This window comes from Ahaetulla prasina, chromosome 2 (assembly GCF_028640845.1).
Source record: "Ahaetulla prasina isolate Xishuangbanna chromosome 2, ASM2864084v1, whole genome shotgun sequence".
NCBI lineage: Eukaryota > Metazoa > Chordata > Lepidosauria > Squamata > Colubridae > Ahaetulla > Ahaetulla prasina.
Genome location: NC_080540.1, coordinates 23163904 through 23308082, shown reverse-complemented (window position 1 = coordinate 23308082; position 144179 = coordinate 23163904). Strand labels below are relative to the sequence as shown.

Genomic DNA, 144179 nt, shown 5'->3' with positions numbered 1-144179 from the left:
GCAGCAGGATACCATGGTCGATGGTATCAAAAGCCGCTGAGAGGTCTAATAGGACCAGGGCAGAGGAACAACCCCTATCCCTGGCCCTCCAGAGATCATCCACCAACGCGACCAAAGCCGTCTCAGTGCTGTAACCGGGCCGGAAACCGGACTGGAACGGGTCTAGATAGACAGTTTCATCCAGGTGCAGGGGAAACTGATATGCCACCATACTCTCTACAACCTTCGCCGCGAAGCGAAGGTTGGAGACCGGACGATAATTACCTAAAACAGCTGGGTCCAGGGAAGGCTTCTTGAGGAGGGGCCTCACCACCGCCTCTTTCAAGGCGGCCGGAAAGACTCCCTCCAACAAGGAAGCGCTCGTCATCCTCATTCAGTGACCAAAGTTGGAACCAGTAGCTTGGTCATTAAGTGAAGCAGTCACTAAATGAAACCATAATTGTGTTTATAATCTTACTGCAGCTTTCCTTGCTTTTATAGACCTGTGAGGGTCATAAATGTGTGGATTGGTCGCAAAGTTGCTTTTTCATCCCCAACATAACTGCGAACAGTCATTGTCCAAGACAATCACTAAACAAGGACTATCTCTATTGTTTTTATCATTTCAGTAGTAACCAAAAAGCCCTTAAGCCTGGATGTGACACTATTTAGGTATGTGTCCCTCTGTTTCCTGCCTTGGACTTCTGGATGTCCCCCATTTCAGAAGCCTACAACCTCACATCCCATCAAGGCATCCTACACAACCCATCTGAACAGCAGCAGTGGGCCCCGGAGTGGGTCTGTTTCATAGTCAACTCATCGCGCAATTGCTGTAGATGCCGGTAACCTTTATTTGCCATTTGCAAAAGCCAACCTCCAGGATTAAAACTGGGGTTGCCGACAGGACTTGGCAAGCCAAATCCTGCAAATTCAAATGCCGAGCAAGACGAGAACAAATGCTTTGCCACCAGCACGCGCCGTCTTGGATTCTGGCCCAATGGAGTCTTGGAGAGCCGGAAAGGTCACCTATTTATAGAAAGGGGGGCTCCAGCCTGGCACGGGGCTTGCTTAACCCCCGAGTGAGTCACTCGCCCAGCACAACAACCCACAGATCTGCAAGCTTGCCCTGCCCTGCCCTGCCCTTATCTGGCTCTGAGATAAACAATGGCATTTGTGGGAGAGAGCGGGACCTCCCTCTGGCCAGAGAACTTCACGTCCATTGCAGGGGCAGAGCTTAAAATGAAGCCATGCATTGCATTGTGATGTGTGTGTAGGACTTTCTGCGTCTAGGGCCAAGCATAGGCTGGCAAACGTGGGCTGCAAAAGATGCCACAGGCAGATTCCTTCTCTTCTAAATTAGAGATGCAGCTTTCCAAGCTAGCGCCCCTCCCCCCCCGCGCCCTCCCCACCCGTTCGGGTACAGCACGTAAACAGTTTTTGGACTGGAGCTGAAGTCCTCACCTGACTCCAAAGGGTCATTCTCGAAAATACTTCCTTTAATGACTGCCAGGCTTTCTGCCTCATCTGATTTTACATCTTAAAAAGTGTTTTCATTTTTTTTTTAAGCTTTAAAACAAGCTTTCTGCAAAGCATGGGCGTTCAACATCATCTTTTTTTCTATGAATAGCTACCTTGTTTTCCCCAAAATAAGACATGATAATAAGCCCAATCGGGCTTTTGGGTGCATGGCAATAAGGCCAAGCGCTTATTTCAGGGTTCCAAAAAATATAAGACAGGATCTTATTTTTGGGGAAACATGGTAGGACCTCCATGAGAAACCAGCCAGCTTTCTAAGAAAATGAATATTTTTGGTGGTGAAGGAATTTCACTCTGCCCACGTTCAGCGATGCTAACTACATCACATATTTCTGGATCAACGCCTGCCTTTCAAAACACAAACATTGCTTCAATGGAAGGGTGAACGTGTTACTGGTAATTGCCATTTCACTAAATACAAATTCAAGCATGATTTTTGGCTAGCTTAGAGTCTAAATCAGTGTTTTGTTTTGTTTTTTTAAAAAAACTTGGCAACTTTAAGAGGAGTGGACTTCAGCTCCCAGAAGTTTCCCAGGCAGATGGTCTAAATCAATTGCCATTTGGGAGATAAAATATTTGATTGGGCCCATTTTACGGACTTTTTCCTTAACAACTGGCACCAAAACAGGCTTATTATCTGCCATAGGTTCACAACTGTTGTTGATCCTGGGTGTTTCATTTGCAAATATATTTGCATTCGCAGTTGGAACAGCTGAACACTGTCATTATCATGAAGCTCCCAGACCATTTTGAAATCTGGATAGATTTGGAAGTTTTTAAACAGCATTGAGACTGGTCACAGGGTGGCGGCTGAGGGGATAGAATGGCATGTGATGAAGGATTGGGAGCATCATTCATTCTTTTCTCTCTTTTTTTATTTCTTTTTGTCACAACAGTATACACAAACAATTGTCATAGATAAAACAACATATTTTGAAGAAAATATATACATATATGTAAAAAAAATATGCATCAACTATATCAATTTGATATGATGAAGGGAACAATAGGACAGGAACGGTAGGCACTTTTGTGCTCTTATGCACGCCCCTTAATTCATTCATTCAATCAATGTGGGGGCTCCCACCCTCTGGAACGAACTCCCCCCAGGACTCCGTCAACTTCCGGACCTCCGAACCTTCCGTCGCGAGCTCAAGACGCATTTATTCATCTGTGCAGGACTGGCTTAGATTTTAAATTCGTAGATTTTAAATTTATAGGGGTTTTAAATTTGGTTTTAAGATTGATATTTATATTTTTAATATTTGGCATTAGAATAAGTTTTTTAATAGTTATTTTAATTGTATATACATGTTTTATGTGCCTGTGAACCGCCCTGAGTCCTTCGGGAGATAGGGCGGTATATAAATTTGAATAAATAAATAAATAATAAATAAATAAATAAATAAAAATCCCCTACTTACGACCACGATTGAGCCTAAAATTTCTGTTGCTAAGCGAAACAGTTGTTAAGCGAATTTTGCCCCATTTTACGACTTTTCTTGCCCCGGTTGTTAACAGAATCACTGCAGTTCTTAAGTTAGTAACATGGTTAAGTGAATTTGGCTTCCCCATTAACCTTACTTGCCAGAAGATTGCAAAAGGTGATCCCATGTCTCGAGGACACTGCAACCGTCATAAATATGAGTCAGTTGCCAAGCTTCTGAATTTTTATCACGTGACTAGGGGAATACTGTAAATGGGAAAAATGTCATAAGTCACTTTTTTCAGTGCCGTTATAACTTTGAACAGTCAATAAATGAACAGTTTTCAACATTTCAACATTTTTCCACAATATAACAGGAAACAGCAATTGGATGCAGGAAGTTCTATGTTCCAAGAACTGGGCAAGCCTTCATATAATTCCATGCCATCCGGATGTATCTCTGTAGCTGCTATTTGAATTTTCAGATGGAAAATAGAAGCTCCCCTAGAGCCACAAAGGCACACTTATGTAAAGGTACCCATTTTTCAATTGATTCAAATGACATACTTTGCTTAATTTGCAATGTTATGCTGCAATACCTATAAACTAGTTCACTTCTAAGGGATGTTAGCCTTAATATCCCTGACTGCCCTGCCCTTGGGTTTATAACCAACAAGCAGCAGCCATCTATTTCGCACTTGACCCAGAAATAATGATGTGTTTCTAACTGATAACAGGCGCAATCCTTGAGGTTATATGGCCTTCTGTTTATTTACTACTAAATACATAAAATAAATAAATAAATAATAAATAAATAAATAAATAAAAATCCCCTACTTACGACCACAATTGAGCCTAAAATTTCTGTTGCTAAGCGAAACAGTTGTTAAGTGAGTTTTGCCCCATTTTACGACTTTTCTTGCCCCGGTTGTTAACAGAATCACTGCAGTTCTTAAGTTAGTAACATGGTTAAGTGAATTTGGCTTCCCCATTAACCTTACTTGCCAGAAGATTGCAAAAGGTGATCCCATGTCTCGAGGACACTGCAACCGTCATAAATATGAGTCAGTTGCCAAGCTTCTGAATTTTTATCACGTGACTAGGGGAATACTGTAAATGGGAAAAATGTCATAAGTCACTTTTTTCAGTGCCGTTATAACTTTGAACAGTCAATAAATGAACAGTTTTCAACATTTCAACATTTTTCCACAATATAACAGGAAACAGCAATTGGATGCAGGAAGTTCTATGTTCCAAGAACTGGGCAAGCCTTCATATAATTCCATGCCATCCGGATGTATCTCTGTAGCTGCTATTTGAATTTTCAGATGGAAAATAGAAGCTCCCCTAGAGCCACAAAGGCACACTTATGTAAAGGTATCCATTTTTCAATTGATTCAAATGACATACTTTGCTTAATTTGCAATGTTATGCTGCAATACCTATAATATAGCAGTTTGTATCAGACATCTATGTGGAGAGGCCATTTCATCTCAAGTGACTTACAGCATCTTCAAGTGCATCTGTGCTTGATATAGAAATACTGTAAGTAGGATATAATGTTTACATTGCCTTGGAAGATGGCTTCAGTGGCATCCAAGGAGCTACTGATCCAATTCTACAGAGGAATTATTGAGTCTGTCATTTGCACCTCTATAACTGTCTGGTTCGGTTCTGCAACCCAACAAGAAAAACACAGACTTCAGAGGATAATTAGAGCTGCAGAAAAAATAATTGCTACCAACTTGCCTTCCATTGAGGACCTGTATACTGCACGAATCAAGAAGAGGGCCGTGAAAATATTTGCAGATCCCTCGCATCCTGGACATAAACTGTTTCAACTCCTACCCTCAAAACGACGCTATAGAGCACTGCACACCAGAACAACTAGACACAAGAACAGTTTTTTCCCGAAGGCCATCACTCTGCTAAACAAATAATTCCCTCAACACTGTCAGACTATTTACTGAATCTGCACTACTATTAATCGTTTCATAGTTCCCATCACCAATCTCTTTCCACTTATGACTGTATGACTATAACTTGTTGCTGGCAATCCTTATGATTTATATTGATATATTGATCATCAATTGTGTTGTAAATGTTGTACCTTGATGAAGTATCTTTTCTTTTATGTACACTGAGAGCATATGCACCAAGACAAATTCCTTGTGTGTCCAATCACACTTGGCCAATAAAAAATTCTATTCTATTCTATTCTATTAAGTGAAAGCCTGGCTTAAGTTTTGGCAACAAAAATGCTTAAACCGCCAATGCAAACAGCCAGCTCTGTATCAGCTGAACTATTGGCTTCTGACACATCCACATTTTCTGTTTTGTCGGAAGCATCCTCTTTGTCTAAAATTGTGTGTTTGGATTGTTTTGAAAAATGTAAAACCGAACAGTGCAACGATTTTTAATCACGTAGAAACGTTTTCTTCATCAGCTCATTAGTTCAGTCAGCTGCTGCCACTTTGCCACCGTTCTGCGGTTAAGTGCATTTAGTTGTATCCTCTCACAGTGAAATGGATCCAACAAGCAGCAGCCATCTATTTCGGCACTTGACCCAGAAATAATGATGTGTTTCTAACTGATAACAGGCGCAATCCTTGAGGTTATATGGCCTTCTGTTTATTTACTACTAAATACATAAAATAAATACTCAGCAGTCGTTATCAGCAAAAGCCTGCCCAAGGAGTTTGTGTGGGATAATCCCAAATAATAGTAAAACTTAAATAATTTGCAAACATCTATTTGAAACAATGCAAAATCTGAATGAAAACTGCACTTAAAAATCATTTTCTAAAAACTGAAAAAACTTTTCTGCCTCCATGCCAGATTGTGAGCAGCAGAATAACAGAGTTGGAAGGGACCTTGGAGGTCTTCTAGTTGAACCCTATACCAGTTCAGACAAATGGTTGTCCAATCTCTTTTTAAAAACATCCAGTGATGGAGCGCCCACAATTTCTGGAGGTAAGTCACTTCACTGATGAGTTGTTTTCACTGTAAGGAAATTTTTCATCGGTTCTAGGCTCTAGTAATGAAAGCGTACTCGGTATCTTTTTAGTGATTAATTCAGAAATTTATAGGTGTATTGAGAGAAAGGATAGGCCTTATAAAATAGATGCTTCCAGCCTACAGCATGTAAAGAGCAAGATCTTAAAGATACAATCATATCAATTTCTCTAAACTAGTTCACTTCTAAGGGATGTTAGCCTTAATATCCCTGACTGCCCTGCCCTTGGGTTTATAACCAACAAGCAGGTTAAATATAATAAGGGAAAGAAATAACTGAAGCATTTTAAACAGGAAAACATTGGCTGGAGAAGAACACTCATGATGTCATTCCTCAGCAGACAGCATATAGGGCCGTGGTGGCTCAGGCTGTAAGATAGCCTGTTATTAAAACACAGCAGCCTGCAATTACTGCAGGCTCGAATCCCACCAGGCCCAAGGTTGACTCAGCCTTCCATCCTTTATAAGGTAGGTAAAATGAGGACCCAGATTGTTGGGGGGCAATAAGTTGACTTTGTAAATATACAAATAGAATGAGACTATTGCCTTACACACTGTAAGCCACCCTGAGTCTTCGGAGAAGGGCGGGATATAAATGTAAATAAATAAATAAAAAATATTCCAAGGTTTAAGGAGATCCATAAAAAGAACCCACAATGGGTAGGGAGCAGTGGTGGGTTTCCAATTTTTTTTGCTACTGGTTCTGTGAGTGTGGCTTGGTAGGCATGGCTTGGTGGGTGTGGCTTGGTGGGCGTGGCTTGGTGGGCATGGCAGGGGAAGGATACTGTAAAATCTCCATTCCTACCCCACTCCAGGGGCAGGTTACTGCAAAATCCCCATTTCCTCCCGATCAGCTGGGACTTGGGAGGCAGAGAATAGATGGGGGTGGGGCCAGTCAGAATTTTTACTACCAATTTTCCGAACTATTCAAAATTTCCACTACCAGTTCTCCAGAACTGGTCAGAACCTGCTGAAACCCACCTCTGGTAGGAAGTCTGTATGTTAACCTTAGTATGTCTCGAGGAAGGAAAAGATTCAAGAATGTAGTAGCATTTAATTTTCAAATACTAGTAAGTTATTGACTTACAACAGTTCACTTCAAAGTTACAATGGCTTATGACCATTTTTCACAGTTACAACCTTTGCAGCATTCCCCTCGTCACATGATCAAAACTCAGATGCTTGGCAACTGGTTGATATTTACAATAGTTGCTGTGCCCTGGGATCACGTGATCACTTTTTCCGATCTTCTGACAAGCAAAGTCAATGGGGAAGCCAGATTCATTTAACAACCGGATTGCTAACTTAACAACTTCAGTGATTCACTTAACAAGACATTGGCAAGGAAGGTCATAAAATTGGGCAAAACTCACTTAACAAATGGCTCACTTAACAACAGAAATGTTGGGCTCAATTGTGGTCACAAGTCGAGGACTACCGGTATACCATTTTTTATTTTTTTTTGCATTTATATCCCGCCCTTCTCCGAAGACTCAGGGCAGCTTACACTATGTCAAGCAATAGTCTTCATCCATTTGTATATTATATACAAAGTCAACTTATTTCCCCCAACAATCTGGGTCCTCATTTTACCTACCTTCTAAAGGATGGAAGGCTGAGTCAGCCTTGGGCCTGGTGGGACTTGAACCTGCAGTAATTGCAAGCAGCTGCTGTTAATAACAGAGTGTCTTAGCAGTCTGAGCCACTCAAGGACCCAACTAGAAAAATACAATATATTTTGTACAATTGCATCTGTGTTGCAGACGCATATATGATCTTATACGTATCGATACCACATTTCTCTTCCCAGACATTGGAACATTTGAATTTTGTGAGATTGAACAGTCCCTTTCTTTTAATCACAAACCAATGAAACGAAAAACAATGTTTAGCAACAAAGCCCGATCTGGGGTAAGGTCAAAGGGCTATCTGAAAAGATTTTTTCTGACCTAACAAACATGTAAATAATGTGACTGAAAGCCAATAAAATCAATAGGATGTAGCTGTTGACATGGCACACAGGATGTGAACTTTGACCCATGTTATTTTCTAATCTTCCATCCTCCCAATTTCTTCCTTGTTTGTGGAGAAAGTGGGTTGTGGCAGCCAGCCTCCCCCCTCTTTCGCTCTTCTTTTGTGTTCACAAACTGGTTGTGAATGCAAACCATAGTGACTGCAAATGTTCATACTTCTCCATTCATAGATAGAACTACAAGTTGACCTAGATTTGTGACCTAGATACTAATGGATGGAATAATCTTCCAAGACTCTGAGATAAAAGATTGCTTGTGATTATCACGCGTGGCAAAGTTGATCAAAAGGCCAATGATTTTAGCCTTCTATATTTGCAGCTGCATGTTAGCTGTTTGAATCCTCATTTTTCATTCACGTGACATGACATCAAAACATTGCAGAACAGAAAACTCTTTATCTTTGGCTGCTGTGCTCTGTTGTGAGCACTTTTTGAAATACACTTTTGCAGGGTGGAAAATGGAGAGTCAATTTTGACTATCGTCATCAAAAGTATGATTTGATTATTCAGAAAACATTATCTTGAAAAGTGGTGAGGCACTAGCTTAACAGATGTATTATTCCTTTTCTTTCTTTTTTTTGTTAGACAGAAAGAAACAATAATTTTTTGAAAATCATGCTAGGAAGACGTATATACGACCAAGGAGCAAATGTCTTTTGCTTTGTAGGGACTGAATGATGGTCCTATACAGGCGACTATACTAGGCCATCTGTTGAAATTTACTTGCATGCTGGATTGCTTTTACTATAATTGAGAAACAAACACCTTCAATATTAGCAAACTGAATCCCCTCACCCCTACAAAACTCAGAATATATGCACTGTACATCAGTGGTGGGTTCCAACCGGTTTTACCACCGGTTCTCTTCACACACACGCTTTGTGCCCCATCTCCCTGAACCGGGGAGAACCGGTAGCAACCTACCACCTCTGTACATGGAGGCTAGGTGTAAGATACAGGCAGGAACAGCATACAGTGAATAGGACAACCAAGTAGCTGGCATTATGTGCAGGAACATCTACGCAGTGTATGGGTTAGAGTCTAGACTCTCCCAAGTCCAGGTGGGAGATTCCGCAGAAGGCCCTGGACAATAAGAGGGTTAAAAACCTGTGGGACTTCCAGATCCAGATGGACAGGCAGGTAGTGCAGTACTGCAGGCTACTTCTGCTGACTGCAGGCTGCCTGTAGTTTGGCAGTTCGAGTCTCACCGGCTCAAGGTTGACTCAGCCTTCCATCCTTCCAAGGTGGGAGCCAAATTGTTGGGGGCAACATGCTGACTCTGTAAACCACTTAGAGAGGGCTGTAAAGCACTGTGAAGCAGTATATAACTTTAAGTGCTATTGCTATTGCCAGTGGCCAATCAACCAAACATGGTAGGAGTAGTAGACAAGGAGTAGAAGACAGCAATGGTGATAGATGTAGTGGGGCAAGTGACAGAAACACCAGGAAGACGGAATATGAGAAGCTGGATAAGTACCAGAGCCTGAAGAAGGAACTGGAGAGAAGTAAAGGCCAAAGTGGCCTCAGTGGTACAGTAGCAGGAGCATTCAATGAGCACTCAAGCATTCAAGGCTGTGACTTCTGAGCCGGGAAAATGGTGCCAACAGATCCCAGGAACAACCTCACAGCTCTCTGTTCAGAAGAGTGCAGTGCTAGGAAGAATAAAGATATTGCGCAGAATCTTCAAGCTTCCAGGCCTCTGGTACAGGGCCCAAGACTGAGGAAGACACAGACCATTTGTGATGGGAAAAGGGATTTAAAAAGCCATCGCAGCTGAAAACAGAGCTCACCAGCCTGTTTTTGCTGGCAGAGCCCTTGGGCCACCACAGGCGCCCCCCCCCCCACATGAGTGACATTGAGTTGGCTACACCCACTCTAGCCACGCCCACTCCAGCCCCCTGAGGTCAAACCCAACCTTGATGCGGCCCTCAATGAAATTGAGTTTGACATCCCTGCCTTAGACGGCGTTCACCTTCTGTTTGTAAGCAGCATGTTCCCTCTCTTGTCTTCAGTGGTCCAATTGTTATGGTCCGCCAGCAGCCTGCGGAGCTGGCAACGGAGTCAGACAGTGATGAGGCTGAGGAAGAGCATGGATCAGTCCAGGAGGCTGGGGAAGGCCCGGATGAGGGCTCTGTGTTGGAGGCAGAGGTGGGGCCAGGGCCATCAGGGAATGATGTGCGGACTCCAGAGCCTCCAGAGGCTGACAGTAGTGAGGCAGAGGAACAGGAGGAGCCTGTTCCTAATGCACGCATGAGAAGAGCTGCCAGAAGGCAAGAGCAGCTCAAGCAAAGAGGATGACTCGGGAGTAGGGCCAAGAGATGATTGGCCCCTTCTGTAAGCCTTAAAAGACCAGCAACGGCGTTTGGGCTCTTTGCCGGAAAACAATGTCAATAGCTTCGTCTTCTTGCATTTGTATCGGTGTCTTCTGAACTTTTGCCAAGAAAAGCCATTGGCAGTTTGCCTAATTGGACCAAGATTGGTGATAGGATTGAGGAATTGTGTTGGGAGGAATTTGCTTTAATTTAGTTGAACTACGCTGAGAATGAGTTAATTCTCAGCTGTTCGAATAAAGTTTGTTTGTTTTCACACTGACTGAGTTTCCTACTACCTACGTGGGCCTGGGTCACAAAACCAGCAACAGTAACAGAAACAGAGTTGGAAGGTACCTTGGAGGTCATCTAGTCCAACCCCCTGCTCACGCAAAAGACCTGTACTTGGGATTCGAACTGCCGACCTTTCTGATCGACAAGCTCAGTGTCTTAGCCACTGAGCCACCTAGCTTGATTGCTTTGCAGAGGAAAAGAGTTAACTCTCTTTCTGGAGGGAGACCCAGATCCCTTTCTTTGGGCCATCCCTGACCCAGAAAAGCCTTCCCCGCTGGACGTCCTGCTGGGATAGTCTCAGCATTCCAGCCTTAGTTTTTTTTTTTTTTTTTTGCATCCAAAGAATGCAGAGCTGGACGGCTCCCAGATTCTATCTGAAACGGAGAGAACAAGGTGTAATGGACGAGGATCATAAGGTCCTGCTGCTAAAAATAGGGCCGGGGTGGGGGGTGGGAAGGGGGAAGTAAGCAGCAAGAGACGTTGCCCCCTCCCTTCCCACTGAACCCCCTATCCAGGGCACTCACAGGCAACCTAGCACCGTGCCCTGCCTCCCTCCTGTTATTGGATTAAATAACAAGAAGTAGAAGACACCCAATGCTGCTGAAATACCAAGGAGAGGTTACCAAGGTTGCAGCTGGGATAGAGGCTGGATTTTGTTGATAAGGAACAGAGAACGCATGGAGGGGGTGCCCTCCATTGGGTCAACGCAGGCTTGGATGCTGCTTGAATTATTCCTTGCTCTGTAGGCTTTGCGTTTTTCTCTGTTTGCAACTTCAGGTTGCTGAGCGGAAGGATGTTGAAGGAGATCAGCTTAGTATTATTTGTCCCAAGTTTACTGAGCAATGGGATGGGCCTAGACCAGCATTTCTCAACCGTGGAAGCTTTCAGCTGGCTGGGGAATTCTGGGAGTTGAAGTCCACACATGATTAAAGCTCTCAAGGCTGAGAAACGGTGGTCTAGACTCTAGAGTCGAGGCAGCCAGGTGGATTTGATTTTTTGGAATGAAAGATTCTTGGGAAAATAAGCCGCTAAACTCTGCACATTGATTGAGAAATAAGCGCCTCTGGCATCAGTTGTGTTTATTTCTGAGCAAGCGTCTTTGTACGTTTTTGATATATTTTTTATTTTTATTTATTTATTTTGTCAAGTACATATTAGATAATATCGAACTGGCCACTCAGGAGGATACACAAGGCTGGCTCCAGGGAATTACCAATGCTTCTTTGACGGAGGGAGTCTTCCCAGCCGCCTTGAAAGAGGCGGTGGTGAGACCCCTCTTTAAGAAGCCTTCCCTGGACCCAGCTATTTTGGCTAATTATTGTCCTGTCTCCAACCTCCGATTCTAGCGAAGGTTGTTGAGAGTGTGGTGGCATGGCAGCTTCCCCGGTACCTGGATGAAACTGTTTATCTAGACCTGTGCCAGTCCGGCTTCAGGCCTGGGTACAGCACGGAGACGGCTTTGGTCGCGTTGGTTGATGATCTCTGGAGAGCACGGGACAGAGGCTGTTCCCCTGTTCTTGTCCTGTTGGATTTGTCAGTGGCGTTTGATACCATCGACCATGGTATCTTGCTGCGACGGTTGGGGGGTTTGGGGGTGGGAGGCACCGTTTTGCGGTGGTTCTCCTCCTACCTCTCCGACCGTTCGCAGACGGTGTTGACAGGGGGGCAGAGTTCGACCGCTAGGCAACTCACTTGTGGGGTGCCGCAGGGGTCGATTCTCTCTCCTTTCCTGTTCAACATCTATATGAAGCTGCTGGGGGAGATCATTTGTGGTTTCGGGGTGAGTTAGCTGTACGCTGACGATACTCAGCTGTACATTTCCACCCCGAACCACCCGAACGAAGCCGTCGATGTGATGGCTCGGTGTCTTGAGGCCGTTCGGGTCTGGATGGGGATGAACAGACAACCCATCCAAGACGGAGTGGCTGTGGATACCAGCATCCCGGCACAGTCAGCTAACCCCATTGCTGACTGTGGGGGGCGAATTGTTAGCCCCCAGGGAATCGGTGCGCAATTTAGGCATTCTCCTGGACGCACGGCTGTCTTTAGAAGACCATCTGACGGCCATCGCCAGGGGAGCTTTTCATCAGGTTCGCCTGATTCGCCAATTGCACCCTTTCCTGGATCGGGACTCATTATGCACAGTCACTCACGCCCTTGTTACTTCCCGGCTGGATTACTGCAATGCTCTCTAGATGGGGCTCCCCTTGAAGAGCACCCGGAGGCTCCAACTGGTACAGAATGCGGCCGCGCGGGGGATTGAGGGAGCACCGCGTAGCTCCCATGTAACACCTCTCCTGCGCAGGCTGCACTGGTTGCCGGTGGTCTTCTGGGTGCGCTTCAAGGTGCTGGTTATCACCTTTAAAGCACTCCATGGCATGGGACCGGGATACTTACGGGACCACCTGCTGCCGCCAGTTACCTCCCATCGTCCGGTGCGTCCAGTCCACTCTAACAGGGAGGGCCTCCTTAGGGTGCCGTCGGCCAACCAATGTCAGCTGGTGGCCCCCAGGGGAAGAGCGTTCTCTGTGGGGGCTCCGGCCTTGTGGAACAATCTGCCGGTGGGACTCCATCTTCTCCCTGATCTTCGGACCTTTAAGCGCGAGCTCAAGACCTTCTTTTTTCACCAAGCGGGGCTGGCCTGATTGATTTTAATACTGTGGGTTTTTAGTGGGCTTTTAACAGGGGTTTTATTCTATTTTGTAATTTTCTTACTTAATATTTTTAACATACAGCAATTGAATTAGATTTTTAAACTGGATATTGTATTTTAAATTTTTTTGGATTATTGGTGTTTTATTTGCTGTACACCACCCTGAGTTTTTGGAGAAGGGCGGTATAGAAATTTGAAAAATAAATAAATAATAAAATAAAAATATATAAGTATTTATATATATATATGTAGGTTTTGGTTATTCAGGTTTTCTCCCACGTAAAATTAGAAGTGTCTTGGCGACGTTTCGACAAAGTCTCATTCGTCATCTTCAGGCTTCAGCTTCGTGCTTCTAGGAGCAATGTGTGATCGCAGCTGTTTCTTCCTTTTAACTGCTAGTGGGGGTTTGAACTGATTGGGTGGGAGCTTGGCTGTGTTCTGATTGGATGGGGGTTTTTTTGTGCTCTGATTGGCTGGGGGTGTGTCCTGTTTGGGTGGGGGCTTGGTTGTGCGCAGATTAGTCTGAGTTGCACGGGGATTTGAGCTGGTGAGCTGCATTGCGTGCTCATGTATTGTTGTGGTTGAAGCTGAAGTAGTCATTGACAGGTAGGACATTGTAGCAGATTAATTTATGAGCTATGCTCAGGTCATATCAAAGGTGGCCTAGTTCTAAATTTTCTAAACCCAGAATTTCAAGTCTGGTGGCATAAGGTATTTTGTTGCAAGCAGAGGAGTGGATATTCATATGTTCATATTCCTATAATATGAACAGATGTGTATTCTGAAATTCCCCAGACCTAAGCAGCTCTGGCACACTCTAACTCCTATTTCACCTCTCTTCCCCCACAGTTTCCCATGCTGCCTTTGCTAACCTTAGCGGTTCTCCTTCTCCCCTATGCCCATCTGCATACTCCCTCTTCCAAGTCATAATGGGTAAAGCAGAAGTAGATTTCCCCAAGCTGAGCCCAAGCCCTGCACTTTTCTTCACAACAAAGTCTGGAAGTGGTTTGCCGCTGCCTCCTGCCATATATATTTTTCTAACAGTCCAGCTAATACCCCTGCTGGTTTCCCATCCAAGTATTAAAACAGGCCTGACTTTGCTTAGCTCAGGGGTCCCGCAACTGGGTTGTACTGATTGGTAGTGATCCAAGACCTGTTAGACACCAGGCTGTGGAAGCAGCAGGTGAGCAAGCCAAGCTTCATACGTTCATGCATGAGATCTAGCTACGTGTGAAACAATGGTGGGTTGCCCCCTGTTTGGACCGGTTCACAAGAAGTAGTAAAACCGGTGGGAGGCTCTGCCCACTGACGTCATCAGGAAGCTTCTGCGTGTGTGCGCGGCCCCGTTGCGAACCGGTAGTAAAGGTAAGTAGAACCCACCCCTGGTGCGAAACCATCCTCCCTCGACAGTTCGTAGAAAAATTGTCTCCCATGAAACTAGTCCCCGTTGCCAGAAACACCGAGGACTGCTGGTTTAGCTTATTTTGAGATCAGCCAGAGTTGATTAATATAATCAAGAGAAAATAATAGAATAGAATCTAAGAGAAAATAATAGAGTAGAAAACAGAATAGAATAACAGAGTTGGAAGGTCTGGCCCTTGGAGGTCTTCTAGTCCAACCCCCTGCCTAGGCAGGAAACCCTATACCATTTCTGACAAATGGTTATCTAATCTTTTCTTAAAAACTTCCAGTGTTGGAGCATTCACAACTCCTGGAGGCAAGTCGTTCCACTGATTAATTGTTCTAACTGTCAGGAAATTTCTCCTTAATTCTAGGTTGCTTCTCTCCTTGATTGGTTTCCATCCAGTGCTTCTTGTTCTACCCTGCAAACCTAAAGGTCTATCCTTGCCTTGATGAATCAGAGAGCTCTTAAAAGGAGAATTCCAATAAGTCAACTATCAGCAGGATTCCTTTCATTCGATCCATCCCTTGTTGGTTTTTTTTTTGGTCACTGGGGAGAGAGAGGGATTTTGTTGAAACAAACACACAGGGAGTCCTCGACTTACAACCATTCACTTAGTGACCGTTCAAAGTTATACTGGCATTGAAAAAAAGTGAATTATGAGCGATCCTCAAACAACCGACACAGCCTCCCCATTTGCCATGTGAACAAAAGGCAGGCACTTGGCAATCGGCATTTATTTATTTTTATTTATTTTATTTGTCCCAACAGTATATATAAGCATAAGCATGAAATAACTATACGATATATAAGCATATATATAAGCATAAGTATAAGATAACTATACGAATTGGATACAATCAAAGGGGATATTGGGACAGGACTGGTAGGCACGCTTGTGCTCTTATGCATGCCCCTTACAGACCTCTTAGAAATAGGGTGAGGTCAATAGTAGATAGTTTCTGGTTAAAGCTTTGGGGATTTTGGGAAGAGACCACAGAGTCTGGTAGTGCATTCCAGGCATTAACAACTCTGTTACTGAAGTCATATTTTCTGCAATCAAGATTGGAGCGGTTCACATTAAGCTTAAATCTATTGTGTGCTCGTGTATTGTTGTGATTGAAGCTGAAGTAGTCTTCAACAGGAAGGACATTATAACAGATGATTCTATGAGTTAAACTCAGGTCATGTCAAAGGCATGATGATATTTCATGATGGTGGCAATATCCTGGGCTCACATGATCACCCTTCCCAGCTGGCTATGGGGTGGGGGAGCAGGATTTATCTAACAACCGCATGATTCACTTACCAACTGCAGTATTCGTTTAACAACTGTGGCAAAGATGGTACAATCCGGCACAATTTACTTAACAACCGGCTTGCTTAGGAACAGAAATTCTGGACTTAATTTTGGTAGGAGGGGGGCCAGGATGCATTCGAGCCTTGCTGGAAAAAGGCCAGAGGCAGGTTTCAGCCGGTTCGGACCAGTTTGGGCAAACTGGTAGCGGAAATTTTGAGTAGTTCAGAGAACCGGCAAATCGCACCACCGGCTAGCCCTGCCCACCCTGCCCCACCCCATCCTGCCCTACATATCTTGCCTTTGTCACGCGCCCCAGCTAATCTCCGTGCCTTGCCTCCATGCCTTGCCCACTCTGCTCACCAAAGGTAAGCATGCCACCCGCTCCCCCTTCACCTTGGGTCGGGGCCCAGGGACGCGCCATTCCTCAGCTCCACCCTTGCCCTGGAGCCTCTGCCCACTCGCCATTTGCCTTGGCCAGGTCGGGGAACATGCCATCCCCTCGCTCCGGCCTTGCCCCAGTCCTCCATCTGCATGCCGCCACCCCTCTCTGGCTCTCTCTCTCTCTCTCTCTCTTCGATGACCCGTGGTAAAATTATTTGAAACCCACCACTGAAGAAGGCCATTTCTGCAATGGAGTGATGCTGTTTCACCCTTCTGGTGGTTCCAGCTGCGGAAAGAAGGTTCCGCAGGGACAAAGGCCTTGCCTTTTGGCCTCTAGAACTGCTGGCCAAAGACTTGGTGCCACGCGAGAAAGAGAGAACTATGCAGCCCCTTCGTTTTCATTTTGGAAGCAGGGGCTCTGCACTGCTTTGTAGAACCGCCTCAAAGGGATTTCGCACGGATCTCTGTTGAAATAACCTTTGAATCTTGTCACAATCCTAGTGCATACACGATGGTCCTCTCACGTGTCGGTATTGTGGAGAGGTGGAAGGAAAGGGGGCTGCAGTGAAATAGTTGCAGGTTTTGATCCAAGTATAGAGTTTTGTGGATATTGTCGTATTCTGGCAATGATGTGCATAACTAAGGTTTATGAACTACTAGATCAAAAGCATGCCAGAAGCAGCTTTGTGGATTGTTGTCAGTCACTACCCAGGATGGGGTTGAGTACATAGTGGGCACTTAGGGGTCAGGACTTCCTGTGCCATCGTTGTTTCCACCCAGGGTCTGGATATGAAGGAGGGAGCAGAATTTGCCCACAGGCAGGTCACTGGCAAGCAGGAGACGCACACATGTGTGAGGTTGTAAGGGGACACCCAGCTTCCTAAAGATAGGCTCTGACAGCTGCAACTTAGGCCCAGCATGGGAGGAAAAGTTCCTGTGCTTTGGCAGCTGCTCCGCCTGCAGTGTGCCTGGTTCCTTACTCATCCAGCGTGACAGCTGGCCCACAGGCACCTGCTTCGGAGCAGGTTCCCCCTGTAGCAATCCAGAGCTTGATCAGAACTGGTACGATTCAGAATGATGTTGCCACTAGATCAGGGGTCTCCAACCCTGGCAACTTTAAGACTTTTGTTTTATTTTGTCACAACAGTATACACAAACATAAAATATAAGCAAAAGTATGCAACAACTATATTAATTTGATATAATGAAAGGGAACAATAGGACAGGAACGGTAGGCACTTTTGTGCTCTTATGCACGCCCCTTATAGTCCTCTTAGGAATGGGGTGAGGTCAATGGTAGACAATTTTTGGCTGAAGTTTTTGGGATTTTGAGAAGAGACCACAAAGTCAGGTAGTGTGTTCCAGGGTTAACAACTCTGTTACAGAAGTCATATTTTTTGCAATCAAGATTGAAGCAGTTAACATTAAGTTTGAATCTATTGTTTGCTCTTGTATTATTGTGATTGAAACTGAAGTAGTCTTTAACAGAAAGGACATTGCAATAGATGATTCTGTGTATTAAACACAGGTCTTGTTGGAGTCGGCGGAGTTCTAAGTTTTCTAATCCCAGGATTTCAAGTCTGGTGGTATAAGGTATTTTGTTGTTTTCAGAGGAGCGGAGAACTCTTCTTGTAAAATATTTCTGGACGCGTTCAATTGTATTAATGTCAGAGATGTGGTATGGCTTCCAGACAGGTGAGCTGTATTCAAGAATAGGTCTAGCAAATGTTTTGTATGCTCTAGTTAGTAGTGTAGAGTTTTTGGAAAAGAAGCTGCGTAAAATTAGGTTTACAACTCTTAGAGCTTTTTTTGCTATGTAGTTGCAGTGGGCTTCGGCACTTAGATCATTTGATATGAAAATTCCAAGGTCTTTAACAGGGTGGCTGAGGAATTCTGTGAGTTGAAGTCCACAAGTCTTAAAGTTGCCAAGGTTGGAGACCCCGCACTAGATCAAGCCAAAGAGCTCTTTAATCTGGCATTTTATTCCCAGTTGCAGCCAGTTTGCAAAAGATTCATAGTGGGATGCAGAAAGTCCAAGTTTAATCCTAAGCAGGGGGACTGAGGTGTCACAGAAAGCATCAGCCAGGCCGTGTACAAAATACTTGACCAATATGGCTTCAGGACCAGTGCTCTGTTGCAGCTAGTGCGGCAAAACTCCTTTCCTTCTGTTTAAAAGTGGCTATACAATGGCTACCACCCTGCCTTCCACTGAGGACCTGTATACTGCATGAGTCAAAAAGAGGGCTGTGAAAATATCTACAGACCCCTCACATCCTGGACATAAACTGTTTCAACTCCTACCCTCAAAATGACGCTATAGGGCACTGCACACCAGAACAATTAGACACAAGGACAGTTTTTCCCCAAATGCCATCACTCTGCTTAACAACTAATTTCCACAACACTGTCAAATAATTTACTCAGACTATTCTTCTTCTCTTCCTTCCTAGTACCTATCTCTTCCCACTTATGACTATAACCATGTTGCGTGTATCTTTCAGTTTATATTGTTTCTACTTGTTTTCTAGTACGATTTGATAGCTTATTAGTAACCTTGACTATACTAAGTGTTTTTATCTTTTTATTCTTAATGAATGTATTTTATTCTCCTTATGTACACTGAGAGGTTGGCAGTTCGGCGGTTCGAATCCCTAGTACAGGTCTCCTGCGTGAGCAGGGGGTTGGACTAGGGGACCTCCAAGGTAATTTCCAACTCTGTTACTGTTACCAAGAGCATATACACCAAAGACAAATTCCTTGTGTGTCCAATCATACTTGGCCAATAAAGAATTTCTATTCTATTCTATTCTATTCTATTCTATTCTATTCTATTCTATTCTATTCTTTCTGAGGGCACATCTACATAATTTTAGCCTGGAGATGCCTCACTAACCATTCTTTCAGGATGGATCTTAGAATAGAATAGAATAGAATAGAATAGAATAGAATAGAATAGAATAGAATAGAATAGAATTTTATTGGCCAAGTGTGATTGGACACACAAGGAATTTGTCTTGGTGCGTATGCTCTCAGTGTACATAAAAGAAAAGATACCTTCATCAAGGTACAACATTTACAACACAATTGATGTTCAATATATCAATATAAATCATAAGGATTGCCAGCAACAAGTTACAGTCATACAGTCATAAGTGGAAAGAGATTGGTGATGGGAACTATGAGAAGATTAATAGTAGTGCAGATTCAGTAAATAGTTTGACAGTGTTGATGGAATTATTTGTTTAGCAGAGTGATGGCCTTCGGGAAAAAACTGTTCTTGTGTCTAGTTGTTCTGGTGTGCAGTGCTCTATAGTGTCGTTTTGAGGGTAGGGGTTGAAACAGTTTATGTCCAGGATGTGAGGGATCTGCAAATATTTTCAATATTTTTCAATATTTAAATATCTGTATATATCTTCATGATATATATAGTTTTCTTCTCATCACCAGCCCACAACTGAGGCGGACTGAAATTTTTCTGATCTGAAGTGGGAATAGCATTTTCCACCTTCTGACCTAAGTCGTCTTGTTCACACTATGCATGGCATTTGGGGTGGGGATAGGGGTAATTGTGGGAATGAAGCTCTGGCAGACAGCTGGCAGTCCTTGATTCTTCTGCACTTCTCACGTTTTTTGGTTTGTGCAGCTGAACTGATAATGCCAAGAGAGGCAGCAGTAGAATCAACATCAGAAGAGAAACTGGAAGAGCAGGATCTATCTAAAGCAGAGTTTCCTAACTTTGGCAACTTTTACAATATCTAGATTTCAACTTCCAGAATTCCCTGGTCAGTCAGAGAATTCTGGGAGTTGAAAGTTGGAACATCTTAAAAGTTGCCAAGGTTGGGAAACGCTGCTCTAAAGCATCCTGGCTGGTTGTATTAGCCACCAGTTGTATTAAAATGGTCCTCTACCATTTTCTCAAGAGATCTTAATGCTCCTTTAAGGTAACAATTAAAGCAGCTGCAGAACCCAAGTCTAAAAGATCCACCCTTCCAATTGGGGATTTTTTTCCCAGATGGGTCTGACAAGCAGTTTGCACCAGGGGTAAAATCTACTTACCTTCCTTACTGGTTCAGAAGTGCACACGCTTCACACACATGCTCACTTTGCTCGTGCGTGTTACATGCACATGCAGACCTTCTGCGCATACTCAGAAGGTAAAAAACACATTACTTCCTGGTTAAAACCAGGAAGTAATGACACCCCGGGCAGGTGGGTAGAGCTTCACTTTGCCATCACTACCGGATCGCCAAACCACCGGCCACGATCGCTACCGGATTGTGAGATCCTGTTAGAACTGGGAACATTTCACCCCTGGTTTGCACAAAGATTGTGAGAAGGGTATTATGTACAAAGGCCTGACAGGTACTAACCATGCTCTATCCCTCAGCTGAAATCCAAGTTAGATCAATTGTTTTATGAAGATCAACGATCAGAATATCAACAAATCCCTAAACTAAAATTAATGTCATAAAATTAGTGGCGTGAGTCCAGACTGATACATTTGGAAATTCTAGAAAGAGTGCAAAGAGGAGAAACAAAGATGATTAGGGGACTGAAGGCTAAACCAATAGGAACTCGGAAAGGCTACTCTAAGGAAGAGAAGGACTAGGAGTGACATGATAGTGATCTTTCAATATTTCAATGGCTGTCACAGAGAAGAGGGGGGTCAAGCTATTTTCCAAAGTACCTGAGGGCAAGACAAGAAGCAATGAATGGGAACTAATCAAGGAGAGAAGCAATCTAGAACTAAGGAGAAATTTTCCAACAGTGAGAAACATTAACCAGCTTAACAGCTTACCTTCAGAAATTGTGGGTGCTCCAATGCTGAAGTTTTTTAAGAAGAGATTGGACAATTATTTGTCCATAATGGTATAGGGCAGTGATGGCTAACCTTTCTGGACCAAGTGCCCAAAGCGCAAGTGCACCCAAACCCCCAAAATGCAATGTGCGCATGGCCCCCATGCATGCGCCCTGCCCCTGTGCATGTGTGTGCCCCCCACAGGTGCCCCACCCTCTGTGTACGCCCCCTGCACCCCCCACATATGCGTGTGCACCCCCACATGCGCCTTGGGCCCTGCGCACACACCTTGGCTCCTGTGCATGCACATGCGCCTGCCCCCACGCATGCAGAGACCTGACGACCAGCTGCCTGGCGGGAGGCGTGTATGCATGTGTGGCGGAGCTGAACTGGGGTGACGGCTCGTGCGCCCACAGAGAGGGCGGTGCATGCCACCTGTGGCACACATGCCATAGGATCGCCATCTTGGGTATAGGGTCTCCTGCTTGAGTCGGGCTAGAAGACCTCCAACTCTGTTATTCTGTATCTTTCTTCTGCGGATTTTAATAAGAACGTTAGAAGAACTCTGGTGGATCTGGACAATGGTTTACTCCAGCAGTCTTATTACACACTGGTCAAGATGCCTTCATGAAAATAACAAAGTCATCACGACGGGGCTTGTTTGCATGGATAGTAAGTCAAGTGGGGTACACAAGTGCTGATGGTCAGCAAGTCCTCCCAGGTCAGGCACTGACACTTCAAACCATAGACTGTTTGTCTGGGACTCTGGTCCCATTTACATTGTCAACAAGATCAAAGAGTTGCACTGTTTGGCAAGTGGAAGGAGAGGACAGAACAGAAAAATGTGTTCTTTCATCTTTTCCTATATCTCACAGCCAGGTTAGAAGAGCAAAATGTGAGTGAAGGGATCGAAAGACAAGAGCAAGAGCAGGAAACACAATCAAAACAATACAGCAGAACCAATGGAGTCTCAAAATATATCTGGACACATAGAAGTTCCTGCCAGCCTGCCTGCAGTATAGTAAGTATAGTTTTAAAAGTTGGATTTTTCTCCCAACTTGTGTTTTTCCATGCTGGGAGAAAAGCCCTGTTAGTACAAATTTGTAAATTTAAAAGAAAGAAGAGTCTCACGGCTATTTCGCAAGGGATGTAAAAATCTGCCCCAGGTCTTTTTCTTTTTTCTTTTTAAATTATCCAAAACAGCAGATGAAATGTCTTCCCTCCAGCATGACCTCATCTTAAATCTAGGTGGAAAAACAACAACATATGTTTTTAATGTAGCCTCCAGAATCATCTCTATCATAAATGTTAATAATTGGGTGGTACAGTTTCTCAACATTTTGAGACAGGAAAAACTTGAAAACTACAAAAACAACAACAACAAACCTACACAGCACAAATCTAATAGTTGAAAACATGGGGGGGAAACATCCCAGATGATTGTAAATACCCCTAGCAGGCCTACAGGCACAATGTGGCTGAATATATTGTTATTTTGACTCATTCCACGTGGCCTTCAGGCACCAGAGGTTTGCCAGTCTCTGTTCTAGTTCAAGGGGTGGGTAGCATCATCTTTTTCAATGGATGGCAAAATGGAAACCCCCTCTTGGGTGCCTTCACCCCGAACTCTGGGGAGAGATTTTAGGGGCATTTCCAACACATAGGAAAAGGACTTGGTTGTTTTTCTTCTTCCGTTGTTCCAATGTGGTGGATCAGCTTGCCCTGGCATCACAATCTCTGTTTGGACATTTTGTTGTCTGGTGTCAACCTGCCCCTTTTTCCCAGTCATATGTGTCATCTTTGGCTGGGAACCGAACCAGTGCAAAGGACAGGTAAATTGTAAACTAGGGAAAGGGAAGAATTCTCACGGGTTGGCATTCTAAATGGTTAGGATAGATCTTTGTTTAGAGAAGAAGCAAAGACACTAAGTTAAGTTTTGGCTTTTTAAACCGACAGGAAAATATAGTTTGGTAGGAGAGCTGATTGCTGTTTGATCAGTTTCGGACAGTGACTTGGTTCCACAGTGTGTCTTCCACCTGCCATTTCACCTGAAATCAAGTTTTATTGATTTTTGTTGTAATTTCTTTCTTTGATGTGAGTTACCACTAGGCGGTATACACATTTGATTAATTATTATTATTATTATTATTATTATTGCTTTTGGATCAGTTTAGCTAGTGACTTGGTTCCATCTTGCCATTTCAAATATAGCAATCCACAGTGAAGTTTGGATTGATGAAAGGAGTGTTGTGACATCACAAAAGAACCCAAATACTTTTCAAAAGATGTCACATTACTCTGTTTCCCCCCAAATAAGACATCCCCTGATAATAAACCCAGTCGGGCTTTTGAGTGCATGGCAATAAGGCCAAGTGCTTATTTCAGGGTTCAAAAAATATAAGACAGAGTCTTATTTTTGGGGAAACACAGTACACCCCCCAAAAAAGGGTCAGAACTTGAGGTGTGGCTCTGCAGCACTGCTTTTGATATTTTGAAGAAAGCAGTGACAACCTGTGAATGCCACTGGGAGGCAGTCTGGGTCCCTTTTCATAAAATGGGAATTGCCCAACACCGTCTTTAGAAACACAAAGCCCATATTGCACAAATCCCAAACTTCAAAAACACAGAACCGTATAAGAACCCTTTCTCTCACTCAGCTCGTTGTTCAGCTGACCCAGAACCGCATGCTGTCTTTGTGTGTGGTTCTTGCTCATCAATACACTTTCTTTCCAATCGGCCTCCATGTTCTTTCCAGCATTTTTCTCCCAGCTTGGAACTGAACCAATTGGATTTTCCTTCCAACACAAGCAAGCAATCGGCACTATTAAAGCAGTCTGAATTTGTAATGGATGTTATCTACTGGCACAGGGGAAAGTAACGAGTAAGAGAAAATTATGACCTGTGTCACAATGTCATGACATCACTTAAGGATTACATCAGACATGGTGATGCAAGAACTGAGTTGTGTTCTTTGCATGGTGACATGGCTTTGCATTTTCCCTAAATAGGTCTTAGCTACGTTTTGTGCCTCCCTGCACAGGAAACGTTGCCGCTTTAAAACTACATATTACAAATACGCAAGGTGCTTCTTATGCAGTTTGTTACGCTGATACATGAACAAAAGGAAATAGCAACATCTGCAGTGCCTCAGTATCTTTAACAGGACCCACCAAAAACGTGATAACTGAAGTTTTCAAATGTTTAGAAACTTTTCATCGGATTATCCCAGGCCTTTGGAGCTACCTAATTGAAGAATTCCTGAAAACTTGTATGATCTTTTATAATGACTGAGTGGCTGTGGATGCCGGCGGCCCGGTACAGTCAGCTAATTCCATCACTGACCATTGGGGGCGAACTATTGGCCCCCACGGAAAGGGCTCGTAATCTGGGCGTCCTCCTGGATGCACGGCTGTCTTTAGAAGATCATATGATAGCCGTCACCAGGGGAGCCTTTCATCAGGTTCACCTGATACGCCAGTTACGCCCCTTTCTGGATCGGGCTTCCTTATGCACGGTCGCTCATGCCCTTGTTACATCCCGCCTGGACTACTGTAATGCTCTCTACATGGGGCTCCCCTTGAAGTGTGCCCGGAGACTCCAACTGGTCCAGAATGCGGCTGCGGGTGATAGAGGAGCACCTTTGGCTCCCATGTAACACCCTCCTGCGTAACCTGCACTGGCTCCCAGTGGTCTTCGGGTTCACTTTAAGGTACTTGTCATCACCTTTAAACGCTCCATGGCCTAGGGCCGGGATATTTCTGGGACCGCCTACTGCCACCATTAGCCTCTCACCGACCAGTGCGCTCTCACAGAGGGACTCCTCCGGATACCGTCAGCTAAACAATGTCGGCTGGCGACCTCTAGGGAGGGCCTTCTCTGTGGGGCCCCTACCTCTGGAACGAGCTCCCTCTGGGGCTTCGTCAACTCCCCGATCTCAAGTCCTTCCGCCGCGAGCTGAAGACGTTGCTGTTTCGAAGAGCAGGACTAGCCTGAATGTAGTTTTTTTAATTGGGATTTTTAAAAAAGGGGTTTAAATGAGGTTTTAAATTTGTATTCAAAAGTCAGAGCATCAATTGAATTCAACTATCTATTCTTTAGCTGTTTTTAATCTATTATATGTTTTCTGTTGTTGTTGTTTTTTGTCTGTGAACCGCCCTGAGTCCTTCGGGAGAAGGGCGGTATACAAATATAATAAATAAATAAATAAATAAATAAATAAATAATGTTTTCATTGATTTTCATAGGGCCTCTGGTGGCTCAGACTGCTAAGACAGTCTGTTATTAACACAGCTGCTTGCAATTACTGCAAGTTCAAGTCCCACCAGGCCCCAGGTTGACTCAGCCTTCCATCCTTTATAAGGTAGGTAAAATGATGACCCAGATTGTTGGGGGCAATAAAAGTTGACTTTGTATATAATATACAAATGGATGAAGACTATTGCTTAACATAGTGTAAGCCACCCTGAGTCTTCGGAGAAGGGCGGGATATAAATGCAAATTTAAAAAAAAACTATTTCCAAAATAGTTTTTTTCTAATCTTCCAATTTGTTTTTTTTTAATCTTGAACTCTAAACCAGCACCCCCCCCAACTTTTGGGTACCAGGGGCCGGTTCTGTGGACAGAGGTTTTTCTGCAGACCGGAGGGGGGAGGTTTCGTGTGCTGCCTGCATCCCGCGGATGGGGCTTCGCTTGTTTGTGTGGTTTCTGACATGCTGTGGAGCAGTGCCAGTTCACAGACCAGGGGCTGGGGAGCCCTGCTCTAGACCATTCCAGGAGGAGATAGCAGAGTTATCCATAGAGAGATTTAGAAGTAAATCTACATGGGATGGTAATCCAGGCTGCAGTTCATCATTTCCAAACCCCTGCAGTCTCAAAGCAAATGAGAGAGCTGGGCCTGGCACTGACCTCTCTTTCAATCAGGCAGCATTGCCCTCTAGTGGCAGATACCCACTGTGGAGTCTTTGGTGTTCTCTGTGCTGGGTTGTTTGCTTGCAGACTTTTCATTACCAGACTAGGTAACATCTTCAGTGCTAGCAGGATGTGGGATTTGCTTTCTGTTTATATACAGTGGCTTGCTCTGGCAATGTTGGTAGGGTGATGTTTTCTCCTTGGTAGTTCCTTGAGGAGGGTATTAATTATGCTGGTTTGCCTGGTGTCAATCTCTGCTTCTCTGGTAATTGATTGCTGGCAAGGAGGTTGTCGTGTCCCACTCCTCCGCTGACGGCCGGGTCAGGGAAATCCGAATCAGGCTTGCCTCTGCAGCTCTGCCCAAAGTCCTAGCAAAGTCCTCAGAGCAGGCAGGAGACCAGTAAGTGACTTCAGCAAGATAAGTTCGACTTTTGCCTGACTCAGAGACTGCCAGAAAGCAGATCCTTTATATAGGCCATGGGGTGTGGCTCCATGACTCAGCACTCATTAAGGCCTGCCCCTCCCTTCCTTCTGTTGCCTCCGCCTATCCAGCCTTCTGATGCGAGGGTCACTCCAATCAGCAGCTGTTGGGAATAAACCCTCCTCAGGCTCACATGCTGTGGAGGAGGGGGAGGGGTCTAGCTGCTCCGTTTGCCTGGGCATGGAGTCAGGGCTGGGGCCGGGAGATGCTCCTTCTTCTGCAGTTTGTGTGGGCATGGAGCCAGGACTTGGGCCGGGAGGCATACATTCCTCAGTGTTCGGGAGCAGGTAAGAAGGCCCCGGCTGCTCTGAGGGCGGGCAAGACACAACACTGGTGTTTTGCTCCTTTTGTTTCCTATTTAGCTTTTTCATTTTATCTTTTGACTGGTGCGTAAATGTTGTTTGTCTCTATGTTTTGCTCTGTGTCTCTTTCTCACACACACACTGGGATGGGAAGTAGTTACAAAGTAGAGATGGGCAGAATCTCTGCTATCCTTTATGCTCCAATCCAGCATTATCTACTGTTGAGACACAAGCCATTAATCACTCCCCTAAATGTGTGGTGAGCCAAAATTTAGAGATTCTGGACCCTGCCTGTGCCTTGGAATATTTTCTGAGGGGGAGAAGAAGGAAAGACAGATGATAGATAGATGGTAGATTATGTGTGTGTGTGTGTGTGTGTATGTGTGTGTGTACACGTGTGTGCGTGTGTGTGTATATACACACATCTATATATATGATAGAAAGATAGATAGACTGACAGACAGGTAGATAAGATAGATGGAGATATATAGATATAGATTAGGCATAGATAAAAAGGTAAAGGTTCCCCTCGCACATATGTGCTAGTCGTTCCCGACTCTAGTGGGTGGTATCATCTCTGTTTCAAAGCCAAAGAGCCAGCGCTGTCCGAAGACGTCTCCGTGGTCATGTGGCCGGCATGACTCAACGTCAAAGGTGCACGGAACTCTGTGACCTTCCCACCAAAGGTGGCCCCTATTTTTTCTACTTGCATTTTTACGTGCTTTCGAAACTGCTAGTTTGGCAGAAGCTGGGACAAGTAACAGGAGCTCACCCCATTATGTAGCACTAGGGATTCGAACCGCTGAACTGCCAACCTTTTGATTGACAGCATCTTAGCCACTGAGCCACCACGTCCCTTCAGGCATAGATATAGATGACTACAAATATAGTGGAGAGAGAGATTTTATCGATTATATAGAAACAGAAACAGGTCAGGTCCTTCCTTCCTTTCTTCCTCCCTCCCTCCCTTCTTGCTGAGAGCATTTTAATCTTTGTTACCAGAAAGATTGGAGACCAGTATTCCCAGAGAAAAACAGAGAGTAACAGAAACAGAAGCAACCACAAAGGCTGCCCACAGCTTCCCCTGCTGCCATGCTGAGCTGAATTCCATGTCTCAGTGGCCACCAGCTGGGTGCCCCTGACTTCCTCCTCCTTCAAATCTGTTGATTTGAAACAGAATCTAAAAAATGGAGGAGGCATTGAAATAATAAAAAAGAAACAACGGATTCTATATTGCAGAGATTGCATTGGTTGGGGCAGTTGTCTCTCCCGCCCACTGCAACCGGAGAGGAGGGTGTCTTTACTGACCCTGCCACTTTCTCAGGTGGGTGTAAGAGGGGGGGAAATGTGATCTGGATCACAACCGGTCTGAATCTATTTGTACTGTCTTGATTGACGGGATAGTCAAACCTTAAGGAATGCAGAAGAGTGGAACCATCTCCCTAGCATTTCTCAGCAAGGGGAAAGGGAAGAATATTTTAGAATGCCTCAATGCACGCACACACAACATACATATGAATATGTGTGCACACTAATGCATGCACTTATTCATTCTTTCTCTCTCTCACACACACACACGCAGGCACACACACTCTCTCTCCTAATACTGAACATCTGGTAAATCTTTGAATTCAGCGAACCATAAAGTTGATCTAGCAATGGAATATGAGGTCCTGGAAGGGCTTCGTACCCATCCTACAAGGAGTAATCTAGCTCAGGAGAGGGATATCTGGTTTCCCTGGCAGCTACTGGGTAAACGAATATGGAGGCACAGAGCAAAACAGCAGCCTAAATCGTGGTCATATGAGTAATAGGATGGTGTTCCCAATCATAAGTGTAAGATGGTTGTCACGCACCCAAGATACGATCACATGACCACTCTGTGTGTGTGTGTGTGTGTGCATGTGCAGTGCGTGGGCAAATGCACACACATGTGCAGCAGTCCTAACTTCAAGGATGGGTTACAAGTAATCTTTTTGCAGCTGTTTATAACTTTGAAAAGTCATTAAGTGTCCAGTCATTAAGGGAGAACTATTTGTACATGGTCACCAGGAATTGAAAATGATTTGATGGCATTTAATGCATCCACCCATCTTTTCACTTACTTGCACTCTCATCTTCACATCACAGCCCTCCCCAAATCTCACTGAATATAGGCAAAGATAGGACTGATGCTTTTGAAAAATCTCAGATTTGATGACATGACTTTTCAATACTAGCAATAGCACTTAGACTTACATACCGCTTCACAGTGCTTTACAGCCCTCTCTAAGCGGTTTACAGAGTCAGCCTATTTCCCCCCCCCACAACAATCTTGGTCCTCATTTTATTGACCTCAGAAGGATAGAAGGCTGAGTCAACCTTGAGCCTGTCAGGATCGAACTGCTGGCAGTCGGCAGGATAAGCCTGAAATACTGCATTCTAACCACTGCACCACCATGGCTCATCAATGCCATACTATATCATGTCGTTCTGTGAATTTAGAGTGTATCATGATAAGTATACCCAGAACATCCTTTGGGAATATCTTTATTATGCCAGGTTCCCGTGACATTGGCTACTTCTTGTCCAAACCCATACATAAGACAGCCTTAAACTGCCTTTAGAGGTACCAGTGTCATATCAGTGATACAGCAACATGCACCTGTTTCAAGGTGTATAAAATCTGGTATGATCTGATTTGCCAAACGTTTTTTTCTGCTTGAAAGAGAAATTGGCTTCTTCCTTGCTTATAACCAGTGGTTCGGTTTCAAAAATTTACTACCGGTTCTGTGGGTGTGGCTTGGTGGGCATGGCATGGCTTGGTGGGTGTGGCTTGGTTGGCGTGGCAGGGGAAGGATACTGTAAAATCTCCATTCACTCCCTAATCCAGGGGAAGGTTACTGCAAAATCCCCATTTCCTCCCAATCAACTGAGACTCAGGTGGCAGAGAATAGATGGGGGCGGAGCTAGTCACAATTTTTACTATCGGTTCTCCAAACTACTCAAAATTTCCGCTACCGGTTGTCCAGAACTGGTCAGAACCTGCTGAAACCCACCTCTGCTTATAACCACCTTAAGAGAGATTTCCAGAAGATAAAATTTCGCTGGAGGCAGAGTCATCGCCCGGCCCCAACTTGTATTGTAGTCGTAGATAAACACAGGAGCAGCAACATTAGCCACAACAATGGCAAGAATATGAATAGAACAATTCACATATTCAGAATACAGCTGTGAACGCTTCAAAATGACTTGGAAGAAATACTTCAAATGTCAGGCCGTTAAGAGTCACATTAATTTTAATGAGCTAACTCCATAAAGAAGTCACCGCAATATTTTATGCCCCCTGCAGAAACCTGAAAAAGGTCTGGTTGCTTTCACGAACAGGAGAGACGTTCAATAATTCCTCCTCATTGTTTCTGAAGGATGCTCAGCTTATATCATTCGTAACTTTTCACGTCCGGAAATTTCCTATCAAGACAAGCTGTTAAATCTACAGAAATTTAAGCTCCTCTTAGACATTACTGGCGTTCCCTTACAAAGGTCACATTCAGCCATGTGTGTGGATATCACAAAATTATTTCTGGCTCTGCTTTCTCCAGTGCAGCCAAGTATAGAACTCTACAGTAGACAGATACAGTCTTGGGAAGAAGGAAAGCAGATCCTCTTCTTCATCATATAAAGCAGGGGTGTCAAACTCGATTTCATTGAGGGCCGTATCACGGTTGTGTTTGACCTTGGGGGGGGCATGGCCAGCTCAACATCATTCATCAAGGCTCTGTTTCCCGTTACGATGACCTCCTGCAGCCCTCTACCAGTGAAAATGGAGCCCAGGAGGGCCCGAGGTCCATTTTCACTGGCAGAGGGCTGCAGGAGGCTGTTGTGGCCAGGAAACGGAGCTCAGGAGGCCTGCATGAGGCCCTCCTGAGCTCTGTTTTCACTGGCAGAGGGCTGCAGGAGGCTGTTGTGGCTGGAAACGGAGCTCAAGAGGCCTTCGTGCGGCCATCCTGAGCTCCGTTTTCACTGGCAGAGGGCTGCAGGAGGCTGTTGTGGCTGGAAACAGAGCTCAGGAGGACTGCATGAGGCCCTCCTGAGCTCCGTTTTCACTGGCAGAGGGCTGCAGGAGGCTGTTCTGGTCGGAAACAGTTCAGGAGGCCTGCGTGTGGCACTCCTGAGCTCCATTTTTGCTGTCAGAGGCACCATGAGCCGGTCCTTTGCTGTTTCCAGGGTGGGCAGGCTGGTCGGCCAGATCTAAGCACCCTGCGGGCCAGATGCAGCCCCCAAGCCTTGAGTTTGACACCCCCTGTTATAAAGGGAAGAACATCAGAAGGGTAGAGAAAATCCACCTTCCCTAAATATCTATGGTGATGGTTGTCCCAAAGATGCTTTTCTAAGAGGCAGCTGGACTTTCTGGGTTTTTTTCTTTCAAGATGTTTTGCTTCTCATACAAGAAGCTTCTTCAGCAAAACAATTTCAAAGAAAATACACCAGAAAGTCCAGTTACCACTTGAAAATGCATCTTTGGGTCCATCTTTCCTAGAAAAGGGATTGAGGTAGTCCTTGACGTACAACTGTTTGTTTAGCGATTGTTCCAATGGAACTGAAAAAAGTGACTTACGACCTTTCCTCAAACTTACGACGGTTGCAGCATCCCCTCCGTCAAGTGATCAGAAGCCAATCGCTTGGCAACTGGCATGAACTTACGACGGCTGTAGGATCCTGGGGTCATTCACTCACCATCCTGAGACCTTCGCAGCTTGTTTCCAGCAAGCAAAGACAACGGGGAAGCCGGATTCACTTAAAAGCCGCAGTGATACATTTAACAATCGCGGCCAGAAAGGTCGTAAAATCAAGCATGACTCCCTTATCAGCCGCCTTGCTTAGCAATGGAAATTCTGGTCCCAATTGTGGTTGTAAGGCAACGACTACCTACACAGACGCTACATTATGTCATGTGCTCAGATTTGAGATTTTACATAAGTTCCACAAATCCCTCTTGGTCATGGAGCACAGAAGGGGATTCCTCTATTTTTACATAGAATATATAGCATACTGTGTGGTGTTTTCAGTATCTTTGATCAGTGGTGGGATTCAGCCAGTTCGCACCACTTCGGGAGAACCGGTTGTTAACGTTCTGAGCAATTTGGCAAACTGATTGTTGGGAGAAATCATTAGGACAGAGAACCGGTTGTTAAATTACTTGAATCCCACCCCTGCCTTTGATGGCAAGAGGCACCATATGTTCCATTTTCTCTATATTCAGACCAGGGGTGTCCAAACTTGGCAACTTGAAGACTTGTGGACTTCAACTCCCAGAATTCCTCAGCCAGCTTTGCTGGGAGTTGAAGTCCACAAGTCTTAAAGTTGCCAAGTTTGGACACCCCTGATTTAGACGGCTTCAGATGGGCTTCAAATTCTCTACCGGGAATTGAACTCATGGACCTTCATGCTTTAGATGACTGTACACAATGCATTAGCATGAGGCAGTCCCACTGGAACAAGACCCTCCGGCTCTTCACCATCAGCGGCGCTTTCCTCCAGCCTTTACCCAAAGTCCCACACCAGGAGGCTGAAGCAGACCCTGGGTCAGAATTTCTGCCCCTCTCTGACCCACACAAAAAGACCCCGAAGGGAGAGACTCTGCAGCAAGTGTTCATTGCACATATCCAGCCCAGGACCCCTAGTTTGAGGACCCCTGATTTAGTGCAATATAAAAAATGCAAATAATTTTTCTGCGGACCACCAAAATTTTCTCGCGGACCACCAGTGGTCCACGGACCACCAGTTGGTGACCCCTGGTCTAAAGGGGGAGGGAGGGAAGCTAATTGCAACCCTATAGGTCTTCTCCAATGAACCCCTACAGCCTTCTAAGAGGTTTGGTGGAATCTTAAAGCCGTTATTTTTAGCTTGACAGCTGCTACACACATCTGAGCCCTTTGTGTTGCTTCGTTTCCACTCTGCTTGGGATGCCTCTGCCGAAAGGTCAACTGTGGGCACCAGCGCTGGCCAGCCTCTGCTGAGGGACTTCCTGATGCCGTTTCTCTTTTGTTTTGAGGAACATGCAGGGGAAATGCCATCGCAAAGATACCCAGGAATAGGGCTAGAAGGGAAATTCCTTTAGGGTACAACGCATCTGCTCATGGATGGCTAACAATTAGACACTCAGTGACACTAGACTGTGAATAATCTATAGTAAGGCGAGCCCTTATAAACAATTCTGGCCACTTTTATCTACTTCCTGCAAAAACAAGGGCAAATCTATCATCTGCCTGCCTGTCATTCATTCTTTCTCTCTTTCTCCTCATCCATCCATCTGCCCATCATCTAGCTATATCTATCTGTCTGTCATCCCTCCAGCCAACCAATCAGCATCTAATAGGTTTGAGCTGCACCTATTTTTCACTGGTGCCTATTCCTACTACTTTTTTTCCACTATCAAGCGAGGCTAACTTTTAGTCTGTGTTTCTCAACCTTAGCAATTTTAAGATAAGGTAAAGGTTCCCCTCACACATATGTGCTAGTCATTCCCAACTCTAGGGGGCGGTGCTCATCTCCATTTCAAAGCCGAAGAGCTAGCACTGTCCAAAGACATCTCCGTGGTCATGTGGCCAGCATGACTAAAAGTCAAAGGCGCATGGAACGCTATTACCTTCCCACCAAAGGTGGTCCCTATTTTTCTACTTGCATTTTTTATGTGCTTTCGAACTGCTAGGTTGGCAGAAGCTGGGACAAGTAATAGGAGCTCACGCCATTACGCGGCACTAGGGATACAAACCACTGAACTGCCGACCTTTCGATCAGCAAGCTCAGTGTCTTAGCCACTGAGCCACCGCGTCCCCTTTTAATTTATTTTTTTAAAGATATGTGAACTTTAACTCCCAGAATTCCCCAGCCAGTTTTAGGGAATTGAGAAAAAAAAAACTTTGTTTCTTCCAATATTATGTTAGGAGCTGAGCTCCAAGAAGTAAGTAGGGCCAAACACCAACTAGATTTAATTTCAATTTAATTAATATTAAATGAAGCACAACTTGTACTCTTGATGGCATATATTTTATAACCTTTCGCGATTTCTATCACACTGAAAGCTACAGCGTGTTTCCCCAAAAATAAGACCCTGCCTTATATTTCTTTGAACCCTGAAATAAGCGCTTGGCCTTATTGCCATGCACTCAAGAGCCTGATTGGGCTTATTATCAGGGGATGTCTTATTTTGGGGGAAAGAGGGTATGAGTTTGGTGATAACTTCACAGAGGCTTTGTGCCCTAGCCGTGACTTCTGCCATTTTCCAACCCGCACTGAGAGATCAGCTAGCATCCCTTGGCCTTGTAATCTCCGAGTGCAGTAAGCACCTAATCCTATTGGCTTTCACTTAACCATGATACGAATAGATATTGGGGAGGGGGGGGCAGAAGTGATTGCTTGAAACATTTTGAGCAGTCTGGAAACATTGGCCAGTATGGTACGTTTTCAGCTGTCCCTGCCAAGGGAAAATGAAACATTTGCTTGAGTACCTCATCCTTAAATTAATGGCCTAAAAAATGCCTAGCCTTGGCTTTTTGATATTCTAGAAGTTAAGGAGTGGAATCCATAATATGCCTGAGTCAATGCTAATCTCATAATGCAATGCTTATAGATACGTATTGTGTTGCGCGTTGTCTGAGCGCTGAATGATCATGTAAACCTGACAGAATTGCAATTACTCTTATGCAGCATTAGAATTGCTCCTATATATCAAAAGGGCAAGAACTGTGCTTATAATCAATAATGTTTTGATTGTCTAAACAAGGGTTTACAGCAGTGGTGAAATCTGCCCCAGTTTGCCCCTGGTTCGCTGCCCGCCATGCGCGGTGCATGCCAAATGCATGCTGCGTGTACACATGCACAATGCACAACAAACACATGCTGCGTGCACATGTGCAGTGTGCGCCAAATTCACACTGCACATGCATGCACAGTATGAGCCAAACGTGCGCTTCATGCGGAAAAGTGAGGCTTGGGAAGGTAAGTAGAACAGCGAGGGGGGGGAACAGCTGTGCCGCGCAATTTAGATTCACTAGAAAGCAGGATTTCCTGATTTCTAGCGATTTTAAATCACGCAGCACAGCTGATCATCGGAAATACCAGTTCAGAGGAACCGGTAGCTTTTTTTTTTACTACCAGTTTGCACAAACCGGTGTAAACCGGTAGCATTTCACCGCTGGTTTACAGCATTTAAAAAAAAAAACCCTCACAAAACAGATGAAAAGTATACCGATAAATGTTATCAAAGAATTTGCCTTAAAGTGGTCTACAACTCACTGACTTGAACAAATAACATACACTAATTGTAATGTGTGTGTATGTTATCTGCCATCTAGTTATGTGTAGATAAGATTTATTTTGTGCAAAAAAACAGGTTCAGGAGATAAACTTGTTTTAGGATACCATTGTGGATTTTTAAAAAATGCAATTTAAATATAGTACAAGGAGCAGTTATGCTAATAGAAGCTCCCCACTACCACTCCAGTAGATATATGTCCTCTCCTGTTGACTTTACTTCCCACAGAATAATAGAGTTGGAAGAGACCTTGGAGATCAAGCAGGAGACCCTGTAACATTGATGATTAACCTTTTCTGGACCGAGTGTCCAAAGTATGCATGCCCGAACCCCCAAAATGCAATGTGCACCTGGCCCCTGCACATGCCGTGCCCCCTGCGCATGCTCATCCACCCCCTGCATGCGCCCGACCTCCCGCATGTGCGTGAAGCCCCCCCATGTGCCCCACCCCCACTCATGCACAGCACATACCCAAAGACCAACTGGCCAGTGGGAGGCGCGTGTGCATGCACGGCAAAGCTGAACTGAGGTGACAACTTGCATGCCCACAGAGAGGGCACTGCGTGCCACCTCTGCCATCACGGCCCTATACCATTTGACAACCGTCTCCAGGAGAGCTTTCTATCAGGTTCGCCTGATCCGCCAGTTGCGTCCCTTCCTGGACCGGGATGCCCTATGCACGGTCACTCATGCTCTCGTTACTTCTCGCCTGGACTATTGCAATGCTCTCTACATGGGGCTCCCCTTGAAGAGCACCCGGAGACTCCAGTTAGTCCAGAATGCGGTTGCGCGGGTTATTGAGGGAGCGGTTCGGAGCTCCCATGTAACACCTATCCTGCGCAGACTGCACTGGCTGCCTGTTGTCTTCCGGGTGCGCTTCAAGGTGTTAGTTACTACCTTTAAAGCGCTTCATGGCTTAGGACCGGGATATCTATGGGACCATCTACTGCCAACGTCTATCTCCCAACGACCGGTGCGCTCTCACAGAGAGGGGCTCCTCAGGGTGCCGTCAGCCAAGCAATGTCGACTGGCGGCCCCCAGGGGGAGGGCCTTCTCTGTGGGGGCTCCTACCCTATGGAACGAGCTTCCCCCTGGACTTCGACAACTACCTGACCTTAGGACCTTCCGCCGCGAACTTAAAACCTACTTATTTCGTCTTGCTGGACTCGCTTAAATTTTAGAATTATCAAATTGATTTTATGGGTTTTAAATTTTTTGTAAATTTTATAGGGAAATATTTTATCTAAAGTAGCCATATTGAATAGGTTTTTTAAGGGTTTGTATGTGTTGTTTTTTCCTGTATTTTATCCTGGCTGTACACCGCCCTGAGTCCTTCGGGAGAAGGGCGGTCTATAAATTAAAATATTCTATTCTATTCTATTCTATTCTATTCTATTCTATTCTATTCTATTCTATTCTATTCTATTCTATTCTATTCTATTCTATTCTATTCTATTCTATACCGTTTCAGACAAATGGTTGCCCAATCTCTTCTTAAAAGCCTCCATTGATGGAGCACCCACAACTTCTGGAGGAAAGCCATTCCATTGATTCATTGTTCTGACTGTCAGGAAATTTCTCCTTAGTTCTAAGTTGCTTCTCTCCTTGGTTAGTTTCCACCCATTGCTTCTTGTCCTGCCCTCAGGCGCTTCGGAGAATAGCTTGACTCCCTCTTCTTTGTGGCAGCCCCTGAGATATTGGAACAATGCTATCATGTCACCCACTAGTCCTTCTTTTCATTAGAAGATGAAACAGGAAGTTGCATTCTCCATCAAACATCCTAATGAGGGTCATTCGTGGGGAGGGCAAAATGGTTGAGGACCGCTGTTCCTGCATGATTGAAGTCCCACCGTTTCTTTCTTTTTGATCAATCTTAAAAACACCCCTGCATCCTGTGTAGTGAAATGGAGGTTCTCTTCGGTATTATTCAGAAGCAGAGCAAGTCCTTGCTTTACGAAATCACGTTTGTTTTATGACATAATGTTTATTTATTTATGTATCAAATTTCTTAACCGCCCATCTCCCTCCCTCATAGAGGGGGCTCTGTTGTTACCTTCTCTTGATTCTCCTTGCTATCCTGGCTGGTTAATTAAAGATGTAGTTAATTATCAGAGGTGGGCAGAGGACATGCTGATGAGTTGAGGAGTATCCAAAGATGTAACTTCTCCTGCCTGAGGTTCAGCCATCTTCCTTAGGAATCTTGATTGTTTAGGTATTATAGACGATACCTTCCTGAAAGCTGTACTGTGGGAGAAGGCCACATATATCAGGGCTCCGTGTCAGATTAAGCAGGGGAAACGGACTGTTTATCCAAAAAAAAATCAATATGAGCTAGGAATGAGTTATGGCCACCACTATGTGATTAAGGGAGAACATGGCCTTGCCAAGACATTCTGGCAACATTGTAAACAACAAATGAGAAAAGGGCTTAAACCTACACAAAATTTCTCCCATGGTTTTCCTTCCTTCCTTCCTTCCTTCCTTCCTTCCTTCCTTCCTTCCTTCCTTCCTTCCTTCCTTCCTTCCTTCCTTCCCTCCCTCCCTCCCTCCGACTTTGAGTTAGTGTTGACTCTTAGCAACTGCCTGTTTTGCTCCCAACACTGGGATTAAAACAAATATCTACATTTAGAGATTTTAATTAATTTATTTTATTGTGTACTTTTTCTGCACCAATCTCCAGTTAGGTTCTCTTGGCATTTCACTAAAAAAATAAAAGTCAGAATTTTAATTATTTTCTTATTTTCAAGGTCCTGACCTTGGAAGGATGGAAGGATGAATCAACTTTGAACAGGTCAGGGTTAAACTGTTGGCAGTTGCCAGAATTAGCCTGCAATGCTGCATTCTAACCACTGCACCACTATGGCTCATGATAGCAGCCAGAAAGAGCTTTCTGAGGTCATGTGATCACCATTTGTGACCTACCAACGGTTATGGCTAATGGCTGAAGCTGAATTCACTTAATGACTGCATGATTCATTTAACAAGTGCAGTGATTCGCTTAACAACCATGGCAAAAAGATAATAAATTCAGGCATGGCTCTTAGCAACCACTCACTTAGCAATGAAAATTCTGGTTCCAGTTATGAACTTTCATCAAGGACTACCTGTAAGGTCAAAGTGGGGGGACAACTAGGTCTATGAGGGAATGTTATTCCAAAGGGGAGGTGCAGCCATGCTCCCATTTTCCAGGTAAAAGCTATTTGCATAAGGCTTCCCTGTTTGAAATGCAGTCAAGCCCACTCCTGTGCCCATAACAAGGGCACCTACCTTCTGATCTGATGGGAGTCACTAAGGAAATGGGAATTAGTCTCTTCCCTTAAAAGTACTGAGCCAAAGTTGGTCCATTTTAACCCTGCTAATTCTTCCAAGAGACACTTGGAATGCAAGTTTTGGGAAAGCTGGTAGCTTCAACAAACTGAGCAAGGTAGTGTCAGAGTATTCACCCACTGATCATACAAAAAAACCCTCAATCAACTACCAATCAAAACTAGGTATGCATGCCCCTTACCTCTTCTACAACAAACACTACAGGTCTCAAATGTAAATTAATAAATGCAAGAAGTATCGTAAACAAATTACCTGAATTTATCCTCTTATTAAACAACGGTACATTTTATATCATATTTGTTTGTGAAACATGGCTAAACTCATCCCTCACTGACTCCATTATTTCAAACAAAGAATATCAAGTCCTTCGATCAGATCGTGAACATCGCAGAGGTGGTGGAGTAGCTATCTTTTACAAAAAATCACTGAACTTAAAAAATATTCAAATTGCACAGAAACTCTCTCTTCCTGAAACTATTATATGTGACCTATCCACCAACACCACACTTAGATTCATACTATGCTACAGAGCCCCTGATTACATTGCTCATGCAAATACGTTAACCTCATTACTAACATGGGCTACCTCTTGCCCATATCCTCTCATATTCTTGGGAGACCTAAACCTACCTTCTATAAACTGGATAACAAATGAATGTACAACTGAACCAATCCATACTACACTATACAAAGCAGTTACAAACCTAGATCTTGAGCAACTAGTAACTAACAATACCAGACTCAAAAACTGCCTCGACCTCATCTTTTGCAATAACACTAACACAATTTATGGACTACAAATAAAAGAACCCTTTTCCAACAGTGACCACTGCATGTTGACTTTTGTCTAAACATACGCCCTCACATAAATCATCATAACAATAGTACTCCAAACTACAATTTAAAAAAAGCTAACTATGACCTTATAAACAATGATCTCTCATTTCTTGACTGGCAAAATCTATTCTCAACCTGTATCACTGCAGAAGACCACTATAAAGTATTTCTTCTTGTAAAATCATCAAATCACCACTAAAATCAAAAAAAGAAACAAATTACCCATATCAATAAAAAAGCTTCAATCCAAAAAAAGGTCCCTCTAGAGAAGAAGCAAAAAGGGTTATGTAGCAAACTTCAAAAACCGCTACAGAAATATTTGCAACCAAATTAAAACTGAATGTAACATTTACCACACCAAGCAAGAAGAAGATCTTCTACGCACAAATTCCAATCGTGCTTTCTATAATTTTGTGAACAATAAACTTAAAGAAACAAGATCCATCTCACCACTAAAAGAACCTAACGGCAAAGAATGTACGGACAAAACAGTTAAAGCAAACCTCTTTAACACATTCTTCAGCTCAGTCTTTGTAAACAGCGATGGCTCATATCCGACATTCCTCAATCGTACCCAAAATGATAACAACAACTTAACTCTTATAGACTTCACAGAAGATAATGTTGAAAAAGCTCTTCAAAACCTGAAACCATCAATATCAATTGGTCCTGACGGGCTATGTGCATACTTCTTAAAAAAACTTTCAATAAATATAGCAGAACCCCTAAGCATAATCTTTAATAAAGCTTTCACGACTAGTTCCCTTCCAAAACTCTGGTCTTTAGCCACAGTCATCCCTATCTTCAAAAAAGGAGACCCCAGCCTGTAATTGAAAATTACAGACCTATCTCTCTATGTTGCGTCCCATGTAAAGTAATGGAATCTATCATAAACCAATCCATTACACTCCATCTTGAAACTAATAACCTACTCTCTAATAAACAATTTGGTTTCAGAAAATAATTGTCTTGTAACTTACAACTTTTCCACTGCAAAAACATATGGACTACCAACCTTGATCAAGGAAAACCAATAGATGCAATCTACATAGACTTCTGCAAAGCTTTTGACTCAGTAGTACATGACAAACTTCTCTTAAAACTAAAATCCTACGGCATTTTAGGACCTCTCCACAATTGGATAAATGCCTTCCTATCAAACAGACAACAAGTGGTCAAAATTGGCAACGCTCTATCAAATCCTGTTCCTGTCAAAAGTGGCATTCCGCAAGGTAGTGTTCTTGGACCAACACTCTTCATACTATACATAAATGATCTCTGTGACCTCATCTCAAGTCATTGTGTTCTCTTCGCTGACGACGTCAAACTATTCAATACCACTAACAATACTTCTACTCTTCAAAATGACCTTGACTTTGTTTCCGATTGGTCTAAAACTTGGCAACTTCAAATATCAACCAGCAAATGCTCAGTCTTACATATTGGTAAAAAGAACTCCAATATCAAGTACAAGCTTGATGGACATTACCTTACTGACGACCCCCTACCTGTCAAAGACCTTGGAGTTTTCATATCAAATGACCTAAATGCCAAAGCCCACTGCAACTACATAGCAAAAAAAGCTCTAAGAGTTGTAAACTTAATTTTACGTAGCTTCTTTTCCAAAAACTCTACAATACTAACCAAAGCATACAAAACATTTGCCAGACCTATTCTTGAATACAGCTCATCCGTCTGGAACCCATACCACATCTCTGACATTAATACTATCGAACGCGTCCAGAAATATTTTACTAGAAGAGTTCTTCACTCCTCTGAAAACAACAAAATACCTTATACCACCAGGCTTGAAATCCTGGGTTTAGAAAACTTAGAACTCCGCCGACTCCAACATGATCTGTGTTTAACACACAGAATCATCTATTGTAATATCCTTCCTGTAAAAGACTACTTCAGCTTCAATCGCAACAATACAAGAGTAAACAATAGATTTAAACTTAATGTCAACCGTTTCAAACTTGATTGCAGAAAATATGACTTTTGTAACAGAGTTGTTAACGCTTGGAACTCACTACCTGACTCTATAGTCTCTACTCAAAACCCCAAAATCTTCAACCAAAAACTGTCTACTATTGACCTCACCCCATTCCTAAGAGGACTATAAGGGGCATGCATAAGAGCACAAAAGTGCCTACCGTTCCTGTCCTATTGTTCTCTTCATTATAGTATTATATGCATACTTATACTTTTACTTATATATACTTTTTCTCTCATGATGAATTATTGTTTATGTTGATGATTGTATATACTGTTGTGACAAAATAAATAAATAAAAAAAAATTAAAAAAACTGGAATAGGACCTGGTAACAAGGTAAGCTAATGTATAGGCAGGGCAACTAAGTCAGCCAATGAAGGCTGTTCGGGAGCTGAGGCAGACTGGAGCCAGGGCGTGTCTTAGTCTGCAGCTTCTGAGTCTGTGCAGAGAAACTGAAACTAGTCTGCTCTGCTGAAATGAAACTAACTGTTCTCTCCTGCCTTGTGTTTTGCTTTTAGCTGCTACTAGGTTGAAGAAGAATCTATATTGGTATTGTACATTTATCTTCATGTATTATTATGTATATAAAGAAGTTAATGAATACTGCTGCATCAGTCTGCCTGTGTGTGCTTTCTGGATTTGATTTTTGCAACAAACTCTGACAGGTGGCATCTCTAATAAAACCTCAGACCAAAGTAAATGGGCTGCCTTGGTGTTAATCTCATGAGGTATCTATCAGCTTTCTCCTTCACCCAAAATCCTGGTTAGAAATGTATCTGAAAAGAAGCGATAGGAAAACTTGTCTTAGCTGGTGAATAAATACTTTCCAGAATAAAGTATTGGTGGTCTGCTTACTTCTCCAATATCTAATTGAAAGCCCATTGAGAAGTTGATTGTCCAAATGGGGAGGTGATGAATAGGAAAGGGCTTTAAGAAACAAACCACTGATTGGAGAAGGTAAATCCCAGGAGAAAAAGACTGGATAAAGAGTGACTAGTGATTAGGAAAGTATGTGCCCAACGTTCCCCCCAAAAAAACATCCAGTCACATTCACAATAGGCCATTGACCACCCTTACAAGAGAATGGGTGAGAAGGTGTTGAGATTTTCACATACCTTGAAGCTGTGAAAAGACATTGTTGGATTGAAGAGGAGATATACTACGACTGGTAGGAGAAGCATGCCACAGGTCCCATCTGTGAGTTTCATCTGGCAGGACCTGGGAAAAGAGATTTTCCTACCCCTTGGAATATCATATCTCACTGGAATGTAGATTGGCTCCGATCTGATCTTTATGAAGGTCGTGAAGAATATGGCTCTGTCACCATGCTTGGTGGTCCAGGAACGGTGAGGAGATTTTACAATAATTGTGTTGAGTTGATGTTGAGCTAGTTTGGTCTAGTGTGGGAGTGGAAGCTATGGCCAAGAAGTCTGGGAGTTGTAGTCCACAGTCATAAAGTTCCCCTAGTTGCCCACACCTAGTCTAGTAGTTAAAATACCAGGCCAGAAATTGGAAGACTGTGAGTTCTAGTTCCACTTTAGGCATGAAGCAACTGGGTGACTTTGAGTCAATCACCTCACAGGGTTGTTGTGGGCAAAATAGGAGGAGGAAAGAGCATTACCAGTGGTGAAATCCAAATTTTTTTACTACCGGTTCTGTGGGCATGGCTTGGTGGGCGTGGTATGGCTTGGTTGGCGTGGCAGGGGAAGGATACTGCAAAATCCCCATTCCCTCCCCACTCCTGGGGGAAGGATATTGCAAAATCTCCACTCCCACCCCACCCTGGGGCCAGCCAGAGGTGGCATTTGATGGTTCTCCGAACTACTCAAAATTTCCGCTACCGGTTCTCCAGAACCTGTCAGAACCTGCTGGATTTCACCCCTGAGTATTACGTACATTCCCTGCCTTCCGTTATTTATAAAGTAATAAAGGTGGAACAGATAGCTAATAAATGAACTAAAATGTAAGTAAGGATGGTGTCAGGGTTCCAGAAAAACCTCTTCTGCATAAAAAAAACTCAGAAGCCATTGTCTTGCAGAGTTCTTTACTAGCATGAGGAAACTGGCACACGATGAGTGAAATTCCAAAACTGAACTTCCAGATTCTTTTCCCAGTTATACAAACCCCAAGAGTCCCACCCCCCTGACCCCTTTGATGGTCACATGGTCCCACGTTCTCCCAGTTCATTCGAATATCTTCTCGCCACTCTTCCTGCAGATGTGAACACCATCCGACCTTGACCACTTGAAGAATGTTACCGTACCCCTCAACCCCCCTTCTTCCCCTCAGGGGAAAAATGTGGCAGCGTCTGGAAACCTAAAGTCTAGGCCTGACAGATGGATTGTGTTTGTTATTTTTGTTTTAAAGATTAGGTATGTTTGTGTGTTGATATAACAGGCTGTGACAATAACCTTGAGAGACAGGAAGAACCCAGACAACGGTCCGATCAATGAAATCTGAGCTCAAGCCGGAAATGTCATTTTGAGAAAGCATCTCAGAATCTACCAGAATGGAGTTGCATAGATGAGATGAGCAGCCATACAAATTGAATAAATAAATTAATAAAATGAGAATACAGGTAGCCCTCAACTTACGACCGTAATTGAGCCCAAAATATCTGCTGCTAAGTGGGGACATTTGTTGAGTGAGTTTTGCTCCATTTCTTGCTGCTCCAAGTACAGAATCACTGCACTTGTTAAGTAACACGGTTGCTAAGTGAACCTGGCTTCCCCATTGACTTTGCTTATCAAGGTTGCAAAAGGTGAACACACGACTCGGGGGCTCTGCAACCATCGTAAATGAGTAGTTGCCTAGCATCTTAATTTTGATCCCATGACCATGGGGGATACTATAATGGTTGTAAATATGAAAAACAGTCATAGGTCACTTTTTTTCAGTAATGTTGTAACTTCGAACAATGAAGGTGAAAAAGTTCCACGTGGTTCCATATGTAAGTATCATTGGTTGTTCAATCGACCAATCAGCATTCTGTGTCCATTTGTGGAGCTCAAAGCCAAAATATGGTAGCTTATAACAATTCCTCTGCACAATAAAGCTGAGGTTTTGGGAGGGCAGGGTTCAGTGCTTGGAATCCAAGTTTATTTATTTATGATTTTGGTTTATGGTTTTTAATTTTCATTTAGATTGTAATTTAGGATGCTTATCTTGTCTGCTTTTAATCCAGGTTATGGATTTGAAAAGCGGCACCCTGTTCAATTGGTTTGACTGGAATAGCTCACAAGGTCTGGGTAGAACTCTCTATCCTCTGAATTGTTTATAGAGAGATGCTGCCAATTTCTTTTGGTATAGAGAGCCGCATTTCTTTTTTGCACAATTCTGGCAGCCAAAGCAAAAGTCATCCATGCTTGAAATTAAAACATATAGCTGTAAAAAAAAAACCCTGAATTTCCTTTAATGAAGTAAATTTTAATAAATGTATTTCTTTGTAAGATGCAGGAAGAGTACTGTTTTTGCCCCTTATTGTTTATCCCGAGTCTGTGCGAGTTTGACTGCAGGGGAAACCTAAAAGTCACACAATAATAAGAATTGTTATTATTCTTTTAAGAGATTGGACAGCCATTTGTTCAGAATGCTTTAGGATCTCCTGCTTGAGCAGGGGGGGGTTAGACTAGAAGACCTCCAAGGTCCCTTCTGACTCTTGTTATTCCTTAAATGCAAAATTGATCCCTGCCTATGTACTCTGTTGAAAATTAGCTTCCCGTCATGGAATGCGTTTGAGGGTCCTTTCTTCCAGGGCTCACTAGAGGGCGCCAATGCTTCATTTAGCCTAAGACATTGCCCTAATTTTTCCAAGCTGTCCCTCTCCCCTCAGTTCTCTGTAGTAGGCTCATGTAATCGTAGGCTCATCAATAATGGAAGGAAGTAGCTTTGCCGTTGTTATCTTGCCCTTTCATTGCAAGAACGTGATGGCATTTCTGACTTGCTACAAGGCACAATCAGACATTTCCCCTCCCCACACCTCCCACCCGCTTAGCGCCTCACTAAATTGACACCACAGCCATAGAACATTGCTATTTTAAAATGTTTATTTATCTCGTTGATTAAAGTTTTGGATGTCTGAGTGGGACGAGTGAAAGGAGGTATTTACAAGGGGGAAAAAAACGCTTGGACCTGTCCAGGGGAAAAAGTGCCCACATGTCCCAGTTTGCAGAGGATTGTCTTCTAGCATCCTCTGCTGGAAGAATTGTCCAGACTGAGTCGGATGGAAGAGAAAAGAGAAAACCAAGAGAAGGAAATGCAGAGCCAGACCCTTGAAGGTGACTGTCAGCCATTAGTATTTGCACATCTTATTCAGAGCAGGGCCTTGTGATGAATTCTGTTTCCAAAATCACCCCTCTGGGAATGTCAATTGTTGCTCCTCATTGCTGCTTTCATCCAAAAAGCAAACTCTATGTGTTCATTCCACATGCTGCCAATGCTGTAAAAGGAGGGAGTTGGACTACGTAACCAAGAGACGATGACAAGCACGTAACTCTCTTCCCAATGACCACAGAAACCCTGGGAGGCAGCTCGTCTCAGCCATCTTCCTTGACTCCATAACAGGTAGTCCTCGACTTATGACTTGTGATTGAACGTGGAATTACACTGTGCTGGTCATTAAGTGGGTCATCGTATGATATGGCCAATTTTATTTATTTATTTGCAATGGTTATTAAGCAAACAGGGTTGTGAACACATTGACCACAATGGAACTTTTTTTGCCGGAAACTGGAAGAAAATGCCTGTTTCCGGCAAAAGTGTCATAAAATATTGATGCTGCTGCAAATGGCAATAAATGCGATCTGGTTGCCGAGCATCAAAAACACAATCATGTATCTGCAGGGGTCCCAGCCGTTAGAAATTCATATCTGGCTCATAAATACCATTTTTTTGGGGCGGGGGGTTTCCATTGTAATTTTTAACTTTTGCTGACCAACCGGTCATAAATCAAGGACTACCAGTTCATCAGAGCAAAATGGTGTCCCCTTATTCCTGTTCCACCAGTTCTGTCTCTTTACCCGTTTCCTAGTCAAATGAAGTTCTACTTCCTTCCTTGCCAAGTCCTAAGAATCTTTTGGCCTGCAGCGTCTACCTTCCCTAAATGATGAATACCTGAGACCGAGAAGCTTCTCTCTCATTCATCTCCTCATCTGATGAAAATTGAGACAACAGGATGCAGCGGAAAGCATTCTGTGCCACCTACAACATAGCTGGGTCCTTACTCCTAGTCTATGGTGGGATCCAAATTTTTTTTACTATCAGTTCTGTGGGCGTGGCTTGGTGGGCATGGCAGGGGAAGGATACTGTAAAATCTCCATTCCCTCCCCAATCTAGGGGAAGGTGACTGCAAAATCCCCATTTCCTCCTGATCAGCTGGGACTCGAGAGGCAGAAAATAAATGGGAGTGGGGCCAGTCAGAGGTAGTATTTACCGGTTTTCCAAACTACTCAAAATTTCCTCTACCGGTTCTCCAGAACTGGTCAGAACCTGCTGAATATGACCTCTGGTGGGACCACTCTCAGAGTTCTGCTCACTGCACTTCAAAAACAGTATCTCCCCTACAGTGTCTAGCTCAGAGTTCCCGAACCTTTTTGTGGTCCGGTGGGGGCTGGGGAGGGAAGAGGATTGTTCCACACGAGTGGTTGGCAATTGCGTGCAGCTCCATTTGTACAAGCAGCGGGCATGCTTGCCTGTTGCTCATGCAAATGGAGTGCATACACACTCACCCGCTGCTCACACAAATGGAGCACACATGGAGGCACTCATCCACTGCTCTTGCAAGTGGGGATGGGCAAACTTGCCCACCGCTTCCGTGGCCTGGTTCTGAACGGCTCACGGCTCAGTAGTAGGCTGGAGGATGGGGACCCCTGCTCCAGATAGTTTTTAAAAGGCAAATAAGAAGGGAGGGAACATGTAGTATGGAGAAGATGAATAACAGGGTAATTATCATCATACTACTACTTTACCCCACAAAGATGAATGGTGGATGATTCAGGCCATTGGAAAAATAGCTTTACACCTAAGTTAATGAAAGTGTGGGATTTGTTGCCTCCCGCTGTAGAGATGGCTAATGTAGAGAGCTTTAGGAGATGTAATTCAACTGTTGGTGGCTATGAGCTCTGATGACTGTTCATCAAAGAGACAGCAAGACACCTCTGGATACCTGTTGCTAAACATAGAAGAGTTATTGTTGCCCTTTGGGCTTCAGAAAGACCTGCTGGCCACGGTGAGAAACAGACTTTGGTTTGACCCCAGCAGGGCTCTGCTTATCATTTCCTTCTCCTTCCCATCCCCATCTCTGCACTTCCAGGGATGAATTGAGCATGGGAATTTGACTCTGGCTCAGATGATGATCAGAGCTGCAGGAGCAGTTAATTCTGCTTGCAGTTGTGCTCATAACTGGTTGTCAAAGTGGTGAAGGCATCAGGATAGAAACCAGGAGACCAGGAATTCTAGTCCTGCCTTAAGAGGCAAAGTCAGCTGGGTGACCTTGGGCCGGTTACTTGCTCTTAGCTCTAAGAAGAAGGCAAGGATAAACATTTCCAAATATATTGCTAATAAAACTGCTTGTATTTGTCCAAGCAGTTGCCAGGAGTCAAAACTAACTCAAGAATGCACTCACACACACTTCCCCTTTCAAAGGTCTCTGAGACCTCATCTCTTCACCCAAAGCTTTAGAGATGATGTATCTATCTGGGGGCTCTGGGGACCCATCCCGGCCTTAGAGAACTGAGTAACTGACTGACATCTGCCTTTGTTATAGGCTGAATCCAAATGCCAGTCAAAAGCCTCGAAGGATTGGAATACAAGCACAGTCACTCAGATGAAGAAAGCACATAGCTCCAAATTACAACATCAGTTCCCACTTTCTTTCTTTAAGCAAGAAACCTTTGCAAACCTCTCTATTTGAAACTTCACAATGAGCAGTCCAAAGCAACATGGACTAATAATCTGCACAGACTCAAAACCAGGTGGTTAAGAAGAAGGAAGAGCCCACCTAATGAGGTGTGAAATGTCTCACAAGCAATTTCTAGGACATCAATTTGAAGGACCAAGATTGTTAGAACTAAAAGGAAGAAATATAAAATGGGTTTATTTAAGCAAAGTTAAAATATATATGTTGTCATCTCTGGTAACCCCTTAATAGACTTCTGCTGATATCAGCACTGAAACAATGAAGATTGTATTTGTTTATAAATAAGAGATGGGATATAGATCCAGGAAACTACAGATCCATCAGCCTGACCTCAATACCAGGGAAGATTCTGGAAAAGATAATCAAGCAACGTATCAGCAAACACCTAGAAGCAAACAAAAGTAATTACCAAAAGCGAACATCGGTTTGTCAAAAACAGATCATGCTGGACTAATCTTATTGCATTCTTTGACAAAGTGATAAAACTAGTGGACCAGAGGAATTCTGTTGATATAATTTACTTGGGACTTCAGTAAGGCATTTGACAAAGTAGACCATAACATACTACTTGATAAATGTGGATAAGACAGCAACACCACCAGATGGATTCATAACTGACTGACCAAACACACTCAACGTGTAGTCCTCAATGGAACTGCATCTACATGGAGGGAGGTATGCAGTGGGGTACTCCAGGGCTCCGTTTTAGGCCCAGTACTCTTCAATATCTTCATCAATGACTTGGATGAGGGAATAGATGGGGAACTCATAAAATTTGCAGACGACACCAAGCTAGCAGAAATAGCCAACACTCCAGAATCAGGCTTAAAATACAGAAGGATCTTGACAGACTTGAACATTGGGCGCTATCTAACAAAATGAAATTCAATCGTGAAAAAAATAAGGTTCTACATTTAGGCAAGAAAAACAAAATGCACCGTATATGTGATACCTTGCTCAATAGTGATGATTGTGAGAGGGATCTTGAAGCCCTATCGGACAATCACTTAAATATGAGCCAGCATTATGGTGCAGCTGCCAAAAAAGCCAACATAGGTCTGCGCTGCATAAACAGAGGGATAGAATCAAGATCACGTGAAGTGTTACTACCACTTTATAATGCCTTGGTAAGACCACACTTGGAATATTGCTTTCAGTTTTGGTCGCCACAATGTAAAAAAGATGTGGAGACTCTAGAAAGAGTTCAGAGAATAGAGCAACAAAGATGATTAGGGGACTGGAAACTAAAACATATGAAGAACGGCTGCTGGAACTGGATTTGTCTAGTGTTATGAAAAGAAGGACTAGGGGAGACATGATAGCAGTTCCAATATCTCAGGGGTTGCCACAAAGAAGAGGGAGTCAGGCTGTTCTCCAAAGCACCTGAGGGTAGAACAAGAAGCAATGGGTGGAAACTAATCAAGGAAAGAAGCAACTTAGAACTAAGGAGAAATTTCCTGACAGGTAGAACAATTAATAAGTGGAACAACTTGTCTCCAGAAGTTGTGAATGCTCCAACACTGGAAGTTTTTAAGAAGATGTTGGATAACCATTTGTCTGAAACCGTATAGGGTTTCCTGCCTTAAGCAGGGGGTTGGACTAGAAGACCTCCAAGGTTCCTTCCTGTTATTCTATTCTATAGTATATGGGAGGAAGAAATCATTTGTTGTATTTTAAAAGGTGATAATTTACTAAAATTGTTAATTTTATATTTTCATGAAGAGGAAAGTCACTTCTTTATATATTACTTTCTTTACTATATTCTTATTTTTCTTTTCTATTTTTCTTCCCCCACTCTTCTGCACCTTCTATTGTTTCTTTGTATTCTTTCATATTTTCAGCTTCTGTTAGTTTTTATTGCAAACTGTCATTTTTAATAAAATTACTATATACACTGTAAAAACAAAAAAAAAATCTGTATTTTACGAATGTTTCACAAAGATACTTTCAGTGAAGATTTAAGAGAGGGGAGGAAAACAGAAGCCTATAAAATGAAAAGGCATCAAGCTAAATCGTCAGACTTTGAAAAGCTTTGCATCACCTCTGAAAGATTCAAGGATTTATTTTTCTCTGGTGGAAAGGAATAAATGAGGTCATCCACCATGCTTGGCCCGCTTGTACACAAAGGGAGCTCAGAGAGGATTTCATCTATCAATGGAATATAGCAGAAACGTAGAGAGGTGAGAGGGCTTGATAATTGTTTCTGCTGCTTTCTTCCTGGGCCACTATCCCTGAGCAATTGTTAAAACAATCCATGACCACCAAACTGATTATGCCCTATCAGGATAAATCGATACATTTCAACTTTATCCAAAGTGGCAGCAACTAATTCATATGGCAGCATCTGGTTCTTTTTCCAGAAATCCCTTTGGTTTGGACAAATTCAAATATTTATCAACCACAGTCATGTGACTTCAGTTTCCAGAATATGACAATTACAGCTACACACACACACACACGGGAGACAAGCAGTGCATCATCTTCAAACTCTTGACAGCATAAGTACAGATGCATAAGTAAGTTGTCTCCAAAATGGAATACTTCAATTTGCTTTATGTGGGGCTGCTTGTGGAGATAATTTTGAAATCTCTTGCCACGTTGGGACCAGAACAACTGGCTATCAGTTCGTTACTAGGTTTAATGCTAGTCCACTGAATCGTGTGAGGTAGGGCCTTCTCAGCAAATCCAATTACAGAGTTCCTTCTACCTGGTTTCTGTTAGCTTCTCCAGCAACCCGTTCATAACCCCGGATGTAGTTTCTATCATTCACAACCATTTCCTTTAGTAACAGCACACTTCCCTGAAGTATCACATAAAACAGTGTTTTTCAAACTTGGCAGCTTTAAGATGGGTGGACTTCAACTCCCAGAATCCTGCAGCCAGCCGTACTTGAAAAACACGGACAGAGAATCTTCCAACTTTCCACTGGATATGTCACATTGTGAAGCTTTGCCCTGAAAAGCGGCTTATAAACATTTTCACTGAATAATCATTTCTGACATAATCTTTGTCAGATGCATCTATCTGGTATGCCTAAGGAGACGGACTTCTAGTGAATGAATATATGTATGTCTATGTGAAAGATTGCTATAGTCTACAGTGCTTTTCAGATATGGTAGAATGACAGCTCTGAATATTTTTTACCTGAAGGATGCCAAAGGAAAGGAAGACTCATCTAGAGAATATTAAGCTCAAACCAGTAGTGGGTTTCAGTTTAATTTGCTACTGGTTCGCACATGTGCAGAAGCGTCTAGGCGGGTGGGTGGGGCCTCCTGCCACCACCACCGGTTCGCCCAATCCAAGGCGAACTCGTAGCATCCAACCACCAAAAGAACTGTCCTAAGCACCCATTGACCCATCATGACAGGAAACCCTTGTTTCTACTATCACTGGTTCTTGAAAGAGGTTCTCAGAGCTCTTCTGAAGGATGACCTTGAAAGAACAGAATTGTCAACTGGGTGACCTTATTATTACTTATTACTGAAGCATTTCTGTTACCTATTCAGACTACTCTTTTCTTTTCGTACTTCTACCCCAGTAGGCTATCTTCATGAAGTAGCTGTGAGGGTACTCATCATTTGGGCTCCCTGGCAAGGCTGAGGTTTTGGAAAAAAATGCCTATCAGTGCCATCCTAGGTATGTCTCCCCAAAAGAAAGACCTAGGTTCTGGGTGAGATTTACTCCTTATGGCTGCAGCCTAAATCTACTGTTTGAGGAAGCCCAGACAAAATGTGGTAATGAAGGATGGGGGCCTCCTTTGAAAAAAGCTACTTTTTTCCTCTGAGGAAGTTCTCATGGTAATCCAATTCTCTTCTTATTCATCTGAGTTCTAAATATTGTAAAATCACTGGACCGGATCCAATATTATGATCTTTTTTTAGTGACAGTCATTAAGCGAACACGGCAATCATTATGTGAACCCATTATTCACTATGGAATGCTTTTTGCTGGAAACTTGGAAGTAAATTTGAGTTTGTGACAAAAATGTCATAAATTGTAGTCACATGACTGTGAGCAAACAGTCATAAATGTTGGACCAGTTGCTGATGTCCAAAATGCGGACATGTGACCAGGGGATAGCAGAACTTGGAAACTGGGTCTTAGGTACCTTTTTGGGGAATCTGTTGTAATTGTAACCAGTTGCTAAACAACTGGTTGTAAGCTAAAGATTACCTGTAAGGCAAGATCTCTAAAAAAAGTTATGCTATCCCAGCCTTTCCAAACCTGCCTTTCTAACACATTTCCTTGGCCTTCTCTAAGATGGAGAGCTTATTTTAGCCACCCTAGAGTTACTCAGCATTTGCAATGAGCTAAACTGGTCTTCTGGAGTGCTGACACATTTAGTGTTGACTAAACTTAATGCCTTTCCCAACACTGTAAGCACTCGTCTGCTTGTTACAACTCTTGGCATTAAGTAATTAAATAATTTGTCCTAATTCTAGTGGTCTTAGTGCAGCCAACAGGCCAATGTCAAGAGAAGGTTTAAGCCTTCCTATTTTACCTCAGATAGGTAGGGGTTTTTGCCATTGGCTAAGTGAAGGCTTTGTCAGGAGTCAGTATCAGCCCCCAGATGGAAATGGTTATTTCTACAAGATTTTGATGGTTGCCTCTTTCTGCTCGCTGCCATACTGCTCACCTCCACTTTGCACTTTGGTCAGAGGGTTAGCACCAAGCTGTAGTTTCTGGTGATTTTAATAAGGGCTCTGTATCTGCCTCTCATTCTTCATTGGTTTCAGTGTTTGGCACTCACCAGATTAGCTATGCAGTGGATTGCTACAACCCATCCCAGCCTTCTTGGCACCTGGTCTGAAATTCACCCCCTACCCCTTACTCTTTTGTGGCCTCCGTCAAGCAGTGCTCAGCCCCATCACTACCCCGTGGCCGCCCCTTGCAGCCTTTCCGTGGTGGCTCCACCCAGGAGTTGTGGATGATTGTGCCACCAGGTGCAGGATCGACTTGCAGCGCTGACACCACTCGTTTCTTCAGTTTGCTGCGGAGTACGTTGCGCAGTTTCTGGCGGGTAAAGGCATAAAGGAGTGGGTGGAAGATGGTTGTACCATAGGCCATGGCCAGGAAGCAGATGCGCAGCTTGCCCAGCAAGGGGCTAGGCCCGAGGCACAGAATGAGCAGGTTGACAATGGAGAGAGGTGCCCAGCACAACAGGAACGTTGAGATGATTAGCAGTGACATGCGGAAAACACGCCTCTGGCGCTCCCTCCGGTCACGGTGGCGCTTCACCGCCCGACGCAGTGCGATGATCACGGAGACAGAAGCCTGAACACCCATTGGAGGTGGAGCTTGGAGTGTGGGCATTGGCTGGGACAGCCTCTTGGCTTCTCCAGCACTGATCATGCTGCTGCTGCTACTCAGCTCTACTGCTTTCCGCCGCTTCCTCTTTTTTGTCTTGCGACGCTGGCTGCGCTTAAAAGTGCTGCCAATGCTGATATTGAGAGCTTGCAGGATCTTGGCGTAGGTCACCAGCATGACTGCCACGGCTGCAAAGAAAGTGGGGATCTGAATGGCAAGGTGATAGGAGGTGCCGAGCTCAGCATGGAACTCTTCCGGGCCAACACACAGCACAGTACGGTTTTGCCACACGCTGGCGTGTCCAAACTCCCCCTCAAGGAACGGTATAAAAAATACAGTCAGGGATAGCACCCAGACCCCAGCCAGGAGTAGAATTGCACGGGCTGGAGTGAGCACACGCTGTGCAGGGCGAACAGAAATGTCGTAACGGTCCAAGCTGATCACCAGGACGTTGGTGGCTGTTGCCACGCTGCTGAAGGTGATACAGGCCTCGTGGAAGCAGCAGAAGAGGGTGGCAGCACGATCGGGTGGCACCAATATGACCACTATGGTGAGAGGTGCACACACCACACAGATGAGCACATCTAGTACATGCAAGTTCATGGTCACCATGTTGCTGACTGAGTCAACCAGGCCAGCTTGCAGGCAGTAGAGAACCAATACTGTGAGGTTGCTGCTGACCCCTAGAACAATTTCCAGCATTAGGAAGCCAGTCAAGGACACCTGGAAGCCCAGTGGATAGGGCAGGGACCAACTGGGGTCAGGGGTTACCCCGTCTGTTGTCTCCAGGATGGTGTCAAACATGGGACTCTCCATGGTTGAAAGAGGCAGAAGCACGTGGGCATAGTCCTTGGACTGAGCTGAGCGTTACAGACAGCAACCTTACCTGTGGGGAGAGAGAGAGAGAGAGAGACCATCAAGAACCATAAACATAGCAAGATTTATTTCTTCAACAATGGACTTTGCACTAAACCCACAAACCTGCCCTGAAAATATCATCTTAAAACATCATAAAAGAGGCCAAGTTCAGGCAAGATTTTATTCCTGGTTGTGGTACCAATTCATTTTCTGGGTTCCTAGGATACACGAAGCCACAAGATGGATTGGGTTTGCACAGTGTACTCAATAATGGAAGAAGAAACGTCCAGCCAATATTAAAACTAATGAAGCTTAGCGTGTTGTACACATGTGGTTGCTAAGGCCTAACAGCCTGCTTCAGTTTCTTGTGTGAATCAAACCAATTAATCCTGTAGAAAGGTGAGATTTTTTTAAAAAAAGTGAAATATTTCAGCATCATCGTTTGAAAAGAAGATGCAACCTGTGCATGTATTTTTCACTGGACATGAATGCCTTTTTTGCAGAAGAATAGAATAGAATTCTTTATCGGACAACTGTGATTGGACACACAAGGAATCTGTCTTTGGTGAAGTGGACAGGATCAAGCATTCTGAAGTTTCTCTATAATTCAGGATAATTTGAGCTCTCTTTTTAAGGAAGAGGTCATCACTCGTTTTCCTTAGCAAGACTTCACCTACTTTTACTTAACAAACATATAAATATATACAGACAAATGCTTACAATTGGAAAACACATCAGTTACATATACTCACAAACACTTGAAACTGTCTATCATCCTTGCCTTTTTGCAGAGTCAGCCAGCAAAATCTAAAACCCATACAAATCTGGTGTTGTGTCTGCGCCCCCCAAGCTGAGCCCACTGCCAGAAAGTGACTCGGAAAGTGAGGGGGAAGGGCCATCAGGACTTACCTCGGGAGCACCGGCTTCCCTGGCTCAGCTCCAGGAGCCAGAGGCAGGCCAGATGGAGGAGATAACGAGGCCTCCGTCCCCTGACTCTTTTCCCCCCAGGCCACGCCTCCAGACCCGGCTGATGGCAATCAGGCCTGGCTGGACCCTAGGTTTCATAGGCAAGAGAGGCGGGAACAACAGAAGCAGGGGTGGGGCAGGCCTAAGAAGTGCCGAGTCATGGAGCCACACCCCACAGGATATAAAAGCAGCAAGGGCTGCTATACCACTTCGTGACGAGCAGATCAACTACTTAGAGGCAGAGAATTAGAGCTGAAGTCCTGTTTGTTCCTGGTTGACTCATCGGCATCAAGAGAGATAACAGAGACACTTGGCAGATGCTCGCTAGTTTGCTGCCAGAGCTGATAGTTGCCGGCTAATTAAGTCATCGCTCGTGTCTCCCGGTCTGAGGGGTACAGAACAGCTGGGCATACCCACATCCTTTCACAGAATCGCCCACAAACAATGTAAATTCACCCACCCAGAGTTTTCTGTATACTGTACCTGGATCCATTTGAACCTGCATTGGCTGTAGAGTTTCTACATGAAATTTTAAGTGGAATCCACACCTTACAGGGTTCTCCTCAGAAAATAATTCCCTGGGCAAATTAAAAATCCCCCAAGTGTATCTTCAAAGGGGTTCAGGATCATAAGGGGAAAGGGAAGCAGCAGAAAAGTCTCTAAAAATGGTAAGAGTGAGAGGGCCTTGGTGCCCTCTCAGCTCTGTTACTTCCTTACAGACGTTTCATTAGCCAAACTAGGTAACATCATCAGTGCTGGTAGGAAGTGGGATTTGCTCTCAGTTTATATTGCAGTGGCTTGCCCTGTCTGTGTTGGTTGGAGTAGTCTTGGGTAGAATATTTTTTTTAGTTGGGCTGTTTATTGTTAGTTTATTTGGCAGTTCCTTGGTAACTGATAGGAGTGTATTGTAAGAGATCGCCTGCCTCTCTTCTCATCCTTCTGTCCCAAATGACGGCATCAAATTGTTGTGGCCCAAACCTGGCTCACTTAAAGCAACCAAATCACTTCAAAGATACGATGTAAATTTATTAAAAATGTACAGGTAGTCCTCAATTTACAACCACAATTGAGTCCAAAACTTTTGTTGCTAAGGAAGACAATTGTTAAGTGAAGCAATTGTTAAGCACCAGCATGCCTACCGTTCCTGTCCTAATGTTCCCTTTGATTGTATCCAATTCGTATGGTTATTTCATGCTTATACTTATATATACTGTTGTGTTTGACAAATAAATAAATGAAAATAAAAAATATTATTATTTTTTTGCCCCATTTGGTAACTGCAGTTGGTAACATGGCTGATATGTCGATTCCCCACTGGCTTTGCTTGCCAGAAGATCACAAAAGGTGAACTTGGGATGGGGCATTGCAACCATCCTAAATACGAGCCACTTACCCAGCGTCTAAATTTTGATCACATGATCATGGGATGCTGCAACGGTCGCAAGTGTGAAAAACGATCCTAAGTCACTTTTTTCAGCGCTCTTGTAACTTTGAATGGACATTAAAAGAACTGTTGTAAGTGGAGGACTACCAGTAGCATGATGACTGAAGTAGCGTAAGCCTAGTAAAAGATACACAGAGGCAGGCAGGCAGACAAAGCGAATCACTGATTAATGACAAATAAAGCCTGTTGAACCCAGGTCTCCTACACAAAGCTGATGTTTTGAGAATTAGCCACTTATTAGCTGTGGTGGTGCAGTGCTTAGAATGCAGTTCTGCAGGCTACTTTTGCTGCCTGCTGGCTGCCTGCAGTTCAGTAGTTCAATTCTCACCGGTTCAAGGTTGAGTCAGCCTTCAATCCTTCTGAGGTCGGTAAAGTGAGGACCCAGATTGTTGGGGTCAATAGGCTGAGTCTGCTTAGAGATGGCTGTAAAGCACTGTGAAGTGGTATATAAGTCTAAGTGTCACTGCTATTAATTCCCCCTTGCACTCATCCCTCAACTTGTAAAAGGATTCGGAAGGTTCAGTATTGGTGGATATAAAAAGAAACCCACCTAAACCTCAACTCTTTATCACAAAATACTCAGCATGCCCAAAAGTCACATGCCGAACTTCCTCTGACCGAACGGTCACTAAACGAACTGTTATAAGTCCCAAAGTATGACTTATAGTATTGGCAGCTCTCTCAACAGTTCTAAGCAAAACTAAAACAAAACTTTGGTTTAGGTTTGGCCTATCCATTTGCCAAGACAAGAGAAAGGAAAAAGGCCGACACCCGTGTAAATTCTGTGGGAATAGTTTTGATAAACCCATTTGGGTAACCTTATTATTTATCCCTTCCTCCTAGGTCAGTATGTATTGCAGTAATCTTGACTCACAAAATCCTGTCATTGACAAAAAAAAAAGGGGGGGGGAGAGAGAGAGAGAGAGAGAGAGAGAGAGAGAGAGAAGCACTACTTATTCTTAAGTAATCCAAGTGGGTTGAAAACCTTGAGAACCTTACTGAACTTAATTAATATTAACATTACTAATTTATTATTACTGAATCTTATTAAAGGTCAGCATGTCAGCTATACAAGTTTTATTTATGTATTCCAGCCCTGAGGCCAGTTACAAACAAGATATTGAATAAAGGAAGCATTACATCCTTCTCTATGTATATCTGTTTAGGGGAGAGAAAGAATAAATATCAAGGAGTCTAACAATAATTAAGAACATAATTACTAAAATAAATCAAAATGAAATGCTGTCATAAGATGTTCCAATCCTAAGTAAGGGTACAGTGTATCATACAAATGGTGGCACAGACTTGAGAGGTTATTTCCAAGTTCTTGTTGGAGAGAAGGAGCGTTACATAGAAATCACACTCCTTACTTGGACGTTTCTTCAAGACACGACATATAAGGGTATGGTAGCTATACAGGTAGTCCTCGACTTTCAACCGTTCATTCAGTAGCCGAGGTTACAATGGTATCGGAAAAAGGGACTTACAACCATTCCTCGCACTTACGACCGTCAGAGCATCCCTACAGGCACGTGATCAAAATTCAGGCCCTCAACAACCAGCATCAACTTTCAATAGTAGCAGCATCCTGGGTGTCACGTGAGGCCTTCCAAGCCAGCTTCTGGCAAACAAAGTCAATTGGGGGAGCCTGATTCAGTTAGCAACCGCATGGTTCACTCAACAACTGCAGTGATTCATTTAACAATCATGGCAAAAAAAGGGTTAAAATGAGGTGTGCCTTATTTAACAACTGCCTTGCTTAGCGATGAAAATTCTGATCTGAACTGTAGTCGCCTGTACTGTATTTGAGATATAGCCAGTGAATATAAACCATTTAGTGCAAGGGTCTCCAACCTTGGCAACTTTAAGCCTGGTGGACTTCAATTCCCCGAATTCGCCAGCCAGCTTTGCTTTGCTGGTTGGGGAATTCTGGGAGTTAAAGTCCACCAGGCTTAAAGTTGCCAAGGTTAGAGACCCCTGATTTAATGTACTCAGCCACTAGGCCGTGACTGATTTCTCCACCTATAGCCACTCTAGATCAATTCAGCTTGTTGTGAATCTTTTCTTACAAGTGCAGTTTCAATAATTTACATTCCTGGGGACATCTCATAGGTTCGGTAATGAATGCACCTCACATATGTATGGAGGGTAACCTTTTAGTACCACAATTAGCTTCTCTTAAATGGAGGTCAGGAGTAGAGGATCAGACAGACACCTCCAAGACTCCTTCCCCTCCTTCCCCTTAGTTTTCAAATGCACTGCCTGTACATATTCAGCAATTATATCTTCGGTGACCATGAAAGCCTAGTTTTTTAGGAATTGAAATTCCACACACACACACTCAGATGCACGCACACACCTCACTAAACTCTGAAATGACACTTGAAGGAAGAAGTGAGAGACAGAAAAACAGGTAGCCTGCAGGGAAGTAAGAGAATGTGTGGATTTAGAAAGCGTTTGGCTACAAGTAGGGAAAATTAAATCTGCCCATTGTGTGGAATGTATGTCTCTGCGTTTGTGTGCGAGAGAGAGGAAGGAGCGTTACATAGAAATCACACTCCTTACTTGGACGTTTCTTCAAGACACGACATATAAGGGTATGGTAGCTATACAGGTAGTCCTCGACTTTCAACCGTTCATTCAGTAGCCGAGGTTACAGTGGTATCGGAAAAAGGGACTTACAACCATTCCTCGCACTTACGACCGTCAGAGCATCCCTACAGGCACGTGATCAAAATTCAGGCCCTCAACAACCAGCATCAACTTTCAATAGTAGCAGCATCCTGGGTGTCACGTGAGGCCTTCCAAGCCAGCTTCTGGCAAACAAAGTCAACTGGGGGAGCCTGATTCAGTTAGCAACTGCACGGTTCACTCAACAACTGCAGTGATTCATTTAACAATCATGGCAAAAAAAGGATTAAAATGAGGTGTGCCTCATTTAACAACTGCCTTGCTTAGCGATGGAAATTCTGATCTGAACTGTAGTCACCTGTACTGTATTTGAGATATGGCCAGTGAATATAAACCATTTAGTGCAAGGGTCTCCAACCTTGGCAACTTTAAGCCTGGTGGACTTCAATTCCCCGAATTCGCCAGCCAGCTTTGCTTTGCTGGTTGGGGAATTCTGGGAGTTAAAGCCCACCAGGCTTAAAGTTGCCAAGGTTAGAGACCCCTGATTTAATGTACTCAGCCACTAGGCCGTGACTGATTTCTCCACCTATAGCCACTCTAGATCAATTCAGCTTGTTGTGAATCTTTTCTTACAAGTGCAGTTTCAATAATTTACATTCCTGGGGACATCTCATAGGTTCGGTAATGAATGCACCTCACATATGTATGGAGGGTAACCTTTTAGTACCACAATTAGCTTCTCTTAAATGGAGGTCAGGAGTAGAGGATCAGACAGACACCTCCAAGACTCCTTCCCCTCCTTCCCCTTAGTTTTCAAATGCACTGCCTGTACATATTCAGCAATTATATCTTCGGTGACCATGAAAGCCTAGTTTTTTAGGAATTGAAATTCCACACACACACACTCAGATGCACGCACACACCTCACTAAACTCTGAAATGACACTTGAAGGAAGAAGTGAGAGACAGAAAAACAGGTAGCCTGCAGGGAAGTAAGGGAATGTGTGGATTTAGAAAGCGTTTGGCTACAAGTAGGGAAAATTAAATCTGCCCATTGTGTGGAATGTGTGTCTCTGCGTTTGTGTGCGAGAGAGAGAAGGAGCGTTACATAGAAATCACACTCCTTACTTGGACGTTTCTTCAAGACACGACATATAAGGGTATGGTAGCTATACAGGTAGTCCTCGACTTTCAACCGTTCATTCAGTAGCCGAGGTTACAATGGTATCGGAAAAAGGGACTTACAACCATTCCTCGCACTTACGACCGTCAGAGCATCCCTACAGGCACGTGATCAAAATTCAGGCCCTCAACAACCAGCATCAACTTTCAATAGTAGCAGCATCCTGGGTGTCACGTGAGGCCTTCCAAGCCAGCTTCTGGCAAACAAAGTCAATTGGGGAGCCTGATTCAGTTAGCAACCGCATGGTTCACTCAACAACTGCAGTGATTCATTTAACAATCATGGCAAAAAGGGTTAAAATGAGGTGTGCCTTATTTAACAACTGCCTTGCTTAGCGATGAAAATTCTGATCTGAACTGTAGTCACCTGTACTGTATTTGAGATATGGCCAGTGAATATAAACCATTTAGTGCAAGGGTCTCCAACCTTGGCAACTTTAAGCCCGGTGGGCTTCCATTCCCCGAATTCGCCAGCCAGCTTTGCTTTGCTGGTTGGGGAATTCTGGGAGTTAAAGTCCACCAGGCTTAAAGTTGCCAAGGTTAGAGACCCCTGATTTAATGTACTCAGCCACTAGGCCGTGACTGATTTCTCCACCTATAGCCACTCTAGATCAATTCAGCTTGTTGTGAATCTTTTCTTACAAGTGCAGTTTCAATAATTTACATTCCTGGGGACATCTCATAGGTTCGGTAATGAATGCACCTCACATATGTATGGAGGGTAACCTTTTAGTACCACAATTAGCTTCTCTTAAATGGAGGTCAGGAGTAGAGGATCAGACAGACACCTCCAAGACTCCTTCCCCTCCTTCCCCTTAGTTTTCAAATGCACTGCCTGTACATATTCAGCAATTATATCTTCGGTGACCATGAAAGCCTAGTTTTTTAGGAATTGAAATTCCACACACACACACTCAGATGCACGCACACACCTCACTAAACTCTGAAATGACACTTGAAGGAAGAAGTGAGAGACAGAAAAACAGGTAGCCTGCAGGGAAGTAAGAGAATGTGTGGATTTAGAAAGCGTTTGGCTACAAGTAGGGAAAATTAAATCTGCCCATTGTGTGGAATGTGTGTCTCTGCGTTTGTGTGCGAGAGAGAGGAAGGGAGGAAATTATTTCATAAGAGACTAGCAATGATAATTCAATGTGGGCAGAAAACCTATCCTGGCCCCATAAATCAGGAAGTACAGAGAAGACTCAATTAACCAGCAGTTTCACAGCCAAGGGGATTTATTTTAACCCCCATTCCTTGATCTTTCTACAGCACAGGCACACAAGACTTCATGAATTTTTAAACTATTTTTTGTAATCACCAAGATATGCAAAAGAGAGAGAGAAGGTGATAATATGAATGAAAGAGATTATGTTTTGCGTTCCACCCCATTGTATGATTTCTTGAGGAAAGGTGGCTTTTTTTAGTAAAATAGATGCTTATTTATTATTATTATTATTTTAAAAAAGAAACTCCAGAATCTACAATTATGGTAATATAATGATTAATGGGGGTTGAAAGAACTAGATGGGAACATAGCAGACGTGGGCATTTTACAGCCTCCATTGGCTGAAAAAAAAGTGTGTGCCATGCTTTTATTTTGAAGGGAACTGCTATTTTAAAAAAAATTATGTATGTGCCTACGTGCATGCCTTCGCACCTTTGCAGCCCTATTGGTTTGGCCCTCCACAGCAGTCCCAGTGTCTCATGTGGCCTCTTGGGCAAATTAATTAAAATAATTAATTAAAATTAATTACTCAACCCTGGAATACAGAGTAGTCTCTTAGGTATAGACCAGGGATGTGCAACTACGGCCCCTTTACAGGCTGTGGACTTCAACTCCCAAAAGTCCTGAGCCAAATGTGCAACTACAGCCACTTTATGGCCTGTGGATTTCAACTCCCAGAATTCCTGAGCCAGGTGTGCAACTACGGCACCTTTAGGACCTGTAGACTTCAACTTCCAGAATTCCTGAGTTAGGTGTGCAACTATGGCCCCTTTACGGCCTGTGGACTTCAACTCCCAGAATTCTGGGAGTTGAAGTTCACGGGTCATAAAGACGCCATGAGGATGGTAGAGGACAGGAAGGTCTGGAGGAATGTTGTCCATGGGGTCGCGATGGGTCGGACACGACTTCACAACTAACAACAACAAAAAGATGCCATAGTTGCCCACCGCTGCTATAGACTGTTGTTCCAGTTCTAATCTATACGAAGACGAAGGGAGAATTTTGGACAGAAATTAAATGGGAGAGAGTGGTCTTAACTTTTTCCTTGCCTCTTTTTCCTTTGACCAGCCACTTACAGTGGGCCAGACATATCTGCCCTGCAAATGTACAACCTGAATTCTAGTAGGAGACAAGCTAGTTGAAAGAATGAACCCTTGGTGGGTGGGTGGGTGTGGGGAGTAGGATGACAGCACACACAGGTATGGGAAAAATTCAGCACACACAGAAAGATCCATCTGCAACGTTTCTGCTAAAAATCTCCTCCTGAGTGAGCACAAAGAAGCTGCCACTGTAGTTTAAATACACATTTTTTTTTAGCTCTGGCCTACTGGCTCTGCTCCCTGAAAAAGGAGAGGAAGAAAAGTGGGGGGGGGGGGGAAACTGTTGATGCAATCTGCCATCTACTTAAAAAAAAACCTTCAGCATGAAACATTCATACAGATCCTGAATCACAGCTTCTGCCAACATATTGTGTGACTATTGATTAGCACTGCTCCAGAAGGGGAAAGAAAAGAAAGAAGTACAACACAAGGGAAAAATTAGCACAAACTGAGGGAGATGCCAAAATGACACCGACTCCTAGCGATTTTTTAAATGAACGTGAGCCAAATCATCCCAATAAACATTGTAAACGACTAATGGAGAACCATTAAGGCTAAACACTTCCACGGAAGAACGAAAACAACAGATGAATCTGTCTTAGAAACCAGACCCAAGATAGCTCACTAGAAAAAGATCTATATTTTAAAAAAAGCAAAATAGTTATCGAGGCCATTCTCTGGTAGAAATAAACATAGGAGCAGGTAATTGTTGTAGAAGAAGAAAACTGGCAATGGCCCATCATATTTAGTTTTTTTCTATACCAGGGACTGGTTGAAGGAACAATGTAGGTAGTCCTTGATTTACAACCATTTGTTTAGTGACCGTTCAAAGTTACAACAGCACTGAAAAGAGGCACTTATGATCATTTTTCACATGGCTGTTGCAGCATTCCCATGGTCACGTGATCAAAATTCAGATGAATGGCCACTGGCGTATATTTATGATATATGCCAGTGGCCATTCATCTGAATTTTGATCATTTATGATGGTTGCAATGTCGTGTGATCACCTTTTGCGACAAGCAAAGTCAACGAGGAACCCAGATTCACTCAACAACCATGGTACTAACAAGTGCAGTGACTCATTTAACAAGTGTGGTCAAGGTAGGTCAGAAAATGGGACAAAACTCACTTTACAACTGTCTTGCTTAGCAACAGAAATTTTGGGCTCAATTCTGGTCATAAGTCGAGGGCTACTTGTAAGCAATTTTGGAATTTAGAGACTATTATGGTCTTTCTTGGCTGAATGGAAAATGGTGAGGTTGCTTCCCATAACCTTTTCTAGCCTTCCATCATGCTCTCTAACAGCTTGCCTTACCTTCATCCTTTTTTTCTGGTTAACTGGGCATATTCTGGGCTACCACTGGGGCCGTGGTAGCTCAGGCTGGTAAGAAGCCTGTTATTAGGACACAGCAGCCTCCAATTACTGCAGGTTCAAGCCCGGCCCAAGGTTGACTCAGCCTTCCATCCTTTATAAGGTAGGTAAAATGAGGACCCAGATTGTTGGGGGGGCAATAAGTTGACTTTGTAAATATACAAATAGAATGAGACTATTGCCTTACACACTGTAAGCCGCCCTGAGTCTTCGGAGAAGGGCGGGATATAAATGTAAATAAATAAATAAATAAATAAAAATAAAATATTCCATTGGAGCCCTGGTGGCGCAGTGGTTAGAATGCAGTATTGAGGCAAACTCTTCCTACAGCCAGGAGTTTGATCCTGACCGGCTCAACGTTGACTTAGCCTTCCAGCATTGAGGTTGCAAAATGAAGAGCCAGATTTTGGGAGGAAATATGCTGACTCCGTTACAACTGTTCAGAATGGGTTGTAAAGCACTATGGGGAGGTATGTAAATCTAAATGCTATTCCTATTCCCAAAATAAATGTAGTCTATCTAAGAACGCTCATTTATATCTATGAAGGCCTTAGGCTGCTTCTGGAGGGCCCAGAAGCTTTCTCAGAAATAAAGATTATGCTTGAATCGAGTCCTTTTCATTACATGCTACTTTCTCATTTTAAAAAATGTATAAAATAAAATTAGATGAGACGTTGACAATGAACAGATGGAGCCTCATGGGTGCCATGTTAGAGAGCTGGTTTTTACACTGACCAACTTTAGAGCTTTCCAGATTTGAGTTCTTCCTAATGTTACAGGCATTCCTCAACTTACAGCAGTTCATTTAGTGATTGTTCAAAGTTACAACGGCATTGAAAAAAGTGACTTCTGACTGTTTTTCACAATTACAACCGTTGCAGCATTCTTACGGTCATGTGATCAAAATTCAGATGTTTGGCAACTGACTCATATTTATGACGGTTCGAATGTCCCAGGTTCACGTGATTACCTTTTGTGACCTTCTGACAAGCAAAGTCAATGGGGGAAGCCAGATTCACTTAACAACCAAGTTACTAACTTAACAACTGCAGTGATTCACTTAACAAGTGTGGCAAGAAAAGTCATAACATGAGGCAAAATTCACTTAATAAATGCCTTACTTAGCAACAGAAAGTTTGGGCTCAATTGTGGTTGTAAGTCGAGGACTAACTGTACTTGGAGAAGACAGAATGAACCTGGGTCCTTGACGATGCCAAGCAGAGATGGGTTTCAGCAGGTTCTGACCAGTTCTGGAGAACCGGTAGAGGAAATTTTGAGTAGTTCGGAGAACCGGTAAATACCACCTCTGACTGGCCCCGCTCCCATCTATTCTCTGCCTCCAGAGTCCCAGCTGATCGGGAGGAAATGGGGATTTTGCAGTAGCCTTCCCCTGTCATGCCCACCAAGCCATGCCCACAGAACCAGAAGTAAAAAATTTTGAAACCCACCAAGCATGCACTTAACTACTGGGATACTCGCACTACCAAATAGCTTTCACAATAAAAGCAAGTTGAGAAAGGCTGAATGAATGATGAAATAAACTGTTGGAGACACTTTCTCATCTCTCTTGCACTGATAATAGCAATAGCACTCTTAGGCTTATATACCGCTTCACAGTGCTTTTACAGCCCTCTCTTAAGCGGTTTACAGAGTCAGCCTATTGCCCCCAACAATCTGGGTCCTCATTTTACTGACCTCAGAAGGATGGAAGACTGAGTCAACCTTGAGCCTGATGAGATTCAAACTGCCAAATTGCAGGCAACTGGCAGTCAGCAGAAGTAGCCTGCAGTACTGCATTCTGACCACTGCGCCACCGCAGCTCTTACTGATGCTTCCAGTATGGTAATAAAATGTTTGCATCTCAAAAACCTAGCTCAAGGAATTCCAGCCATAGAGTTCGGCTCAATTTTTAGAGGAGAGATGAAAGGTAGTAGAAAAATTGAGAAACTGCCAATCAGGCAGGGAGGAGAAGTCAAATAGGGAACTAGCCTAGAGCCTTTGCTTAGGCACAAGAGGCAATGCAAGGAGCCTGATTTCCTCCCCTCTCCTCCCCAAAAAAGTTCCATGGATCCTGATCTGGCTGTTCCCAAGGAAGAAAACCAGGTTGGGGAGATTCTTGAATATAAGTAAAACAAAATAAAGCTGCTGACAGGACTTTTCATCAGTGGATCTAGTTGCTTGCGCCCAACAAGAAGTTTAACATTGACAGAACCTGTCAGGGTTCCAAGTAATATACCCATAACAAACAGAACTCTGAGGCAGGTAGATTCCTTTAAAGAACAGTTTTACTGGATATATCATATTGGCACGGATGAGTGAAAACCGACTCCCACGATTCCCGCGGTTTTCACCTAATTAAAAGGTTTTCTCCTTTTCCCAATCAATCACATGGTCCAATCAAAGTGCTGTCCTGTTGCCTAGAAACTTCACTCCTCCTCTCTCCAGCCACCTGTGAGAATGTCCTTGGTTCCCAGAGGAAACTATTTTGTTTTGGCTACAACCCCCCATCCCAAGCTATCTCTATTCCCATCTTCCTAATTTCCATTGTGGCAATGCTGATGGCTTCAGTCAGGCCAGCTTCAGAGTAATTGAACCCACTCAACCTTCTTCTTGTCATATGCTCAGCGATTGCTCTTACCCTCTTTACTTCTGACTACGGTACTTGCATTTTTGTCCTTGATTATCTCTACTAGGTTGTTTCTGAGTGTGGTGAAGTGATTAGAGAGCTCCCATGATAGTGGAAGAGAGGGAGAAATGCTGTGGCTTACTTACAAAGCTCACCGGGTGACCTTAGACCACACATTTTCTGTCTAATGTGTTTCATGGGATTATAGTGAAGGCAATGAAGGGAGACAACTACGATGCATGTGATCCTTAATTCCTTGGCTAAAGAATGGGTTAAAAGGAAAGTGAGCCCCCTTCTATCATCTGCTCTTCAGTCTCTGGGTGATTGCCACCATCTAGTTCCAACTTCAGCCCCACTCCAGACTGTCATTCGGGAAACGAGAGGGGGATAAAAATAAATGTGAATTAGGTTGCTAAGCAACTGCAGGAACACTTCCTAGCCATTCCAGTTGGCCTGCCCTCCTCCAGTAGTTCCTTGATGCTCACATTCGGGAATGGCTTAGAAGACCATTCACAGAGCAGACTAGATATACAAGGAAAATGGGGCTGCCTAACTTTAGGATCCACAGCATTCTGAATCTGTGCCAGATTGGGTAGATTGGGCTGTTCAAGCAAAATATCTAAATAGTTGTGGGTAGAATGCAAGGTCAGGGGGTCACAACTCCATCAGTAGACCTCCTAAAAGGCCAGTTATTTTCTAACAGACTCTAAAAGCCTTCCTTTCATAGTTAATTCTTCTGGACCACTGATTGCTCTTTGGCTCTTTGCGTGCCTGATTCTGACGTACCCTTTTTCTGTTTTTCTTGAACTATCACTGCCCTCTTGGGATCTGACCCATTTGGGCTCACACCTTTTCTTTTGGGCCAAGTGGACAGCTTTTCCATCCTTGTCTTGGGTCTTCGTTGAAGTTTACTCTACATTTTTTTTTTTCTGGATCTATCAGATAAGGTCACCAAAGCCAAACTAACCTAAGTATGCCAAGTGCCAAGTGAATTTGTCCTGCATGTTTTTAAGCTAACCAGGCAATGGGTAATGCTGAACTGGGAAGAAACAAACAAACGAACAGGAAAGCCTACACATTTTCTTACTGTTTTCTTGATTAGATACCCTTTCATATAGTTGCACGCAGAGGAGAGGAGCCATTGTTGAAGGAATTAATGAGTTTCCTTCCAGTAGAAACAATAGCAATTAAAAAACAGCAGGGTTGATCTCCCTCTCTTTGCTTGTCACTGTCTCAGTCTTGTCACTGCAGCTATTTTTAAAAATGCAAACTGTTCCTTACCTGCATAAAAAGTGCTCCTGCTTTGCACTCCAGCTAGCGTTGCTGAGGGCAGTTTGGTGGTGCAGCAAATGGGGGCCAGCCTGAGCGAGTCAAAAAAATACTCCATACGTGGCACACCGTAATCTGCCCGGTTTTTCAAGCATAGCTCCAAACAGTGGCCACAAGCTATGAAACATTACATTATTTAGGAATAAGAGTCCAACTAGAAGAACCCAAAGATCATTCTATGTAATTTTTATTGCTCTGCCTTCTTGAAGATGTAGATACGTTTTTGCATTATTTATTTATTTTTATTTTATTTGTTTATTTATTTTTTATTTTATTTATTTGTCGCAACAGTATATATAAGTATAAGCATGAAATAACTATACAAATTGGATACAATCAAAGGGAACATTAGGACAGGAACGGTAGGCACGCTGGTGCTCTTATGCACGCCCCTTAAAGACCTCTTAGGAATAGGGGGGAGGTCAATAGTAGATAGTCTTTGGTTAAAGATTTGGGGATTTTGGGAAGAGACCACAGAATCAGGTACTGCATTCCAGGCATTAATTCTGTTACTGAAGTCATATTTTCTACAATCAAGATTGGAGCGGTTCACTTTAATTGTGTGCTTGTGTATTGTTGCGATTGAAGCTGAAGTAGTCTTCAACAGGAAGGACATAGTAGCAGATGATTCTACGAGTTAAACTCAGGTCATGCCGAAGGCAGCCGAGTTCTAAGTTTTCTAAATTCAAGATTTCAAGTCTGGTGGCATAAGGTATTTTGTTTGATCAGAGGAGTGGAGAACTCTTCTTGTAAAATATTTCTGGACACGCTCAATTGTATTAAAGTGCTCAAGTGTGATAAAATTAGTGGACCAGAGGAATGCTGTCGATATAATTTACGTGAACTTCAGTAAAGCATTTGATAAAGTAGACCATAACCTAAAACATATGAAGAACGGTTGCAGGAACTCGGTATGTCTAGTTTAATGAAAAGAAGGACTAGGGGAGACATGATAGCAGTGTTCCAATATCTCAGGGGTTGCCACAAAGAAGAGGGAGTCAAACTATTCTCCAAAGCACCTGAGGGTAGAACAAGAAGCAATGGGTGGAAACTGATCAAAGAAAGAAGCAACCTAGAACTAAGGAGAAATTTCCTGACAGTCAGAACAATTAATAAGTGGAACAACTTGCCTGCAGAAGTTGTGAATGCTCAAACACTGGAAATTTTTAAGAAAATGTTGGATAACCATTTGTCTGAAATGGTGTAGGGTTTCCTGCCTGGGCAGGGGGTTGGACTAGAAGACCTACAAGGTCCCTTCCAACTCTGTTATTATTATATTATATTATTATATTAATGTCCAAAATGAGGTCTGGGTTCCAGACAGGCGAGCTGTATTCGAGAATTGGTCTAGCAAATGTTTTGTATGCTCTGGTTAGTAGTGTAATCTTTCTGGAGAAGAAGCTATGCAAGATTAAGTTTTGTCTGTCTGCCTGCCTGTCGTTACCTACCTACCTACCTATCTATTTTTCAAATTTAGGTGCTGCCCTTTTCACTCAAACAGTGACTTTTTAAGGCACTTCCCAATAAAACATTTCTGCCAAAGTGAGAAAGAATCTTGCTGGAGAAAATCTTTGATTTTTCCTGAGCATGCATGCTAGGTCTCTATGTACATGGAGCTATCTGGGGATGGTTTGGAAAGGAACATGCAAATACATTTTTCCCATCTCTAGTCTGAATCGGTCCATTTTACTGAAAAATGAATAATGTGATTCTTCCACCAAGGTAAGCTGGCTGTGAAGTCTTCTAAAATCTGTCAGGACAAATTGCTGAAGATGTCACAACTAGTTTATATATTATTTTGCTCTAGTGTAATAGCTTTTTCTATTTTTATCTTTCCCATTTCTGGAATAAATGTGTTGCAATTCAAACCCTCATGCTTTCTGATAATATTATATTTCAAAAGACATTTGACAGGCTATATACGTGTTCAGCAATACTATTTGGTACCCTGTGACACAACGCAAACATATATATTTTGCCTTTTCTTTTATTCCATTTCCCCGAAAATAAGATCCAACCAAAAAATAAGTCCTAGCATGGTTTTTCAGGATGCTCATAATATAAGCCCTACCCCCAAAATAAACCCCAGTTAAGATCAGCCAGCCAGATGGGTGCATTTAGTACCATATTTCCCAAAAAATAAGACCTAACCAGAAAATAAGCCATAATGCGTCTTTTGGAGCAACAATTAATATAAGATCCGAACTCATTTTCAGGGAAACTTGGTATTATTAACAATATGTTTAACAGAGTGAATACAGTATGCCTGGAAACCTTTTCTCTGGAAAGCTTAAGCAAAATTTGTGAATGTACAATAATTTACCACAATTATCCCTAAAAGAGAAATCAGAATTTCTCATTTATGGATGTGTGATTGAGGCAAAGGAAATGCTTGTTCCCACATGATTCTTCCAGAATATCCTGGAGAACCCTTAGTTGGCTTTATTTATGTCATTATTCCTTCCACATTTTGGTCTACAAACAATTTCTGTATTGTTCCAATTTTAGTATATGTGCTGCTGAAGCGAAAACCATTTTAAAAGCATTTATTTAAAATTCAACTACCAGTAGGAATAAACCAACACATAAAGGAAGACATGTTGCTGAAATGAATTTTTAAAAAATAGTGGAATAATAAGCTGAAGAAGCAGCCTAATGGCTCATTAAATATTGGCCAGTCTTAAATGGAGTGAATCTATAAACTGCCTTTGCCAGGACCCCAGTACTAAAAGGGAGGGGAGGTATTACAGTACTCCTTTTTATAAGAAATGGGGGGGGGACCCACAAGCTCAGCATCCCAACAGATGAGGCATTTTCTTCCATTGGTTCTCCACTGACAGACAAATCCCAAACTGGACCTTAGAAAGAATTAACAGCTTGTCTCCCAGAGTTGTGGATGTTCCATTGCTGGAAATTTTCAGGAAAAGATTGGACAACTGTTTGTCTGAAATGGTATATAGGGTTTCCTGCCTAGGCAGGGGGTTGGACTAGAAGATCTCCAAGGGCCAGACCTTCCAACTCTGTTATTCTATTCTATTCTATTCTATTCTATTCTATTCTATTCTATTCTATTCTATTCTATTCTATTCTATTCTATTCTATTCTATTCTATAATCAGGATGCAATAAGGTCTCTTGCCTGAGGCAGGTGGTTGGGCTAGAAAACCTCCAAGGTCCCTTCTAGCATTATGATTCCATAAATTATTTAGATAAGATGAAAGCAGAATCATACACATAAAAATTTTGAATGACTCTGCAACATCCAAGATCCAGACAAAGATTACAATCCCAGAATCACAGCAAGATCAATTCCCCACTCCCCACCTTCCTGGTGATTACAAAAAGTTGTAGCTTGGAGCTTACATTGAAAGTAATTTCTGTATCTTCTAATGTTTGGAGGACTGGTACGCACCAACCAGGCCATTCAGGGGTGAAATCCAGCAGGTTCTGACAGGTTCAGGAGAACCGATAGCGGAAATTTTGAATAGTTTGGAGAACCGGCAAATACCACCTCTGGCTGGCCCCAGAGTGGGGTGGGAATGGGGATTTTGCAATATCTGTCCCCTGGAGTGGGGTAGAAATGGAGATTTTGCAGTATCCTTCCCCTACCACGCCCACCAAGCCATGATCACCAAGCCACACCATGCCCACCAAGCCATGCCCACAGAACCAGTAGTAAAAAAATTTGGATTTCACCACTGAGGCCATTCTGTTTCAAGATACAGAATGCCATCTCAGAAATGGAGGGAAAAAGCGGCTTGTTTCCAAAAGGGAGTTTGTGATCTGACTGAAGGGAGTTCTTGGTGTATCCTACTTTCTGGGATTGCAGTGTGGAACTAGTATGTCTCCATCATTAAACAGTAAAGTAGTTTGATCAGATGATCCATAATAAATAAAGCCCAAAGCAGTGCACCATCACTAGGTATTCTGAAGGACATGGAAATTTAATGGCTAAAACATACAAAGAACAGTTACAGGAATTGAGTATGTCTTGTGTAATGAAAAAAGGACTAGGGGGTGACATGATAACAATATTTGACCCACAAAAACAAGGGATTCAGACTATTTTCCAAAGCACCAAAAGGCAAGACAAGAAACAATGGATGGAAACTAATCAAGGACAGAAGCACCCTAGAACTAAGGAGAAGTTTCCTAATGGTAACAGCAATCAACTATTGGAATAGCTTGCCTTCAGAAGTTGTGGGTGCTCCATCACTGGAGGCTTTCAAAGAGAGGACAACCATTTGTCTGATATGCTATAGGGTCTCCTGCTCGAGCAGAGGGTTGGACTAGAAGACCTCCGAGGTTCCTTCCAATTCTATTATTCTACATTCTATTCTACATTCTGTGCATTCTCTTAGGTTTGTGAAGATGGGGAAAAGATACTTGTTTAGAGACAGGACACAGTACTCAGTTATGGTCCAGCAAGAGTGGCTGACAATTATTTGCACTCAGCTATTGGCCAAGTGAAGCAAGTATTGATTGACTGGTGGACACCCATAAGAATTGTAGATTCCCAATCATGTAAACAAGTCATGTGCCCTTGGCATCTGGGTGCCTGAGTGGATCTGAGAATAATCAAATCACAATCTCAAATCCATTTTAAACTTGATTTACAAGATTTGGGAGACAAAAACTAAACTGGCTGAAGTCTGTTCTTTCTGGTCATATTTCAGCAGTGCTTATCAAAGAGGACAGAGATCCCAAGGTTAGAATTACTAAGATGCAGCCAGTAAGCAAATAGAGCAGCATTCCCTCTCTTGCCCTTCACTTGGAAATCTAATCTGGAAACTGTCAATCAAATTTTAATTCATGACGGTTAATTGTGTTTAACGTCTGAGAGAACAAATCACCAACTACATCTGTAAGGTACAATTGCTCATTATCTTGTGTGTAAAAATAACAATGTTTGTGTACTTCACTGATTGCTCCCCAAAAGGCAAAATAATACCTCTCCTGAACTTTTTGATAACAACATTAATGGAAACAGAAGAAAAAACCAATCTCATCAACCATCTTTCCATCTCTTTACCACAGCACATAAACAAATTGGTACCCTCTTAATATAAGTAGGAGAAATACGGCAATGTGTAAATTTATTGTTTAAGATTTCTCTCCCTTATATAATACCACAACTTGAGGTGCAGTGCATCAGGCAGGCTCCAGATATGAAGAACCTATTGTCCTCCAACTGTTGAATTGTAACTTTCAATACCCCTCTCACCACTGGCCAAATTACCTTAAAGAAAGTTCAAGAAACTCTGAAGGACTGCAGGTTTATAAACCAAACTACAATGTTGGAGTTGCTGTAACAGTGCAAATATGATGGCAGTCACTAAGTTTAGCAGGATGTCAGACCTATTAATACAAGATACATTTATATTATCTACCTAAAAGGGTAGGTCAGGAGTAGGTGATCTCAGAACCTTTGAACCATATTTTTCAAAGATCCTGGACTACCGGGGAACTACTAGATGACTGGAAAATGTGGTTTCCATCTTCAAAAAAAAAAAAAAAAAGGGAGGGAGAGGGAAATTTTGCAGCTTAGCAAGTTCCACATGTCAGCCTGACATTAATACCTGCGAAGATTCTGGAAAAGATAATCAAACAATGAATCTGCAAACACCTAGAAACAATGGGTTTGTCAAAAAATAGATCATGCCAGACAAATCTTATTGTGTTCTTAGATAATGTGAGAAAATTATTGGACCAGCGAATGCTGTGGCTATAGTTTACTTGCATATAATTTACATTTGATAAAGTAGACCACAACCTACTATTTGATAAGATAGAAAAATTGGATCCCACAACATGCTAAGTATGATTATTTTTAATCTCAATTTGCTTATTTTGCAGCTTAGCAAGTTTGCAACCCTAATTTGTTTGGTTAATTTATGGTTCAATTTACTCTGCAAATCCATAAAATGATTTAATTCAGCAACTGGGTTAAGCATGACCTGCAAATGCGAGCACAGTGTCCTCTGGCACAGAGAACCGTTTTGTGGGCTGCAATGCCCGTAAGTTAAAAAACAAAAACAAAACAACCAACACAATTTAGCTCTCTAGGGTTTATCAGCTGTTCCAGGTCCCCTGCCAGCATCTGCCCTTTGAGGAGGTCTGCCAAATGGCACGACTGGACCTACCTTCTGCACCAAAGATGCTGCATTTTAGTGCTGGTCTCAGAGAAAGAAAACATTTTCTTCCATGAAAATTAATCAGTCTAGCAGAACAATTGAACAATCTATGCTTCTGCCTCTCACCACTGGGAAATTCCCCGTCTTTCCCCCCCCCTCCTGTAATTCTTTGTTGTCAGCCACCAACCAATGTGTTTTTGATGCAAAACTACTTTTGATGAAATTGTTAGAACGCAGTTCAGAAATAACAACAACCCTCCAAAAAAGCAGAAGCACCTCTTAGGAAGGATAAATCCTGCCTAAAGCACCAGGGATTCAAATCAATGCCCATCCAGCTTATGACTTGTAAATGTATGGAAGCTGCAAAGCTAGCATCGCACACCGGCAAATATTATACTGCAGCTTTATGCAACAGGGTGTTGTTTAAATGTGTTGGATTACACCTCCCACCATACACTGTCGTTATTGCCATCTGGAAGGGAACAGATCAAGGAAAGTAAGGTTTGCTCTTAAGATATCTACATTGACTTTCACACTCCTATTCATTAACCTAAATCACTGTGTTGGGGGGGGAAAGTTCCCCATTCTGTATAATGTGAAAGGATAAAATAAAATACACAGAGAGAGTGGGGGTGGGGGGAAGGGAGAAGACATACAGCTCTTGGATTAATTATACATATAAAAAGAAAATTGAATTTTCAGTGCATTAAAGAAGAAAGCCTTCAGTAGAAGAGAGAAGGAGGAAAGAGAAGAGGAGGAGGAGGAAAGGAAGGAAGAGGGGAAGAGGGAGAAGAAAGGAGTAGGGAGGAAAGAGGAGAGGATGTAGATAAGAGAGGGGGAGGATGGTTATGGAAAGTAGAAGAAGGTAGAGAAGGAGAGTAAAAGGAAAAGGAAGGGGGTGGTGACCGGGCAGATCCGATTAATTGTATATGATGGTACATTAAATATGTTATTGGATATGTTATTGGATAAGAATGTCAAAAGAAAACTTTTTTGAACAAAACAAAAAAAAAAGAAGAAAGCCTTCTAAATGTTCCACATTTTTTCTCACATTCAACCATATCATTTTTGGAGGTTGCCAGGACAAGTCCCTGCAATTTTCTTGGCAAGTTTTTCCAGCAGTGGCTTGCCATTGCTTTCTTCCTAGGGCTGAAAGAAAGTGACTGGCTCAAGGTCACCCAGCTTTGTGGCTAAAATGGGACTATAATTCATGGTCTCCTGGTTTCTAGCCTGATGCCTTCACCATTTCACCACTACACCAAATTGACTGTCTCCATTTAAGAAACCATTACTTAGATATCACCCCACTCATTATAAAACTAATGCTGGAAAAGTTCTGCTGACAGCCTCATCCAAATCCTTCTATTTCAGAGGCCCAAAGTATGAAGACCAAGTTTTGGCAAGTAACTAAATAGTCAGATGTCCCCTCCCCTCCCCCACTTCTCCCCACACTCTGGAACCAATTCCACTGACACGTAGCTTGCAATCTACCTTTCTGGAAGCAAGAATCTTTGTTAATTGGCCTCCTATGAGAAGTTCAGCAAGCCTCTGTGTGTGTGTGTGTGTGTGTGTGTGTGTGTGTGTGTGCACGCGTGCGCACGCAGCAAAGCTAAAATTAATTTGCATTGTTTCCATGTCCTATCCAAAACCTGTTGCTAACCAAACTCTCTCTCTCTCTCTCTCTCTCTCTCTCTCTCTCTCTCTCTCTCTCTATCTATCTATCTATCTATCTATCTATCTATCTACACTGCAGTATTTTAATTCAAGGTAGTAGTTGTTAAGGCTCTAATGAAGTTTCATTAGTAGGGGTGGTGACAAGTCCAGGAAATCAGAATCCAAGCAGTTCAAGGGAATATAAGAGCCACAGTGGTGCAGTGGTTAAAGTGCAGTACTGCAGGCTATTTCCGCCGCCTGCTGGCTGCCTGCAATTCAGCATTTCAAATCCCACCAGGCTCAAGGTTGACTCAGCCTTCCATCATTCCGAGGTGGGTAAAATGAGGATTCAGATTGTTGGGGGCGATAGGCTGACTTTGTAAACTACTTAGACAGGGCTGTAGAGCACTGTGAAGCAGTATATAAGTCTAAGTGCTATTGCTATTATATACTAATGCTCTCTCTATAAGAATCTCTATAAGGGCCGGGATAGCTCAGGCAGTAGAGAAGCCTGTTATTAGAACACAGAGCCTGCAATTACTGCAGGTTCGAGCCCGGCCCAAGGTTGACTCAGCCTTCCACCCTTTATAAGGTAGGTAAAATGAGGACCCAGATTGTTGGGAGGGCAATAAGTTGACTTTGTAAAAAAATATACAAATAGAATGAGACTATTGCCTTATACATTGTAAGCCGCCCTGAGTCTTCGGAGAAGGGCGGGGTATAAATGTAAAAATAAAAAATAAAAAAAAAGAATCTGAACTATAGGCGGTCCTCAACGTACGACCACAATCCGAGCCCAAAATTTATGTTAAGTGAGAAATTTGTTAAGTGAGTTTTACCCCATTTTACGACTTTTCTTGCTGCAGTTGTTAGGTGAATCACTGAAGTTGTTAATATTAGTAACACGGTTGTTAGGTGAATCTGGCTTCCCCATTGACTTTGCTTATCAGAAAGTTGCAAAAGGGGATCACATGACCCCGGGACGCTGCAATGGTCATAAATATGAACCAGTTGCCAAGAATCCAAATGTAAATTATGTGACCATGGGGAGGCTGCAATGGTCATAAGTGTGAAAAACGGTCATAAATCACTTTTTCCCCCAGTGTCGATGTAACTTTGAACAGTCAGTAAACCAACTGTTGTACTTTGAGGGCTACTTGTACTAACGATCAAAGCAAATTGGTGGTAGTCAACAGGATTCCAGGTGGGTTGAACTTAGGGCCCTTATGGGGTAGAAAGGGACTTGAGACTGATTACGCCAGGGGTGTCCAAATTTGGCAACTTTAAGACATGTGGACTTCCAACTCCCAGAATTCCTCAGCCAGCTTTGCTTTGCTGGCTGAGAAATTCTGGGAGTTGAAGTCCACAAGTCTTAAAGTTGCCAAGTTTGGACATCCCTGGATTACGCACTTGACCTCTCCCTCGGGCTCAGCCTGGACCTCTCCCACATGGGGTACTTTATGGGATGGTCATCTAGCCGCACTAAAACAGATCCTCTCAATTCTTTGCTCTTGTAGTGATAAGGAGGGCCGCTTCTATCATTAGGCGGAGAAATAATTATCTCAGGAAAAGATGCCAATGTTCTCACCTCTTGCTCCCGATCCTGTGCCCGTTCCTCTTTCTTAAAAGGTAAGATGTCAGCTTTGGAAGCCATACTAAGCCAGAGGCTTCCATACTACCACTTTAGGAGGGGGGGATTTAGTAGAGGGGTTGTCTTTAGACATAATAGCATTCTTTCTGTCGGTCAAGGTCAGGGCGATCCTGCATCTGGAGAAGGAATGGTCGGAGTGCTTTTCTCGAGATGGGACAGTTGGCGATTGGAGCATGTGATCGACTATGGAGTCAGGGGATGGTTTGGGGTTTTTTGATTTACTAAGGTAAAACCTGGACCTCTCAGATTTGGGTTTTCCCAGATGTGCCAGTTTACCTATCCTAGTAAATGGAACTTTGAAAGATGCTTGCTTCGGAGTTACTACTTGGAGTGGGTTTTTTTCTGGAATGCTGACATAAGATGTGTGTCCATACACTGGGAACCTAATGATCTTGGATGTAGTGGAGGACTTTTTCTCACAGCTTGGTTTGAAGAGGAATTGCCTGTTATACAATCTGCGTCTGTACACGACACAGAGCTGGAAGAGGGCAAGTAGGACCAATTTGTCCTATGACACGCTGCGAAATGACTTGGGACAGCCTTAATATCAAATGAAATCCTTTATATTGTGATACCCACCTTTGATACTTAATAGTGCCTTTATTCTACTACTGCTTTTTCCAGTTTTTTTTTTAACTTCCAGGGTTTTTTTTAAACATTTTTCAGTAAACGTTTTGTTGTTGCTGTTGTAGAAACACTCATTATCTACTATATCTAAACAGAAAAGCAACTTAAAAACACTTGCACAAGAATCCCTTTCCCAACTCACGTTGTGATTCCTCTTTGTAACCATCCATCACATTGTCTCACTTACCACCCTGCATTGCTTATGGGGCATTTATCACTTTAATTTTCAATGCAATTCATGGTCTGGGTATCATCCATCATTCCCATTTACAGGCGGTGGGCAACTGAAACTAGAAGTGACTCACTGAGCCTGGCAGAGAGCAGGACCCGGATTGAGACATCACTGCTTGCTGGCAGTTTAAAAGATACTCCATCTCTTTCTCGGGGTGGTAAACTGAAGAAGCTTGGGGCAAAACCCAAACAGAGCTGGGGAGGAAGTATTGCTCTCTGCATATTTTGTATTATTAGATTAGAAGAAGCATCTGATTGTGACGCATAGCTGGCAGAATTGGTTTGCTGCTAAATGGCCTTCCACTAGAGATAAAATTAAAAATGATACTATGGTGCCAATGGAAAAGTTATTATTGGAGTAGCTGTCTAACTGATAGGCCTCATCAATATAGACAGCCTGGATTAAGCTTGACCTAACATCTTATGCCTGTTTAGGAATTCTACCTAGCGTCATATCTGGGAAGGCAGTGGTGAGAGTGAAAATGCCCATCCATCAAGTATCATCTTCCCCCCATCAACTACAGCAGTTCTGCAATCAGTCAGAACAATATAAGTCTCATGTCTATGTAAATCTACAGATATATTTCTCCAAATCCTTTTATGGTGATCTGGCATGATAAGAGTGAAGTTCTAGCAGTATTCACACATTATGGTACGTAACAGTACCATACAACTCAATTTCAATTGGATTGTATTTATTTTGGGAAGGAAGGAAGGAACACAATGCAATAAGATCTTCATTTCAGTTGTCAACCTTCAGTTCAGGATAGGGAAGCCACACAGGAAATACTTTTCACAGATGGCTATCCAGCCAACACATCTAATGCAGAGAAACTCATAATCTCACTGTATAATTGTTAAAATGAATCTTTCTTGAGTTAGCTTGACTGCCAGAAACTATATAGACACACTTATTTATTTATGAAATTCATTCCCAGGGCCGCCAGACTCCAGAATAACTCTGGATGGTTACACATTTAAAAAGAGAAAAATGTCAAGACATTGATAGAAGTTATATATACAATTTGTGGAATACCAAGCTTGAATATTGTATCCTGACTCACCATCTGAGGATTATTATAAAGAACATGGAATCTGTTTCCCAAGACAACATCCAAAATCCCTATAAATATTAGATACTAGAGAACAATAGCACATGTTGCTACAATTATCATGCAGTTGGAGATGTTACTTCAGATGGAATATTAACTCATATCATTTGGTCTTGTTCTATCCATAATTTTCACAGACTGTAGGAATTGGTAATAAGGCCCTAGATTGATCATTGTACAAATTTTAGATTGGGTTTTTTCAACAAAGAGGCAAGGAGGAATATTTCTGAGTAACATAGCCCATTTGGGAGAATTATATAGTTTCCCAATCCAATGTTTTATTATCATGATTATTAATTTTGAAATTGTATTGATTAATAATGTTATATGTGTATATATATTCTTTTAATTAGTTTAATACAGGTATAAAAACAAAAAAATAATGTGTTGGTTTTATGATGGTTTCTCTTTGAATATTGTGATTTGCTTTGATAAACAAATTAAAGATCCATTCAGGATTTTCACAAAGCTGTAGATTCACTATAGTCTTTAGGATGTTGGTAATTTAGAGCTTCTGTACCCAGTTGTTTGGTGTGGTTTTCCTTTTTAAATGGGTTCAGAATATAATGTAAGTTTACATGACATGAAATTATCAGACCACATCAAATTATGAGCATATCTGGATATTACAAGTACTTCCTAGTTGATGAGATGCAGTCAGCAGCTGCTAGCCCACAAATTAGTATTTAAATTAGATAGCTTAGACTATTCCATGAGTAGAACTGGGCTTTGACTGCACTTGTGACATATTTGCAAAAAAAGTGTCTAAAGTGACTGGAATTGTGCAGCGATAGATAAAACAGAATACTGTGGATGATATGGGCATGTAGAAGGCTGGGACTTTAGATTATCCTTTATTTATTTATTTAAAAGGCATTAATAAGCCTCTGTTGACTATGAAGGGCAATGGAGATCAGTATTTCTGGACTCGCCTGGTGAAAGCTGTAACTTGGAGTAGAAAAGGAATACATGGTAAAATTAAGAATTAACAAATGAAATGAAAAGAATAAAAAATAGATATGTGGAAGATCTCATATCTGAAAATAAGAGAAAGAGAAAGGCTTTAAGAGATCTGAATGAAAGTGGCCCGATCTTTGTCAAATGAAACTGATAAATATGTGCATAGAAGTGAAGGTTTAGCTTTAATTATGAATCTTAGGGCTTAAAATGATACCAAAAAGGGTAAGTTAGTGACACTTAAGATCGCTGTGGGTGTGAATAAAAAATCGGAATTCATGAAATGGTTATAGTTGTATGTTACACTCCACTGAATAGTGATAATTAAAGATTCACAATTTGGCAGGAAAAATGTGCAATGAATGAAGCCCAAGAGAAAAAATATTCTCATAGATTATTATCAATGAATAGTTGGAAACAAGATAGAAGAGCATAGAAAAAATATGTCTGGTCCATTCAGAGAAACAAGAAAAAATGAGAATAGCGATTGGAGGGTATTTCAATTTTTTAAACAAATGTTGTTTGTTTCAAATAAGTGGTACCTATGTTTGTAAGCTACCCAGTCTCTCCTCTGGATGAGATAGGCAGCACATAAATCCAAATGATAAACTAAATAAACATAAGCCTATTCATAGTGCAAAGGAATTAGTCTAAAACTATGTCTACCCTCTTTCCCGCAAAACAAGACATCCCCTGATAATAAACCCAATCAGGCTTTTGAGCGCATGGCAATAAGGCCAAGCGCTTATTTCAGGGTTCAAAGAAATATAAGACAGGGTCTTATTTTCGGGAAAACATGGTAAGTTGATTATTTGTAATGGAAGCTTCAGAGAATTAGTGAGGATACAATTAGTCAGACAGTGAGCCTGACCTCATGAACTGAGAGAGAGTGACTGGCCCAAAGTCAGTCAGCTGGCTTTCATGGCTATGGTGGCACTCAAATTTACTGTTTCCAAGTTTCTAGTCTGGTGCCAGATGCAAGCAACCAAAGCCACTCATGAATAGCAAAAGTCAGTAACTTTATTTTTTACCACCTGTGATACAACAATCTCACCAGGTTGCTTGCCTTTCCCTGGGAACAAGCAGATAAGGCTTTGTGGATTTTGGGGGAAGTCAACCTTATGCCACTTGAGGCTGTGCAAGGACTCCAAGCTAGGCCCTTGCTTAACCCCTCCTTCCAGTCTAGCTGGCAGTTTCTCAACATCACTAGACCAAACCGGGCCTCAACGTTAAGAATGGACCCTGGGAACAAGCAGATAAGGCTTTGTGGATTTTGGGGGAAGTCAACCTTATGCCACTTGAGGCTGTGCAAGGACTCCAAGCTAGGCCCTTGCTTAACCCCTCCTTCCAGTCTAGCTGGCAGTTTCTCAACATCACTAGACCAAACCGGGCCTCAACGTTAAGAATGGACCCTGGGGAACAATTAAAGTGGAAGAAAAGAAGAGAGGTGATAGAAACTAGATGAGTTTAGAATGACTGCAGAAAGAGAAAATTATGAGTTGTCTATGAAAAATGTTATGAAATAAGATTAGTCTCCCCATAGAACAATGGTTCTCAACCTTTATAGTGCTGCGACCTCTTTAATACAATTCCCCACAATGTGGCGATCCCAACCGTAAAATTATTTTTGCAGAGATCTCAGCATGCCTCAGCAGCTGCAGAAGGGGGAAAAAAGCGGCAAACTGTTTTTTGAATTTATCGCGCCTGAAGCCGTATTGGCTAGTGATCTGAACTGCTTGCGATTGCCTTGAGGACGGAGGCATTAAAGTGGAGACTCCTCCCCTATTAAATTTATCGCGCCTTAAGCCAGATTAGGCTAGCGATTGGGAGTGATTGCTTGTGGAGTCAACCATTGGAGCGCGATTCTTCGACTCGCAAGTATATTTCCCATAGTTCTGATGGTCTTAGGCAACCCCTGGCAAATCGTTATTCGACCCCCAACGGGGTCGCGACCCACAGGTTGAGAACCGCTGCCATAGAACAAATAAAAAGTGTGTGCCATGATATATTTAATGATTTATATCCTCAACTCTCCTTCAGAAGATGGCATATATATAGGCTCCTTTCTCCCATTTTCTCCCACGACTTCCCTATGAGGTAGCTTTAGCTGCAAGAGAACTTGAATCTGGACCTCCTTGATGCCATTTCAGCATCTTAAAACCTACTACACAAAGAGAATGGTTGCTGCAAAAATGAGATTAGGAGAAAGTTATTGTATCAGAAGAAAAAAGATAGATAGGAATATTGTCAAAGAGGACATTGAACAATTACATTACTTTTTAAAAAAAAAGAGACAGTGCAGAGTATTTTGGAAATTTAAAAGGTGGTTTTGGAAATAGATGGTAGTAGGCCCATTTTTCGCCCTGCCCGAGGCTCTGCGTGCACCCTGCACTTATCTGCATCCAAAACAGGCAATGTAGGGACTCCTGGGAGGGACGGGGTGGGCAGGGCCAGCCAGGAGTGGGATTTGGGAGGTCTCCAAACAGCACAGAATCTTAGCTAAAGGTTCTCCCTGCGAACCCCCAGCAGCCCACCCCTGAATACGTTCCCTCAAGTTTAACTTGGCCCCTTCTCTTTCTTTTGGTATTCTGGAAGGCATCAAAAAATATAGTTTTCAAATACATTTTTGGCTCCTAGGAGTAAACAATCAGAAATCCTTTAGTTATATTGTTAGTTATTGTATATTTTAATCTAGTTTGAGGAGTTATTTCTGTTGCTAGTTTTTGATTGATGGCTTTATTGCATGCTACCCAAAAGTAGTTGATTTGGGTAGCACAGAAAGGTTATAAATGAATGAATGAATAAATAAATAATTCATAATTATTTATGAATTCCAATACTGAGTAAGTAATTGGTAAATCAGGGCAGGTCTTTCATGCAGGCATAATGTCATTTTGGATCTTACGCTAGTTTGCAGTTTAACTAATGCATTTTATATCTATTTCAACCTCCACCATTTTTCAAGGGCAGCGCCACACAGAAGGGAATGTAACCCAAGCACAGCTCTCTGTCTCCAAATTAGACTAGTTCAAGATGGATCAATCCAGAGATGTTATAGGCCTGTGATGGTGAACCTATGGCATGTGTGCCACAGGTGGCACATGGAACCATATCAGTGGGCATGAGAGCTCAGCTCCGGTGCACATATGTGCGCCAGCCAGCTGATTTTCAGGCCTTCTGGGCCCACTGGAAGTCGCCAAATGGGCCATTTCCTGCCTCCAGAGGGCCTCCAGGGGGTGGGGAAAGCTGTTTTCACCCTCCCCAGACTCTTAGAAAGGCTCTGGAGCCTATGGAGAGCGAAAAACGGGCCTACCATGCCATTATATGCCAAAAGTGGGGGGAATGCGGGGAGGTCGTGCGCGCATGTGTGGGGGGGATGGGGCACATAGAATTATGGGTATGGCCACACGTACACGCTTCCCCCTCCCCGCGCTTTTGGCACACGATGGCAAAAAGATTAGCCATCACTGTTATAGGTTCTCTATATCTGCTGCTTTCAGGAAAATGCATCTCTATCCCAAGCAGTTTCAACCTCCCCCTCGTCTTGATTTAATGCCAGCTTCTCCTCCCTCACCCAGCTCATTATCAAAGGTAAGCAGCATTTAAAGATATTTATGGCTTCCTTAGATCCAGATGGTATAGAACAATTCAGCTGGATGCTATCTTTGTGATGGCACTCCACTCCAAAACTCCAGATGGTCTCACAGTCGTTTCCTATAGATGTTGAACCAAAGAAGGGAGGGGCTAGAAGAACCCCATGGGACACATAGAACAATGACTCATGTGTTGAGAAGTTGGCTCCTAGCATCACAGTCTAGACATAATCCAGACTGATCAGATGGTTCAAAAGGTTACCAACCTTGACAGATGATATCAAAAGGCTCAATACTCAGCTAGGTATGTGCCGTAGACACCACTGTCCTGTTACCAGCATTAAATCTTTTCTTCAGTCAGCTTCTGCCATATGTGGATAAGTCATTTTGTCTGTTCTGACCTAGGCTCCCTCAAAAAGCAGGAACTGGTCCTGGCAAAACCTCTTTTATTTACATGATGAATTACTTACAGTCATAGTCAGCAAGGTTTGTTCAAACCGTTTTTCAAAGGAATATTTATCAACATAACTTACCGTATATACTCGAGTATAAGCCGACCCGAATATAAGCCGAGGCACCTAATTTTACCACAAAAAACTGGGAAAAACTATTGACTCGAGTATAAGCCGAGGGTGGGAAATGAGGCAGCTACTGGTCAATGTAAAAAATAAAGATAGAGCCAAGTAAAATAACATGAATATTTATTTGAACGAAAAACAATAAAAGTGCAAAAGGGGGAAGGAGGATTCCCAGCTCTAAACAAAGGGAAATCCCGGAATGCCAGCGCGAAAGGCGGTGCTCGCGTTCCTCCTCCCTTGCTCAAAAGCCCCAACATGATATTGGAATTGGATGCCATTATATACCTGCTGAGGGGATAATTTGAATAACTTGAAAGATATAAAAGCTCTAAACATATTTGTTTAAAAATCTAAAATCTATACTTAAAATAAATGAATATAAAGTAATAAAGTTCTTTAAAGTTGTAATTCACTTTGCTGCTGAAAAAGAAAGGAAGCTTAACACCTTAAATGGTATTTATTAACTGAAATATCATCAAATCAAATATATAATGAGGTATATTATAATGACCTTTGTTTTCAGAAAGAAGCATGATGGAAGTTTTTCAATAAAGGGAAATATAGAAAAACTTAGTGTCATGCTCATATATCATCTTTACAGATGTTGTTAACACTATACTATGGCAGCATATGATGGTACAATGTTTCAATCAATTTCAGGATGAAAAACTCATCAATGAGGAGGAGGAGTATAATTTATTAACCTTGTATGATATCAGTTTCTCAAGGACTCTAGAAGGACCCGAGGAAGAAATCTCTGCCCCCTCCCCACTTTCCCTTTCCAACCCAGCCTTCCAAGGGGACCCGAGAGGAAGAAATCTCTGCCCCTCCCACTTTCCCTTTCCAACCCAGCCTTCCAAGGGGACCTTGAGGAGAAATCTCTGCCCCTCCCACTTTCCCTTTCCAAGGCAGCCTTCCAAGAGGACCTCTCGAAAAGAGCGAAAGCTTTCTCCTGGTCGTTTACCACCACCATACCCTCCACGCCGCCATCCTAGGCTGGGTTAGAAACAAGGAGGGGGAAGTTCAAGGACCACATCGATGGCACAAGCTCAGATTGCCGGCTGGGGATGATGGGCGCTGCAGTGCGATCTCGGGAGAGACTAGGGGGGAAGAAAGAATGACTGTTTCCCCACACCCTAGGATTGGGGAAAACATTGACCCCCCCCCCTTAATTGCGGGAGAAGGGTTGCGCTTCAAAGCGGTCGCCTCCATCAATCCATCCTTCCTTCCTTCCTTCCTTCCATCCTTTTTTTTTTTCCCCCCAGGGAGCGGTGCGTGTGTGTGACATGCAAGCAAGACGCCTCACGGGGCATGTGAACTGGGTATGTCTAGTTTAGGGGTGACATGATAGGAACATTCCAATATCTCAGGGGCTGCCACAAAGAAGGGGGAATCAAACTATTCTCCAAAGCACCTGAGGGCAGGACAAGAAGCATGGGTGGAAACTAATCAAGGAGAGAAGCAACCTAGAACTAAGGAGAAATTTCCTGACAGTTAGAACAATTAACCAGTGGAACAACTTGCCTCCAGAAGTTGTGAATGCTCTAACACTGGAAGTTTTTAAGAAGATATTGGATAAGCATTTGAAGTGGTATAAGGTTTCCTGCGTAAGCAGGGTTAGACTAGAAGACCTCCAAGGTCCTTCCAACTCTATTATTCTGTTTTTTTGTTCTGTTTTCTTTCTAATCTATCTATCTATCTATCTATCTATCTATCTATCTATCTATCTATCTATCTATCTATCTATCTATCTAATTAGCTAGCTAGCTAGCTATCATTATCTCGCTTCAAAAGACAAAACCTAAACACGAAGTTGTAGCTGAATAGCCCTACATAATTTAGCTTTTTCCAAGCTGGTGATTTCCAAAGGCTTTGAAATGCGACTTTCCTCATCCTCTGCCAGGATAAGCTGATGTGCTCAGAAGGCTGGGAATGGTGGCATTTCCCTACATTTCTTGTGGGCAGAAGGTGGACCCCTATGTTTCCTTGAAAACACCTCCCAATATTTATTAGAGTGACTTCTCTCCCCAGAAGAAAGGTGCGAGCGCTGTTTAACAATCCCGTCAGCTAAATCCTATCGAGTCAAAGGGGCCAGTCAATGGGGCTAGGATGAATTCTGGGTCACCAGGGACCCTTTTTTTGTGTCCGTTCCCCAACCAGGGCGGGCCAAGCAGCCGCACTTTTAGCGGCTCTGGAATGGATGTTGAGGTAACCCGAAGAGGCAGCCTCTTTTCAACTCCCCCGCCCCTTTTTTTTAAACGCGTCCTGCCGGGCGGCGACAGGGACGCGGACACCAAAAGCGGCGCCCCGTTCTTCTCCGCTCTTTTATTTTATTTTAGTATTCAATCGGCAGCAGAGGCTCGAGCCTTCTGGGGCGCCGGGAAAAGGAGCCGAGGAGCTGCAGCAACGTTGCAAGAGAGCCGAAAAGAGGGGTGGGGGGGGGAGAGAAGCAAAAAAGAAGAAGAAGCAGCAAGCTTTCCAGCCGACTTCGGTGTGGCGCGAGAATCCGATCCACCGCCTCCTTCCCCCGGCCGACAGGGCTGAACTGCCGCGCTGCACCACCACTTCCCAAAACAGATTTCCAGACTTGGAAGCAGCCCGCCACGAAAGGAGGAGGAGGAGGAGGAGGAGGAGGAGGAGGAAGCGAAGGCGAGCGCCGGCTGCTCCTGCTGCTGTTTCGCGCTCTCCGCCCCCTTCCAGCGCCTTGACGCAGAGCGAGAGAGAGCAGAGAAAGGAACCGCGCCGTCCGACCGGCTGTGTGTGTGTTTGTGGTGGGGGTCTCGTCCCAGCCACCCACCCACTCGCTCCCTTTCCCTCTTCGGAGCGTGGGCTGATCTTAGAAGCCGCTGTCAGCGGGGCCGTCGCCTCCTCCTCTTCCTCCACGCCGCTCCTCTTGCATGCCCTCAACCCCCATCCCCACCCTCTCCGCGTGAAGGTCACCTCCTCCTCTTCCAGGCGGCGGCGGCGGCGGCTCCGAGCGGAGCGCCACAGCCGGCAGCTCCCCTCCCCCCTCCCTCCTTGCTAAAGGGCCAAAGCCGGCCCCCCCCCCCCGCCGCGGGGACCCGAGCCAAGCCGGCCCCAGCCCAGCCGAACGGTGAAAGCGACATGCCGAGCGCCGCTCCGCTTTCACCGTTCGGCTGGACTGGGACCGGCTTGGCTCGGGTCCGCAGTAACTCCCGCCAGGCTGTGCCGCGAAGAAACCATTTAAAAGCCCAACTTCTGAAGCACGGAGGGAGAAGAAAGAAAGCCCTGGCGGGGCTTTTAAATGGTTTCTTCGCGGCACAGCCTGGCGGGAGTTACTGCGGACCCGAGCCAAGCCGGTCCCAGTCCAGCCGAACGGTGAAAGCGGAGCGGCGCTCGGCATGTCGCTTTCACCGTTCGGCTGGACTGGGACCGGCTTGGCTCAGGTCCGCGCGGCGAACTGCTCAGCCTTGGGCAAATCCCGCCGGACGATCTCGCCGCCTCTTTGGCGTCTCCTGTGCGGGGTTCCCGAAGTACATCAAGACGTAGACTCGAGTATAAGCCGAGGGGGCGCTTTTCAGCACAAAAAACGTGCTGAAAAACTCGGCTTATACTCGAGTATATACGGTATCTTGCTTGGCAAGCTGCCACATAACTTGTTTCCAAATGCAGAGTAAGGCAAAACTTGGCACAGAGTGTCTTAGTCACAAAAAGAACTTTCCACTCTTGAAACTACCAAACGATTAAGTTGTTTCCTGCAAAAGCTCCCTCCCTGTTCTCTCCTCTTTTGTTTCCTATGGGAGGAGCCAACCATCTCCAAGGTGTGGATTTACTCCCAAATCGACCCTGCTTTCTGAGTTGTTCTTGTCTTCTGGCAGCTCTGCCCATGCGCACACTGGGAACTGGCTCCAGCTGTTCCTCTGTCTCACTGCTGTCTATCTCCTTCTCTGCCTCTGATGCAGAGCCCTCGTCTGTGCTTTTCCCAGCCCCCAGGACTGGCCTATAATCCTCCCCAATCTCCTCACTGTCTGACTCTGCTGCCAGCTCCATTGGCCGCCAGTGGGCCACAACATTGTCCTTCTGAGAAAAAAATAACACCTTTGGGTCCGAGATATAATTATTCCAGCTTCTTAATGAAAAATCACAGCTGGAAGATTCTACAGGGTGTTACCATGAACATTTATTTCATGGGGATAAGAAAAGGATAAAATGTGGTTCATGGTTTCCAGAGAGAAGTCAAGAAGACACTGGCTGTGAAGTACTGATACTCAGACCAAGCATAAAGGGTCTATTCGTTTTATTTTTTTTCCCATTCTGCTTTTATATTAGAAATGATTATCTCGGTAAACTTGGCTTGCTTGTGCTATATTTATGGAGAAAATGTCTTGCTACAATCTTGTTTCCATCACAGGAAGGCAAAACATTGCATTCACTCAATTGAAATGACAACAATAATTTTTCATTCTTGTAACTAAAGCAATGGAGAGTTCTGCTACTCCAAAGCCACAGATAAGTAAAAATAAAACTAATGCTAATCAACACATAGAACAGAATAACAATAGAATAGAATAACAGAGTTGGAAGGGACCTTGGAGGTCCAACCCACTGCTTAGGCAGGAAACCCTACACCACTTCAGACAAATGGTTATCCAACATCTTCTTACAAACTTCCAGTGTTGTAGCATTTACAACTTCTGCAGGCAAGTTGTTCCACTCATTAATTGTTCTGTCTGTCAGGAAATTTCTCGTCAGTTCTAGCCTGCTTCTCTCATTGATTAGTTTCCACCCATTGCTTCTTGTCCTACCCTCAGGTGCTTTGGAGAATAGTTTGACTCCCTCTTCTTTGTGGCAGCCCCTGAGATATCCGAACACTGTTCTCATGTCTCCCCTAGTCCTTCTTTTCATCAAACTAGATATACCCAGATCCTGCAACTGTTCTTCATCTGTTTTAGCCTCCAGTCTCCTAATCATCTTTGTTGCTTTTCTCTGCACTCTTTCTAGAGTCTCATAAGGGCTCTGAGCCACCATAGGGCCGTGGTGGCTCAGGCTGTAAGATAGCCTGTTATTAAAACACAGCTGCCTGCAATTACTGCAGGTTCTAGTCCCACCAGGCCCAAGGTTGACTCAGCCTTCCATCCTTTATAAGGTAGGTAAAATGAGGACCCAGATTGTTGGGGGGGGGCAATAAGTTGACTTTGTAAATATACAAATAGAATGAGACTATTGCCTTACACACTGTAAGCCGCCCTGAGTCTTCGGAGAAGGGCGGGATATAAATGTAAACAAAAAAAAAATCTAATTATATATACTATACATTTAATTTCTGTGGATGTCAACAACTCCCAGATCTGAGAAGTAAACAAGCCAGCAATCAAATCTTAAAAATACTCCCATCATATCATATGACCTGCAATTAAGATGACAACTCCTGAATCACTGAACAAAATAAATCAAAGCTTGTATTAAATTTAGACTGCTGCAAAAAAAAACACCACACCTGCTACATCGGCAAATTATTCTGCAACAGTGATGTGTAGGAAACTAAAACAAGCTCATACCTACTAGTAACAAAATAATGGTAAATTAAAGGCAGAATAAAACATCTTTTCAAACCTGTGGCTACATCACTGGCTAGAATGAGTGCATGAGGATAAATGGGGAAAAATCTTTTTTGTAAGTTTAATAGAATCTCAATGGTATTAACTGAAATCATAAGCTTGAAAAAGAGAAGTGTCCAAACTTCTGGAAAAGTTTCTGGATCTCATGACTGATTTATCCAGGCTGAACTTAGTGCTGTTCTACTTCTCTCCCTTCCAACCCCATCAATGTCTTAAAATAGCTGGACTTAGAGATTGCACAATAATGTTTTTTGATGTGCAGCTTGAGTTAAGGAAGAAGATGATAACAACGCCATCATATCACATTGCCTTTAGCTGATGGCAAAAGACATCAGATCTGACCCATCTGGACTGTATTCCTAGCATCACCCTGACCAATTCCAGAGCAATCTATCTCCTCAAGATTTTGGCAACAACCTACCTGTCTTCTGAAAATAAAGTGACTTTGACATTAACCCAGAGGGGAATCTAATTTCTTAGTCATGTAACAGCAGGAGGTGATGGAGGCAATCAAGCAAGGTAGGCCTCACAGAGCCATCTCCCTGGGATACTAATTGCAGAAGGACGTTGGACTTCATTGCCAAGTGACCTGGGCTAAACATTGGGACTAAAGGCATTTCCATATAATGTATATGGCATATTCCTTTGGGGAAAGAGGCATCATTCATAATTTTTGGGTCCTGTGATGAAGTCCCCAAAACTGTCCACTCACATAACATTCTTCAGCAGCTAGATTTGTTAAGAACAGATTTTTAGGATTTGTCTGGGGATTTCCTTTAATTTGGCATTGAGAGGTGTCTATTAAAACCCGGCAAAATGGAATTTATCTCAATAAGTTGAAGTTCCATATTGGTCTTTACCATCTCAAGAGTCTTCTAAATGTGTGATACTTCAACTCTCACAATTCTTACCCATCACCATGCAAAACTATCAATAGTGCTTTAAGAGCAACACTGATTGAAATAAATCTTTACAAATCCATGAAAACAATCATGAAAACAATAAGTAATAAACAGGGCAAAACAGAGGTAGATTAGAATGGTCGAAAAAAAATGGCATTATGGAAAACTCAGTTGTGTTTTTATAACATCCCATTTCAGTCTAGGCGTGCTGGGTGAATCCAGAAAATTGAATTAGCTGAATAAACTGCGATGCAGTTAATCATGTAATCAAGAGTAAAATGTCAAGCAAAGGCAACCAGTGAATTAAAATTTGAAATATTCCAGCAGATTTCCACAAATCAAAGCCAAAAGAGCATCACTCAAAAATACGTCCTCACTGGTATCATGCGATCTGCTATCGTGATGATTGCTTGAAAATACCCACCGAAAGAAAAGAATGAAAATAAAAGATAGATGATCTTGACACTAATAAGACAAACTAAGCATCAAGACAAGCCCTTGTGTCTCCTAGCTAATTCTTGGAATGGGCCAGAGATGTAGGACCAATTGAATTGTCAATTGAAGAAGAGAACTTTAGGACTGCAGAGGGAAGCTTTTAAAATAAGGCCAAGATTGAATGGATAATTGTGTGGCTTACAGAAAGAGAGAGATAAAAAGATTGCTTAATATCTGAATCAGTTTTTGATGTTGAGTATTTAAGAAAAAAAAACTGCAGAGAGCAGTCACATACGCACAAGGCTGCAAAATAAACTGTCAGGTGGCTTATTTCCAATACTGAACTGTGCAAATGGAAAAGATGTTTAGCCAAAATTGTCAGGAAAAGTGGGTCACTGTTGGAAATCAGCCACCCAACTTAGTCAAAGGATCCACAAGGATTTGGCTTATAAATGACTGCAAAAGAATATCCTTGATCCTACTGAATTCTATAGAGACTCCAAGAAAAATGTAAATAAAGGCTCTGAGCTATGAATGGGCTTCTTAATTACATCATCTGCAAAAACTATGATTGAATGTATTCCACACCTTTCTGTTTATGCCAATACTCAGAAGCAGCTTACAACTTCTTTAAACACTTTTCCTAGATGCAGAAGGAGGGTTTTTCCTTCCATCTCCCTTCACAAGACTTAGAAGTTAGAAATGTCTATGGAGATTCTCAGTCATCTGGGTCATGATTGTCCCAAAGGTGATTTTTCAAGATTCAAGTGGACTTCTTTGTCTTTCCTTGAAGAAGTTTTTCTTGGATGAAAAATGAAACATCTTCAAGGAAAAACAAAGAAGTCCAGTTGACTCTTGAAAAAAGACCTTTAAACGTTAGAAAGGAAGGAAAACTGTTTTGACCTTGCCCAACCAAGCATGATTATTTAGAAGAAAGCTGCTGGGTTGCTATTAATCTAAAAATTGTTCTAGAGGCAAGACCAAAAGAAAATCCTTTCCCAGATTAAAGGCCAACAAATTCATTTGCAGCCATGGAGAATCCTGTGCAATCCATGAGAACATTAATCTTAATTCCTAGATCCTTTTTAAGGGATAAAGTATCTAATTAACACTAATGGGGTCTTTCATCTTAGGGAAGTGATTCATACTTTGCACATTTTCATTTTCAATATTATTTTATAAATGTTGCTGTTTTTCCGTAACTTACAATCACAAAACCATATGTTCTTATTACTGTTGCTCACTTTATGTAAAGCCACACTTACAATGTTCAAAATTTATTTCCCTGCTATTGAATTGACAGGGGAACTGGTGGATAGCACCAAGCCTCAAAAAAGATTTATTAAGGGCAAGGAGGTTATTTGAGTGAGTAGAGTTCAAGACATGTAGATTTGTGGTTCTAGTCTTAGAGAGAGAAAACTGATATGTCTCTATGACTCCAGAGATGATATAATTCCTTCCTAAGCTATTTGCTCTTCCTTCTCCTTCTAACATAGAAGATAAATGGACGAAGAGCTAAGTCAGATGGAAAGTTCTTCACAATAGTAATCAAAGTTGAAAACCTCTTCAATTCGTAGACAACTGTGGACGAAAACTCGTGCAAACCACAGCTCCCTCCACAGCTGATGAGTACTTGTATGGTCAAATGTACCCTTTCTGGAATTACCTCTGATGACCAACTTCCTCCAGTCAACAGGTCAGCATAAATGATCAAGATAATAAGAAGATCAGACTTTCACGTTGAGTGTGAAAATAAAAATGGTACAATTATTCCTCTTGGACATGAGAGAGGGTGAATACAATCAGCTTAGTCTGTCCTTTTGGACACCAGGCATCTGTAGAGAGGTTTTTCCATGGACTGAAGGGGGCGTCATTTCATGTGCTGCCTGCATCCCGCAGATAGGGCTTCCCTTGTTTGAGTGCACCGGTTTCTGGCATGCCGTAGACCCGTGCCGATCCATGAACCAGGGCATTGGGGACCTCTGCTTTATGTTGCTTAGGACAACTGACTGGTATGTGTCAGAAGATAGAAACTGAATGCCAAATGAATATGACTAACTCATAGGCAAAAACATACATATATAGAAATATAAAGTATGCAGAAGGACATTATCTAGAATTTGAAGGTGGCCTCTAGTCAACTTCTCAAACAGATGTTCCAACACATGTTGGAGGTGTTTAGGGGACTGGAAGCTAAAACATATGATGAATAGTTGCAGGAACCAGGTATGTCTAGTCGAGTGATATGATAGAAGGCTTCCAATATTTAAGGGCCTGTCACAGAGAAGAGGGAGAAAAGTACTTGAGGGCAGGACAAAAAATAATTGTGGAAACTTATCAAGGAGAGATCCAACTTAGAACTAAGGATAAGTTTCCTTACAGTAAGACCAATTAATAAGCAGAACAGCTTGCTTCCAGAAGTTATGAATGCACCATCATTGAGGTTCTTAAGATGAGATTGGGCAGCCATTTGTCCAGAACGGTATAGGGTCTTCTCCCCTCTAGTCAAGGGGTGACTAGAACAGGGGTCTCCAACCTTGGTCCCTTTAAGACTTGTGGACTTCAACTCCCAGAGCTGAAGCAAAGCTCCCAGAGCTTTGCTGGCTGAGGGACTCTGGGAGTTGAAGTCCACAAGTCTTAAAGGGACCAAGGTTGGAGACCTCTGGACTAGAAGACCTCCAAGACCTCCTTATTCTGTATTCTGTACTCCTTTATTTCCCCAAGTATTATCAGCATTTGCTATGCTGAATGAAAGCTACTGCATCTGAATTCACCCATCCCTAGATGGAACCAAATTAGGAATCTGGTATAAACAAATCAAAACTAGTTAGCTCAATGGATGTGAATCACAGAAGACAACTTCATCTATTAATTCAAGCAGTGAATTACTGGTTTGACACTGTTATGAGTAAAACATCATGTGCTGGTTTAATTTTGTCTGAGGACAATATGTAAAACCAGCCACATGTGCCAATTTAAGTGATCATGGTCACACAAACCACGATTACATGTCACCATCATAACTGGTATAACCAATTTTGAAACTATAGTTGTTTGAGAGTAATAACCTATTGTTGTATGGAGCCCATTGAGACATTGATGAATTTAAAATATTAAACAACCCAATACACTACAAACGTTTTCCTCTATGAAAATAATTAAGAATATAAATTTACATGTGGATGCATACTACCATATTCTAAGAAAGACAGACAGTATTATAAAAAAAATCAGGTTATAGGTAGTCCTCGACTTGCAGCAGTTCATTTAGTGACCATTCAAAATTACAATGGCATTGAAGGGACTTATGACCACTTTTCACACTTATGACTGTTGCAGCATCCTCATGGTCACATAATTCAGATGCTTGGCAACTGACTCATATTTATTTATTTATTATTTATTTATTTATTCGTATTTGTATACCGCCCTATCTCCCGGAGGACTCAGGGCGGTTCACAGGCAAATAAAAACATATATGTACAAATTAAGATAACCATTAAAAAACTTATTCTAAAAGCCAAATTATTAAAAATAGTATAAATATTAAAACCAATTAAAACCCCTATAAATTTAAAATCTAGTCCAGTCCTGCGCAGATGAATAAATGCGTTTTAAGCTCGCGACGGAAGGTTCGGAGGTCCGGAAGTTGACGAAGTCCTGGGGGGAGTTCGTTCCAGAGGGCGGGAGCCCCCACAGAGAAGGCCCTTCCCCTGGGTGTCGCCAGACGACACTGTCTCGCTGACAGCACCCTGAGGAGTCCCTCTCTGTGAGAGCGCACGGGTCGGTGAGAGGTATTCGGTAGCAGTAGGCGGTCCCGTAGGTAGCCCGGCCCTATGCCATGGAGCGCTTTGAAGATGGTCACCAAAACCTTGAAGCGCACCCGGAAGGCCACAGGTAGCCAGTGCAGTCTGCGCAGGATAGGTGTCACACGGGAGCCACGAGGGGCTCCCTCTATCACCCGCGCAGCCGCATTCTGGACTAACTGAAGCCTCCGGATGCTCCTCAAGGGGAGCCCCATGTAGAGAGCATTGCAGTAATCCAGACGAGATGTCACGAGGGCGTGAGTGACTGTGCACAAGGCATCCCGGTCTAGAAAGGGGCGCAACTGGCGCACCAGGCGAACCTGGTGGAAAGCTCTCCTGGAGACGGCCGTCAGGTGATCTTCAAAAGACAGCCGTTCATCCAGGAGAACGCCCAAGTTGCGCACCCTCTCCATCGGGGCCAATGACTCGCTCCCAACAGTCAGCCGTGGACTCAGCTGACTGTACCGGGATGCCGGCATCCACAGCCACTCCGTCTTGGAGGGATTGAGCTTGAGCCTGTTTCTCCCCATCCAGACCCGTACGGCTTCCAAACACCGGGACAGCACTTCAATGGCTTCGTTGGGGTGGCCCGGTGTGGAAAAGTACAGCTGGGTGTCATCCGCGTACAGCTGGTACCTCACACCGAAACCACTGATGATCTCACCCAGCGGCTTCATATAGATGTTGAACAGAAGGGGCGAGAGAATCGACCCCTGCGGCACCCCACAAGTGAGGCACCTCGGGGCCGACCTCTGCCCCCCCGTCAACACCGTCTGTGACCGATCGGAGAGATAGGAGGAGAACCACCGATAAACGGTGCCTCCCCCTCCCAATCCCTCCAACCGGCGCAGCAGGATACCATGGTCGATGGTATCAAAAGCCGCTGAGAGGTCTAATAGGACCAGGGCAGAGGAACAACCCCTATCCCTGGCCCTCCAGAGATCATCCACCAACGACCAAAGCCGTCTCAGTGCTGTAACCGGGCCGGAAACCGGACTGGAGCAGGTCTAGATAGACAGTTTCATCCAGGTGCAGGGGAAACTGATATGCCACCATACTCTCTACAACCTTCGCCGCGGGCGGGTTGGAGACCGGACGATAATTACCTAAAACAGCCGGGTCCAGGAAGGCTTCTTGAGGAGGGCCTCACCACCGCCTCTTTCAAGGCGGCCGGAAAGACTCCCTCCAACAAGGAGGCGCTCGTAATCGCCTGGAGCCAGCCTCGTGTCACCTCCTGAGTGGCCAGCACCAACCAGGAGGGGCACGGGTCCAGTAAACACGTGGTGGCATTCAATCTACCCAACAACCTGTCCATGTCCTCGGGAGCCACAGGATCAAACTCATCCCAGACAATATCACCAAGACCGCCCTCAGACGCCCCATCTGAATCGTCGCAATTTTGGTCCAGACCGTCCCGAAGCTGAACGATTTTATCGTATAGATAACCGTTAAACTCCTCAGCACGTCCCTGCAACGGGTCATCCCGCTCCCCCTGGTGAAGGAGGGAACGGGTCACCCAAAACAGGGCGGCTGGGCGGTTATCTGCCGACGCAATGAGGGAGGAGGCGTAGCAACGCCTCGCTTTCCTCAGTGCCACTAGGTAGGTTCAGTATAGGATCTAACTAGTGTCCGATCAGTCTCTGAACGGCTGGACCTCCAGGAACTCTCTAGGCGTCTTCTCCGGCGTTTCATCCCCCTCAGCTCCTCGGAGAACCAAGGAGCCGGTTGGGATCTGCGCCGGGTCAGAGGCCGCAGAGGCACGACACGGTCTAAAGCCCCAGCCGCAGCCCGTTCCCAGGCTGCGGCTAGTTCCTCTGCCAATGACGGTTGCAATGTCCCAACATCACTTTTTGCAACCTTCTGACAAGCAAAGCCAATAGGGAAGCCAGATTCACTTAACAACCGTGACAAGAAAGGTTGCAAAATGGGGCAAAACTCACTTCAAAACTGTCTTGCTTAACAACAAAAAATTTGGGCTCAATTATGGTCATAAGTCAAGCACTAGTTGTATTGATTTAACTGCATTTATACCTAGACTTTTTGCGAGATCTCAGAGTGATATGCAGGGAGCTTATCTTCCTCTAGAGCAGTGGTTCTCAACCTTTATAGTGCTGCGACCCCTTTAATACAATTCCCCACGATGTGGCGACCCCAACCGTAAAATTATTATTTTTTAGGCAGCGATCTCAGTGCGCCTCAGCAGCCACAGAATGGGGAAAAAAGCGGCAAACTGTTTTTTTGAATTTATCGCGCCTGAAGCCGTATTGGCTAGCGATCTGAACTGCTTGCGATTGCCTTGAGGACGGAGGCATTAAAGCAGAGACTCCTCCCCTATTAAGTTTATCGCGCCTGAAGCCAGATTAGGCTAGCGATTGGGAGTGATTGCAGCTGGCTTGAGAGGGAGACATCAGAGCAAAGATTTCTCTCTTTTTTAATTCATCGCGCCTGAAGCCGAATTCGCGATTCTTCGACTCACAAGTATACTTCCCATATTTCCGATGGTCTTAGGCGACCCCTGGCAAATCGTCATTCGACCCCCAACGGGGTCGCGACCCACAGGTTGAGAACCGCTGTTCTAGAGCCGGGTGGCACAGTAGTTAAAATGCAGAACTGCAAGCTATTTCTGCTGCCTGCCGGCTGTCTTCAGTTTGGCAGATTGAATCTCACCAGGCTCAAGGTTGACTTAGCCTTCCATCCTTCCGAGGTTGGTAAAATGAGGACCCAGATTGTTGGGGGCAAGAGGCTGACTCTGTAAACCGCTTAAGAGAGGGCTGTAAAGCATTGTGAAGTGGTATATAAGTCTAAGTGCTATTGCTATTTATATTTACAGAAATTTTGTGAGATACAATGGGCTAAAACAGTGACTGGTCCAAAGTGAGGCAGTGAGTTCCATGATTGAACAAGGACTTGAATTTGGATCTCACCTGCCCAGTTCCATCTCTTTCAATTATTAAACTTCACGGCTCTCTATCTTTGTCCAGCTAGCATGCTGTTTATTCAAGTTGGCAACAACGTTTAGAGACATACCGTAGGTGGGAGAATGTCTTTTCTCTCATGCTTGAGGCTTAGAAGTAGAATTGAATTTGAGGCATTAGCAAGCCACACATCTAATTGTGATCTTGTCCTGCAATGTGCTTGTTCCAGTTTCCCTATCCTCACATGCACATGTTTCATAGATGATGTGTACAATCGTGCTAGTAGCACCTATTTAACAAAAAGAACATGACACCTGTCTTCAACCCTCCCTCCTCTCCATTAACTTTATTTCACATGTTGCTATGATGACTCTTACTCGGAAAAGTTTTCCTACATGTCAACTTGTCTTGGGGTTCAATTCATTTGCTGTGGTCCCAAAGATGCTTTTTTCAAGAGGCAACTGGACTTTCTGGGTTTCACTTCTCATCCTTCAGCTCTGACTGGATGGTGGGGAATGGAAGGATTTATACTCCTTGCAGACAGCTGGTCATTTGCATTCTTTTAAAGCCACCTGGAAGTTTATCTATGTCATCAGGATCAGCTGAGTGGTGCAAATGGGTGTGGAGCTGCCTTAGAACTGTTGAAAGGACTGTTGTAGACTGGAGATAGATGATATCGTATCCCTCCCCCTCTGTTGAGAGAACTGTTCAGTTTTGACATAGATGGCCTCTTTCACCCCTCTTTCAAACCAATGGTCCTCTCTATCCAGAATGTGGACTTTGTTATCTTCAAAAGAATGGCCTTTGTCTTTTAAATGTAGATGGACTGCTGAATCTAGTCCTGATAGGTTTAGTCTCTTATGTCCATGATGGCGAACCTATGGCACGCATGCCAAAGGTGGCACACAGTGGCCTCTCTGATGGCACACAAGCCGTAGCCCTAGCTCAGCTCCACTGCGCATGTGTGCGTGCCTCTAGATGGCCAGCTGGTCTTTGGGTCTCTGCTGCACATGGGCATGCGCGGGGGGTGGGGGGAGTGCATGCATCTGTGCAGGGGGGACAGAGTGCATGCAGGGGGGGTCATGCACACATTGCATTTGGGAGGGTTCGCACACGCATGCACACCCGTGGTGGGTTGCTACCGGTTGGCCCCGGATTGGGCAAACGGGTAGCAGCGGCAATGGGAGGCTCCGTCCATCCACCCAGACACTTCTGCGCATGCACAGAAGCGTTGCGCCCGTGAGTGCACACCCACAAGTAAACCAGTAGTGACGGATTTTGAAACCCGCCCCTGATGCACACGCCTTTGTGCGCACGCGCACGCGCTTTGGGCACTCGGTCCAGAAAAGGTTAGCCATCACTGCCCTATGTTGTGCCATGCGTTTATGAAGTGGTTGTTTTGTTCCCCAATGTATGACCTGGATGACTGAGAATCTCCATAGTCATTTTCTGTAGGCATATTAAAGATATAAATCTCCAGAGCTAAGCAAGGTGTGGGCCACTAGAAATGCTCATAGGCTCATTCATCCATGGCAGCATGGAACATGGAGAGGTGCTGTAAGTTGGGGGTTGTCAAGGGCAGAATAGGCCCATAGTGTCAGACCTATAAAGGGACAATTGCATAACTGCTGGACAGAGGTACCTTCTCAAAGACCCCAAGAACAAAAAATTGTGGAGAAAGAAACTTTTTTTAAAAAAATTGCATTTATATCCCGCCCTTCTCCGAAGACTCAGGGCGGCTTACACTACGTCAAGCAATAGTCTTCATCCATTTGTATATTATATACAAAGTCAACTTATTGCCCCCAACAATCTGGGTCCTCATTTTACCTACCTTATAAAGGATGGAAAGCTGAGTCAATCTTGGGACTGGTGGGACTTGAACCTGCAGTAATTGCAAGCAGCTGATGTTAATAACAGACTGCATTAGTCTGTTGAGCCACCAGAGGCCCAGACTTCTGGCGGCAATGAGAAGAACTTATACATGGTCTCAGGAGAGACTGTTCTAAGTTGCTGCCATCCTACTCTTAGACTATCACTCCCATAATATACAGCCAATTCAAATATTGGAGGTGATAGCTTGGGATTAATGGCAATTGAAATCCAACACGTATAAAAATCAGGCCGTTTCCTGTGGCTCCGCTGGTCGTTGAGGATGGTCTTTTTAGACCGCCAGCCCTGGATCGCGTAGAGCCACTAAGACAGCAAAAATCAGCTGTCTAGCAGCTTTCCCCTGGGTGAAGAAGGAGAGGTGAGTGATTGGGTGGAGGTAGAGCTCCCCCCAAAGCTCCAGGAATGATCCTGGAGGCTTGGGGAAGAGCTCCCTTGGTAACCTGAAGAGCTCCGGATCCAGGATGCCTCTGACTTTTTTTTGGCAGAGCAAAACGCCATGCCCACATCTGTGATCAATAATGAGTTTAAATGATTTTTGACTTAACCAGACAGAGCAATATCAGGAGGCAAGGTAGATGTAAGTACCAGACATCAACCCCCTGTGTGGATTCCGTTTGAGAAGAAAGGAAATGGCGTCTGAGCTTAATGGGTGTGAAAGTGAAAGTCAAAGAGATGCTTATTAACACTGCTGCTGTTTATAACTTTGTTTAAACTTGCTGAATTTTACGTTTATATGAAGAAACTATAAAGTGAAAGCTGGAAGGATTATATAACTGATTTATTCAACGAAAAAATGTGTTTGCGAAAAAATTTGACTTTGTTTTAAATTATAAAAGCAAAGTAAGATGGCTCCTGTACAAATACAGCCTGCTGTTTTCAAGGAAGTTGGAGCCCCGTTAGTTCAACTACATAAATTACAAGAGGAGCTGAAGGAATTTCTAAAAGTTCAAATTGCTGTTCGGGATAAAAAAATTAAGGAAATTGAGGAGAAAATATTGAAAATTAAGGATTTTGTTGCAGCTGAAGACAAAGAGATAAGAGAAGAAGTGATTGCAGCAATTAAGACCCTGGTTGAATATATAAAACAATTGGATGGAAAAGTGGAAGAGATTGATCAAGTTAATCTGAACTTAAAAAGTAAAATAGAGGAGTTTCAGACCAAGGCGGAGAATATAAAGCAGTTGGATGATAGAGTTGAAGAAATTAATCAAGTTAATGTGGACTTAAAAAATAAAATACAGGTGCTCCAGATCAAGGCGAAGAGAGCAGAAGAAGAGCGGGTTTTATTGCAATACAGTGTTATGGAATCTGCATTGAGAGTAAGAGGCCTGAAAGAAAATAAATGAGAGGACTTAAAAAAGATTTTTGTAGAGGCTTTTGCACAGCTGATTGGACAGAAACCAGTGGACTTTGAAATCCAAATTGAAAAAATTTACCGTGTTAATTCATGGGTTGCAAAGCAGAGACATTGCCAAGAGATGTAGTAATTTATTTTACATCTAGGAAGATTAGGAATGAAATTTCACAAATTTCTTATAAAAATAAAATTCAAATATTGGGACAAGAGGTATTGGTATTGAAAGAAATCCCTTCTAAAATGTTAAGAAATAGAAAAAAATATGCTTTTTTGGTGGATCAGCTTAGAAATCTCCAGATACAGTATAGATGGAATGTACCAGCTGGACTAACAGTAAACTATAAGGGAGGGAAATATTGTCTTAATACAGTTTTTAAAGCAAGAGATTTTTATACTAAAGTATTAAAGGCTGGAAGTTTGCCATTGTTAGAAGTTAAGATAGAAGGAGAGGTGGGAATGGTTAAAAAAGGGGAAAAGGAAGCAAAGCAAGTACAACCTAAAATTGGGGCTGTAATATTGGGAGAAGAAACACAGAAAGCTGCAGGGAAGGATCAAAGTATGATTGTAACTATTAAACGTAAAGAGCAAGGAGTAAAGAAGTAAGATTTTCAAATGAAAAGACTTTCCTTTCATGAGATAGGGTAAATTATAAGGGTATGATGGACATATAAATCTGAGGGAATATAAGATATATTGAAATCTTTGATAGTGTAATATTGTGTAGGGATAAGAAATATAATCAGTTATGGATGTATGATAAATGAGGTGTAAAATGTTTAGAAATTTATAGTGTGGGGAATATATATAAGCTAAAAAGATGATGCTTATTATTATGTATGATGGATAATATAAATTTGATGGATTATAAGGTCTGAGGAATAATTTTTGATACTACAACATTGGAAGATGAGATATTGTTTATTACAGAAGATTGGATTTTAAATTTAATGGATTTAGGTGAGAAGGTAGAATTATATTCGAAAGATATATATAATGGAGACAGATTGTTTCTTTCTTTTTAAATATATATATATATATATATATTGGATTGAAATAACAAAATACTAAATAGCTTTTAAATGAATAGAATGTAATTGTACTAGTATTAATATTTTCCTTTTTCTTCTTTTTTATGGAAAAGGGGAGTTGAGGCTCAAGAAGATGGATGAGAGTTTATGTTAATTAGCATATTTTAGTTTATGATTGTTAGATACAATACCCTGTATTTGCTCTGGGAAGTCGGGGGGGGGGAGGGGATGGGATGGGGGAAGGAGGAAGGGAAAGGGTTAGGATTGAGAGGAGGGGGGATGTATGGGGGGAAAAATTTGTAAAACTTTTTTAATAAAAAAAAAATCAGGCCAAGAAAAGCTGACTTATAGGAGGAAAATACTTTTTTCAACTTGTACCGTGAAACTTATTTTCAACACTTTAAATTCACAGCTATATCCAAAGAATAGTTAGAAGAAAGAATGCAGGCATTAATTATTGCTATTCATAGGTCCCATCAAAGAAATGCTTGGAAAGGAAAAATGTCTATTAAATGAATTTGTCTGTAGAACAATCTTCTCTTGTAAAATTTAGGAAACAGCTCTGTCTGCTTCCGGAATAGAAAAATCCCTGCCCTCATAATCAAATAAGATATGCTACTTGCATCTTGCAGCCTTGGATGGTTGAATAAAAAGCAAGAGAGGCAAGATCCAGATAAGACAAGTGTCTGATTTAATGCTCCATTCCCACCACAATTCCAGTTTTTGTGAACTCCTTCCCCCGTAATATCCAGAGCAATAAACTTCCCATTCTTGCCATTCGACTTGAAATGCTGTAGAGGGGAAAATTTTGATGGAGACGTGGGCAGGCAGTGGAGAATAATTCCTTCTCTCTCTGCATCTTGGTTGCAGGCACATTGGCTATTTATTTTAGAATTAAACATCAGGACTTGGCTTCCATGTTCCCTAGCTTTTGTTTTTCCAAAGATTTCCAGCGACTTTCAGGCACTGGCCCTATATCTTACTAGCAGGCCCCTCTTGTCATGCAACAAGTAAGCAGCTTGCGAAGATAGGAAATTTGATGACCTCCACAGTCTGAGCCCAATAGCCACCCAATCCGATCCGTATTTGCTCCATCTCTCGGATCAATAATGGAAAGAAGGAGAAAGTGAAGGAGGGCTCAGGACCCCCACTCAATAAGAGGATAAAAGCAGCTTTCTAGTTCCCCCCATCCTAGCTCTGAGAGCAGAGTTCCACCAATCCTTGTAGATATGGCAGTTTATACAACACTCAAGGAGAAACTCACGCTGTTTCTTCCATGACCCAATTAAATAGAGATGGAAATGGGCTGAAATCCTTGCTCGGCCATTAATTTATAGCTTGAATTTACATGAATAAGCCATTTTCTCTCCCTGAGTTTGCATTTCCTATCTGGAGTGGCTATTTTCACATAATGTGTTAACCCACGGGTTTACTGAACAGGGTTTACTAAATGAAACCAATACGATTACATGGGCCAGTTACATGGGCTACTTTTGCATAACAACCTGGACTAAAATGCGGAAGCTTATTTTGGGGGTTCAAAGTGCGATGTTGATGCTCAGAATTTCCCATCTGTTTTCTTAAGTTGGTGGTGATTCATTGCATCATTCAATTGCTGTCAACTCTTACTGACCACACAGATTTTTCTCCATGACAATCAGTCCCTCCTAAATCTGGTCTTTTGAGTGATATATATCAGGGGTCTCCAACCTTGGCAACTTTAAGCCTGGAGGACTTCAACTCCCAGAATTCCCCAGCCAGCTTTGCTGACTGGGGAATTCTGGGAGTTGAAGTCCTCCAGGCTTAAAGTTGCCAAGGTTGGAGACCCCTGATATATATAGAGAAATTAAACAAAGAATGAGAGGATCTTTAAAAGCTTTTGAATCCTTCTCTTCATTTCTGTTTAGGTTAGTCCTAAAATGATCAGTTACTAGGTGGACAGCGCCCTTTAGACAAGCACAGGTATATTTAAATAGAGGGATCACGTGGATTTATTTCGCAGGGCTACCCTTTTGCATTTGCAGAGAACCATAAGTGAAGCATTTCACAGCAGTAGTTTCACACCGAGCATTGTTAGCAGAGGCTGGGTGAAAAGCCCCTTAATGAGGGAATTACAAAGCATTATATATATTTAAAGGGTGTTAAAGAAAAACAGCCAAAGTCCCAGATAATGGATGAGGAGATAAAACTGAGCTGTTAAAAATGAAACCTATAACCCTGTCCCTATTTAATCATACATAAATCCGTAAGACTCAGCAACTTACTTACTAGTCAGGCAGCATCAGATCCCAATCCTAGAAATTGGGCTAACAAGCTCTGTCATGCAAAAATTCAGGTGACCACTAGTTGGCAGCAAAGAGGTGCAGAAAAATTAATTCTTTATTGCTATGTAGTGGTTTGCAAACCAGAACTGGTAGCTTTATTATAAACTGCAACTCATCCCAGGTGAAATTGGCTGTTGTCAAGAGCAGTTGGAATAACAATCTCTAGTGGCTCGTTATTCTTGCTTCTTTTACATGCCCAATTCTTACCTCATATTTTTAATCTTAGTTTGTTTGTTTTTTTACCTCAGATAAAAAAAATTAAAGACAATGTAAAAAACAAATAAAGTGATACCATTTGTGGAATTTATAGTACATTTACATTTACCTGCATACCCACTTAGCAGACATTTTACCTAAGCAATATTATGCAAAAAGAAATAAATATAGCATGCATGCTGACTAGCACTCAGTACTTTTCTACTCTTGTAAACACACCTTCGTTTTTACCATATTCATATACTGCTTCATATATTCCCTCTTATTCTATAAGCTATTCTCCCTCTTTTTTTTCAGGATCTCATCTGCTCCATCTAACCACATTTTTCTTCTCTTTCTCCATCTTCCCCTTCCTTTCTACCCGTTCACTCAGCCATTGTATATTTGTTTTGTGATTTAGTTCTCATTTGTTATTCTTTATGTTAGCTATTTCAATACATTTCTTTCATTCCAAACCCTCACTTTCTCTGTTCTATCCATGTTCATTCACTACCTAGTCATTCTTAATCTTATTTCCTGCTTTACATCTTCCTAAGTAACCAACGCTCACTGAATTCAACTTAAACTTCATTTTAGCTTGTTTGCACAAGCATTCATTCCTTGCGATAGTCTGTGTACTACTCACAACTCTGCTACCAGCATTAATGCATCTAAAATTTCTCCGTCCACATTCTCAGCTTTATTAAATGATCTACCAAAGCATGCACCGTTTAGTTTTTATGCAATTTACATATAACTACCGGTACTCGTTAGAATAAAATAGAGTATGCAAGCAAGGTATTAAACTAGGATATTAAACAAAGAATGAGAGGATCTTTAAAAGCTTTTGAATCCTTCTCTTCATTTCTGTTTAGGTTAGTCCTAAAATGATCAGTTACTAGGTGGACAGCGCCCTTTAGACAAGCACAGGTATATTTAAATAGAGGGATCACGTGGATTTATTTTGCAGGGCTACCCTTTTGCATTTGCAGAGAACCATAGGTGAAGCATTTCACAGCAGTAGTTTCACACCGAGCATTGTTAGCAGAGGCTGGGTGAAAAGCCGGTGCCCCTTAATGAGGGAATTACAAAGCATTATATATATTTAAAGGGTGTTAAAGAAAAACAGCCAAGTCCCAGATAATGGATGAGGAGATAAAACTGAGCTGTTAAAAATGAAACCTATAACCCTGTCTCTATTTAATCATACATAAATCCGTAAGACTCAGCAACTTACTTACTAGTCAGGCAGCATCAGATCCCAATCCTAGAAATTGGGCTAACAAGCTCTGTCATGCAAAAATTCAGGTGACCACTAGTTGGCAGCAAAGAGGTGCAGAAAAATTAATTCTTTATTGCTATGTACTGGTTTGCAAACCAGAACTGGTAGCTTTATTATAAACCGCAACTCATCCCAGGTGAAATTGGCTGTTGTCAAGAGCAGTTGGAATAACAATCTCTAGTGGCTCGTTATTCTTGCTTCTTTTACATGCCCAATTCTTACCTCATATTTTTAATCTTAGTTTGTTTGTTTTTTTACCTCAGATAAAAAAAATTAAAGACAATGTAAAAAACAAATAAAGTGATACCATTTGTGGAATTTATAGTACATTTACATTTACCTGCATACCCACTTGGACTAAAATGCGGAAGCTTATTTTGGGGGTTCAAAGTGCGATGTTGATGCTCAGAATTTCCCATCTGTTTTCTTAAGTTGGTGGTGATTCATTGCATCATTCAATTGCTGTCAACTCTTACTGACCACACAGATTTTTCTCCATGACAATCAGTCCCTCCTAAATCTGGTCTTTTGAGTGATATATTGTCTCAACCTTGGCAACTTTGTTTGAGGATTAACTCCCAGAATTCCCCAGCCAGCTTTGCTGGCTGGGGAATTCTGGGAGTTGAAGTCCTCCAGGCTTAAAGTTGCCAAGGCTGAGACCCTGATATATAGAGAAATTAAACAAAGAATGAGAGGATCTTTAAAAGCTTTTGAATCCTTCTCTTCATTTCTGTTTAGGTTAGTCCTAAAATGATCAGTTACTAGGTGGACAGCGCCCTTTAGACAAGCACAGGTATATTTAAATAGAGGGATCACGTGGATTTATTTCGCAGGGCTACCCTTTTGCATTTGCAGAGAACCATAAGTGAAGCATTTCACAGCAGTAGTTTCACACCGAGCATTGTTAGCAGAGGCTGGGTGAAAAGCCCCTTAATGAGGGAATTACAAAGCATTATATATATTTAAAGGGTGTTAAAGAAAAACAGCCAAAGTCCCAGATAATGGATGAGGAGATAAAACTGAGCTGTTAAAAATGAAACCTATAACCCTGTCCCTATTTAATCATACGTAAGACTCAGCAACTTACTTACTAGTCAGGCAGCATCAGATCCCAATCCTAGAAATTGGGCTAACAAGCTCTGTCATGCAAAAATTCAGGTGACCACTAGTTGGCAGCAAAGAGGTGCAGAAAAATTAATTCTTTATTGCTATGTACTGGTTTGCAAACCAGAACTGGTAGCTTTATTATAAACCGCAACTCATCCCAGGTGAAATTGGCTGTTGTCAAGAGCAGTTGGAATAACAATCTCTAGTGGCTCGTTATTCTTGCTTCTTTACATGCCCAATTCTTACCTCATATTTTTAATCTTAGTTTGTTTGTTTTTACCTCAGATAAAAAAAATTAAAGACAATGTAAAAAACAAATAAAGTGATACCATTTGTGGAATTTATAGTACATTTACATTTACCTGCATACCCACTTAGCAGACATTTTACCTAAGCAATATTATGCAAAAAGAAATAAATATAGCATGCATGCTGACTAGCACTCAGTACTTTTCTACTCTTGTAAACACACCTTCGTTTTTAGCATATTCATATACTGCTTCATATATTCCCTCTTATTCTATAAGCTATTCTCCCTCTTTTTTTTCAGGATCTCATCTGCTCCATCTAACCACATTTTTCTTCTCTTTCTCCATCTTCCCCTTCCTTTCTACCCGTTCACTCAGCCATTGTATATTTATTTTGTGATTTAGTTCTCATTTGTTATTCTTTATGTTAGCTATTTCAATACATTTCTTTCATTCCAAACCCTCACTTTCTCTGTTCTATCCATGTTCATTCACTACCTAGTCATTCTTAATCTTATTTCCTGCTTTACATCTTCCTAAGTAACCAACGCTCACTGAATTCAACTTAAACTTCATTTTAGCTTGTTTGCACAAGCATTCATTCCTGCGATAGTCTGTGTACTACTCACAACTCTGCTACCAGCATTAATGCATCTAAAATTTCTCCGTCCACATTCTCAGCTTTATTAAATGATCTACCAAAGCATGCACCGTTTAGTTTTTATGCAATTTACATATAACTACCGGTACTCGTTAGAATAAAATAGAGTATGCAAGCAAGGTATTAAACTAGGATATTAAACAAAGTTGATTAGGGGGCCGGAGGTTAAAACATATAAAGAACGGTTGCTGGAATTTGGTATGTCTAGTTTGACGAAAAGAAGAACTAGGGGAGACATGGTAGCAGTGTTCCAATATCTCAGGGGCTGCCACAAAGAAGAGGGAGTCGGGCTGTTCTCCAAAGCACCTGAGGGCAGAACAAGAAGCAATGGGTGGAAGCAACTTAGAACTAAGGAGAAATTTCCTGACAGTTAGAACAGTTAATCCATGGCACAACTTGCCTCCAGAAATTGTAAATGCTGCAACACTGGACGTTTTTAAGAAGAGATTGGACAACCATTTGTCTGAAATGCTATTAGGGTTTCCTGCCTAAGTAGGGGGTTGGACTAGAAGACCTCCAAGGTCCTTTCGACTCTGCTATCCTATCCTATCCTATCCTATCCTATCCTATCCTATCCTATCCTATCCTATCCTATCCTATCCTATCCTATCCTATTGTATGCTGTCCTATCCTATTCTAATTCTAATTCTATTCTATAGGGAACCTTGCAAACCAACATATTGTTGTCCACTCTCTTCCAACTACGAGACACATAGAATGTACTGAAACATACTTTTTAAAAAATAAAAAATAAAAAACGCAGATAATTCTTCTCCCACGGCCATTTGAAGATTGATGACTGGAAAATTTCACAGTCCCCCCAACCAGCATCGCAAACCTCCTCTACTTAAAGGTCAAAGAAATCACATCCCAGCTGCTTAGCCATCCTCACACCCACTTTGGTAACTTACTAGTGCACCACACTCCCTCCCATATGTGTTTGCATGTAAATTAATACAGGCTTTTAAGAGCCCGACATCACAGCCACCCGCTATCGAAGCTAATGAAGCAATGTCAACTGTCTGCTCCAAGGCTAATGAGCTCGGTGGGTGCTCTTGAAGCAAGGCAGGCTATTAGGACACAGATGTTTCAGAGGCTGGGCAAATAAAACAGGACAGTGGGGTGGAAGAAAGCGGGAAGCTCAGAATTACTGTTTATTCTTGACACCCTTCCCCTTCTTGGAAAGAACCAAAAGAAGGGAAATTGTTGCTGCCTACATCATCTTGGTCAGTCTCAGCTTCTCAGCAGATGATGAGAATTAAGGAAGACTGCAGAGATTGTAGTTATTGAGGGTGGCTATGGACAGACTGCTAACATAAGGCAGAGTGAGAAGATGACCTCAGGCAGCAGATACCAGGCAGTGAAGTACTCTCGGTCTCCCTGCTGTTCATCCAAGAATCCCTGCTTAGAGGTCAGAGAGAGGAACACCAGGTCCTTTTAACAGCAATAAATTAAAGCTTGCTGTCTGGTCACATCTGGAATATTCAGCTTCAATTGCAACAATACACGAGCACACAATAGATTTAAGCTTAATGTGAACCATTCCAATCTTGATTGCAGAAAATATGACTTCAGTAACAGAGTTGTTAGTGCCTGGAATGCACTACCTGACTCTGTGGTCTCTTCCCAAAATCCCCAAAGCTTTAACCAAAGACTATCTACTATTGACCTCATCCCATTCCTAAGAGGTCTGTAAGGGGCATCCAGTTTTGGTCATCTCAATATAAAAAAGATGTTTGTTGAGGCTCTAGAAAAAGTGGAGAAAAGAGCCGCAAAGATTAGGAGACTGGAGGCTAAAACATAAAGAACGGTTGCTGGAATTGGGTATGTCTAGTTTAATGAAAAGAAGGACTAGGGGAGACATGATAGCAGTTGTCCAATATTTGAAGGGCTGCCACAAAGAAGAGGGAGTCAAGCTATTCTCCAAAGCAGGAGAAGAAGCAATGGGTGGAAACTGATCAAGGAAAGAAGCAACGTAGAACTAAGGAGAAATTTCCTGACAGTGAGAACAATCTATCAGTACAATTGCGGAGGCTACGGCCTATGTGGAGGAACACAAAGCCCTCCTGGAATCAGATGACCCAGGAATTGAAGAAGGGGAGGTTATAGATCATGGGGCGGAAGCGGCTGCCGCTGTTGTGGCCCTGGAGTTGGGTCAGGCTGAACCCAGAGTTCTGAGATCCAAAACTAGGAAGTGATAAAGATATTTGGGATTGTGTTGGTTTTCCTTATTCTCTTTAGTACGATATTCTGTTTATTCTTGACCCTTCTTTATTACGTATTTAAAATTTCTAAACTTAGTTACTTCGTGTTACCTGCTTGCCATATGGCTGTTGTATGTGTTAAAAAATTTGAGTAAAATTCTTATTTTAGATAAGAAAAATGAAAATTTACCATACCTGATATGTATTTGTATAAACCTTTTTTTTGACTAATAAAAACTTTTTGAATAAAAAAAAAAAAAAAAAAAAGAAATGTTTGGCCGTGGAAAGGGCCAGCAAAATCAATGTGAATGCGGGACCAAGGGCCTTGGGGTTTCTCCCACTCCAACACTGGGGCCGTAGGTGGTAGTGGTCTGGATTCCTGACATACCTGGCATCGGCCAACCCTGTCACCGATTTCCTTGTCCATTAGGGGCCACCAGACATAGCTCCTGGCTAGCCCCTTCATCCTTACAATTCCTGGGTGACCCTCATGCAGTAGTTCCAGGACTTTTTTCCTCAGCTTCTCTGGAACTACCACCCTATCCCCCCAGAGCAGGCACCCCTTGCACAGACAATTCCCTCTTTTCTTTACAAATTCTAAAACGTCGCCTCGAGCGGCCATCCCTTTGAACCCAACCGATTACAGTTCTTAAGACAACGTCGGTAGGAGGCCCGAGCCACTTCCTGCGATGTGACTGGCCCAGAGTCCCAAGAGTCAATTAGTAGAACGGGGTGCCCGGAGTAGGGTCCTCGATTTCCCGGCAATGGGCATCTGCTCAGTGCGTCCGCATGCCCCAGCTCTTTCCAGGTCGATGCTGTAGTTTGTAAGAGTAGGCGGCCAAAAGATAGTCCATCTGGTCAGCCGGGTGATAGTGCCACTGGCGTTGGGCGGTCGCCAGCCAGTAAGCCCAATAGTGGTCTGTGGTCAGTGATAATGTCAAAGTCTCTCCAAAAGCGTATTCGTGAAATTTTTCACCCTGACACTATTGCGAGAGCCTCCCTATCTAGCTGGCTGTAATTTCTCTCAGCCGGGACATCGTTCGTGAATAGAACGCTATAGGGGCTTCTGTGCCGCTTTGGGAGTCTGTGGCTAAGTACAGCTCCTACTCCATAGGGGACGATCACAAACCAATACTAACGGCAGCCTGTTATTGTATTGTATTAACAGGCTATCGCTTGATAGCAAACTTTTACTGCCTCAAATGCCCTATTCTCTGACTTCCCCACGACCAAACTGTGTTTTTCCAAGCAATTTATGCAGCGGTTCAGCAACGGTTGCCTTGTCTTTTAAAAACACGGCGTAAAGTTTACCAGACCCAGGAAAGCCTGGAGTTCTGTCTTGTTTTTGGGTGCTGGGGCTCTCTTTATCGCCTTGACTTTGCTCTCAGTGGGGTGAATCCTTTTTGTCTATTCTATAACCCAAAATTCAACAGATTCGACCCCTATCTGACACTTGCTTGCTTTAACTTTTAATCCTGCCGTCCTAAAAATGGCCAAAACTTTCCTTAATCGCTTCCCCAGTTCTCTTAAATCTTCCCCTGATACCAACACATCATCGAAATAGGGCACGACTCCCGGTAACCCTTGTAGGAGGCGCTCCATCATATTTTGGAATAGCCCGGGCCACACTCACCCCAAACTGTAACGGGTGCACTTAAAGGCACCCGGTGCGTTACAATGGTCTGGGCTTCAGCTGTGCTAGCATCTACGGGTAGCTGTTGGTAAGCTTGTGCCAAGTCTAATTTGGCGAAAACTTGTCCGTGCCCTAGTGAGTGCAATAAGTGTTGCACTACTGGAACTGGGTAGGCGCTCTTTTGCAATGCTTTGTTCAAGGTAGCCTTGTAATCAGCGCAAATTCTTATGGACCCGTCTGGTTTTATAGGGGTGACGATTGGCGTCTCCCATTTGGCATGGTCAACTGGCACTAGTATCCCCTGGCTGACTAATTTATCTAGCTCTTTGTCGATTTTAGGTTTGAGTGCAAAAGGAACCCTCCTTGCCTTTAGCCTAATGGGAGCTATTTGGGGGTCTAAACTGAAGGATATAGGGGTCCCCTTATACTTGCCTAAACGGCCCTCGAATACGTCTGCGAATTCCTCCATTAGGGCGTTTTGCAGGTTGCATCCGCTCCGGTGGACGCCAGTCACCCCCATTCCCAACGCCCGGAACCAGTCTAGCCCCAGCAAACTTGGCAAGGTTCCCTCGACTAACGTGATGGGCAGGGTCTTTTCGTATGTCCAGACTTGACCTCGACGGTCGTTGTCCCTCGAACAGGGATGCGGTTGCCCTGGTAATCCTGCACCCGGAGCCGTTGTTTCTGTAGCTTGCGCTGCGATGTCGGCAAGGCTTTCACAAAAGTGTCCCAGGACATGATTGTGATGGCGGATCCTGTGTCTACTTCCAGCCGGCACGGTACGCCTTCAATTGTTGGGTTAGTGAAGATCTTTTCTTGATGCGGGTAGCTGCGTGGTCTATGGTAACAGTCATTCGGTTTGACTTCGCTCTTTCTTTCCTGGCCAATCGCGGTCGCCTTGCCGATTTCGCTCTGATTGGCTGGTTTGAAATTTCGGGAATGTGGGGTTTGCATCTCTGACTCAGAGCCGCTCTGATTGGCGATTTGAATTTTCGCGGAAGGTTGGGGTGCTCGGCAGACTTGGGCCAGGTGCCCCTTCCTTTCACACCGCCGGCAAATGGCGTCCCTGAACTTACATCTTTGGCGCTGATGTCGCCCCCCGCAACTTCCGCATTCCTCCCGGTCTTCCTTGTCGATTTTCGGTGTAGTGGACTTCTTCCTCCTCTTCGCTGGTTGACTCACGATAGGTTTCTTCGTGGTGGACTGTGCTCGGCTTTGCGCCCGCCATCGGCGTGAGTCGCTTTTGCAAGGTGTCTGCTGCATGGTTGGACATCTCATGGGCTCTGGCTTCGTCCAGAGCGTTTGCCAATGTCAGGTTGCTCTTGGCTAGCAACCGTCTCCTCAAACGGATGTCTCTGACCCCCCGTATAAGTTGTTCCAGCAGCTCTTCGTCCAGATCGCGGTACTCGCAATGCTTGGAGGCTTGTCTCAGGGCTGCCATGTAGTCGCTGATAGACTCGCCTTCTTGTTGCCTCGCTCCCCAAACTCGTGCCGTCGAGCGTATTTGGACGGGGCTGGTGCGTAGTGATTCTTCAGGAGGGTCTGAAGGGTCTGCCACGACACGGAGTGTAGCGGTGTTGGCTCCGCCAGAGCTTCTGCGGCGATGACTGCGGACCCACAGTGGCTTATGAAGTAAGCCCGTTTGCGGTTGTCGGAGACTCCCTGTAACTCGTTTGCCTCCAGGAAACTTTCGAAACGGGTCATATATATTCCCCATGTTTCCTGGGCAGGGTCAAACGGAGTGGGTGGCGTGTAGCCGGTCATCGCTGCATTCGCTATCACCTTGCTGGGTTTGATTCTCGTAGTGAGTTCAGCTCTGTTCTGGTGCTCTGCCTCAAGATCCCACCTTCGTCGCCAATGTTAAGTTCGGGTATTGACGAGGCAGGAGACCAGGTTAGTGACAACAGCTCTTTAATATAGTGTGACCCAGCAAAACTCTGGAGAAAAACCTCTCCTTATATACACTTCAGCCTGAGGCTGCAACCAATCAGGAACGAGATATTTCCCGCCTAAAACTCCCGCCAAAACTTACAGTAATACATTACATTTTTAATCTTAGTTTGTTTTTGTTTTTACCTCAGATAAAAAAAATTAAAGACAATGTAAAAAACAAATAAAGTGATACCATTTGTGGAATTTATAGTACATTTACATTTACCTGCATACCCACTTAGCAGACATTTTACCTAAGCAATATTATGCAAAAAGAAATAAATATAGCATGCATGCTGACTAGCACTCAGTACTTTTCTACTCTTGTAAACACACCTTCGTTTTTAGCATATTCATATACTGCTTCATATATTCCCTCTTATTCTATAAGCTATTCTCCCTCTTTTTTTTCAGGATCTCATCTGCTCCATCTAACCACATTTTTCTTCTCTTTCTCCATCTTCCCCTTCCTTTCTACCCGTTCACTCAGCCATTGTATATTTATTTTGTGATTTAGTTCTCATTTGTTATTCTTTATGTTAGCTATTTCAATACATTTCTTTCATTCCAAACCCTCACTTTCTCTGTTCTATCCATGTTCATTCACTACCTAGTCATTCTTAATCTTATTTCCTGCTTTACATCTTCCTAAGTAACCAACGCTCACTGAATTCAACTTAAACTTCATTTTAGCTTGTTTGCACAAGCATTCATTCCTTGCGATAGTCTGTGTACTACTCACAACTCTGCTACCAGCATTAATGCATCTAAAATTTCTCCGTCCACATTCTCAGCTTTATTAAATGATCTACCAAAGCATGCACCGTTTAGTTTTTATGCAATTTACATATAACTACCGGTACTCGTTAGAATAAAATAGAGTATGCAAGCAAGGTATTAAACTAGGATATTAAACAAAGTTGATTAGGGGGCCGGAGGTTAAAACATATAAAGAACGGTTGCTGGAATTTGATATGTCTAGTTTGACGAAAAGAAGAACTAGGGGAGACATGGTAGCAGTGTTCCAATATCTCAGGGGCTGCCACAAAGAAGAGGGAGTCAAGCTGTTCTCCAAAAGCACCTGAGGGCAGAACAAGAAGCAATGGGTGGAAGCAACTTAGAACTAAGGAGAAATTTCCTGACAGTTAGAACAGTTAATCCATGGCACAACTTGCCTCCAGAAATTGTAAATGCTGCAACACTGGACGTTTTTAAGAAGAGATTGGACAACCATTTGTCTGAAATGCTATTAGGGTTTCCTGCCTAAGTAGGGGGTTGGACTAGAAGACCTCCAAGGTCGTTTCGACTCTGCTATTCTATTCTATTCTATTCTATTCTATTCTATTCTATTCTATTCTATTCTATTCTATTCTATTCTATTCTATCCTATCCTATCCTATGCTATCCTATCCTATTGTATGCTGTCCTATCCTATTCTAATTCTAATTCTATTCTATAGGGAACCTTGCAAACCAACATATTGTTGTCCACTCTCTTCCAACTACGAGACACATAGAATGTACTGAAACATACTTTTTAAAAAATAAAAAATAAAAAACGCAGATAATTCTTCTCCCACGGCCATTTGAAGATTGATGACTGGAAAATTTCACAGTCCCCCCAACCAGCATCGCAAACCTCCTCTACTTAAAGGTCAAAGAAATCACATCCCAGCTGCTTAGCCATCCTCACACCCACTTTGGTAACTTACTAGTGCACCACACTCCCTCCCATATGTGTTTGCATGTAAATTAATACAGGCTTTTAAGAGCCCGACATCACAGCCACCCGCTATCGAAGCTAATGAAGCAATGTCAACTGTCTGCTCCAAGGCTAATGAGCTCGGTGGGTGCTCTTGAAGCAAGGCAGGCTATTAGGACACAGATGTTTCAGAGGCTGGGCAAATAAAACAGGACAGTGGGGTGGAAGAAAGCGGGAAGCTCAGAATTACTGTTTATTCTTGACACCCTTCCCCTTCTTGGAAAGAACCAAAAGAAGGGAAATTGTTGCTGCCTACATCATCTTGGTCAGTCTCAGCTTCTCAGCAGATGATGAGAATTAAGGAAGACTGCAGAGATTGTAGTTATTGAGGGTGGCTATGGACAGACTGCTAACATAAGGCAGAGTGAGAAGATGACCTCAGGCAGCAGATACCAGGCAGTGAAGTACTCTCGGTCTCCCTGCTGTTCATCCAAGAATCCCTGCTTAGAGGTCAGAGAGAGGAACACCAGGTCCTTTTAACAGCAATAAATTAAAGCTTGCTGTCTGGTCACATCTGGAATATTCAGCTTCAATTGCAACAATACACGAGCACACAATAGATTTAAGCTTAATGTGAACCGTTCCAATCTTGATTGCAGAAAATATGACTTCAGTAACAGAGTTGTTAATGCCTGGAATGCACTACCTGACTCTGTGGTCTCTTCCCAAAATCCCCAAAGCTTTAACCAAAGACTATCTACTATTGACCTCATCCCATTCCTAAGAGGTCTGTAAGGGGCATCCAGTTTTGGTCACCTCAATATAAAAAAGATGTTTGTTGAGGCTCTAGAAAAAGTGGAGAGAAGAGCCGCAAAGATTAGGAGACTGGAGGCTAAAACATAAAGAACGGTTGCTGGAATTGGGTATGTCTAGTTTAATGAAAAGAAGGACTAGGGGAGACATGATAGCAGTTGTCCAATATTTGAAGGGCTGCCACAAAGAAGAGGGAGTCAAGCTATTCTCCAAAGCAGGAGAAGAAGCAATGGGTGGAAACTGATCAAGGAAAGAAGCAACGTAGAACTAAGGAGAAATTTCCTGACAGTGAGAACAATCTATCAGTGGAACAGCTTGCTTCCAGAACTTGTAAGTAATCTATCACTGGAGTGTTTTAAGAAGGGGCTGAACAGCCATTTCTCTGAAATGGTATAGGGTCTCCTGTTTGAGCAAGGGGTTGCATAGAAGACCTTCAAAGTCCCTTCCAACTCTGTTATTTTATCACAACCGCCCAAACAAGATAAGATGTAGAGGAAAGAGAGGCTAAATTACAGTAATTACCCCCACTTGAATAACATGGTTTTGCCTAAGCCAGAATTCCAAGGTTATTTGATTAGGAGCCACCTTTTTCTTGCTTTTAAGAGCATGGCCAGACCCATACTCCCAAAAACAAAGAGCATTCTGGGACCCACAGATTCTGCCCCTCATTTAGATCCCAGGACTGCAGTGCAGATGAACGAGAGGCCAAATAAGCTGGAGACAGATTGAGCTAAAGGAGTTGCAGTCTGACAGGACTCAAAGCACGTCTGGCAAACAAATAAATCTAACTTGTAAAATAAAGTGGATGTGACTGAAGTCACTCCTCAGTGAAACATTTTGTCCCAATGTTTCTTAAAGGTCTAATTCTCTGTTCTATAAATTTTTCATAAATCCATCTATTTCACCATCTCTGACCTGGCACCTTCTACATCTGTTAGAACTAAGAGTCTTCAGCATTCCCTGGCAGTTTGGCCAATTCGAACAAATGGGACCTAGAAGATGCCAATTCGGAAAAGGTTTGTTTCTTGTCCAGGCCGAAGTCCTGTTACATCAACCCCATTTTGATTTGGGGAAATACCATTTTTAAAATCTGTTTCTATCTTTGTGCCACACTCTGAACCCAAACCAACCAACCAACCAACCACATTTTAGTCTAGTATGTTACATTCCTCCAACCAGTGTGATTATGGCTCGATGTATCATAAAAATCCAAACTTGAGAAAATCATGGACAGAGTTATCGAACTATAATGGGCCATTAAAGCCAACTCTCCATTTGGTGAAGGACTCCCTGAAGCAACTTTTATTTATTTGTACAATTCATAAGCTGCCCATCCTGCGTCATGATAACTCTGGGCAGCTTACAATATTAAATGATAAATCTGTATAATTTATAATAATATAAATACAGTACTATAAAACCGGACTAGCTGAAAAGATGGGGGAGGGAGAATGATGACAATGGGCGGGGGTGGGATCTGTTGTTAATCTATCAACCATCCCCAGTGTGAAACCCCTCCGTTGGATCCCCAAGGCAGCTGGTAGAGCCATGTCTTTAAGCTCTTGAGGAAGGTCAGGAGGGTCGGAGCTGACCTTACTTTGGTCAGGGGCAACGGCAGAGAAGCTCTTCTGGACCCCACCAGGTGGAATTCCCTGCTGATGGGGCCCACAGCATGCCTCCTCTACAGACACAGGTGGAGCAAGCCAGTCCCAATTGGATGAGATGGTCCCTCAAGTAGCTTGGACCCATGCCACAAAGAGCTTTAAATGTGATTACCAACACCCTGAATTGCACCTGGAAGAAGTCTGCCAGCCAATGCAGCTTGTGAAGCAGTGGTGTTACATAAGCCACTCTTGGGGCCCCAAGAACTGCCCAGCACAGCTGCACTCTGCATCAGCTATAGCTCCCAAGCACTCTTCAAGAGTAGCCCCATGTAGAGAGCATTGCAATAGTCCAGCCGTGAGATGACTAGGAATTGAATGACTGTGTTTGATAGCTAATTGCTCAGTTAACCATGAGTAAGAATGTAAGGGACGCGGTGGCTCAGTGGCTAAGATGCTGAGCTCGCTGATCGAAAGGTTGGCAGTTCAGTGGTTTGAATCCCTAGTGCCACGTAATGGCGTGAGCTCCCATTACTTGTCCCAGCTTCTGCTAACCTAGCAGTTCGAAAGCCCATAAAAAATGCAAGTAGAAAAATAGGGACCACTTTTGGTGGGAAGATAAGTGTTCCGTGCGCATTTGGCATTTAGTTATGCCAATCACATGACTACAGAGACGTCTTCGGACAGTGCTGGCTCTTTGGCTTTGAAACAGAGATGAGCATCGCCCTCTAGAGTCAGGAACGAGCACATATGCGTGAGGGGAACCTTTACTTTTAAGAATATTCTTCAAATACAGACCATGCATTCATTAGTCTCACCATTTTATGGAAACAGAAATGAGTGCTCTCTCCAAAAGGATCTAAATATTGCAATGCTTTGTATGAATCAATGACATTATCTGGCCCGGAGCCATTCGTGAATATTTGTGATATGAAAATATACTTTTTTCTCAACAGCAGACCACTCTACTGCAGCTGATACTACTGCTTTTCTGTTAGAAATAATGTGTAAACGTTATTTTTAAAAAAGAACGGCAATAGTATACTTCAGTGTTCATTTTTTTCACTTTCTAAAACATCTATCAGTTCTTTGTGTCACTTGAATTTGACAGGAACAGTATATGCAATACAGTGCAATGGAGGGGGGAAGGAAATGGTGTTTTAATTCAACAAAAGTAATTATGTATAAAAAGATTTCATCAGAAATGACTTTTTTAAAAATACTTCAAACTAGGTTGGAATACTTTTGTCTATTTCTTTGTGAGATAAGCACGTTCCTTTCTGTAGCGCCAAGGTCACCTTGTTCAATACACCAGCTCTCCAAGAAAAGAGTCAATAGGTGATCAAAATTTGCTGCAAGGCTTGCTATGAATGGAACTATGAAGAGTAGAACGGGGAATTCATCATAGCTGCTAAGCTGAGCTGTGGACACGTCAACTCTCCAAAGGTGAACCAGGTAGGAAAACACAGCTCGATGAATTAATTCAACTTCTTAAGACTGCATTAACAGAACTTGGCAAGTTTGAAAGTATAAACTTCCCGCCACCACTTTTAAATGCTTGATCTGTTAGGGTGAGTCCTTCCTATGTTTCTTTCTTTGACTGGAAAGCCACTGCCTCTCTTGTCCGATTGCTTCCTAGGCAGCATCTCTTCTCCTCCTTCCCCAAGGCCATCTGCACATCCCATTATAGAACAGTTGGATGTATGCAGATGCATAAACTCTTACTGTCCAGATGTAGAGCAACTCCTTACAGAAAGCTGCACAGTGTGGATACACCATGATTGTTCTTCTTCCCCCACCACTTTATTTTGTAAAAAATCTAATGTATGGAATATCCATGTCCAAGATACAAACTGTTTCAACTCCTACCCTCAAAACGACACTATAGAGCACTGCACACCAGAACAACTAGACACAAAAACAGTTTTTTCCCAAATGCCATCACTCTGCTAAACAAGTAATTCCCTCAACACTGTCAAACTATTTACTAAGTCTGTACTAGTAGTAATCTTTCCATCATTCCCATCACCCATCTCCTTCCACTTATGACTGTATGACTGTAATATTGTTGCTTGTATCCTTATGATTTATATTAATATTGTTTCCTGATTGCTTATTTGTACCCTATGACTATCATTAAGTGTAGTATCTTATGATTCGTATCTTTTCTTTTATGTACACTGAGACCATATGCACCAAGACAAATTCCTTGTGTGTCCGATCATACTTGGCCAATAAAAAAAATTCTATTCTATTCTATTCTATATTACATCTTCACACAAAAATTGACCTATCAAAACCCTTAAGATTCACATTAAAGCAGGGGTCTCCAACCTTGGTTCCTTTAAGACTTCTGGACTTCAACTCCCAGTGTCCCTCAGCCAGCAAAGCTGGCTAAAGAACTCTGGGAGTTGAAGTCCACAAGTCTTAAAAGGACCATGGTTGGAGACCCCTGCATTAAAGCATTTTTCCCAACTTCCTGATCTTCAAATGTGTTGTATTTCATTACCTACAACAGCAGGTTCATGATTTTTTTGAGAAAGGTTTTGTGAATTGCAGTGTAAACCTTGGAAGAGGTTGGGATCAACTATTAAGAAACCACTAAACTACATAATGCAAATCCCCCCAAAATCTATTGTGTGTTTAAAAAAATTGAACATTAGCTTGAAGAAAAAAGAGCACTAGATAATACGCCAAAAGACCGTTGGGCATAGAAATACTTGTTTTTTAAAAAAACCACTAAGCACTACTTTCCATACTTCATTTCTACCATAAACTGAATCTTACTCAAAGCTCACAGTTTTCAGAGAACTGAAGTTACCACAATCTTGGTAAATCCAGATTTACTTCTGGGTTATTATCAAGGGTCTTGACTCCCCATTATTTAACACAAAAATACTAAAGGAGGAGACATAAATCCTTAAAGTACAGGCAGTCCTCAAGTTATGACAATTGAGCCAGGCCTTTATGGTCATAAGTCATTACAACAGTAAAGCGGGTCACCCTGTGACTAGACCTGATTTAACTATGGAGGGCAGACTAACATGGGGATTTTGAAACTGGGTCGTAAGTAGCTTTTTGGATGCTAAGTGACCAATCGTAACCCAAAAACTCCATGTATTAAAAAGAAAGCTTAGAGGAACATTGTGTAAAAGAACCATATGCTTAGTGTTAATAAATTTGTTAGTGGAGGATGTGCTCAGAGTCATCTTTCTCTTTAATTTTAAGTATTTGTCTTCTAAACTTCATAAAGTACAAGAACTGTAATAAGGTGTAAAGCACAACGGAAACAGTAGAACTGGGATACTTAAGTTTTGTCCATATGGTAGTTCAGCCCTTCATAATCCTATAGCATCCCTTTTCACTTTGTAAAAAACTAATATCAGGTAGAGGTATTTCATAGTCTCAACTTCCAAAATTTTAAGCCATGAGATTACTTCCTTCAACGGGACCAATTTTCATCCTTACAAACATCGCAGCATCCCCACAATCACATGATCAAAATTGACAACTGGGATCTCGGGATCACCTTTTGCAACCTTCTGACAAGGAAAGCCAATGGGGAAGGCAGATTCACGTCACAACTATGTGAACTAACTTAACAACTGCATTGATTCACTTAACAACATGGTATAGGTTCTTCCGCTCGAGCAGGGGGCTGGATTAGAAGACCTCCAAGGTCCCTTTCAGCTCTATTCCTCTTCCTCTCCCTATCCTATCCTATCAGTGGAAAGATAGGCAATAAAATGGAACAAACCTCATTTAACAACTGTCCTCACTTAGCTACAGAAATTTTTAGCTCAATTGTGGTCATAAGTCAAGGACTACCTGTATTAAAGCCTAAGTAAACCTCCATTTAGACAGGAGGTCTCCGAGATTAGTAACCTCCTTAAAGGAAGGCGAGACATGAATGCAATGAACAAGCAAGCGTGCCTAGGTCTTGCACAAAATGGTGGCCTCGCTGAAGATTGTCTTTGGTACTCCTCTCCATTCGTGTTCGGTTTTTGAGCGTTAGCGTTTCCAAATTATTTTCTAATGGAAAATTTACATGCATGACTGCTCCCTACAGTCTCCAAGATAATACATTTCTGTACAAGGAAATGATCACCAACATTTGCACGAAAAAGATGCTGATGCTGAATTTTTCCCTGAATATTAAAAAAGGAAAGAAATACCAAAAGCAATTCTGGTCATGAAAATCACAGTTGAACAGAAGGGCAGTTGTTCAGACCAAGCAAGGAGAGCAGTAATTATTCCCTCATATTTATTCTATCCATTCACATCCACACTGGTCTCAGGACACTCAATATATTCAGGATCCTCTAGGAATTTGACTTATTCCCCCTTTAAAGCTACCCAGATCAGGAACAGTAAACACATTTTGTGACAGATAGATAGATAGCTTTATTGATTAGCCTATAGCCATATCAAAGCACAAGGTTCAAACACATATCACCAATAAAATCTTATACAATTTAAAATAAGAGTAGGGTAAAAGAATAGTTGTAAGAAAAGATACAATATAATTTAATACATAAACATGTAAAATAGAAAAAAATGACATAAAATTATATTTCGGTGTCACCCTTACAATCTACCTCAATCAGTCCCACATATGCAGATCTCAACCGAACCATTTTTTTAAAAGTACTGTGCTGTGTTTAATGTTATTTTCAAATTCTGGCCACACATAAAATAAGTTGTTTTGATATGGGGTTCCCAATGGGTCATTCGTTTGGTATACAGACCAAGGTACCTGTCTCTCACCCCCTTATACAAGCAACAATCAAATAACATTTTGTAACACAGAATTTCACTGGCTGACTATGTAATCTTTAAAGACCCTCATTTAACCTGGTTTGAATCTCCAAACACAAATCTGTTGAATGCCCTAGATTCTAATTTCATGAGTAAAGAAGAGCCAAAAACCTCCATCCACTTTTTAATGCAAAATGTTTGGAGGCATCAGGTAAAGAATAGTTGTTGATACCAAAAACCTCCCCCTTTCCCACCCAAACTTTAAGAAACTTTGTTTTCTTCTCGCATGTAAAAATAACTATAGTTCCTGGATCCCTTATGTTGCCTTTTTTAAACCATTTCCATTAATATAGATTTCCAAGGAAAGATGTATGGATCGCACTACTTATTTTCAGATGTTCAGTAGATAATTGAGTATGTGATGACAAAATAGGCGATCTTTCAAAAATGATGGTGGTCCACCAGTCAGAGATCCCAAACAATTCCCTGTCCCAACAGAGGAATATTTATAGCTCAGGGTTGAACTGTTGAGTCCTTGGTGCTCTTTGAGCTTGGTTGTTTTCTTCATTGGGTAATGAAACATCTGCAAAAAAACAACCAAGCTCAAAGAGCACCAAGGACCCATAATTGCTTGGTCATTTATTCCTAAACTTATTTTAATTTTTAATACCTCCACCTCAACTGGAAGAGTATTTCTGGAGGTAATAAAAATCCACAATAGATTGTGCACTTTGAGGACAGAAAAGGGAATCATAAAATCCAGCCTTCAAGGTTAAACCCTCCACAAATTAATATTCCCTTTGTTATTTCCATTCACAGGTGTGATCCAAAGGACAGGAGGTTTGACGGAGAAGGGTAACAATTTAGTCAGCTAACCTAACTCTTGACGTCCCCAACATCAATGCTAACGTTGTTTCTGGGCACCTCACCACCCATCATTTATCCTCCCAGGCTCTGCAGCTTGGCAAAGAGATATCCCTGCCTTCGTTTTATAAGTGAAGCAGGAAAGAGACTGACTTAGCTACAGTCAAGGAACGAATCTGTTTAGAGTTGTAAGCAATAATAAATCAAAGGCAGGCAATCTAAGGAAAAACACAGACATCCTCATGGGACTATACTTCATCCACAGTAGACTAGGATAACTAATTTCCTCCATTTAAAACCCTCCTGCCAATTCATTATTTCATGTCATTATTTCCTAAATCCGTTGCTGTCAATCCTTTTTTTTTTTTTTTAAGATTCCAATCTTAAAGCAAGATGAAGGCACAAATATATATCAGCCAAAAAAATAACCTCTGTCCTCTCTACCCTTTCTGGTATAAAGCCCACGAAACAGATTTTTGGATGTTCTATGCTCACGCCCAAGTACTTAATTTCCACGCAGAAAGTAAAGGGAAGGCTTCTCGCATTGCCCAGGGTAAGAAAAGCATGTAGAAAAAAAGACAAATATAGATCACTAACGATTCAATTGTGCATTTTGGTTGTGGAAACTCTTAAGATGACTTAGATAGCGTATTGCATAATTGAGTGGCAAAGGGTTCGTCAGGTCTCCTTGATAGGTATGATCCATATGACACTGTGTATGCCAATGACATGTATTGCATTCACAGCCTTCCATTAAGATATCCTCTTAAAATTACTAAATGGACGCACTTACATTTGTAAGCTGTCTTCCAGCAAAAAAACTCCCCCCAAAGCGAAGTAAAGTTATAGTAAAAACATATTAAACACCCAGTTATGGGTCCAGAAATAGCAACCACAAAAACAACCAAGTCCAGCAAGCGGTGCCATAAAATCAATTATACAAGCCCAACAAATGATGTCCCAGATACCTTATCTGGGTATATAGCCTATCCCAGTATTTCTCAACCTTGGCATCTTGAAGGTGTGTGAACTTCAACTCCCAGAATTCCCCACTCCAACACATCTTCAAGCTGCCAAGGTTGACAAACACTGGGCTAGTCCAAGGGCCACAGTCAAAATATTCCCCTTCTCAATACCTTTTTCACTTACAGTCAAAAACGGAGGGGAGAACCTGCAAGAGGATTTCAGGTAAAAATATATAAATATGTAATGTAAGCCACTCTCTTCTTCTCATGGGAAAAGCGTTGGATTCTATCATTCTATTTTATATTCATGTCACTTCTTTTCCTTTCCTATAGTTCTTTGCAACACCCTGGGTGAAATTTTTGCCACGGTGTGGATGCTGCGAGGAAGACAAAGACAGTGAAGCAGATTGTTGTGGGTGTCAGAGGAGGGCAGGCCACACTGTACACCCAGAAAAATATGGTGAGGATTCCCCCACCCCCCCATAAGATGGTTGGGCTGGAATTCTTCAGATTTCTGGCATTGTTCAGGCTTTGCAGTTCAATTAACTGTTTGCTCTGTTCAGAGACCAAGCAACCCCCATCTTCTCCCTAAACAAATGCTGGGCCTCGCTGCCCTCATCCCACCTGGAATCCTGATTCTATATCTCTCCCCCCCTCCAATTTTTCTCAACCTGGGATTTTAGGGGTGTTTTGTACTGCAATCCTCCCCTTTGCTACTGGCTAGGCTAACTGGAACTAATGGGCAAAGGGGCCAGATTGCCTACTTCCACCCCCCACACACCCAATTCAGAAAACCTCAAAGCTTCCCAACAAGGGATGAAGGTTCACGTTCACACACACACACACCGAGGGCCACCGCACAACCGTGACCATCCCCTACTACACAACCCCGTTGGGGACGTCGAGCTCACCAACCCAGCCGGCCTTTTCCTCCCTGTCTCTTGGGCCGAGTGGGCAGCGCACGGTGCTCCTTCCCCGTCGTGGGCTTTCCAAGCCCGAGCCCCTGCGGGTGGGCAGCCCAAGGTCAGCCAGAAGCCGAGGGCTGCCTTCCCCACCACTCCCCCGCTCGGACCGACCGCTGCTGCAACTGCGGGTCCGAGCTGTCTTACTTGGCCTCACACCCTCCTTTTCCTTCCCCCCCACCAACCCCCGGAGAAACCCCAGACTTATTCAGGCAGGCCAGGCCGGGCGGAGAAGACGGAAAACCCCCAAGCCCGTCACAACTACCGTGTGGGGCGCCCCGCTTCCAAGCCGCGCGGGTGGGCTTCGCACTTTTTTTCTCAGCCTGGAAGTCCTCCTTACAGATGGCTTGGGACTACAAGTCCCATCTTCTTCAGGAGGCTCTCTGAAAAGGCGCCGAGTGGGGGGGGGGCGGCAGTCACGAGGCGAGGGGCCGAGGGTCTGCTCAGCCTTCAAGCGCCAGGCTCCCCAAAAGGTTTCTCTCAATCTTCCCCCCCACAAACACACACACACCCGCGCCGTCTCCTCTCAGCCGGAGAAAACGACCCGCGCCAACCGAGGGAGGCTCCCAAAAGCGCTCCTCGAGGCTGCCGCTACTCGTGCTGGGTGGGTGGCTGGTGGGGGGGGAGCTTGTTCCCCTTGCTTCGCCGTCTAAAACTCGTGGGAGCCGCAGCCCGGCTTCCTTTGGCTTGAAGGTTTGTTTCCCTGCTGCCCGCCGCCGTCTCCGGAACGAGGCGTGAGGAAGGGGAGCGAGTGGGGGTGGGAGGCGGAATGGGGGGGAGGACTACTCACCTGGGGCCGGTGCTTGGCGTTTCAGCAGCGGCGGCGGCGGCGCGAGCCCGGCTGCCGCATTTCCTTGGAGCAGCAGCCCGGGGACTCCCGTTTGCCCTCATCCTCAGCAGCAGCAGCAGCAACAGCATTGCCGTCTTGCCGTCGCCTCCTCTTCCTCCTCCTCCTCCTCCTGCCGGCGCCCTCTTCCAGTTCGCCAGGCTTCGTTCCCGCTCGGTCCAGACCTTGCAGCCAGCGACGGGCTCGTAGCCGCGCCGCGCGCTACTGCCTGCCTCCACATCTGGAACCTGGTGGCGCGCGCACGGTTCCCCCCCCCCAAGAAAGAAAGAAAGAAGCGTGTGGGGGGGGGGAGCGAAAGACAGACCGGGAACCCGTCGCGCTTCGCAGGTGGACGGACCCTGGGCGCCCCGTCGCGAATTGACCTCGCGCCTGCTTGTAGCTGTGAGGAGGGGGCGAAGCCCTGATTGGATAAGGGCTCCAGCTACGCACGTGCTGCCCTGCAACCCTCACCTCTGCGCCTCCCCCCCCCCACCGCCGCGGACCGTTCAAGGGGCAAAGAGGGGAGGCGCCCCCCTGTGGGAAGAAATGCTCAGTGGATACACATCTGGCTCGCGGTATTATTAGAAGGATTCTCGAGGGCTTCAGGATTCTGTGTACAGGTAGTCTTCGATTTACAACAGTTAATTTAGTGACTCTTCAAAGCAGGGGTGAAATTCAGCAGGGCCTGACAGGTTCTGGAGAACCAGTAGCAGAAATTTTGAGCAGTTCAGAGAACTGGCAAATATACCAGCCAAATATTCTGGCTGGCCCCAAAGTGGGGTGGGAGTGGAATTTTTGCAATATCCTTCCCCTGCCACTCCCACCAAGCCACGCCCACAGAACTGGTAGTGAAAAGATTTGGATTTCATCACCACTGCTTCAAAGGTACAATGGCATACATACAGTAAGTGACTTATAACCATTGCAGCATCCCCATGGCCATGTTTGTTTGTTTGTTTTTGTTTGTTTTTGTTTTTTTTACATTTATATCCCGCCCTTCTCCGAAGACTCAGGGCGGCTTACATTGTGTAAGGCAATAGTCTCATTCTATTTGTATATTTATATACAAAGTCAATTTATTGCCCCCCCAACAATCTGGGTCCTCATTTTACCTACCTTATAAAGGATGGAAGGCTGAGTCAACCTTGGGCCTGGTGGGACTAGAACCTACATTCAGATGCTTGACAACTGACTCACATTTATGACCAGTTGCAGTGTTCCTGGGTCATGGGATCCCCTTTTGCAGCCTTCTGGAGCCAATGGAGAAACCAGATTCCCTTAATGACCGGATTACAGATTTAACAGCTGCAGCGATTCACTTATCAAAGGCGGCAAGAAAAGTTGTAAAATGGGGCAAAAACTCATGGAACAAATTTCTCACTTAGCAACATAAATTTGGGGCATAATTGTGGTCGTAAGTTGAGGACTACCTGTATGAAGCAGAGTTCTCTCCCCCTGTAAAAGCCGGGTCCACCACCAAATCTCCATTGAGGATGGAAAGACCCAATTGTTGCACAGAGTTTTGAGAAGTTTGGACTATGGAATTGACCCGTTTGGATCCAGATCTGCTCAAGAAGTGAGCTGAGGCTCAGGATCTTTCAAACTAAACCAAGAGTCTGCAAACTTGGCTCTTTTAAGACTTGTGGACTTCAACTCCCAGAGTTCCTCAACCAGCAAATCTGGCTGAGGAACTCCGGGAATTGAAGTCCACAAGTCTTAAAAGAGCCAAGTTTGCAGACCCCTGGCCTAAATCATTGCTATGTATTTACCATTGCAGGTGATCCGTGATTCCTCCTGCTACTGAAGTTTTGGTAAACCACAAAGTGCACTTTGCATGGATTGTTGCAGCATAGGCAGCTGCCAAGTTGTCTTGCATGTGTGCATGGCAATTGGGGGAGATGCCCGGGCTTCACCCAGCTGCAGATTTGGTTATCTCACAGTGATAGGGTTTGGGCACGATTGCAATACAGGCCCCAACGCAGTAGCGTCATGTTAAGCCATCCCACAGCAAGCAAAGAATCAACAAGCTTACAGTGTGTTCTTCTGTAGGAAAAAGGGAGGACTACAACTTAGTATCAAACTGAAGGAGGGAAAAGCACACTTTTGTGGCTGGTGGATGTATAGTTAATGGTCGAAATACTGTTTTGCTCCTCAGTTGGCCAGAAAGGGCAGTCTTATCTGATTGGCTCGCAAGAGAAGAATGCCTGTTCTTATTCTGTCCTGCTATTCTAAAACATTAGAAGAGCCCACTCCAGTTTTGCTTCATTTTGTGAGATCAGAAAACAGGGGTGGTTTGAAACAGTGGATGATACGGAAGTACGCTGTGAATTTAAACTCTCTAGAACAGTGATGGTTAACCTTTTTGGTGCCGAGTGCCCAAAGTGCACAAGTGCAAATGCATGTGCACGTGCCTGAACCCCCAAAATGCAATGCGAGCAACCCACCCACCCCGTGCATACGCCCCACATCCTGTTTTGGGCCTGGAAAGCCTCATGCACCAACTTGCACCCCCGTGCAAGCGCCCTGCTCCGACGCATGCATGCGAGCATCCCACATCTGCACGACAGAGACCCGAAGACCAGCTGGCTGGCGGGAGGTGCACAGACATGTGTGGTGGAGCTGGGCTGGGGCGATGGCTGGCGTGCCCACAGAGCGGGCTCTGCATGTCACCTGTCACCTGTTCGCCATCACGACTCTAGAACAATATTTATCAAACTCAGCAACTTCAAAATGTGTGTGGCCTTCAACTTCCCCATGCTGGCTGGGGAATTCTGGGAGTTGAAGTCCGTACATCTCAAGTTTGAAAAACCCTGAACTGTATGAAACTTCAGAGGAATGCACTGTTACTAAAAGGAAAGTATTGTGGATCACAGAAATTACTTCCGGGGTTATGAACAGGTTGCACTTACTGGAAATTGAACTCCACACATCTTAAGCTGCCAAAGTGGAGAAATACTGTTCTAGAAGAACTATAATAATAATAATAATAATAACAGAGTTGGAAGGGACCTTGAAGGTCTTCTGGTCCAACCCCCTGCCCAGGCAGGAAACCCTACACCACTTCAGACAAATGGTTAGCTAATCTCTTCTTAAAACTTCCAGTGTTGGAGCATTTACAACTTCTGCAGGCAAGTTGTTCCATTGATTAATTGTTCTAACTGTCAGGAAATTTCTCCTTAGTTCTAGGTTGCTTCTCTCCTTGATCAGTTTCCACCCATTGCTTCTTATTCTACCCTCAGGTGCTTTGGAGAATAGTTTGACTCCCTCTTCTTTGTGGCAGCCCCTGAGATATTGGAACTGCTATCATATCTCCCCTGGTCCTTCTTTTCATTAAACTAGACATATCGAGTTCCAGCAGCCGTTCTTCATATGTTTTAGTTTCCAGTCCCCTAATCATCTTTGTTGCTCTTCTCTGCACTCTTTCTAGAGTCTCAACATCTTTTTTACATCGTGGCGACCAAAACTGAATGCAATATTCCAAGTGTGGCCTTACCAAGGCATTATAAAGTGGTATTAACACTTCACGTGATCTTGATTCTATCCCTCTGTTTATGCAGCCCAGAACTGTGTTGGCTTTTTTAGCAGCTGCTGCACACTGCTGGCACATATTTAAATGGTTGTCCACTAGGACTCCAAGATCCCTTTCACAGGTAATACTATTGAGCAAGGTACCACATACACGGTACCTGTGCATTTTGGGTTTTTTTGGCCTAATGTAGAACCTTACTTTTTTCACTGTTGAATTTCATTTTCGTAGATAGTGCCCAATGATCTAGTCTGTCAAGATCTTTCTGTATCTTGAGCCTATCTTCTGGAGTGTTGGCTATTCCTGCCAGCTTGGTATCATCTGCAAATTTGATGAGTTCCTTATCAACTGTCCCACATCAACTGTGGGACAACCTTACTGAGCTTTACTCCTGGGTTCTGAGGGGAAGATGTTTCCAGGAAAAGTTTGTAATTGGGCAAATGCCTTTACAGAATTTCACAGGAGTCCAAATAATTATTCCTTCCTTGCCCACTGCTTCTTCCCTTTCCTCTCTCCTTGTGATCAAATAATTGTTAGGGTTGAGAAGGCAAAACAATTGTCTCTTGAGCAGCACAGGACGCCTCATTGCAACCACAGCAAAAGACAGGGAAGAAAAAGCCCAGGAGAAGCTTTTGAAGGTGCCACAACAGAAAAACCATTTCTGTCCCCTTTGACCAATTTGTTCCTTGCTGCATCTCCTGAAAGGATTGTGGGATGTCTTAGAAACGACTGTAATCATCCACTCTCACTCATCCAGGTCATGGTTGTCCCAAAGGCGCTGTTTCAGGAGGCAACTGGACTTTCTTGTTTTTTCTTTTGAAGACGTTTCGCTTCTCATCCAAGAAGCTTCTTTAGCTCTGACAGAATAGTGGGGAATGGAAGGATTTTTATATTCCTTGCAGATGGCTGGTCATTTGCATTTTAGAGGGTCCTTGAATCACTTGGAGGTTTATCTGTGTCCTCAGAGTCAACCTGAGTGACTCCTGCTTCCTGTAGTCTGCAATTTTGTTTTCTTTTTTTCCCCTCTGCAAATCGATTCCTACACCCACACCATTCAAAAAGGGTGTTCATCCCAAATTGTCTGTAGAGACAATTTCTGTAGAGTCTATAGAAGTCTGTAGAGATTTTCAGTCATCCAGGTCATGGTTGTCCCAAAGGTGCTTTTTCAGGAGACAACTGGACTTTCTTGTGTTTTTTTTCTTGATTCTTGGTTTTTCTTGATTCCCCACTATCCTGTCAAGAGCTGAAAAAGCTTCTTGGATGAGAAGCGAAACGTCTTCAAAAGAAAGAACAAGTTGCCCCCTGAAAAAGCACCTCTGGGTCTCAGAAAGGAGACGACAGCTGGAAAGACCTGGATTCTAATCCCCCACTCAGCACGACCTCCCTTAGGTGACCTTGGGTGAAGAGTGCCCAAGTGAACACTTAAACAACAAACATGAGCGGAAGGGTATGTGTGCCCCCTGGAAAGTTATGAAATCATTAACGAATGCAATTTGCAGGCAGTGCTGTGTATTTCTGCTTGGTTGATATAATGGGCGGAAATAACACTGCTGCGGTCCTAATAAAAGCCAATCCCCTTAAATGTAATACATGAATTCTGGCTGTACTTCTCCAAGTAATGTCCTAGAATGAATGGAGAATTTTTCTTTCTTAGGAAAATTGCTTCTTAATGGCTTCGTGGAATGTCTGGTTTATGTCGGTATTTCTTTATTGGGAGCTAATGATTTGGAAAGATGTGCAGCCATGTTGGACCAAAAAGCTTGGGAGGGGAAACCCATCCATCTTTAGAAGGTGATATGTTTTCTTCTTTCCCAGCCCTTGCAATAAGCCTGGCGTAGAACTGGGCATCTGCAAAGAAAGCAGTTGTGGAAACAAATTAAAAAGGAAAAAGGGGATGAGAGCAGGGGTGGCTTCTACTTACCTTTAATACTGGTTCGCATCGCGCCCGCGCGTGTGCTCGCTTCACTCGTGCAGAAGCTTCTGCGCATGTGCAGATCACCTATGATGACGTCCAGGTCAGTGGGTGGAACCTCCCACCGGTTTTACTACTGGTTCTTGCGAACCGGTCCGAACCGGGGGCAACCCACCACTGAATGAGAGACAAGGAGAGAGCTTCGGGGATTAGCTGAAGACACATCTGCGGAACTTTGCTGGGGGTAGCAAATGCACTGTCTAGTAAGAAAATATGCAGAAAATATGACTTCTGTAACAGAATCATCAGTGCTTGGAATATTTTACCTGACTCTGTGGTCTCTTCCCATAATCCTAAAAGCTTTAACCAAAAACTTTCTACTATTGACCTCACCCCATTCCTAAGAGGACCATAAGGGGCGTGTATAAGCGCACAAACGTGCCTACTGTTCCTGTCCTATTGTTTTTCTTTTCTCCTTCCTATATATGTTTATATGTGTATATATTATATAATCTTTTTGTATGATGTTGTGACAAAATAAATAAAATAAAAATAAAAAGAATGAATTTTTATTTATTTCTATTTCGTATTTCTTAACCGCCCATTTCCTTCAGAATATCCCTTGAGAGCGAGAGAAGTTAAAAGAGTGAGCACTTTTTCCAGAGGAAACCTTCTGGACAGAGATCCTCAGGGCTGAGATCTGTGGTGCTTGCTGAGAACTGACAGCCAATCAGGACACACCCTTCCTGACCAATAGCGAAGCAGAGATGTCCCACCCAGGCCAAGCCCAGCATTTGTCCAGAATTGGTAGTCCTTGACTTACTATCACAATGGGGACTAGAACTTCCATTGCTAAGCCAGGTGGTTGTCAAGGAAATCACTCCTGATTTTATTACCATTTTTGCCACCATTGTTAACCAAATCACCGCAATTGCTAAGTGAATCATGAGGGAATCCAGCTTGCCCCGTTGAATTGGCTTGTCAGAAGTTGGCAGGGGGGATTGGTAATGGCAATCAGGTGACCCCCTGGTATGCTGCACCTGTCATGAATGCATGCCAGTGGCCAAATGCCTAAATTAAGATCATATGAGTGTGGGGATGTTGCGATGGTCATAAGTGTGAGAACCAATCATGTCACTTTTATCAGTGCCATTGCAACTTTGAACGGTCACTAAATGAACTGTTGTAAGTCAAAGACTATCTACGCAGGTAGTCCTCGACTAACGACCGTTCATTTAGTGACCATTCTAACTTACAACAGCACAGAAAAAAGTGACTTATGGGCCGCGGTGTGGCTCAGGCTGTAAGAAGCCTGTTATTAAACAGCTGCCTGCAATTACTGCAGGTTCTAGTCCCACCAGGCCCAAGGTTGACTCAGCCTTCCATCCTTTATAAGGTAGGTAGAATGAGGACCCAGATTGTTGGGGGCAATAAGTTGACTTTGTATATAAATATACAAAATAGAATGAGACTATTGCCTTACAATGTAAGCCGCCCTGAGTCTTCGGAGAAGGGCGGGATATAAATGTAAACAAAAAAACAACAACTTATGACTGCTTTTCACACTTATGACCATTGCAATATCCCCATGGTCATGTGACTTACATTGGGATGCTTGACAACTCGTTCATATTTATGATGGTCGCAGTATCCCAGGGGGTCACGTTGTATTTACAGGTTCTCCGAACTACTCAAAATTTCCACTACCGGTTCTCCAGAACTGGTCAGAACCTGCTGAAACCCACCTGTGTTCTGTGTGCAATTGAAGGTGCTGATTTGCACCTATAATCTCTTCATAGCAGAGCTGGCGTCTCCAGTTGTCTTTGCTCTGTCAGTGAGATCTGGCATGCTTCAGGTCTGTTCCACAAAAGCGTGCCACCTGGTGAGTCCAAGCAGCTATGCCTTCTCTGTGGCAGTGCTTGTTCTCGGGAACATCATCCCCGCCCCGGCTCCTGCATCTCCCTCCACCCCCAAGATTCAGATAACCCCAACTCTTCTGTCTTTCCTCAAGAGCCTCAAAACCTGATGCTTTCCCATTGAGCCAATCTTGAAGTCAGCCCATCTAGAAGCAGGGGTGAAATCCAGCAGGTTCTGGAGAACCGGCAAATACTACCTCTAGCTGGCCCCAGAATGGGGTGGGAATGGAGATTTTGCAATATCCTTTCCCCAGGAATGGAGTGGAAATGGAGATTTTGCAATAACCTTCCCCTGGTGTGGGGTGGGAATGGAGATTTTGCAGTATCCTTACCCTGCCATGCCCACCAAGCCACGCCCACCAAGCCACACCCCTCCCACAGAACCGGTAGTAAAGAAAATTGAATTTCACCACTGTCTAGAAGCCAAGACCCTTCAATCAGCTATGTGTTGGCTTAAGTTCATTCTGTTATTACTTCTGTTACTCTGCTATCTTGTCATTGTTTTTCTAGATCACATTGCATTTTTAATCCCCCATTTTCATGTTTTCTTTAAATTATAAGTCACCCACAGTCATGGTTGCAAATTGAGCAACGGTATAAATCAAACAAGTAAGAAGAAGAAAAATGCAAGTCCTCTTTTCCAAAACTTGTAACTGCATTAAGGGCATTAAGTATGATGGGAAAGAAGGGTGTTGAGATGTCCATTTTGTTCTTTGAGAGATTGGAAACTATGTCTTACAATTGTGTGTGTCAGTTTGAGTCAGTTTTTCATTCCTGCCAACAGCATGGACTAGTCCCTGCCATCTTCTTGATAAGGTTTTTCAGAAGTGGTTTGCCTTTGCTTTCTTCCTAGGGTTGAGAGAGAGTGACTGGCTCAGGATCACTCAGCTGGCTTCATACTTAAGGAAGGATTAGGTGGTCTGGTTTTTGTTTCAAAATTAATCTCTGACATTAATATAAACCCACTTAGTGCCCTTAAAATGCCAGGAAGAGGAGGATGTATATCTGATATGGCTACTATAAAGATTAGAAAATAAGCAATTGAAATGCTTTCAATACTTATGCAAATGTTAACTATTATTAACATACAATATAATGGCTGTGCATATTTGAATATAATTATACATTTAGCCATTAACTTGCTAAGGCATTTAAAATGGTAAAGCTGTAAATGGTTTTTCAAAGGCTTACTGGATTAGGGACTGGGTTTATTTAAACCTGGAGAAAAAGATGTTTATATTGTTTCTGTTTGGATTGTTTGCTGCATGTGGACAGAGGTTGTAAGATTGTATCAATGAGAATTCAGGGGATCAGGAAGAACAGTGTCTCTTGCAAGAATTAGAAATACTAGTACACGTTGTCCTTAAGTTACCATAGTTAATTTAGTGACTTTTCAAAGATACAATAGTACTGAAAAATGTGACTTGTGATCGTTTTTAAGATACAATCTTTGCAGCATCCCCATGATCATGTGATCAAAATTCAGATACTTGGCAAACTGGTTCATACTGTACTTAGGACTGTTGCTGTGTCCCGAGGTCGTGTGATCACCTTTTGTGACCTTCTCCCAAGCAAAGTCAACAAGGAAACCCGGTTCATTTAACAACTGGGTTACTAACTTATCAACTGCAGTGATTCACTTAACAACTGTGGCAAGAAAAGTTGTAAAATGGAACAAAACTCACTTAACAAATGTCTCACTTAACAAACAGAATTTTGGGCTCAGTTTTGATGGTAAGTTGAGGACTACCCATGCTTAAGGGACTCCACTGATCTGCCTTCCAAGTATGCTTCACTGTAATTCCTGTAATTATATCTAACTAGGCTGTTCAATGGCTCTGTTGGTTGGGGAAGGTTGTGGTCCGAATGGGTCAACTTGCTGCAGCCAACTCACCACAGCCAATTTGCCATGGCCAACTCACCACAGTCACCTCACTGCAGGACAACTTGCCACGGTCAATTTTCTGTGGGCAACTCGCTGCGGGACAATTTAATATTTAATTATTTTTTTAAAAAATTAAAAAAATAATTTTTACCATTCACATTTCATTCTGTCCCTCCTTTTGCATCCTTTCTTTAAATGATTCTATTCCATGATTTCTTTGGTAATTCTTGTTCTGCAGCAGTTAGCTGTGGCAAGTTGGCCATGGCGAGTTGGCTGCGGAGAATTGTCATAGACCGCTGTCCATACTGGGAAGTTTGATCTCTTCAACATACACGGACAAATTGTTGGCTTTGTAGTTCTATCCTACTATCTTCAAATTGTTGGAACATTAATTATATCCCCATTGCCTCATCTACTCTTAGTTGCTTTCCCTTACTAACTGGAATGGCAGTAACTGCAAGAAGCATAAGACTATTAGGGCTGCAAAGGGTTGTGCCAAGTGCCTGCTTTCATCAACGTTTTTCCTTCAGCAGGTTTTAGTCTCTCACACCTTTTTTACTCCAGCCTGATGAGCTCAATATTCTTTCCTTTGTGTTGGATTATAAACTGTGGCATACCCCACATCACAAACATGCGCCTTGTGCATTTGATATCTGGGCTGATGGGAGCTGCGGTCCAGTGCATCCAAAGGGAGAATCAGTCGAGGAAGGCCGAGTTAAAGGGAGCTGCATTTTTGCAATTCGGTCTTGCCTTTTGCCATGACAAGTCAATGCAGAATTATTTAGATCCCCTCCCACATCGTTAACGTACCACCATCCTGCTGTCCCTCCTCAGCCAAAGTGAATACAACCAAGTAAGACAGCAATAAACCTGACCGATGTGCTTTGCGTGCTTATTTGTTCTGCTTGGCAAACAGAGCTGTTGCATTATGTAAGGCGGCTGTAAAGACATTGTGGTTAGTGGGGTAGAAACCTTGTTGAGAGCTTGGCTGTAAAATGGCAAAAAAATGCAAGAGAAGGCAGAGAATTCCCCTTATGGATGGTATTTCAGCCAAGTGTGGAAGCCAGCAAAGAAATAGCTGCAGATACAGCTGTATTCAGCCACTAGGGAGTCGCCAGGCTAGCCACAGAATTTACTGTGGTACACCCAAAACTTGGGGATTGCCCATTCCTGCTATAGAGGAAAGACATCATAATTATCTAAAATGTTGAAAATATCTAGGGTGCCTTATGCTAGGTGCAATCTGGGAATCCAAGCCCCCTCCATTGCCATGTTTTTGGTGCAATCCTCACTACCTCTCCAAAAGTCTCTGCCAAATAAGGCTATTATTAAGTAGATGGGGAATAGCTATATTGATGTAAATTACAATTATTTTTCTTCCTGGTATCGCCTGGTTCAGTTTTGAACTGCTGCCTTGGCTGCAGCATGGCTGGCTCAGGAATTCTGGGATGTGAAGTCCACAGGTCATAAAGGGGCCATAATTGTCCACCCCTGCTCCAAAGTGCTGCCCTGAATTATACCTATCATTGATTTGTTGTTGTTTTGCTGTTGTTGTTAAGAAGAGAACAAACTTTAATTTTCTTAAAATCACGAGACACCGATAGATAACAACTGTTACCTGTCTTTAAGGCTGTTTTCCATTAGCATGAGGTTTTCCGAGAAATACTGCTAGGAGATGCTATTCACTTTGATGGGTGCGGAAGACTGAGTTTCTGCAACCATCATTCCTAGCCTGACTGCGCTCCAGATAGGATGAGACTGTAATTCCTTAAATTCTCAGCCTTCGGGCTTATTGGGAGTTGCAGGAATAATTTTTTATTTATTATTTAGATTTTTATACCGCCCTTCTCCCGAAGGGCTTAGTACCCATCCATCTGGAGAGCACCAAAGGAGGAAAGTTTCTGTAGGAGTAATAGCTTACGAGTTGAAAATGAGGGCTTCTGCTGCCATCTTGTGCTCACGGTCTGTGAGAGCCATGCGGTTAGAATGGGTGGCTGTTATTCTTTGTTGAATTGCCTGAGAAATCAGATATTGGGGATCCCTCCCTAAAGAGATCACTTGCTTTTAGCCACCCACTAAGAGCACCCACTATTTCTGACATTCGTACACTCACACTTGGCCAATAAAAATTCTATTCTATTCTATTCTATTTTCGGGTTTTATTTCAATATCGGTACACACAAACACACACATTTCTAACCCTGGTGTAATTGCTAATCCAGGCAACTGGTAAAAAAAACTATATACCATTCGCCTAATAAAATATTTATGTCCTGTCATCTCAGCATATTTTCCTTTTGCTGTAAGCAAACGCTTCCATGGAAGCTGGAACTCTCCATGATCTGATTTCTAACTGATCAAAGCCACTGATCAAAGCCACTGTGTGTAGGGGGGGGGAGCTCCCTACTTGCAGGCAAATGCTTTGTTCTTCCTTCATCCCCTCAATATGACTTGTGCAGGACCTAGTCACCAATTTTCACATGCAACTAGAACAGAGTGCTGGAGCAGAATTAGAAGGCTTAGAATTTCTCTTGCAGCTACAGGGAGTCCTTGACTTATAACCATTCATACAGCACCCAAAGTGACAGTGACACAGAACAAAGTGACTTACAACCTGTCCTTGCATATACAACCCTCGTAGCAGGGGTGAAATCCAGCAGGTTCTGACAGATTCTGGAGAACCGGTAGCAGAAATTTTGAGAACTGGCAAATATCACCTCTGGTTGGTCCCAGAGTGGGGTGGGAATGGAGATTTTGAAATATCCTTCCCTTGGAGTGGGATGGGAATGGAGATTTTGCAGTATCCTTCTGCCACGCCCACCAAGCCAACCACACCCACAGAACCGGTAGTAAAAAAAATTGGATTTCACCACTACCTTGTCGCATCCCCACAGTCACATTGATCGAAATTCAGATGCTTCGCAACCGGGATGTGTTTATGAAGTTGCAATACAAATAGTCATTGGTCTAGGTAAAGGGCAGCAAGGCTAATAATTCCCAAGTCCCTCTTGGTGTGTTTTCGTGTGTGTGTTTGTATATGTAACATTATGGGATAATGGCACAGCTTGAATATTGAGAACATGTTAACAGACAGTCCTTGACTTATGACAATTGAGCCCACAATTTCTGTTGCTAAGTGAATTTTGCCCTTTTACAACCTTCCTTGCCCCGATTGTAAGTGAACCACTGCAGTTGTTAGGTTTGTAACATGACTGTGAAATGAATCTGCCTTCCCCATTGACGTTGCTGGTCAGAAAGTCACAAAAAATGCTTCCGTGACCCCAGGTCACTGCAGTGGTCATAAATATGAGTCAATTGCCAAACTATCTTAATTTTGATCATGTGACCATGGGGATGCTGCAAAGGTGGTGTGAAAAATGGTGATAATTCCCCTTTTTTTGTACCATTTATAACATTCACCAAACGAACTGTTGGAAATTGAGGACTACCTGTATTTTGGTTGCCTACAATGGAAGAAGCTGATTTGCTTAATGACTGATTCACTGATTCACAACTGTAATGATTCACTTCATAACCTTGGCCAAAAACAAAAGGTCACAAAATTGAGTGTGGCCCATTTAACTGGTCTTGCTTAGCAATGAAAATTCTTGTCTCCATTGTGGTCATAAATCAAGGAATACTTGTAGCTTTTGAAAGCAGAGGTAGATGAAAGCTATAATGGCCCCTGGGCTTAACAGATAGTGGGAGGACTTCTTTTTGCATCCCAAACAGGGGTGGGTTCTACTTACCTTTACTACCGGTTCACATTGTGCCCGTGCATGCGTGCTTGCTCCACTTGCGTACGTGTGCGCTCTTCTGTGCATGCGCAGATCGCTTTTGATGACGTTCGGGTCAGTGGGCGGAGCCTCCCGCCGGTTTTACTACCGGTTCTATAGAGCCGGTCCGAACCGGTGGCAACCCACCACTGATCCCAAACTCTACTGATGTACTTGTAGATACACAGATAAGACTGCAAATGTTCATATTTAGCTCCTCCTTTGGTGCCCCAAAGATAGGATGTCCCCCCAACTCTCATGGGCTTCCACAAGCTTGTAAGAACATAGTAGTTCTACAAGGCTTTTAGAGAGGTGAAACCACCAGAATAAAAGCTACTTTGGATTTTATCACTGTTGTCTGTTTTTACAATTCTGCAGTTGTATTGTTGTTGTTGTTGTTTTTTGTATTTGCAACTGCCTACAAGCTGCTCAGGTTGAAGCAGCAGATAAATCGGACAAATAAGTTAAACATGCTCTCAATATTCAAGATGTGCCATTAGCGCATAATGTTGCTTGTATGAACACACTCACACAAAGACACCAAGGGGGACTTGGGAATTAGCCTGCCTGCCCATTACAACATAAACAGATGACTAGTGTTGGGGATTTCCGGGCCTACAGGCAGTGAACGGGCCATTCTCCTTATCTATAGGTAGTCCTCCACTTACAGCAGTTTGTTTAGAGACCGTTTGAAGTTACAACAGCACTGAAAAAAGTAACTCATGACCGTTTTTCACACTTACGACCATTGTAGCATCCCCATGGTCACGTGATCAAAATTCAGACAGCCGGCAACGGGCTCATATTGATAATGGCTGCAACATCCCGAGGTGGTGCGATCAGCTTTTATGAACTTCTGACAAGCAAAATCAATGGGCGAGCCCAGATTCACTTAACAATCACATTATTAACTTAACAACTGCAGTGATTCACTTAAAAAGTGTGGCAAGAAAGGTCGTAAAATGGAGCAAAATTCATTTAACAAATGTCTCGGCAACAGAAATTTTGGGCTCAATTGGACTATCTGTAAACGTGCTCTCAAAAGTCAAGATGTGCCATTAACCCATAATGTTGTATATGCAAACACACCCACACACCCACAAACACACCAAGAAGGGCTTGGGAATTAGCCTGGCTGCCCTTTACATAGACAGATGACCAGTATTCTGCCAAAGTGACATCTCCAGGCCAACAGGCAGTGAATGGCTATTCCCCTTACCTATTCATAGGGAGCTCTGGGAAGAACAAGGCCGACAGAATCTCTATCCAGTGCTCAGTCCTTTTGAGTTCCAAAACACTGAAGCTATGTTGGTTGATATTCCCATGGGATGATTTAACAGGATCGGACAGAACAGAAAATAAGAGTATATATGGAGGAGAAGAGACTTAAGTGAAGCAAGTGAGAACAAAAGGGTGCAGAGAAATAGGATGGAGATTCAAAGTTGATATTCGTCACCCCTTGACTAACCCCAGTTTACTTGGAGATTTAGGGCCTTCACTCAACCTATCTCATAAGTCTTGAAAGGATAATTAAAATAGGGCATGCTATGTTAAACCATATACATCTTGGGAAAAGGTGGGATATAACCTTAATGAACAAAAAACATAAATCGTAATATTTATGTATCAGAGCTGTTGAGCTTAGCCACATAATTTCATATTTCTGGCTCTGCGGGTTGGATTTGCCCAATCAGATATATATTCGTGTTCCAGCCTCAGCTAAACTCAGCAGCTCCCTCAAAGGGCCCTTGTAGAAAAAAAAATAAGAATTATTGATGCCACCCAAATTCACTAGAGGAACAATTCAATAGAAGCATCTAGACGTTGGCCCCAAGTATTCTCTTCCTCACTTTCTAACTAGGCACCGAAGCTGATTTCTAAGTAGGTCACTTACTTTCACCTGCTCACAGTAACATTTGATCCTTGACAGTCTGTCTAGGTGCAGGCAGGGTGAGTCACCCATTACTTCAGTATCAGTGAAGTCTCAGATACTGCCTTTCTTGTTCTGCAGTGCTAGACTTTGTGAGTGATGTGGGAGTGAGGCAAGGCAAGTGACAAGGATGAGAAGGCATTTCTCCTAACTCCTTGATAAAGACTCCTCTGCTCAACATTACTTATATGTAGCAATAGCACTTAGCCTTATATGCCACTTTACAGTGCTTTACAGCTCTCTCTTAAGTGGTTTACAGAGTCATCCTATTGCCCCCAACAATTTGGCTCCCATTTTACCCACCTGGGAAGGATGGAAGGCTGAGTCAACTTTGAGCCTGGTGAGATTCGATCTGCCAAATTGCAGGCAGCCGGCAGTCAGCAGAAGTAGCCTGCAGTACTGCACTCTAACCACTGTGCCACCGTGGCTCATCACGGTGGATGGGGCGCAGTTTCACAGGCTGACCTCTTATCTCCAAAAAAAAAAAAAAGATAGATCCTGGTATGTGTGTGCTTCATGGACCAGACCCAGTTTTCAAAAAACCATAATGAACTTGTTGCAGATTTTCTTTGTTGCCTCCAGTAATTGTTGTGACTTTGGGGCTACCTTTTTTCTTTTTCTGCCAAAATGGAATGATGAAAAATGGGATGCAGGACAGAGCACATTAAAAACTTTTTTTTAAAAAAGTCTACCTGTAATTTGTGTCATAAAGAAAAGGAGGACACTGGGAGAAATATGCAGATGTGAGAAATGATGCAGATCAAAAGAGGGCTGTTGGTTCACCTGGTTGAATAAAAGACAGTACAGGCGAGAAAGGGTAGGTGGGTGAGTGCCAGTTTAACAAAGATGCCATGAGCGCAGTAGAGAAAATCTCTTGTATTTATCGTTGGAAGTCAGATCAGTATCACTTTGCATATGTAATTGCCAAAAAAGAAAAGAAAAGAAAAGAAAACAGAAATAGGGAGCCAAGAATGAGGCTTAGGAGGATTGCAGGGGTGGGTTACAGCTTGATATGTGGCAGGAAATGAGAGCTCAGCCCAATTTGGCACAAACATTCATATATTACAAATACATACATTGGAGTAATGCAGAGCATGGCTTTATCTATCGTGTATGAGAAGGATGACTAGCCAAGCAGGTTTGCTTGCTTGCTGTATTTTTTGTTTCTTAAAAGTCTTTAATGTCTTTGTTAGAGGCAGAAATTCAAAAAGGATAATTTTTCACAATACGAGCAATTAGGATTCTAGTTAGTTGCCATTAGAAGGATTTTCATGGTCATAATGCATTCACATCGAGGAGACACGAGATTCCAGCTTGTTATTTTGGTATAATTTCTCATAAATAAGCCTTAATGTAGAATTTGCCTTGTTGAATTTCTGCCTGCTAGGTGGATGATAAAACTATAGGAATTCAAACAGAAATAGATGCCTCCTTTAGCAAGGAGTTTTGCATGCCAACTGTTTCTCCTTTTAAAATTCCTGTAAATGGAGAGATGTAACCAGCAATCAAGTTATTTAAGAATTTTTTCAGATCCCCTTTAGTCTCCTTAGGGCCCAGATATTATCCATGCAGATAGATTTCTTTCTCCTCTTTAGAGGAAGATTTCAGATATTACAAGTGGCATTAGGAAGCCTGATGCCCACTTGCAGCGCCCTTGATCAAGACCACCCTTCCAAATGGCAGAGGGGAAACCCTGAAGGCAGCAGAGACAGACAGATCTAAGTGGCAGAAGGGTTCCCCCTCTCCCACTCCAGAAAACAATATGAAAATGTGGTACATTCAGTGTAACTGAAACTGGACCAGAGATATAGGAGTGAGAGACGGGGGAAATAATCCACGAGGAAAAAGAGGCTACAGATTAGTGGAAAGCATTTGGTCTTTTTCTGTTTCTTTTGGAGAAAGGGGAATTAGGGGAAAGAATTGCAACACAATGAGCAGGATTAGCCTGTTAATCAGCTACGGTTACATCGGCTCTACAGCTGGCTGAAGGTTTGGGTTTTTCCCCCCTCCATGCAAAAATTGAGTCCAGGAAACTAGGAAAGCATTGGGTGAATTGGGAAATTGAACCACTGAAGCTTTTGTGATAGTGGGAAGCACTAAGCAACTCCGGAGTTATGGAAGGCTCTGTTAATGGAGGTTTTCAAGCAAAGACTGGACAGTTATTGGTCTTGGGAGAGCATAAAGATTCCTGCCCCGGGATTTTGGAAGAGAATCCCTTCCCACCCTATGATTCTGTGATAAGGAACGAAGGCCCTCACCTGAGGTTTGAAAGCTAATACTGGAAGAATAGGATGAAGTGAAACCTCAAACAATTTTGGGACCCTAAGTGGGTTCTTTTCATGGCTTGCATCAGCGCTTCTACCGGTCAAGATTGACCAAATCCAATTCATAGCTTTTTCGTTAATCGCAAGAGTCTCACCAAAGATGGCAGAGCTGACGAGCTGTAGGGAGCACAATGCAACCAAAAGCGAAACAG

The 144179-nt window shown here is 43.1% G+C and overlaps 2 protein-coding genes across 2 annotated transcripts in view; both read right to left on the bottom strand.

The window, feature by feature from the left end:
- Positions 1-45369: 45369 nt before the first annotated feature.
- Positions 45370-127044, bottom strand: LOC131193250 (G-protein coupled receptor 22-like). Its single transcript, XM_058173250.1, has 2 exons — positions 126723-127044; positions 45370-54382 (listed from the first exon to the last, which is right to left on the bottom strand). The coding sequence occupies exon 2, from the start codon at positions 54310-54312 to the stop codon at positions 53017-53019; it is 1296 nt and encodes a 431-aa protein (XP_058029233.1). The 5' UTR covers positions 54313-54382; positions 126723-127044; the 3' UTR covers positions 45370-53016.
- Positions 127045-140604: 13560 nt separating this feature from the next.
- LOC131192445 (sodium- and chloride-dependent creatine transporter 1-like) overlaps positions 140605-144179 on the bottom strand; it is a 29725-nt gene continuing 26150 nt past the window's right edge. Inside the window, exon 14 of the mRNA XM_058171596.1 lies at positions 140605-144179. This exon is cut by the window's right edge and continues 295 nt beyond it. The gene's annotated coding sequence lies outside the window, so the exon portion shown is untranslated.

Bases quoted from the DNA above. Each gene is read 5' to 3' on its own strand.
- LOC131193250 (XM_058173250.1), bottom strand. From the start codon at position 54,312: ATGGAGAGTCCCATGTTTGACACCATCCTGGAGACAACAGACGGGGTA.